Source organism: Urocitellus parryii, chromosome 7 (genome assembly GCF_045843805.1).
Source record: "Urocitellus parryii isolate mUroPar1 chromosome 7, mUroPar1.hap1, whole genome shotgun sequence".
In the NCBI taxonomy this organism is placed as follows: domain Eukaryota; kingdom Metazoa; phylum Chordata; class Mammalia; order Rodentia; family Sciuridae; genus Urocitellus; species Urocitellus parryii.
Window position 1 is genome coordinate 132,227,906 of NC_135537.1, and position 134,440 is coordinate 132,362,345.

The 134,440-nt window shown below is 46.5% G+C and overlaps 9 protein-coding genes and 1 non-coding gene across 22 annotated transcripts; 6 read left to right on the forward strand and 4 right to left on the reverse strand.

Annotated features, from left to right (window-relative positions):
- Positions 1 to 6,960: 6,960 nt before the first annotated feature.
- On the forward strand, positions 6,961 to 9,902 carry LOC113176280 (transmembrane 4 L6 family member 5-like). The gene is made up of 4 exons (XM_026380743.2): positions 6,961 to 7,131; positions 8,757 to 8,837; positions 9,363 to 9,499; positions 9,722 to 9,902. Exons 1-4 carry the CDS (start codon positions 6,961 to 6,963, stop codon positions 9,900 to 9,902), a joined length of 570 nt encoding a protein of 189 aa, XP_026236528.2.
- A 15,549-nt stretch (positions 9,903 to 25,451) lies between these two features.
- Positions 25,452 to 29,338, reverse strand: Vmo1 (vitelline membrane outer layer 1 homolog). The gene is made up of 4 exons (XM_026380737.2): positions 29,288 to 29,338; positions 26,295 to 26,487; positions 26,090 to 26,205; positions 25,452 to 25,805 (listed from the first exon to the last, which is right to left on the reverse strand). Exons 2-4 carry the CDS (start codon positions 26,475 to 26,477, stop codon positions 25,508 to 25,510), a joined length of 597 nt encoding a protein of 198 aa, XP_026236522.1. The 5' UTR covers positions 26,478 to 26,487; positions 29,288 to 29,338; the 3' UTR covers positions 25,452 to 25,507.
- On the forward strand, positions 28,848 to 29,631 carry Gltpd2 (glycolipid transfer protein domain containing 2). The gene is given in 8 exon segments (XM_026380736.2): positions 28,848 to 28,947; positions 28,949 to 28,986; positions 29,081 to 29,264; positions 29,266 to 29,409; positions 29,411 to 29,473; positions 29,475 to 29,526; positions 29,529 to 29,588; positions 29,591 to 29,631. Coding segments are annotated over 8 exon segments (675 nt in total). The 5' UTR covers positions 28,848 to 28,854.
- A 4,498-nt stretch (positions 29,632 to 34,129) lies between these two features.
- Positions 34,130 to 36,203, forward strand: Psmb6 (proteasome 20S subunit beta 6). 2 transcript variants are annotated; one of them, XM_026380719.2, is made up of 6 exons: positions 34,130 to 34,261; positions 34,646 to 34,713; positions 35,148 to 35,279; positions 35,397 to 35,526; positions 35,718 to 35,862; positions 35,989 to 36,203. In XM_026380719.2, the coding sequence occupies exons 1-6, from the start codon at positions 34,160 to 34,162 to the stop codon at positions 36,129 to 36,131; spliced, it is 720 nt and encodes a 239-aa protein (XP_026236504.1). In that variant the 5' UTR covers positions 34,130 to 34,159; the 3' UTR covers positions 36,132 to 36,203. The 2 variants fall into 2 exon arrangements, with proteins under 2 accessions (XP_026236504.1, XP_026236505.1); XM_026380720.2 differs by having other exon boundaries at positions 35,969 to 36,118.
- Positions 36,204 to 39,091: 2,888 nt separating this feature from the next.
- C7H17orf114 (chromosome 7 C17orf114 homolog) lies at positions 39,092 to 39,814 on the reverse strand. The gene is made up of 2 exons (XM_077800676.1): positions 39,742 to 39,814; positions 39,092 to 39,258 (listed from the first exon to the last, which is right to left on the reverse strand). Exons 1-2 carry the CDS (start codon positions 39,812 to 39,814, stop codon positions 39,092 to 39,094), a joined length of 240 nt encoding a protein of 79 aa, XP_077656802.1.
- A 6,792-nt stretch (positions 39,815 to 46,606) lies between these two features.
- On the forward strand, positions 46,607 to 59,313 carry Pld2 (phospholipase D2). Its single transcript, XM_026380715.2, has 25 exons — positions 46,607 to 46,663; positions 47,192 to 47,301; positions 47,391 to 47,521; positions 47,623 to 47,765; positions 48,149 to 48,254; positions 48,346 to 48,411; positions 48,563 to 48,621; positions 48,755 to 48,847; positions 48,942 to 49,094; positions 49,779 to 49,928; positions 53,103 to 53,186; positions 53,315 to 53,393; positions 54,204 to 54,314; positions 54,478 to 54,648; positions 54,986 to 55,112; positions 55,295 to 55,413; positions 55,505 to 55,618; positions 55,758 to 55,862; positions 56,069 to 56,157; positions 56,267 to 56,380; positions 56,536 to 56,585; positions 57,266 to 57,400; positions 57,595 to 57,748; positions 58,200 to 58,314; positions 58,588 to 59,313. Exons 2-25 carry the CDS (start codon positions 47,193 to 47,195, stop codon positions 58,810 to 58,812), a joined length of 2,802 nt encoding a protein of 933 aa, XP_026236500.2. The 5' UTR covers positions 46,607 to 46,663; position 47,192; the 3' UTR covers positions 58,813 to 59,313.
- A 6,331-nt stretch (positions 59,314 to 65,644) lies between these two features.
- Positions 65,645 to 115,974, forward strand: Mink1 (misshapen like kinase 1). Of its 11 annotated transcripts, none has more exons than XM_026380700.2 (34): positions 65,645 to 65,906; positions 97,972 to 98,037; positions 99,874 to 99,930; positions 100,018 to 100,143; positions 102,150 to 102,260; positions 102,659 to 102,749; positions 103,201 to 103,331; positions 103,632 to 103,686; positions 103,845 to 103,923; positions 104,171 to 104,346; positions 104,816 to 104,885; positions 105,249 to 105,459; positions 107,460 to 107,576; positions 108,072 to 108,158; positions 108,368 to 108,586; positions 108,808 to 108,981; positions 109,324 to 109,584; positions 109,984 to 110,069; positions 110,202 to 110,312; positions 110,454 to 110,572; positions 110,784 to 110,872; positions 111,104 to 111,127; positions 111,258 to 111,421; positions 111,897 to 112,002; positions 112,084 to 112,221; positions 112,426 to 112,534; positions 113,104 to 113,271; positions 113,380 to 113,523; positions 113,731 to 113,865; positions 114,030 to 114,130; positions 114,213 to 114,362; positions 114,450 to 114,609; positions 114,700 to 114,839; positions 115,140 to 115,974. In XM_026380700.2, exons 1-34 carry the CDS (start codon positions 65,850 to 65,852, stop codon positions 115,221 to 115,223), a joined length of 4,116 nt encoding a protein of 1,371 aa, XP_026236485.1. In that variant the 5' UTR covers positions 65,645 to 65,849; the 3' UTR covers positions 115,224 to 115,974. The 11 variants fall into 11 exon arrangements, with proteins under 11 accessions (XP_026236485.1, XP_026236486.1, XP_026236487.1 ...); XM_026380701.2 differs by having other exon boundaries at positions 111,900 to 112,002; XM_026380702.2 differs by having other exon boundaries at positions 104,171 to 104,337.
- Positions 111,701 to 111,773, reverse strand: Trnav-cac (transfer RNA valine (anticodon CAC)). The gene has a single exon. It is a non-coding gene; the product is annotated as a tRNA-Val (tRNA).
- A 577-nt stretch (positions 115,975 to 116,551) lies between the features above and the next one.
- Chrne (cholinergic receptor nicotinic epsilon subunit) lies at positions 116,552 to 121,082 on the reverse strand. 2 transcript variants are annotated; one of them, XM_026380716.2, is made up of 12 exons: positions 121,024 to 121,082; positions 120,663 to 120,805; positions 120,494 to 120,538; positions 120,259 to 120,368; positions 119,967 to 120,122; positions 119,436 to 119,536; positions 118,869 to 119,069; positions 118,679 to 118,793; positions 117,343 to 117,457; positions 117,055 to 117,241; positions 116,862 to 116,968; positions 116,552 to 116,746 (listed from the first exon to the last, which is right to left on the reverse strand). In XM_026380716.2, exons 1-12 carry the CDS (start codon positions 121,067 to 121,069, stop codon positions 116,591 to 116,593), a joined length of 1,482 nt encoding a protein of 493 aa, XP_026236501.1. In that variant the 5' UTR covers positions 121,070 to 121,082; the 3' UTR covers positions 116,552 to 116,590. The 2 variants fall into 2 exon arrangements, with proteins under 2 accessions (XP_026236501.1, XP_026236502.1); XM_026380717.2 differs by having other exon boundaries at positions 116,616 to 116,746; positions 116,867 to 116,968.
- Positions 117,465 to 118,670, forward strand: C7H17orf107 (chromosome 7 C17orf107 homolog). Its single transcript, XM_026380718.2, has 3 exons — positions 117,465 to 117,647; positions 117,743 to 117,934; positions 118,052 to 118,670. The coding sequence occupies exons 1-3, from the start codon at positions 117,504 to 117,506 to the stop codon at positions 118,343 to 118,345; spliced, it is 630 nt and encodes a 209-aa protein (XP_026236503.1). The 5' UTR covers positions 117,465 to 117,503; the 3' UTR covers positions 118,346 to 118,670.
- Positions 121,083 to 134,440: the final 13,358 nt, after the last annotated feature.

Sequence of the window (134,440 nt, forward strand, 5' to 3'; positions counted from 1 at the left end):
CAGATTGCAGAATCACATCGGTTACACATCCACATTTTTACATAGTGCCATACTAGTGGCAGTTGTATTCTGCTGCCTTGCCTATCCTCTACTATCCCCCCTACCTTTCCCCTCCCTCCCATCTTCTCTCTCTACTCCATCTAATGTAATTCATTTCTCTCCCTTGTTTTTTTTACCTTTCCCCTCACTTCCTCTTATATGTAATTTTGTATAACAGTGAGGGTCTCCTTCCATTTCCATGCAATTTCCTTCTCTCTCCCTTTCCCTCCCACCTCTCATCCCGGTTTCATGTTATTTTTTTTCTCATGCTCTTCCTCCCTGCTCTGTTTTTAGTTGCTCTCCTTATATCAAAGAAGACATTTGGCATTTGTTTTTTAGGGATTGGCTAGCTTCACTTAGCATAATCTGCTCTGATGCCATCAATTTCCCTGCAAATGCCATGATTTTGTCATTTTTTAGTGCTGAGTAATACTCTATTGTGTATAAATGCTACATTTTTTTATCCATTCATCTATTGAAGGGCATCTAGGTTGGTTCCACAGTCTAGCTATTGTGAATTGTGCTGCTATGAACATCGATGTAGCAGTATCCCTATAGTACACTCTTTTAAGGTCTTCAGGGAATAGTCCAAGAAGGGGAATAGCTGGGTCAAATGGTGGTTCCATTCCAGCTTTCCCAGGAATCTCCATACTGCTTTCCATATTGGCTGCACCAATTTGCAGTCCCACCTGCAATGTACAATTGAACCCTTTTCCCCACATCCTCACCAGCTCTTATTGTTGTTTGACTTCATAATGGCTGCCAATCTTACTAGAGTGAGATGGTATCTTACGGTGGTTTTGATTTGCATTTCTCTGACTGCTAGAGATGGTGAGCATTTTTTCATGTACTTGTTGATTGATTGTATGTCCTCCTCTGAGAAGTGTCTGCTCAGGTCCTTGGCCCATTTGTTGATTGGGTTATTTGTTTTCTTATTGTTTAATTTTTTGAGTTCTTTGTATACTCTGGATATTAGAGCTCTATATGAAGTGTGAGGAGTAAAAATTTGTTCCCAGGATGTAGGCTCCCTAACTAGCTCTTATTGTTTCTCTTGCTGAGAAAAAAACTTTTTATTTTGAGTAAGTCCCATTTGTTGATTCTTGGTTTTAACTCTTGTGCTATGGGTGTCCTATTAAGGAATTTGGAGCCCAACCCCACAATATGTAGATTGGAGCCAACTTTTTCTTCCATTAGACTCAGAGGCTCTGTTTTGATATCAAGCTCCATGACCCATTTTGAGTTAACTTTTGTGCATGACGAGAGAAAGGGATTCAGATTCATTGTTGCATATGGATTTCCAGTTTTCCCAGCACCGTTTGTTGAAGATGCTATCCTTTCTCCATTGCATGCATTAAACCTATAGAGAACTTTTAATAATGTCGCCATTTTGATGATGTAAGTTCTGCCTATCCATGAACAGGGTATATTTTTCCATCTTCAAAGATCTTCTTCTATTTCTCTCTTTAGGGTTCTGTAGTTTTCATTGTGTAAATCTTTCACCTCTTTTGTTAGGTTAATTCCCAAGTATTTTTTTTTTTGAGGATATTGTGAATGGGGTGGTTTTCCTCATTTCCATTTCAGAAGATTTGTCACTGATATACAGGAATGCCTTTGATTTATGCAAGTTGATTTTATATCCTGACACTTTGCTGAATTCATTTATTAGCTATATTAGTTTCTTTGTATACCCTTTTGGGTCTTCTAGGTATAAGATCATGTCATCCACAATAGTGATAATTTAAGTTCTTCTTTTCCTATCTTTATGCCTTTAATTTCTTTCTTCTGTCTAATTGCTCTGGCCAGTATTTTGAGAACTATATTGAATAGAAGTAGTGAGAGAGGGCATCCCTGTCTTGTTCCAGATTTTAGAGGGAATTCCTTCAATTTTTCTCCATTTAGAATGATGCTAGCCTGAGGCTTAGCATAGATACCTTTTACAATGTTGAGGTAAGTTCCTATTATCCCTAGTTTTTCTAGTGCTTTGAACACAAAGGGATGCTGTACTTTGTCGAATGCTTTTTCTGCATCTATTGAAATGATCATATGGTTCTTATCTTTAAGTCTATTTGATGTGGTGAATAACATTTATTGACTTCCAAATATTGAACCAGCCTTGCATCCAGGGGATGAATCCTACTTGATCATGGTGCACAATTTTTTTGATATGTTTTTGTATCCGAATGGCCAGAATTTTATTGAGGATTTTTGCATCTGGGTTCATTAAAGATATTGGTCTGTAGTTTTCTTTCTTTGAAGTGTCTTTGTCTGGTTTCAGAATCAGGGTGATGTTGGCCTCATAGAATGAATTTGGAAGAGCTCCCTCTTTTTCTATTTCCTGAAATAACTTGAAAAGTATTGGTATTAATTCTTCTTTAAAGGTTTTGTAAAACTCTGCTGTATACCCATCCGGTCCTGGGCTTTTCTTGGTTGTTAGTCTTTTGATGTCTTCTTCTATTTCCTCCATTATTATTGGTCTGTTTAAATTGTGTGTATCCTGTGACTCAATCTGGGCAAATCATATGACTTAAGAAATTTATCACTGTCTTTACTATCTTCTATTTTATTGGAATATATGGTTTCAAAATAATTTCTAATTATCTTCTGTATTTCTGTAGTGTCTGTTGTGATATTCTTTTGCATCCCGTATGTTAGTAATTTGAGTTCTCTCTCTTTTTCTCTTCATTAGCATGGCTAAGGGTCTGTCAATCTTATTTATTTTTTCAATGAACCAAGTTTTAGTTTTGTCAATTTTTTCAATAGCTTCTTTTGTTTCAATTTCATTGATTTCTGCTCTGATTTTAATTATTTCTTGCCTTCTGCTACATTTGCTGTTGTTTTGCTCATCCTTTTCTAGGGTTTTGAGATGAAGTGTGAGCTCATTTATTTGTTGGGTTTTTTTCTTTTTTGGGGGAATGAATTCCTGGCAATGAATTTCCCTCTTAAAACTGCTTTCATTGAGTCCCATAGATTCCAATATATTGTGTCTGTATTTTCATGTATCTCTAAGAATTTTTTGATTTCCTCCTTTATGTGAGTTTAAGCCATTAACGTTTAGGTTACTATTGATATATTTTTTGTACTGCCAATCATGTTTATTTATTTATTTTTCTTACTTATTTATTTATTTATTTTAATTTGGCTTGTTTTTCCTCTTTGATTATTTCTCCCCCTTTACTGAGTTACCTCCCACTGTTGGTTTTGGGTGTTGTTTTTCATTTCCTTTTCTTGAAGCATTTTGCTCAAAATGCTTTGCAGTGCTGGTTTTCTGGCTGCAAATTCTTTTAACTTTTTTTTTATCGTGAAATATTTTAATTTCATTGTCAAACCTGATGCTTAATTTTGCTGGATACAATATTCTTGATAGGAATCCATTATCTTTCAGCATTTAAAATACGTTGTTCCAGGATCTTCTCGCTTTCAATGTCTGTTATGAAAAATCAGCTGTTAACCTAATTCGTTTACCCCTGAATGTAATCTGCCTCCTTTCTCTTGTAGCTTTTAATATTCTCTCCTTGTTCTGTATGTTGGATATCTTCATATTAATGTGTCTTGGAGTGGTCTATTACGGTTTTGTACATTTGGGGTCCTGTAGGGTTCCAGGATTTGGCAATCCATTCCATATTTTCATGCCTGGAAAGTTTTCTAAAATTATTTCATTCAACGTATTGCTCATTCATGTGGTTTGGACCTCTATACCTTCCTCTAACCCAATGACTCTTAAGTTAGGTTTTTTTATGACATCCCATATCTCTTGCATGTTTTGCTCGTGGTTTCTTACCAGCATTTCTGCATTGACTATACTATTTTCGAGTTGATATACTTTGTCTTCATTATCTGATGTTCTGACTTCTACTTGATCTAGTCTACTTGTAATATTCTCATTTGAGTTTTTGATTTGGTTTATGGTTTCCTGCATTTCTAGGATTACTGTTTGATTTTGTTTTTTAATTTCTATCTCCTAGTAGAGTTGATTTTTTGCTTCTTGAATCTGTTTATCTAATTCATTTTCAAAGTATTCTTTCATTATTTGGACTTGCTGTCTAATGACTTCTTTAAGATTCCATTCCATCTGAGTCAGGTATGCTTTGAGTTCTTAATCTGTCCATTTTTCTGATATCTCTAGGTTCTCCTGTAAATTTAAGTTATCCTGCATTGTTTGTAATCCTTTTTCCCCTTGTTTTTTCATGGTGCTCACATTACTTTCCAACTCTGTTTGACAGCTGTACTTCTGTTTTCTCCTATAAATTTGTTTTAGTTTTGTATAGCTCCAAGATTTCTCTCCTTTGTGCTGGGAGACAATGTTTAGAGATGTTGGATTTAATTGTGATTTAAGATAAATTCATTAGTTTCATTAAAGGCCTACAGATTTTAATGACATATAGAGAATTGAGGTTTGAACTTAGGATTTTATATTAAGGTCGGGAGATATGATGGTTGGTGGTTAGTATATCTTAGCTTCTTTGGAGGGTTGCTCAAATGCAGGTGGATATTAACCAGAGAATAGACAGGAGTACTTGCAGGTAGTTAGGGGCTTAGGCGGACTATAGACCATCTTGTAATATTCATCTATTTGCATTTAGTAAATTACATGTAATAGGAGTGGTCATGCTTAGGAGGGAAGATAGGGAAAAGGTAGGAAAGCAAACCAAGAAAGAGAGGGGGAGAGAAGAAAGAAAGAGAAAAAAAATAGAAAAGAAAAAGAAGAAATGATTTAAAAAATAATAAAATAAAGTAAAATAAAAATTACAATTAAAAAAGAGAGAGAGAGAAAAAAAAGCACTGTTAGGCTTCTATTTTCTTCTCTTCCAGGAGGTGGAGCTGTGACTTCCGGACCACGATTTTGCCCTCGGGCTCTAGGAAACAATCCATATGAAGCTGCTCCCTCCTCCCCCACCTGATGTCTCTCCAATCCTGTTCACTTAGGTTTATTCCTGGCCTCTAGTCTCCTCGCTTCTCCCACCAGACAGGCCTTCCCCAGTGTGGTACCTCTCCACAGTTCAAGCTACACTCTGGGCCTGCAGTTTCCTGGATGTAGAGCGTGGCTATTGGGAACCGGCCCCCTATTCTTTGGATTCCCTCCGATAGCCACTCCTCTGAGAGCTGGCGAGACAGATTTCGTTTTCACCGCAGGTGGAAGGTGGGAGTTGGAGGTCAGGTGCCTTTACCTTTCCCCACGCCTCTATTCACACTCACTCTGATAGTCACACCCCTGGAAAGCCAGGGAGAGATTTTATGCGATTTCCCCCCGCTGTATGGGAGAAGGGCTAAATGTCACACACCTGTTCTATTGCTGAACTTGCTGCGATGGGGTCAGATCTGTTGGAAACTGGCGATGGTGACGTCAGCTCTCCAAGATGGTGGCCACTGGCTTCCTCAGTGGGGTGTCCGGTGTGGAGGGCCCATCTGGACTGTTTCTCTCCCCGTCTCAAACCCAGAACTCAGCCTGGAGCACTGTGAGGGCACAGTTGGCAGGACTCCACAGAATCCGTAGCACCGTTTCTCTGCGTTGCTGGCACATAGGCATGCAGGCTCTGGCTGCCGGGCAGACCGCTAATCAATCAGCCTGAATCTCCAGGCCCACGGTTCACTCGCAATTGAGCCGCAGTAACTGATCCTCGGGTGTTGAAATTCTTCCTCTAGGTTTCAGTGCACCCCAATTTTGTTGGACATTCCTAACAAGATAGCTTCTGGCCATTCTAAACTCGCTAATCACCTGCGCAGTGACACGGTACACGGGGGTGTCGCACTCTCTTCCCCGCCACCTTCCCTAAAATATATTTTAAAGAAAAGTGGGGGTGGCTTGGGATGTGCCTCAGTGCTTGAGTGGCCCTGAGTTCATTCCCTGGTGCAAAAAAAAAAAAAAAAAAAAACTACTTTGACCTCTAATTGATGAACGAAAACAAGAACACAAATAAATTTTAAAAATGGATTCTTCATGGAACTTCCTTGGATTGTACAGTCATCACTGAGTCAAATGTTGAGGCCAAATGATGCAATGTTCTAACAAATCAGGCCTCAGTCTCGAGTCTATCTGAGAAACAGGTAGTTATCTCTAAAGGAGAGAGGATCAATAAACAAATATTAGGAATATAAAATGAAACCAGGCATGGTGGCACATGCCTATAATCCCAGACCTTAGAAGTCTGAGGCAGGAAGATCATGAGTTCAAAGACAGCTTTAGCAACTTAGTGATGCCCTAAGAAACTCACTAAGACTCTGTCTTAAATAAAATGAAAAAAGGGCAGGAGATATTCAGTGGTTAAGTGCTCCTGGGTTCAATACACAGTTAAATTTTTTTTAAAATTTTATATATATATATATATATGTATGTATATATATATATTCATATATATATATATATATATATATTCATATATATATATATTCATATATATATATATATGAAATACACTGACAACTGAAGCCTGCTATCATCTTTTTTATTTCTTTCTGGGAGGAAATCTCTCAATGTGACAAAGAGAAATGATGAGGCCACTGTACATAATTTTTGAACTTCCTAGTTTACCAAATATTCTCCTGTCCTAAGGAATACTTACAACCAGCTTAGGAGGCAAGTGGTACCACTCTACCCTTTATAGAGATGAAGCAATTGTGACTTAGAGACATGAGATGGCTTGGTGATATGTTCAAACAGGTAAGGAATCAAAGACTGTGAGCACATGGATGCAGAAAAAGAAGACACGGATACCAGGCAGCTTGCAGTGTGTGACTAACTCCACCAACTGCTCCATCAGCATCCACCCCTACTCCTCACAAGCTGCAGCTGGTGATAGGGCCTCTCTCCCTTATCATCGTGATCCTGCCAGTTTCTACCACATGTTTTCTCCAACTTTTCTCATGCTCCAAACTATGTTCCTCTGGACCCAGGAACCTCAGGCTCACTTTCACTTACTTCCCACCATGTGCCTGAAGAAGTATGCTTGCTATGTGGGGCTCTCCCTTATACCCTTTACCCTAATTTGCATCATGGCCAATGCCCTCCTACTAGTTCCTGATGGGAAGACCTGGAGCAGTGACCAACTCAGCGTGCATGTCTTGCTCCTGCCTGGCTTCATCGGCAGGGGATTGATGGTAAGGAGTCTAGAGCACAGGCCAGTGACCAGGGCTATGAGCACAACCATAAGGGGTTCTGGATATGAAGGGAGAGTAGAGGGAAGAGGACAGAGTTCCAGAGGGGATGGCAAGTGCTTGGTGGGGACAAGGAATGTGCCCAATCCTCCACACACACACTCAGTACTCTGTAGACAGTCCTAGAGGAGCCACCAAGAGATAAATATCTAAGGGAAGGGGAAGGCAGGGAAGGGAGGCTCAAGTCTCTAAAGAGCTTTGCTTCTGAGTCAAAGCATGTCCCACCTGACCCTCCCTGCCTTGGTAGCTGAGTAGATGTTGGGGACGCCTCACTACAAGGGTCCGAGCAAAAGGAGCAGCTGATTGTGTGGAGGGTTAACAGAGCAGGATAATACAAGGCATGGGGGTGCAGAATAAATGTCTGGAGCCAGGCAGTGATGTCACCCAACAGTCACTCTACCTCTCAGCTCAGATTTGCCCCTCCCTCCTCCACATCCACTCACTCTCAGCCCACATGCTGGATGCCCACTCTATGCTGGGTGCTTAAGGATCAACTCAGAAGCAGGTCGGCAGGAGAGAAATTGTCCCCAAGGTTTCCTGAAGATGAGGATCTGCTGGGAGAAGTGGAGGAAGAGGGGACACAGGGGGCTGGGGATGTGGCTCAAGCGGTAGCGCGCTCGCCTGGCATGCGTGCGGCACGGGTTCTATCCTCAGCACCACATACCAACAAAGATGTTGTGTCCGCCGAGAACAAAAAAATAAATATTAAAAATTCTCTCCCTCTCTCTTTCTCCTCTCTCACTCTCTTTAAAAAAAAAAAGAAGAGGGGACACAGATTTCTTGGGTCTCCTCCTCTAACTCTTTCCCCATTTAGGGGAAGTTTTTGGTGGTCTTCCTAGTGTAATATTTTTGTGGGGTAAAAATAAGACATCTACCAGCAGAGTTCCCCAATTTTCAGAACAGCTGATTGATAAAATTCTCTAGAAGGGTCTCACCTTTATGCCTTTTCCTGGCCACACCTCTCTTAGCTAAGTGGGGGTACCTCTCCTTTACCTAGCAACTCCCTCTTACCTTCTGAGGTCCCTTCTACTCCCCGTCTCTTACATGAATTCATGGCTGTTGGACTCTACTCCATCTCTCTGACTTCAACTTTCTCTAAGATATCACACTCCTCCAGGCCTACACACTTACCCAGTGTCACATCATGTCCCTTCTCCAGCCCAAACTACCCTCCACTTCTCCACCCAGTCTACCGAGTTTTCTTTAGGAGCCATCTCCAAGGATGTGTTCCCAACATTCTCATCCACAGCTGTCTTCCTCCCCTCCACAACTTCAGTCACTCTCAGAAGTGCCACACGATGCCACAGAGACACAGACAAGGTCCTTGCTCCCCTGGAAGCCTGACTTCCTTAGTGGGGGCAAATGGTATGAAGAAAGCAAGACCCAAAGCCCCATGAGAGCAAGGACTGCCTGTTTTGTTGGTTGCTGTGTGCCTGGTGCCTAGACCAGTGCCTTCACCTAACAGGAACTTGGTTAACATAATAGGCAGCTTCTGGAGGAGGTAACCACCTTGAGGATATGAGTTTGGGTGGAGGGTTCACACTATCACACTGACTCTTGTCCCACAGGTGCTGTGTCCGGGAATCACAGCAGTTCTGATAGGGGCTGAGGGTTCTTGTGGTAAAGGCTGCTGTGGACATCGCTGCAGGGTAAGATCTAAATTAGAAAAGATTCCTCCTGGTTTGATGGCCCACACCTGTAATCCTAGGGACCCAGGTGGTTGAGGCAGTAGATTCTCAAGTTCGAGGCCAGATTCAACAATACAGCAGGATCCTGTCTCTTAAATAAGAAAAAAAAGTTAGGGGGGGGGGCTATGGATCTATCTCAGTGGCAGAGCACTCCTGGCTTCACTCCCCAGTGACAACCCAGCCCCCTCCCAAAAAAAGAGGTTGAGAATTTGGTCTCTGAACTTGTCTCTCAAAGCCACAGCACCTTCTGCAGAATTCATAACCACCATGAATCCCCGCAGGCCCTTAGTTCTGCCTAACTCCAAGCCCCGAATTTACAGGAAAATGTATTTGCAAGCGCTCTGTTACAGGACTGCAACCCGGGTGCTAGGAATCTCTTTTTAACCTGGCTCCAGAGGAGCCTGACCATGTGGTGGGCAGAGCTAGGCACCATACGCTGGTTTGGAGGGGTGGTCCTATTCAACCCACCTTCCACACCTGGTTCAGATGCTGCTGTCCATCATCTCCTCGATCTTCGGAATACTTGGTGCCATCTACTGCCTCTGCGTGTCAGGACAAGGCCTCAGACATGGACCCAAGTGCTCAGTGAATGGCAAGTGGGACTACCACTTCCGAAAAAACTCGTAAGGCTTAGCCTGTATTCACGTCCCCCATTCTATGAATCTCACCATCTCCATGCCCTTCCCACTTGGGCCGGGACACCTGGGTGCCACAGAGCTTCGGGAGAGTTCCCTCCATGTGGGCCTAACTAGCCCTTTGCAAATCCCATGGGGTGCCTGCACAGGGGATTGGGGTGGGGAAGGTCTTCGCCTTATTGTCTTTACTCGATTGACCCATGTCCACAGAGGCACTTACTTGAACAACCGTACTCAATGGAATTTATGCGAGGAACCACGAAACGTGGTGCCCTGGAATGTTATGCTCTTCTGCTTGCTGGCGATCATCTCATCCCTGGAGATCTTGCTGTGTGGCATACAGCTGGTGACTGCTACTGTTGCAATTTGTAGCAATTGCAGGAAAAAATGAGGTGGGACAACATGAGGTGTTGTTGTGGAGGGACAGGCTTGCTCCTAGCTACATACTCAACTCACTTTCTCTTTTCCGCAGGGCTCAGCTCACTGAGGCTCCTTGCGCACCCAATTATACCTGTTCGTTCCTGAACCCCTGCCTTAGCCAGGAGAATTGCAAATTTGAGACCAGCCTCAGCAACTAAGCAAAACCCTGTCTCAAAATAAAAAAGTTCTGGGGAAGTGGCTCAGTGGCTAAAAAGGCCCAAGGTTCAATCCTCAGCTCTAAAATTAAAATAGAAGAAAATGAAGAAGTACCGTCTCCCAGCCTCACTACTGATCAACTTGAAGACAAATATGTTGCCTGCTCATGGCCCACTCTTAGTTCATCAGGACCAAAGACTGAATCCCCTCTTCAGGTCTACATTGGGAAGGACCACTATTCAGGACAGGACAGTTGCTCTAGTAGTTCAACATGAGTTTCTGGTGATTCTGCTCTACCTCTCATCTAGCCTGCCCCAGGTCTCAGATTCTTCATCTCTGCTTCCCAGTCTTCATGCTCCTTCCTCCTTCATTGTTTATGAATGGCACTTCTCTATGCAATTCTCTTGCTGCACCTTTTGATAATTTATAGTTTCTACTACTTATGGCTTTTTCTCACTTCTTTCCTTCATACATTTCTCATTTGGGGGACTCCTTCTTCTCTAATATCTCTCTCAGATTGTCTCGCAGACATATTTCCCATGAATGAAGATCCAGTTAATTGCTGAGTGATCATGCAGACAGGATACCTCTGTTCAGCAGAGCTCTCACCTTCAGCAATCTCCTAAGTCTCTGGCTACATGCTTGCCTGTCTGTGGATCAGCTACTTGTTTATCAATCAGTCGGCTGTGGCCTGCAAGAAAGCACATGAAAGAGAATACAAAAAGAAAAAGGAAATGGAAGGAAACCTCTGGGACCTGTGATGCTTTATTCAGCACCAGAAGGACAGAACTTTCATGGGGAAAATGGAGGTGGGCCACCTTGAGAGTCTGGGTTTTATATGGCCTTAGTGGAGCCAAGTCATTGGAGGAGTTAGTTACTTTTGGCAGGCCCACTTGACAGACCCTCGACATCTCTGTACCCAGACTCACCTTGGGCCTCCCAAAAAATGCAGGTTCCTTTAATTCCCTATCCTTGCACTGGCTGGAGCTTTCAGCCCTGCTGAAGCATTGTTATGCTACTGGAGATTTTTTCTTTATTTTATTATATCCAACATCCTGAGTTCCAATACTGCTTTAAATGTCTAGTTTAAAATTCCAGTAAACTCCCCTGCATTTTTTGTTGTTGTTGTTCACTCATCTTGTTGAGAAGCTGCCTGTCTACTTTCTTGGTTTCACTCCATGGAGCAGCCAGGAACATGACTTCCCTCCTCTATTCCACCATCTCCTTGGACATCTTCAATAACCTGTTGTGACAACTTTTTATAGTAACAAATGGAGGTTCCTGATCCCGTTGCTCCTGTGCCGATCCTGGTGCATATGTCTAGCCCTATGAGTAAGGGATTAAACTGAGGGCTTTCTTGTGTCTGGTGTGTGCCATTATCAGGATAGACAAACTTTTGGTCATTAGGTAAAAATGTCAATTTGAGGAGTAAGAATACTAAGGTACAGAGGCCAATCCAATTTTTCATAGGCAGGAGTAAATATGAGCCTCACAAAGGAAAAAAAATGCCTCAGAATTTTGGAGGTACCAGTGCTGTGAGGCTGAAACAAGTCAGTATGTCTTAAGTTCTAATAAAAGAACTATTGTTTTTTGTTTTAAATGCCCACACATGGCTGTACTTTGGTTATAATTTTTTGCTAGGTGTTCAAAACCAAGCTGGCCAAATTGACCTTGTTCCTATCTATTGTTAATAGTCAGCTGAGTCCACTCAGAGAGTAACTCTTTGGAGCTTGCGAGCAGCCTCTTAGCTCCATTAGTGCCATCTGCAGGATAGGGCAAGGATCTTGCTGACCATTTGACTTCTCTTAGAAACATAAGGGATGTCTCCCCTTTCTAATGACCCTCCTCTTTTGCAGCATGTGCACTGGTTAGTTTTTTGTTCTCCAGAGTCTCAGTGATCCCCCTGATCAGGGAGTCATGTGGCCCAGAGTTACAAAGTTCTTAGAGAAGTTCTCTTATTCCCTAGGTTCAAGCTGACTCAGAGGGCAAGAGCTGAATATTGGCTATGTTTCTTTCTTGGCCCTTTTACTTCCTTTACTTTAATCTCCAATTTTTGGTCTTAAACATCTAGCAACCAGTCTCATCATTTGTAAAGTAAGAGTACTAAGCTTTAACTTTAATGTCTATAGTGTTGCAGTCATTTTAATTTAACCCTTCTATTTGATTGCAGTCTGTATTAGGACTGGAAGTTAGCCTTACCTCCTGTCTGTGTGTAGATGATGGCCTATTATCTCAAATTAATTTAAGTTGTTATATTGAAAGTTGTACTTCTGTAAGACACTAATAGATGACATTCAAAGTTTATAAGGGAAATACAAGGTAAAATTAACAAGAGTAAAAAACTTTGAGTTTGTATAATAACTATGAACCAAGAAATGTAACCTCTATAATTTTAAACCTTACTTAGTTATATATCTCCTGTTTATTTTGTGATTGCATTAATCATTATAACAAAAATTTATCTTTTGAACATGACTTTAAATGAGTTAAGTCTGGCCTACTTTAAATTATTTTAACATGGAATAAGGTGAGACGCAGAGTCTTAACTCAGGTGAGGTGGGACTCATGGCAAACCGTAGGTAAAGTGTTTTATTTCTAAAATGATCTTTGCTTCTTTCTTAAATATCATTTTATAAAGTTTATATGTTGTTTCCTGAGTCTATATTAATGTTAGCTAACACAATATAACATTATATCTGAAACATGTAATATTAACCTTTAAACAGATCAGGCTTTCATTATCTTTTGGAAATACATTTAAATTTCTACCCCAGTGTAAAAAGTAGCATAAAATTTTACATATATCATGGGCTGGGATTGTGGCTCAGTAGTAGAATGCAATAAAGGTATTGTGTTCATCAACAACTAAAAATATTTTTTTAAATTTACATGTCTTATTGATAACAGGTCCAGTTAAAGAACATTAAAAGTCTAAAACGACCATTACAAAAAACTTTAGAGAACAACAGCTTGATTAAATGTTCTTTTACATCTCCTATTTGAAAGACTTGTATTGCTGAAACACAATGCAAAGAAAAGACCACTGACTCCAATTTAAACCAAATTAAAACAAGCTTATATTGTGTACACAAGAGCGCTGGCCAGTGGCTGCCTCAACCTGGAAAAACAGGGCCAGAGGACTGCAACTGGTCTTATTACAGAAAAGATTTTTATTAAAAAAAAGCGGGGGGGGGTGTTTTGGAACTTACACTGACAGGGTTCACTCAAGCAAGTACAAGGGCAGATAGCAGGTTTATGATCTACATTGTTTAACATCTTAATGTAGGGAACAAAGTCAGATTCCAACATCAAAGTTAATGAGGAACAGCTGGGATTTCAGGGAGGGTTGTTATCTGGTCAAGGACAGCTGGGCACAGATAAATTCAAAGCACAGGCAAAAATCCCAAGCAAGTTTTAAAACATCAAATTATGGTAAGACCAAACAGAAATCTCAGTGTTTTACAATAAAACAGAAATTAACTTAGGCTGGGTCCATCATTATACCTGGAAAATATGAATACATTTATTATACTAAAAGTCAACAATAGAACCACAATTATATCGATGTTGTATATTAATCAACTTTAGCTTTTAAAGACAAATCTAGACTCTGTAATGTAGTGTAATACCCTAAAATAGAAGTTGTTTGACCAGAGTTGTACAAACCCTAATTTTCTAAAGAATAAAACTTAAGGGGCTGGAAATATAACTCAGTTGGCAAAGTGCTTGGTTCGCATGCACAAGGCCCTGGGTTCAATCCCCAGCACCGCAAAAAATTAATTAATTAATTAATTAATTAATTAAATAAAATAAAGAATAAAACTGGACATAAGAGATTGTCTTGATACATAAGAAATTTTTGTTACTTCAACCATAGAGGATTAAACTTTGGTTTATATCAGCACATTAAAATTTGACATTGGGGGAAAAAAGATTTTCTGATCTTTTTCCTGCCACAGGAGGGGAGTACAGGAGAAAATGTGTCTTATCAGAGTCTAGAAAAAGTAGTCTAATTTTTTAAATGACAGTAAAGCTAAGTGAGCTCTATCTTGAGAATCTCCCAGTTTCACGATCTGGTCACATTATCTCCTCCTTCAGGGAAACTTGGTTGCTCTTATCAATATTATTTGGGGCTTGCATTTCTCCTTCAGTGAACAGGTAGTTTGTCACATATAACTAAAAAGAACAAATTTTTTAAAATTTTAGAAAAATAAAAGGTTCCAAGGAGCGCTGGGTGTGGTAGCGCAAACCCATAATCCCAGCAGCTCAGGAAGCTGAGGCAGGAGGAGGATCACAAGTTCAAAGCCAGGCTCAGCAACTTAGCCCTAAGCAACTCAGTGAGATCCTGTCTCTAAAAATAAATAAATATATATATATATATATACATACATATACAAAAAAGGGGGGGGGGCTGGGGATGTGGTTCAGTGATTAAATGCCCCTGGGTTCAATCACTAGTACCAAAAAAAAGATTCCAAGGAGATCAGGCATGGCTGGATATGCAGATTCACATGATGTTGTTTCACCTCACTCCATCTCTCAGGGTTCTTTCCTCTGGATTGACTTCCTGCTCAAACAGGCAGGCCCTGCCTCATGGTGTAAACAAGCCACCAGCAATCTTAGCACTTCAACAAAAAAAATGAATTTTTAAAGTGGATTCTTCATGGAACAGGCTTGGATTGTACAGCAGTCACTGAGTCAAACATTGATGCCAGATAATGGAATATTCTAACAAATCAGGCCTCATTCTCAAGTCTACCCTGAGAAACAGGTAGTAGTCTCAAAAGGAGAAGAAACCAATAAACAAATATTAAGAAAATGAAATGAGGGCTGGGGTTGTAGCTCAGTGGTAGAGTGGTTTGCTTAACACACATGAGGCACTGGGTTCAATCCTCAGCTCCAAATAAAAATAAGTCAAAAAAAAATAAAGGTATTGTGTCTATCTACAGGAAAAAAAATTTTTTTAAAGGAATATGAAATGATACTAGGCATGGTGGTACATGTCTATAATATCCACAGCTCGGAATGCCGAGGCAGGAGGACCACAAGTTCAAAGCCAGCCTCAGCCCTTAGTGAGGTCCTAAGCAATTCATTGAGACCCTGTCTCTAAATAAAATACAAAAGATCTAGGAAGTGGCTCAGTATTTAAGTGTCCCTGGATTCAATCCCTGGAGAGAGAGAGAGAAAGAGAGAGAGAGAGATTACCATATGTATATTTCATATATGTGTGTGTGTGTGTGTGTGTGTGTGTGTGTGTGTGTGTGTATGAAATAAAAACAACTGAAGCCTATCATCCTTTTCATTTTTTTCTAGGAGGGACACTGTGTGACAGATGGAAATCATGAGGCCACTATACACTTTCTTGGGCTGCCTAGTTTACAAAATACTCCCCTTGTCCTAAGGAACCCTCACAACCAGCTCAGGAGGCAAGTGGTGTCACTCTACCCCTTATAAAGATGAGGGAATTGAGACTGACAGGCATGAAATGGATTGGTTAAGTCTTCAAACAGGGAAGGAACCAAAGAGAGACTACAGAGAGGTGTGTGCAGAAAAAGAGAAAGTAGACACTGAGGCCAGGCAGCTTGCAGTGTGTGACTAGCTCCCCCACCTGTTCCATCACCACCTCCTCCCTTTCCCCTCACAAGCTGCAGCTGGTGATAAGGGCCTCTCTCCCTTATCATTCTGACTCTCTCAGTTTCTACCACCTCTTTTCTCTGCCCTTTACTCATGTTCCAGCCTGTTTACTTCTGGATCCTGGAACCTCCGGCTCACTTTCACTCCCTGCCTTGCCATGGATCTGAAGAAGTGTACCCGCTGTGCGGGGTTCTCCCTTATATCTCTTTCCCTGGTCTGCATCACGGCCAATGCCCTCCTACTGGTTCCTGATGGGAAGACCTGGAGCAGTGACCAACTCAGCATGCATGTCTTGCTCCTGCCTGGCTTCATCGGCGGGGGATTGATGGTGAGGAGTCTAGAGCACAGGCCAGTGACCAGGGGTGTGGACACAACCATGAGGGGTTCTGAATGGGAAGGGAGGAGAGAGGGAAAAGGAGGGAGTTCCAGATGGGACGGTAAGTGCTGGTGAAATCTATCCAGCAGAGCCCAACCCTCCCCCTACACACTCAGCACTCTGTAGACAGCCCTGGAAGAGCCCCCAAGGACCTGAGATAAATGTCTAAGGGAAGGGAAAGTCAGGGAGGGGAGGCTCAAGTCTCTAAAGAGCTTTGCTTCTGGGTCAAAGCATGTCCTATCTGCTCGGCCCCACCACCCTCACAGCTGAGCAGATATTGGGGACCCCTCACTACAAAGGTCCAAGCAGAAGGAGCAACTGGTTGTGTGGAAGGTTATCAGGGGCAGGGCAATAGGCATTGGGGGGTGCAGCAAAAATGTCTGGAGCCAGGCAGTGATGACACCCATCAGTCACTGTACCTCTCGGCTCAGTGTTGTCCCTCCCTTCTCCTCATCCTCTGACTCTCAGCCCACATTCTGGATGCCCACTCTGTGCTGGGTGCTAAGGACAAACTCAGAAGCAGGTCAGTCAGGCAGAGAAATTGCCCCCACGGCTTCCTGGAGAGGAGGACCTGCTGGGAGAAATGGAGGAAGAGGGGACACAGATTTCCTAGACCTCCTCCTCTCTTTCCCCATTTAGGGGAAGTAGTATTTATATGGGGCAAAGATGAAAGATCTACCCAGCAGAGTTTCCCTCTCTTCAGGACAGATGACAAATAACATTCTCTAGAAGAGGTCTTGCCTTGGTCCCTTTTCTGAATCACACCTCTATTAGCTAAGCAAGGATACTTCTCCTTAACCTAGCAACTCCCTCTTACCTTCTGAGGTCCCTTCTACTTCCCATCCCTTGCATGGATTCATAGTGTTGGACTTTTCTCCGTCTCTCAGATCTCAGCTCTCTCTGAGATGTCACACTCCCCCAGGCCTACACACTCACCCAGTGTCACCTCATGTCCCTTCTCCAGCCTAAACTACCTCACACTCCTACCCCCAGGCTACTAGTCTTTTTCAGGGGTGATCTCTAAGGGTGTGCATTCTCACTCACAACTGTCTTCCTCCCCCTCTACACCTTGAGTCACTCTCAAGAAGTACCACTTGACATCACAGAGACACAGACAAGGTCCCTGCTCCCCTTAAATCTTGGGTTCCTTAGAGGGGGCAAATGGTATGAAGGAAGCAAGACCCGAAGCCCCATGAGAGCCAGGACTGCCTGTTCTGTTGGTTGCTGTGTGCCTGGTGCCTAGACCAGTGCCTTCACCTAACAGGAACTTGGTTAATAATCACTGAATGAAGGAAATAAATATGTAAGATGATTTCAGACAGCAGGGGGTGCCATCAAAAATAAAAATAAATAGGACTGGGGCTGGGGATGTGGCTCAAGCGGTAGCGCGCTCGCCTGGCATGCCTGCGGCCCGGGTTCGATCCTCAGCACCACATACCAACAAAGATGTTGTGTCCGCCAAGAACTAACAAATAAATATTAAAAATTTAAAAAAAATAAAAATAAAAATAAAAAAATAAATAGGACTGGAGGAATAGCTCAGTGGTAGAGCACTTATCTAGCATGTGTGAGACACTAGGTTTGATCCCCAGCAGTACTGCAAAGAAGAGAGAGCAAGAGAGAGAAGTGGAGAGAGAGTAAGCCAGGAATACGTGGTAGCCCATACCTGAAATTCCAGTTACTCAAAAGGAAGATTATGCCAGGTGCAGTGGCACATGCCTATAATCCCAGCAAACTTGAGGCAAGTTTGACAACAGCCTGGGCAATAAAAAATTAAAATTAAAAATTAAAAGGGCTGTGATATGCTTTGGTGGAGAGTGTCCCTACATTGAATTGTCCATGCTACCAAAATAAATAAATAAATAAGAGAGAGAATAAAATCATAAGTTTGATTGAGGCCAACCTGGAAAATTAGATCATATATATGTATACATATATATATGTATGTGTGTATATATGTATATATATGCATACACACACACACATACACACACACACACAGAGAGGGACGTACACTGTGGATGTAACTCAGTGGCAGAGTGCCCGTGCCCTGGATTATTCAATTCCTAGTACCACAAAAATAAGTAAATAAATAAATAAAGCTATTATAAAGAGGTAGGGCAAGAAGTTAAGGATTTTTGTTATTTCTTTTTGGTTTGGGGGTTGTGTGTGTATACATGCATGTGCGCTGGGGATTGAACTCAGAGACTTGTGAATGCTAAGCACATGCCCTCCTAGTGAGCTACATCCCCAGCCCCAGTTCAATGAATTTTTACAAAGTGGACATACCCACATACCCAGCACCCAGATTAAAAAACAGTTCATTCATGCACCTGTAGTCCCAACTCCTCAGGAAGCAGAGGCAGGAGGATCTTGAGGCTGAGACGAGGAGTTCCATGTCAACCCTGGTAAAACAGCAAGACCCTATCTCAAAAAACAAATAAAACACAGATTGTTATTACCAGAATCCCACACATGCCTCTCACCAGGTACTACCCCCACCAACAAGGGTAATGATTATTCAGTCTTCTAACACCATAAACTAGTTTGGTCTGTTCAGTACTTTATTTAAAATGAAATCATACACTATGTGCTCTTTTGTGTCCGGCTTCTTTAGCATAATATCATATTGTGAGAGCCATCTGAGTTATTTTGTGTAGCTCTAGGTTTTTATTTTTTATGCATGCCTTTGTGTAAATATACTTTAATTTAAACTTCTACTGTTGATGGACATTTAGTTCCCAGTTTGGGTTTATTGCAAATAAGGTCAATAACAACCTTCCTATAGGCATCGTAGGTGAGCATATGTGTTTATTTCCACTGTTACTCTTAGGAGCAACACCGCTGGATCTTAAGGTTTACAAATATTCAGTGCTAATACTGGCAAATAGTTTTCTGGGAGTTTTTGGATAAATTTCATTTCTATCAACACAGAGTGAGAGTTGTTCCACTCCCCACTGGATTGAAGTATATCCTCTAGCTATTGTGTGAAGAATGAATAGTAGGTCAGCCATAAATGCAGAAGATGGGAGTAATGACATAGAGGGGAAAACAGTACCTTGAAATAGGCCAGTGGCCATGTGATAGAGAGAAGTGGGCAGATTCAAGCTATAAACAGTGTTGCCTCCTGAATTAATGATGACTCTTCTCTTTTCATGAAGACAACAAGACAGCAGGGAGGAAGAAGGGAAGCTTAGACCACAAAGGTAGACAAATACTTTGACCAAAAGTAAAACTCTCAGATGTTTCATTTGAAACTGGTAAATCTGGGTTGGGGATGTAACTCAGTGGTAGACCATTTACCTAGCATGGCAATAACCTGATAACCTGGATTAGATCTCCAGCAACGCAACACACCACACACACACACACACACACACACACACACATACACACACACACACACACACACACACACATTAGTAAATCCAGAGGTAATTCTAGGTATCTTTGCATCCTAGAACCTCCCAGTAATTGACCTCACCAGCAAAGGGGACTAGCACTGGCCCTGAATCTGCCTGGACACAGGAGCAGGGGAGCAAGAGTGCTAATGGAAGTTGGGCACAGTGGTACATGCCTGTAATCCCAGGGACTCCGGAGGCTGAGGCAGGAGGATTGCAAGTTCAAAGCTGGACTCACAAAAGCAAGGTGCTAAGCAACTCTGTGAGACCCTGTCTCTCAATAGAATACAAAATAGGGCTGGGGATGTGGTCAGTGGTTGAGTGCCCCCAAGTTCAATCCCTGGTACCCCACCCCCCCAAAAAAAGTGCTAGTGGAAATTTTGTTCAACTCATCAGGTTTTCTCTGTGGTTACTGGGGATGATATAAGAGAACTAAAACTCTCAGCCCCTACCCTGGAAAAGAACCAAATGCTGCCTTTTATGGTACATACCAACAAGGAAGGAAAGATCAAAACATCTGTAGAATTCCAGGGATGGGAGATGAACAAAAAACCTGGCTGGGCTATGAAGACAATGACAAAGCTGGAGGCAGAGTGAGGAGCCTCAAAGGACTTGCTAGAATTTAGAAGCTCCCCTCCCACTGGACTTGCTGGTGCTAGCCTATATTCCCAGAGGCTCAGGAGGCTGAGGCAGGAGGATCACAAGTTGAAAGCCAGCCTCAACAACTTAGGGAGGCCTTAAACAAATCAGTGAGAGCCTATCTCAAAATAAAAATATAAAACCGGGCTGCAATGTGGCTCAGTATTTAAATGCTCTTGGATTCAATTCCCAGTACCAAAACAAAACAAAAAATAAAATAAAATAAAATAACACCCCCCACCGTCCACAGATTGAACCCAGGAACACTTTCCCACTGAGCTACAACCCCAGCACTTTATTTTTATTTTGAGATAGGGTCTCCTTCTGTTGCTGAGTTTCTGGGTACAGAAACCAGAGTTGCTGGGTTTACAGGTATGTACCAACGTACCCTGGCAAGACCAAGATTAATCTGGTGGTAGCATGTAGGAAGAAGTGTGGGGTGGCATGGGGCAAGAGCTACGGGAACTTAGTAGCGAGGCTAAGAATATCTTCCACATGGAATTTGATTAGAAATTGAATAGGGAAAGAAGGAGAAAGGACTGACAGATTCAGGAGCCACAGAAGGAAGAGTCAAAAGGACTTGAGATCTGACTGGGTGCTGAAGGATTAAAGTTTTTCCAGCCTAGGTGACGTGGTGGGTGATTATTTCCCAAAATCAAAGGGAGATGAATTTGGGAAATAGTAGGAGTTCACTCTGAGACAGGCTGAATCTGAGCTAAAACCAAGACATTTGAGTGAACACATCCTTCAGGCAGTTGGGTTTAGATCTCCAGGCATGTGGAGGTGTCTATTGGCAGAGGGAATAGCTGATTCCCTGGAAGGGGATGAACTTTGTGAGAAAAGTCACAGGAAAAGAAAAAAAAAAAAAAAGATCAGGGGCTGGATCTTAGGAAATCCCACAACCCACATCACAGCATTTGTGAGCACACTTGAGCACATCCTAGCTCACCAGACCTTCCAACACCACTACCTCTTCCCACTACTGAAGGCATTTATAGCTAAGGAGACCTTACTGTAAATCAGCCTTGACATCAGGCCCAACAGTTACCATTCAATCCTAAGTACAACTATGTGAAGTAGGTTTCACAAACCCTTTTTACTAAGACAAAACTGAGACCCAGAGAAACCAATCAATTCATTGAGCATGAAGTAGTGTGGCCCAGGGCCTCCATATTCCCATTCAGAAACGCACGTACTACATGCCAAGAATTAGGAGGAATATTTAATAGTGAACCCAACTCTCAAGGAAGCTGCCATATGGACAGAGATAAGGTAGGTACATAAATAATGATAAAGTCAGGTAGAGCCCAACCATGCTCCAGGACAGGTAGAGGTAAGGTCTTCCTACAGTCCAAAGGCCTGAGGACACCATAGGCAGCTTCCAGAGGAGGTGACTATCTTGAAGACCTAGGTTGGGGTGGAGGGTTCACACTATCACACTGACTCTGGTCCCACAGGTGCTGTGGTCGGGAATCGGAGCAGCTCTGGCAGCGGTTGCAGATCCAGACTGGGTGAGATTCAAATTAAGAAGAGCTTTGCCAGGGCGTGGTGGTGCACACCTGTAATCCCAGTGACTCTGGAGGTTGAGGCAGGAGGATCTCAAATTCATCCATTTAGCAGGATCCTGTCTCATTAAAAAGAAATAAAAAGAGCTGGGGAAGTAGTTCAGACGTAGAGCACTTCTAGGTTCAATCCCCAGGGCGCCCCCACCTGCCCAAAAAGGAGAAAGCGATTGAGGATTTGATCTCTGAACCAGTCTCTCCCAGAGCCACAGCACCCTCTGCAGAGTTCCTAGCCTCCATGAATCTCTGTTGGCCCTTAGTTTTGCCTAACTCCAAGCCCCAGGTTTATAGGAAAATGTATTTTCAAGCACTCTGTTACAGGACTGCATCCCCAGCCCCAGAAATGTATTTCAACCTGGCTCCAGGGGAGCTTGGCAATATAAGGGACGAAGCTAGGTGCCATCAGGCCACAAATGGGGATAGGGTGGCCCTATTCAGCTCACCTTCCACACCTGGTCCAGATTACACATTCCTTCTTGTGCTCGATCTTCGGAATGCTTGGTGCCATCTACTGCCTCTCCGTGTCAGGAGTCGGCCTCAGAATTGGACCCAAATGCTTCATAAACGGCGAGTGGGACTACCACTTCCAAGAATCCGAGTAAGGCTTAGCATCTATTAGTGACCCCCAGTCTCTGCATCCCATGATTCCCATGCTCTTCCTACGTGGGTGCCACTGAGCTTCAGGAGAATTCCCTCCATGTGGGTCTAACTAACCCTTTGAAAACCCCACCCTGCCGGTGGAGGGGACTGCGGGTGGGGGTAGGGCGCCGGGTGACCTCCTTCACTTACTGGACCCTACCTGTCCACAGAGGCGATTACTTGAAGTACAATGCTTACTGGAATTTGTGCGAGGAGCCACTCACAGTGGTGCCCTGGAATGTGACGCTGCTCTCGTTGCTGGTGGTTGCCTCCTGCCTGGAGATGGTGCTGTGTGGCGTGTACCTGGTGAACGCTATTATTTTATCATTTGATTGAAAGTACATGAAAGCAAATACAAAAAGAAAAAGAAAAATGGAGGGAGTGATGCTTCTATTCAGTTCCAGAAAGGCACATCTGGGGAATGGGGTGGGGGACATCAGGTCATCATGAGGATAATCTGGGTTTTATAGATTTTTAGCTGAGCTAGGTCCTGGGAGGTATCAGATCAGGCTTGGCAGGCAGCAACCAAAGGAGGCAGATTTAAAAGGGCCGCTGAACGAGGCTTTATTGAGATATCACTCACGGTTGGAACTCCATCAGACCCACAGAGTGGACAGGGGAAGGGTCTGAGGAGAAACCGCGTGGAAGCTTGACCGGACTGGACTTTTATGGGGCTTACAGCAGGAAGGGAAGGGCTTGGGACAGGAAAAGGTGTTTTTAGGGTCCCTTGCCCCCTTGGAGGTGGTCAGGGGAGTTGGCTGAACTCCAGGATTGGCCAGGGGGTCCTGCTGATGAACAGGCTTTAGTCAGGAGATCTGGCTGATTGACAGGTGTTTCCGTTGGCATCTGATTGATGTTCTTTTCCCGCTCGGGCTGCTTTGTTCTAGCCACTAAGTCGCCACCACCAACCTAACAGGAGGAGTTACTTTTGGCAGGGCCCCTTTGGTGGCCAGGTAATGGGAGGAGTTTAGAGTGGGGCTGGAGGACAGGTAGGTAACCATATTCTTCATTGTCCACTTCACGCTGTGAATGTAGCCTTCCTTGCTCTGAAGCCTCACTCCCTTTCTCTTTTCTGGAGGGCTCTCTGCTCACTGAGCCTCCACTGACTGCCAGGTTACACCTGCTTTCTCCTGGAGCCCTTCCCTGGCCCGCCCACTCCCTGGCTCACTGGAATAAAAGAGACGTTTTTTCTTTTCCTCTACCTCTCCCCCTCCCTAACCTGGGGGAATGGGGGTGAGGGGAAGTACTTGTCTGCCAGAGGATCTAGGAAGTGAATATCTCCCAAATTAACAAGTAAATCCTAACACACTATCTGGACTCCTGGAACACCCCTGACCCCAATCAAGGCACACCTGGAATGTAGCCCTTTGAAGAGCCTCTTAAAAGCCCTCTGTTTTCCCTGATGGGCAGAATCACAGCCTCTGGGACAGGACTCCCCCGCGTTTCTCCTTCACTAGCAAAGCAATAAAATTACTTTTACTTTTTTCTCCAAACTGTTAAATTGGCACTGGGGACAAGGACCAAGTTTTTGGTTATATTATTGGTGTCATTTGTGAGAACTGGAGGAAAAAGGAGGTGGGACAGCATGAGGTGGAGTTGTGGAGGGACCTGCTTGCTCCTGGCTAGGTCCTCACTCCCTTTCTCTTTTCTGAAGGGCTCTCTGCTCACTGAACCTCCACTGATTGCCAGGTTACACCTGCTTTCTCCTGGACCCCTTCCCTAGCCCGCCCACTCCCTGGCTCACTGGAATAAACTGGTTTTGTTTGTTTTTTGAGAGAGAGAGAGAATTTTTATTTATTTAGTTAGTTAGTTAGTTTTTGGCCAACACAACATCTTTGTTTGTATGTGGTGCTGAGAATCGAACCCAGGCCGCACGCATGCCAGGCGAGCACACTACCACTTGAGCCACATCCCCAGCCCCTGGAATAAACTGTTTTGAGTCCACCTCCAACCCTCCCAGCTCAGATTACTCCCTAAATCAGCAAGAGTCTTTGAGGGCCTCCTGAGCTTGGTGTTCTCCAACCCTGTTGGAGCCCCTTCACCCCATTTGTTTTGTTTTGAACAGTTACTGAGCTATTAAGTTGTGCAGGAAATACAGTAGTAAACAAGGCAGATGAGTTTTGTGCTTTCAAAGAATTGAACATTCCAGGAGTGGAAAAGGCAATTTTTAAAAAAGCAAAGGATTATTTTAGTTGATAGTTAACACGTTTTAATTTATTTATTTAATTATTTTTCTATTTTCAGTACTGGAGATTATTGAACCCAGGGCCTCACACATGCTCTGAGAGTGCACTATCACACCATTGAGCTACACACATCCCCACCCTTTTTTGTTGCATTTTCAGACAAGTTCAGCTAAATTGTCCAGGTTGGTCTCCAACTGGTGATCCTTCTACTTCAGCCTCCCAAGTGGCTGGAATTACAGGTGTTTACCAGGGCACCCAGCTGTAAAAACTTTTTAAAAACACGTTGGTAATAGAATAGATATTAACTGATGGAGTTATTGTGTTTTTGTTTATTGTTTTTGTTTTTTAATGACAGGGAAAAGTCTGAGAAAATGAGATTTGAGCTAAAATCTGAAGGATGAGCTAACCATCTAGGTACCTGGGGGATTCTAGGCAGAGAGAACAGCAATGAAGGACAAAAGGTCCTTAACAGTATTTAAAAAGTCAAATTTGGATTTAGCAAGGGGGGGTTTGGAAACTATGGAAAAAGACACTTTAGCCTCTTAAACTCTAGAAGATAAAGACTTAAAGCTATTGTAGCATTGTCACCTCCTGATTTGGCAGAAGTTTCTTAACCTGAGGTCACCGGTAACTTGGAAAGGAGACAACCTGTGCTCTTAATGAAGGTGGAGTATTTACAGATGTCCTCAGAAAGCCTGAGACTTCCTTCACACACACACACACACACACACACACACACACACACACACTGTTTTTCAAGACGAAGGGGCCCATAACTTGCAGCAGCCTACCGTGGACCACCTGAGATCTCACTCAAATGTAGACCTGGCCCAGTACCGGGTTAGTAGGCAAACAAGGAGACACAGTTTCTCATTCCTAAAACAAGCCAAACCAAAGTCAGGATGAAAATGTTTTAATCCCCGGGGGATGGGACTAGCCTCTGGGCCAGCCGGGGAGAGGACTGCGACAATGTTAGGACAAGGTTAGGTGAGGCAGCAGAATACTCGTGCATCGTTAAGTGCAGTGTCATCACGGAGGCCTCTAGGCTGCTCCACCTTGGTCTGTAAGCCACACGCACCTTTCAGGCAAGATGTGCTCCATTCTCCAAATTTTCCCCAGTCCAGCCCAGGCCCCTGCAACTCCGTGCCATCTGAGCACCGGAAACGCACGTTGTTCACTGCGGTGTTGTCCCCAGGGGTTATGGGTGCTTCCACCCGAAGTGAGAAAGCCACTAGGAAGCCACCACTAGGACACCATAGAGGCTCACTCCATGCACCCCACCTATAAGGGAAGAGGAGAAGCGCTAGCTCTGCGAGCACTCCCTACTCACCTTGAGGCCAACCCAGAATGTGGGACTTTCCAAGGCAGGTCAGGGCAACCCCATTCGGTTGGATTTAACCACCTGAACTTCCATGAGGTGCAGACAGGTGGACTTCCATCCACCTCCTCAAGTCTAAACTGCCCCATAATTCAGGAGGAGTCTATCTGCTGGGAGAGGGCATGTAACAGGAGGGTAAGAGACATGCCCTGACCCTAAGACATGCTTGGCCCCTGCCCCTTCTCACTTTCCAGATTGGGACTCCACAACTTGAGTGTTGAGCTCAGAGTTACCACGTGTGCAGTGCAGCCGGATCCCGTTCAGAGCTGTGTCATCACCGAGAATGCCTTGATGGGGCTCTACCTGGGTAGTGAGGATGAGTCAGGGGACTGCCATCCTTGGCTCCATGGCCCCATGCCATATCCACCCCCTCCAAGCCCTAGAGCTCTCACCTTAAGTGAGAACCCGCTGGCAAAGTATCCATCAGGACACATCTCAGGAAGGGCCCAGTCGCCCCAGGGACCCCCGTTGGTCACTTCAATGACAGGGTTGCCTATCAGCCCATCTGCCAGCGCATATTTGCAGTACACGGCCCACAACAGCATCAGCAGCTTGGTTCCCACACTCGGTTTCATCCTGCAGCGTCTGTGAATCAGGCCTCTTAACTCAGGTTTATATCAGTCCAGTCCCTATCAGCCCCAATCTAGGCTCCAATTGCGGAAGGGCCTCCAGGATTAAGTGACATTCAAAACTAATCTGTTCCCGGAACTCCACAGACTTCAGGAAGGCAGAGTCCCAAAGCTAAGAAAGGAGGGGCAGTGACAGTGGGCAAGTTGAGATAATAACCACATACTAAAGGCTTACTATAGGACACAAACTGTGGCTAGTGCTTTGCAGACATATTTTATTTAATCCTCACAATTTTAGGAAGTCTGAATTACCTTTCCTATGTGGCTGATGGGGGAACTAAGGCCCAGAAATGACAAATGACTTGCCTGAAGTCAAAACCAGCAAGCAGGGAACCATTCCAACACTGGGAACAAAGACCAGGACTAGGCCTCAGAGACAGGATTGGCCAGGGGCAACCTAGGGAGCTCCAGGATGTGAGGAGCATAGAGTGAGCATATGGCAAGAATTCATGAACTGCTGGAATTGGGATGGGTCTTCTTAGAGACTGGAGTGCTGATCCTTTGAGAATCCAGAGTACCAGATATAACCAACTCTAAGATGTTTATGGATAAGGCTCTAAGAACCCCCTAAGAACAAAACAGGCTGTTTCTTCCATCACTTCCTGTATCCAAGCTTTCTTTTTGGTACCGGGGATTGAACCCAGGTGCGCTTAACCACTGAGCCACATCCCCAGCCCTCTTTTACATTTTATTTAGAGACAGGATCTCGCTGAGTTGCTTAAGGCCTTGCTAAGTTGCTCAGGCTGACCTTGAAATGGTGATCCTACAGCTTTGGCCTCCAGAGCTGCTGCACCATGAGCCCCCACTATATCCTTACTTTCTTTCCACCAGGTGGACTTCTAATTTACAAAACAAAAAGCAAACAAAACCTGTCTAGATCTGTTAGAGGGTTCCACCCCTGATTTGCCTGCCCTTCATACACACAGCTTTGCTTATTCAATTCCTATTTGTTTAGTAATAATGAGTTTTGGCCTGTAAGCATCCAAGAAAAACAAGGCCCCTGTCTTCTTCAGAGCTCCCATGGGGAAAACAAATAGAAAATTCTCCCTCAATGGATGTTTAGCTCTGGGAGAACACTTTTATATTCTGGAGGCCTAGTAGGGCCTGGCATGTGGAAGTAGTTAATGAAGATAATTTTTATAAATGACTGTGGAATCAATCTGGAGTTTAAAAAGTTAAACCAAAAGAATGTAAAAGGATAAAACCTAAAGTACATAACTGAAAGGTCACATACCTAGATCATGACAAGGTTCTCTGGGAATAGAATGGAAAATTTAGAAGTGGGTGGTCGCTGGATCCCAAAGACCTCCCCTGCCCCACTGAACTTGGGAAGATTTGTAGGGCAATTGTGGTCAGCTTTCCCATTTATAACATTTTCACAATCATTATCATTTAATCCTCACATGAGGCTTGCAAGTACCTATTATTATCCTCAATTTATAGTGGAGGGAATCCAAGTCCAGAGTTAACTTACAGTCCACAGTAGGGGAACTGGTTCTTACCCTAGCCTCTCTCCCCAGTAATACCCAGGCTGCCTCTTACTATAAGCTGACCCTAAAGGAAAAGGAAATGTAGAGATGTGTCATTGTTGCCAATTCCCCCCAAATCTTCATTCAGTCCCTCACCCTAGGGTAGCTGCCCTTTGGGGCAAAGTATACAGGGGAAGGGGTCTTAAAAGGTTAATAATTAATTTAATAATAAGTTAATTTGCATCTCAGTTCACTGCCCACATCTTTCCCCTCCTGGAGGCCTATGACAACACTAGCTAGGGACTAGTGAGGGGGCAGTGGTCTCAGCAGCAGCCATGGGGGGTCTCACTGCCTCACCCTGCCCTAGGTTGCTGATTCCACCAGGCAATTCCTCTATTTTTGTGTTGGTGCTTTTTCATCTCAGTGATCAGATCCGTGGTGAATGGCTTCTTTCCTTACCTGCTCAGGGAAAAACTCAGGAGTCTAGGCCCTTAGAACCCAAGCTCCCTTTTCTGGACCTCACCACTTAGTTTCCCCTCTTCCCAAGCATCCTGTCAGACTGCAGGCCCTGGCAAAGTCCTGCATTCCAGAAGGTCCACTGCCTTCCAAGTATGCTCAAGACAGGGTATGCTCAAGACAGGGCTGAGTCTGAGAGCCCCAGATAGAACCCTGAACAGGGGGAAAGGGAGCTAGGCTAAGGGTCTGGTGAAGGATGAGTCCTCTTCCTCATCTCCTCTTTCCCATCATGAAGCTGAGTATAGCAGAAAAGGACTGAAGCTAGACCTTAGGGACAATGTGTTCAGAGCCTAATCCACCTGCTTGCTAAGTAGATCCAGCAAGAGCCGGATCCTCTGATGGTACCCAAAGAGAAGAGCTTTGCTGTCTGGGGCCTCACGGAGTGCTGGGCTTTCATGATAAGGCCCTTTATTGCCAGTCTGAAATTGGAAAGGGGATGTGGAATTGTCAGGATGGAAGGAACTAGTCAGGTGAGTGATCTCTCTCCTACAAGCCAGTCCTCACTTCCTTGTTTCCATCGCCCTCTCAAATCATCTCCCCCATCCCATCCCACCAAGCACACAGGTTCCTAACTCCCCTTGGCTCCACCTTCGCCTTCACCACAAGCAAGGCCTTCACCAAGGTGACAGCACTGGAGACTCGCGTGCATGGCCCAGATTCCACCCACCACACATCACTGACAACCATGGCAGTCTGGGAGAAGCGGGCAGGAATGTAGGAGCTGCCAGGTAGGGTCCCCGGGGACTCGGCTGGCCGGGTCTTTGGGCTCACGAATGTTATTGCTCTTGCTGCAGGGCGCGCTGCGCTGGTCCCAGATCTGCCTCCACCGGGTGGCGACAAGGACGCTGGGAGGCCCGGACGCCGGCACGCAATGCAGCGAAGCCTATTGGACATTTCTTGACCCCATATCACCCCTGGCTCATCCGTCCTCACGCCGCCCGCCTCGCTCTCCTCGCCCTCCCTCCCAACTCGCGGCCGCTTGCTGGAGCTGGCGAGTCCAGGAACCAGAGAGGGGACGCGCGGGCTACAACGGACGGGGCCGCTGGCACCCTGGAGAATGTCCACAACCGCACCGGGGACTGGCAGCCGGACACGGACTCCTCCCGTTGGCTTGAAGTCTGCGGTGGCGAGAGACTGGCCCAGAAGGGAGAACCCTGGGAAGGGATCAGCGCAGCCCAGGATCTCGACCCCAATACTGGTGGGAGACACCTGAGCTGGCAGCTTGGCTGTCCCACTCCCACAGTGACGTCACCTGAGCCAAGGCCCGCCTCGCCCCCCCCCCCCCCGCGGGGATGATTTTGAGCTTCTCGCTCATTCTGTAGTCTCAGGAAAATGGGAGGAACCGTGAGGAATGAAGTATTCTTTGGCATTTTGTGTAATGATGGCAGGCACTTGAGGGAAACAGAGTGTGGGAAGATGTGTCATTCCTGTTCCCGGCAGCCGAAAGGATCAAGCTTCTCCTGACCTATTTCAACCACTCCTGCGGCTTCAGTTGCCAACTCCATGCCACGTCTCCAGCCCAGACCTGTCTTCTGGGTTCCACTGACATACAGCAGCTCTTTCCTGATGACATCCACAGTCAGCTCAAACAACACCTGCAAAACGGATCCCATCACCTTCCCCCTGAAAGTGCATCTTGTCCATTGTTCTGTCTCCTAGAATGAACAGCACACTCTCCCTTCCACCACCTGCACATCATGCCTCACTCCAAGCTCCCTAACTTTGTGTCTATCCTATGTTTACCAAATGATTCTTTGGCCACTCCCAAAACAGTACTGAACATGAAAAAGCCTGCCCTTTTCCTACGCAAATTCCCAAATTATAACCTCCCATACACTTTCTTCTGGACTCCAGAATCCTATATCTACAACTGTGAATTCTGCATTTTTGCTTAGATGTGAACTAGGAATAGCAAACCTAACATATTCAAACTAGTCATTGCTAGCTCAGTAAATACCTCCATTCTTCAGGCCCTTAGACCATAAACCTTGTAATATGACTCTTCTGTTTCCCATTCATCACATCAACATCCAATGTGAGTTTCTAACAATTTCCCACTTTTTCCACCACTACTACACTACTACCCTTGTCCATAAAGTTTATGGATAACTAATTTTATTGCAATACTTTTTTTTTTGGGGGGGGGTCCTGGGGATTTAACCTAGGACCACTTAACCACACCCCCAGCCCTTTTAATTTTTTGAGACAGGGTCTTGGGAAGTTGCTTAGAGCCTGGCTAAATTGCTGAGGCTGATCTCCAACTTGCAATCCTCCTGTCTCAGCCCCGCCCAAGTCACTGGAATTACAGGCATGTGCCATCAAACACAGCTGCAACAGCTTCTTAGTTGTCCCTCCATCCATCCTTTCCCTCCCAATAATGTATTGTCAGTAAAGCAGAAAAAGTAACACTTTAAAATGCAGTTTATTTCCTGTCACTTTCCTGCTCAAAAAATAATTCATTAAATCACAAATGAGGCCAAGAGTTTAGTATAGTTTAGTATTGTTGCTCAGTAGTACAGTGAATAGGTACATAAGACCAGCACACACACACACAAAAAGGGATTATAATGAAATACAAGAAAGGCCAGGGCCTAACTCAGTAATAGTACCATGTATGAGGCACTAGGTTTGATCTCCAGTACAGGAAAAAGAAAAAGACAGCACTTTCCTAAATTGATCCACAGGTGCAATGCAATCCCTAACAAAATTCCTATGTTTTTTTTTTCCAGAAATGAATAAGCTACTCCTAAAATTCATATGCAAATGCAAGGGATCCAGAATAGCCAAAACAATCTTGAAAAGGAAAACACAGTTGAAGGATTCACACTTCCAATTTCAGAAATTACTACATTCAGAAACTATATAGTGATGATGGTTATACAACATTTTGAATGTACCATATGACACTGAACTTCACACTTTAAAATTTTAAGCTTTTTTTTTTTTTGAGGGTCGGCGGGGGGGGTGGGGGGAGATGTGGTCTATGTTGCCCAGGCTAATCTAGAACTCCAGAGCTCAAACAATCCTCCTGCCTCAGCCTCACAAGTAGCTGGGATACGGGTATGCACTGATATACTGGATAATTTTCTTTTAAATGTACTACAAAGCTACAGTAATCAGGACAGTATGATACTGGCATAAGGATTAAATAATAGCTCATTGGAATAAAACCAGGAGAAGAGTATAGAAATAAATCCATATATTATTAGTAAATTGCTTTTCTTTTTTTTTTTTTAAGCTGGAGTCTGTGTTACCTAAGCTAGTTTCTAACTTGTGGACTCAAGGCGAGTCTCTTGCCTCAACCTCTCAAGTAACTGGGATTATAGGCAAATGCCACCACCTCTAGCTTTTGGTCAATTGATTCTTTTTTTCTTTTAGGTGATGCTGAGGATTGAATCCAGGACCCTGCACAGGCTAGGCAAGCGCTCTGCCAACTGAGATATATTCCCAGTCCAGATCCATTGATTTTTAAAAAATATTTTATTAGTTACTGATACACCTTTATTTATTTATTTGCTCATGTGTGGTGCTGAGAATCGAACCCAGTGCCTCACAAAGAATCAAACCCAGAGCCATAACCCCAGCTCCCTGCTCCATTGATTTTTGGCAAGGATGCCAAAAACATTCAAGGGGGAAGGAATAACCTTTGTGACAAATAGGGCTGGAACAACTGGGTAACTACATGCAAAAGAATTAATTTAAGCCGGTGTGGTGGGCATGCCTGTAATCCCAGTGGCTTGGGAAGCTGAGGCAGGAGGATTGCAAGTTGCCAGCCTCAGCAATTTAGCAAGGCCCTCAACAACTTAGAACCTTTCTTAAAATAAAAAAATAAGAAAGGCCAGAAATGTGGCTCAGTGATTAAGCACCCCTGGGTTCATTCCATAGTACCAAAAAAGAAGGAGGAGGAAGAGGAAGAGGAATAAATGAATTTAGACTTCATATCATATACCAAAAAAATGACTTAAAATGGATCACAGATCTAAGAATGTAAGAGTAAGCACTACAGAACTCTTCAAAGAAAACACAGGTGCCAGGCACAGTGGCACATCCTGTAATCCCAGTGACTCCAGAGACTGAGGCAGAAGGATCCCAAGTTGGAGGTTAGCCTGAACAATTTAGGAAGAATCTGTAAAAATTTTTAAAGGGTTGGGAATGTAACTCAGTGGTACAGATCTTGCCTAGCAAATATGAAGCCCTGGGTTTGATTCACAGTAATACACTCACATACACACACACACACATCAAAACTTTCCTTCTTCAAAGAATACAAATGAATTAAGTATAAAGACAATCCAGGGCTGGGGCTATGGTTCAGTGATAGTGAACTTGCCTAGCATGTGTGAGGCACTGGGTTCAATCCTCAGCACCACATATAAATAAATAAAGGTCTATCAACAACTAATAAATTTTTTTTAAAAAAGACAAGCCAATGGGAGAAAAATATTTGGAAATCATATACGGGATGTTTCTAATATCAAAAATAATATAAAAAGCTCAGCGGCTTGGGAGGCTGAGACAGCAGAATCTCGAGTTCAAAGCCAGTCTCAGCAATGCCAAGAAGCTAAGCAACTCAGTGAGACCCTGCCTCGAATAAAATACAAAATAGGGCTGGAGATGTGGCTCAGTGGTCGAGTACCCCTGAGTTCAATCCCCAGTACCAAAAAAAAAAAAAAAAAAGTCAGCGCAGAACAACACAACAGGACCCTGTCTCAAAAGTAAATAAATAAATATTTTTTAAAAAACTCCCATAACCCAACAATAAAAAAAATCCCAATTTAAAAATGAGAACTTAAATAAACATTGCTCCAAAGAAGATACACAAATGGCCAATTAGCACACGGAAATATGCTCAACATCACTAATTATTAGAGAAATGCAAATAAAAAGCCAGAAGATTGCACTCAAATCCACTGGGATGGCCACGACCAAAAAAAAAAAAAAGATACACAATACCAAGTGTTGGTCGGTATGCACAAAAATTGGAATCCTCACACATGGCTGGTGCGAATATAAAAAATGGTGCAGTCGCTACGGAAAACAATGGACAGTTCCCCAAAATGTTAAACAGAGTTCCCATAAGACCCAGTAATTCAACCGCTGCTAGGTTTACAGCCAAGAAAAATGAAAACACCCCACGATTATTCCAACTCAGATCTCCAGGCTCCAATCAGACAGATCAGTACAGCCCAGGCCAGTACTGAACGCAGGACCTTGCATATGCAAAAGTGCTCTGCCACCGAGCAACATCCCCTGCTTTCCGGGGTCCCCTGTACTAAGCACTGATCCCAGGAATGATCTACCACTGAGTTACATCCACCAAACCTTTTTTATTTTATGTTGAAACAGGATCTCACTAAATTGCCAAGGCTGGTCTCAAACTTGCGATCCTCCGTCGTTGGGGTAATAGGCTTGCGCCACCACAGCAAGACAGGACTTTCTCTTTCCGCTGTCTCTCTGCCCCGCTCTCTTTAATTTGTTGCCTGACACACTGCCATCAAGTGCTCACTGTCGCAAAATAACGTACCCTCTACTTTCATTTCCCTTCTGCCGTCAACCGCGGCATGATTTCTCTCCCAGAAGGCCTCAGAGAGAGTGACAGAGCGCTTTACGACAGTTGCTTTGTGGCAGCAGAGGAGGAGGAAGATGGCGGCTACCTTAGTTGCTGCTCGAGGAGAGGGTCCCGCACCCGCCTGGGGGCGGGAGGCTGTCGCCCCAGACTGGGAAAACCGGGAAGTCTCCACAGGGGTGAGGAAGGAGTCAGGATTCAGAAAATGTGCACAACTGGGGAGGATAAAGCCCAAGTGGGGTTGAGAGAGGGGAGGTGGATTGTGTTATGCTCACGGCGAGAGAGAGGTATTCTGAGGATGCTGGAGTTGTGTGGTACGTTGGTAATGAGGAGTAAAGGGTGGGTTGAAGTCTGAAATTCTATCTTTCAGGGCAAATAAAACCTTTGAGCTTGAGGGTTGGAATTCTGGTATTTTGAGGAGTGTAGAGGCCCCCACAGGATTGGAAAATGGGTCCGCGGCGCACGAGTTTTGTATTATGGGATCTGGGGAGGGAATTGTTGGGGTTTATGTATGTTGGGGAATGTGGAAAAGTCTAGACTCATCCTTCTCTCCCTTTTCTCAGACCACTATCATGGCTGTGCAATTTGACGGGGGTGTGGTTCTGGGAGCAGACTCCAGAACAACCACTGGGTGAGCTCAGGACAGATTTATGAAAGATTTTCCCATCTTTCCCTTTCTTGCATGCCGGACCATCCTGTTTTCCCTCCTTTCGGTGCTGGGGAATCAAACCTGTGGCCAGCCAAGCAAGTGCTTTATCACTGAGCCACGCATCCCAAGCCCTGCCAGTCCATCCTTAATCCTCCAGATTAATGTGGGCAGGGAAATTTCTCGTCTACCTGGAGAGAAAGATTTATCCCAGCTTGTATTTCTATAGTTTCATTCATCCTTATAAAAGTCTGTTCTCCATCCACTACTTCCATTTGTATGAGAACCAATAAGCAATACTGGTTTCCTATCCCTAAAAACACTCACACCCCAGGTACCCCCCATTCCCCTGTGGAGAGTGATGGGATGGAGGTGGGAGGCAGGTGGGGTCTTTCCCTCACTATTCTGCCATCTTGCAGGTCCTATATCGCCAATCGAGTGACTGACAAGCTGACTCCTATTCATGACCATATTTTCTGCTGCCGTTCAGGCTCTGCAGCTGACACCCAGGCTGTAGCAGATGCTGTCACTTATCAGCTTGGATTCCACAGGTGCTTGTAGGCAGGGAAGGAGCAAGTATGGGAAGGGTCCTGGGACCTGAGGCACTAAGTGGGCTCACTGTCAGGACCTAAGACTGCCTTCTTTGTAACCCCCACCCAACCCTCCAGCATTGAACTGAATGAGCCTCCATTGGTGCACACAGCAGCCAGCCTCTTTAAGGAGATGTGTTACCGATACCGGGAAGATCTGATGGCGGGAATTATCATTGCTGGCTGGGATCCTCAAGAAGGAGGACAGGTGAGATAATCTACTCCAGCACTGAAGCCTTGCCTTAGATCCTTTCTCTACTCTGACCATTTTCTGTTTCTCATATCAGTTTCTACCTCACTTACCATTAACTCTCCCCAGACTGATCCCACGATGGGAAGGTGGATGTATATGTGCTGGGAGAAGGTTATACACTGTGACTGTTCTCCTTCGTCTGGCAGGTATACTCAGTTCCCATGGGAGGTATGATGGTAAGGCAGTCCTTTGCCATTGGAGGCTCTGGGAGTTCATATATCTATGGCTATGTTGATGCTACCTACCGTGAAGGCATGACTAAGGAGGAGTGTCTGCAGTTCACTGCCAATGGTGAGAACTTGGGTTTCTGGGCCTGTGGTCATCAACTCTCCCTACCTAAGCCAGGCCAACATTTCTCATTTATTACAGTACTCCCAGCAACTAACTCCAAATCCAACTTCCTCCTTTTATCCACAGCTCTTGCTTTGGCTATGGAACGGGATGGCTCCAGTGGAGGGGTGATCCGCCTGGCAGCCATTGAAGAATCGGGGGTAGAGCGGCAGGTACTTTTGGGAGACCAGATACCCAAATTCACCATTGCTACTTTACCACCTCCCTAAGTCTGCGATTCTAGGATGTAATAATATTCACCCCGTAACGATAAGAATTTAATAAACAGTTTGTCAAAGAGAGTCTTTGTAATTTGAGGTTCTTTTCTTAACCTCAAGCCTGAACTTGTCTGGCCCACTAGTGGTTTGTGCAAACCACTGCACTAAACTCAAGAGGAGTTACACAGGAGATTGAGGGAGTTTATGAATGTTCCACCACTCTTCACTAAACTTTTGCATGTGTGGTTTTCTTTCTTCCTCCCTCCTCCTCTTTCCCTTCTCCACCCCTTCCCCCTTCTTTTCTCTGCTCTTTTTGTGGTGTTATGGATTAATCATAACAGAACTTCCTACATGCTAAGCAAGTGCTTTACCACTGAGCTGTAATTCCAGCAGGGTCCAGGCTGGCCTCATGCTTGCCATCCTCCTACCTCACTGCCAGCCTATCTCAAACCTCACATAGTCAGGATTACAAGCATGTAAAAGTATGCACTGCACCCAACCTGATTTTTTTAAGGATTTGTTTTTGCTTTTTTGTTTTGGTAAACTTTTTTAGAGAAGTATTGGTTTTCAGTAAAATGGAGTGGAAGTTAGAGATTTTTCCATATATATGCCTGTCCCCACATACAACTGCCTCCCCTGCTTTCAACATTCTACACTAGGTGGTGTGTTGGTTAGAATCGATGACCAACAGTGACACATGCTATATGGTTGCCCCCAGCTACTTGGTTGGTTTTCAAACCTCTTTCTCCAAACTATCCCCATATTTTCTTTTCTCTATCATTTCTAGCTTCTTAAACTATTAGAATATGGTTAATGTGGGGGCTACCAACAATACCTACCCCTCTATGTTCAAGTCCAAGGTAGAATTTAGAATTCTGAGATTGAGGTCATCTCTCCTGGCATACCAGTCATCATCAGTGATTACTGTGCCGAAGACCAGAAGAACTCTCCTTTAGCCTCACCTCATGGTTCTCTTTCTCCATACTTAACTTCTGTTACCTCATCTTGTGGTCAGGACATAGCAATGTGACTTCCTTGGCTTCAGGGGAAAGAAGGTCTTGTCTGCAAGTGGAATTTAAACTCTTTAAACTGGCTTTGAAAGTCACCATTCCCACAGAAGGCTGAGAATGGATTCTGTTCCCTCCAACGGTCAAGGACCTAAAGGAATTCAGTGATGCTTATTGACAGTGACAAATATTTAGTCTTCTTTTCTCCAGTGTAAGGGTCAGGGAACCATAAAAGATACATTTGGAAACCTTGTTCTAGTATGCATAATATCCTGCCCTGGAGGGGTTTAGAGGGCAAGAGAGAGGGGTATACATAGAATTCATCTACTTACCATCTCCATACCACTACCCTGATCCAAACCACCATGATCTCTGAATGACAGCAACCTCCTAAATGGCCTTTCTGCTTCCTACTTGCCCTTAGGACAGTCCTTTTCCCATACAGCAAGGGAAGTAACCTTTGTAAACATGAGACCATGTTGCTTCCCTGCTTTAACATTCTTTGATGCCTTACCATACTACCTGGACTAATATTTTGGCTCCTTACCAAGACTTTGAAGATCAACAATTGCTTAACCTTAACACTCCAGTCATTCCTTATTTTTGGTTTCCTACAACCTTACCATTTACTGTTTTTTCTGCCTGGGGGGCCTCATCCATGCTAAGTAACAGCTTTACCACTGAATTATACCCCCAGTCCTGTGAAAATTTTAATTTATTCTTTGTTACTGGGGATTGAACCCAGGGCGCTTTGCCACTGAACTACATCCCCAGTCCTTTTTATTTTTTTGAGACAGGTTCTCATTAAGTTGTTAAGGGTCCAGCAGAGTCGCTAAGGCTGACCTCCAAATTGTGATTCTCCTGACTCAAGCCTCCCCAGTCACTGGGATTATAGGTATGCAGCCCTGCACCAGTCTGATTTTTTTTTTAATTGTTTCTTACAGCAGTATTAGGTTTATAGCAAAATGGAGTAGAAAGTAGAAATTTACCATATACCCCTTCCCCCACATATATACAGCCTCACTGCTATCCTGCATCGGAGTGGTATGCTAGAGTCAGTGGCCTACACTGATACCTCATTTCCCAGCTTTCACTTAGCTGCTTGTCGTTCAGGTCTCAACTCAGAAAAGCCTTTCCTATCCATCTGAAATTAAAGAAACACCATCCTCTGCCATCTCATTTTCACTTTACCCTGTTTAATTTTCTTGTTAATGTCTCATTGTCATGCTTATTTGTTTACTTGTCTTCTCCCTGTACTAGAAAGTCAGCTCAAAAAAAAAAAAAAAGATAGAAATAGAGTTTTTTCTTCTTGATTCAATGATACATTCTCTATATCTGGCAGACAGTTAATACCAAATATTTATTGAATGATATGCTCCCTAATCCCATCTGTCCTGCCCAACCTCCCACAATCCGCCCCCCTAAACTGGGGATTGAACCTAGGGATGCTTAACCACTGAGCCACATCTCCAGCCTTTTATTTTTATTTTATTTTAATTTTGAGACAGGGTCTTGCCAAATTGCTTAGTGCCTCACTAAATTGCTGAAGCTGTCCTTGAACTTGCAATTCTCCTGCCTCAGCCTCCTGAGTCTCTGGGATTACAGGCAAGTGCCACCATACCCTGCAAACCAACCTCCCCAAACTTGTTCTCACCACACTCATCGCTCAAGCTGGGTTTCAGCAAGTTTACTTTCCTGTTAGCACACCTGGGGTCTGCCTCGTAATCACCATTCCTGTGACCCACTCCCACCTGATGCTACACTTCCCACCTCAGCCTTATACTCGGCCTTAGTGCCTTGACCCTGTCAACCTTCCAGTCATACACAGAACACTTGGAAAGTCTGAAAGAATTTAATGAGAAGATCATGATAGATTTGGGGGAGCCAGACACTGGGACCATTGAGAAATGGGGTGAAGGGAGGTTTCCAAGTCTTCCTGGAGGTTCAGCCCCTGATTGCCTCCCTTCAAATGGTGGAGTCATTGGCTGATGCTACATCATGCAGCTGGTGGCGGAAGGAGAGTCGGGCTTTTCTGCTGAAGTAGGCACCAGCCCCTGGGGAGGGTGGCCCTCCCTCAGTCACCATGAGGGTGGTAGCTGGGCTGGAATCTGGAGGGGCAGCAGAACTCAGGCCTACAAGGGATATTGGAGGAGGAAGAAAGGGATTGTGGTTAAGGGTTCAACTCCCCCCACACCACCTCCCATCAGTAGCTGAAGAGGAAAGAAATTGTCCTGGGAGTCTGAGGGATGAGGGAAGTTGTTGGCAGCAGCAGGGATGTTAAAAAGCAAGGCTGGCTTCACAGGCATGCAGCCTGAGCAATTGCAAAATCCCCCTAAGTCCCTCTCCTGCTCAGAAAGTCTCCCACGCTTGGAATAGTGGTCTACTGTCACCATCTTAAAGTTTTTAAATTTTGTCACAGGGCACCACTGTTCCATTTTGTACTGGACTCTGCAAAGTCTTTAACCAGTCTTGTGAGAAAGTGAGGAATCCACCTCCAAACCAAGGAGATACAGGATCCTTTTTCCTTTGCCGGTTTGAGGGTTTATCTTTCTCCCCGTACACTTGTCTATCCGTATGCCTAACAATCCCCCTGTTCCCTCAGTTAACCCTCATACCTGCTCCTCTTTCAGTCCCCCGTTGTCTCCGGCATCCACACCATGGGAAACACCATACACCCTTCAGACCCATCTCAACAATGGAGAAGACCAGGATGCTGGGAATGGCCAGGAGGGCCCCAAGGGGAGGAGTGTGGTTTCTAAGCCCCCCCACCAAGGGCAAAACTACCACTTAGCCTCAGACTGCCTGGTGATTATAGGCGCCAGGGGATAGAAGGGGAAGAGCAGGGAGGAGGAGGGAGTGGGAGAGAATACCCCCCATTGAGACACCTGTGTGTGTGTGTGTGTGTGTGTGTGTGTGTGTGTTACTTGGGATTGAACCCAGGGCCTTAAGCATGCAAGGAAAGTTCTCTACCATTGAGCTACATCCTCAGACATTTATTTCTTGTGCCCCTTTAATTTTGAGTTTCTCTCTGATACTCATGTAAAAGCAGCAGAATGGGGTGGGGGGGTGGCTGTAGCATGGCATGGCAGAGATAAACACAGAGTTGCTATGACTCGTGAAAATTCAGTAGAACAATGCCTGAGAACTTGGTGCCAGAGGCTAGACACTGCCAGGGTTGAGAATCTGTATTTTCTTTCTTTCTTTTCTTCTTCTAGGTGTTGAACCCAGGGCCTTGTGCATGCTAATAAGCATGTGCTCTGTCACTAATTTATATGGCTAGGGCCTACCCACACTCACTCCTTCCTTCCTTCCTTCCTTCCTTCCTTCCTTCCTTCCTTCCTTCCTTCCTTCCTTCCCTCCCTCCCTTCCTTCCTTCCTTCCTTCCCTCCTTCCTTCCTGTCTTTCTGTACCAGGGATTGAACCTAGGACTTTGCGCATGCTAGCTTGTCCTGCCACCAGCACTCTACACTGAGCTACCTAGCCAACACTTTATTTTTTTTTTTTTTTAAGTTTAGAATAAGATTTGGAGTTGAGCCAGGCATGGTGGCACACACCTATAATTCCAGTGGCTCAGGAGGCTGAGGCAGGAGGATCACAAGTTCAAAGCCAGTCTCTGCAACTTAGCAAGACCCTTAGCAACTCAGTGAGACCCTATCTTGGAATAAAAAATAAGAAGGGCTGAGGATACAGCTTAGTGGTTATATACTCCTAGGTTCAATCCCTGATACCAAAAAAAAAAAAAAGGGGGGAGTACCGAAGGTATAATGTATAAATTTTGAAAGAATACTCAATTTTTAGAATGAGAAACTTTACTAGACAGGGAAATGTTATGTTCTCATTAAATGGTCTGGCAGCTTTTGTCCCTTTTATGTTTATTTCTTTGTTTTGAAACGGGGTCTCACTATGTTGCCCAAGCTGGTCTTGAACTCCTTGGAACAACAGGTACAGTGTCATGTGCCCAGCACTCTTGACCATTTTTTATGGGGATAGTTGTAATTGATTAATTATGCAGTGCCCGGTAGATGCTAGAGACTTAACATTTTTATCTCATTTAATCATGTTAATGATGGGGGGGGGGGTGGAAACAAACCCAGGCCCTTAAGCCTATACTCTGCTACTGAACCACACCCCTAGAACTCAATGATCTTTTAAGATTATTATTATTACTGTCCTGATTTTACAGATGAGGAAAGAGGTACTAAGAGATAAGATAATTTGCCCTAGGTCACAGAGGTAGTTATTGCAGACCAGGAATGGAATCATGCCTCCCCAACCCTACTCGAAATCTGTCTGACTACAGAGAAGGCTCCATTAACCACTACACTGAGCTTTCCAACCATATTCCCAGGCATTGATGTCCTTAGCCTGTGTAGCTTGGCCAGAGCCTAGTCTGGGAGCTTTTGATTTGAGAGCAATCTAGCCAAGAATTCCAAGTGCCTTGAAGTAAAACTCAGCAAATAGTGCATCATTGTTGCCTAAGGATAGCATTCCGTGGGAAATTTTAGGAAGCACTATTATACTACATGGCCTGACTTAGAAATCTGTTTTGTTTTGTTTTTTACAACCATTGAAGTAAAAATGTATGTACAATTCAATACACATAATGTACAGTTCCATGAGTTTTGTCCAGTATATACACTCACATAATCATCAACTCCAATCAAAAGATGAGTGATTTCTATCACCCTGAACAATTCCCTTATAACCAGACATGGTGGCACACACCTGTAATTCTAGCCACACAGAAGGCTTGAGGCAGGAGGATTGCAAGTTCAAGGCCAGCCTCGGCAACTTATCTAGGCCCTAAGCAAGTTAGTAAGACTGTCTCAAAAAATAAAAAGGACTGGGGATGTGGCTCAGTGATAAATCACCTCTGGATTCAATCCCAACTACAAAAAAAAAAAAAAAAAATCTAAAGAATTCCTTTTGGAGTATAGGATGTGGTTCAGATGGAAGGATCTTGCCTAGCTGTACTGAGTTCAATCCCTACCACTGCAAAAAATAAAAGAAAATTCCCATTATATGTCAGTCTTTCCCCATACCCTGACACAGGCAGTCAGTAACTAGATTTCTATTGATTGGTTTTGTCTGTTCCCACCCTACCCCACTCCAGTAATCAGGATTGAACCTAGAGACACTCTACTACTGAGCTATATCCCCAGCCTTCTCTATTTTTTACTTTTTTCTACATCTCCCAGCCTATTTATTTATTTATTTTAGTCCTGGGGATTGAATCTAGGGGTACTTTAACACTGAGATATATCCCCAGCCCTTTTAATGTTTTAGTTTGAGACAGAGTCCCATTAAGTTGCTTAGGGCCTGGCTTAATTTCTGAGGCTGACCTCAAATTTGTAATCCTCCTGCCTCAGCCTTCTTAGTCACTGGGGTAACAGACAGTGCCACCACACCTGGCTTCCAGCCCTTTTTATTTAGAACTACATCTCTAGTTCTTTTTAATTTTTATGTTGAGACAGGGTGTTGCTAAATTGCCCAGGCTGGTTGGATGTAGTGGCACACACTGGTAATCCTAGTGGCTTAGGAAGCTAAGGTAGGAGGATCACAGATTTGGGACCAGCCTCAACAACTTAGTGAACTCTAAGCAGTTTAGCAAGACACTGTCTCACAATAAAAAAAAAAAAAAAAAAAAAATTAAAAAAAAATGGGCTGGAGATGTGGCTTAGTGGTTAAGCACCCCTGGGTTAAATACCTGGTACCAAAAAAAAAAAATTTAATTTAAATTTAAAAATTTAAAAATTGCCCAGGCTGTCCTCAAACTTGCAATACTCTTGCCTCAGCCACAGAGTCCCTGTGATTACAATGTTGCACCATCATGCCTGGCTGGTTCTGCCTGTTTTAAGGCTTGGTATAAAGGAAATTATCTGGTATTACTCTTTTGTGTCTTGCTTACTTCAGTATAATGATTTTGAAATTCATCCCTGTGGTATGAATTAACAGTTTATATGGTTTATAGCTTCATTGAAATATAACACACATACCATAAAATTGACATGCACAATTTTAACATACACAATTCAGGGCTGGGAATGTAGTTCAGTGATAGGGAACTTGCCTAGAGTGGGAAAGTCTCTGGGTTTGATCCCCAGCACCTTTGTACTCTTTAGAGTTTACTCCCCATTTGTCCTTCTCCCCAGCCCTGTCAACCATTCTTGTCATTCCTGTTTATATGGATTTGCTTAATCTGAACATTTCAAATTAATGGAATCTTACACGTGGCTTTTTGTGTGTGGTTCCTTTCACTTTGCCTAATGTTTCCAAGGTTCATCCATGTTACTAATAGTATGTATCAGTACTTATTTTCTTTTCATGGTGAGATAACATTACATTGTACAGAGATTAATTCATGAATGTTTACAATATGTACTTCTAAGAAGAGACTTGTATCCACTTTGGCTTGTTTCCACTTTTTGGTTATTATGAGTAATGCTGTTGCGAATATGTGTGCACCAATTTTTCTGAGGGATTATTTTCATTTCTCTTTGGTTATCTACCTAGGAGTCTAATTATTGGTCATATAGTAACTCTACATTTAACAATTTAAACTATTTTCTTCCCCTATCCCCAGTACTGGGAATGCCTCACTTGAACTATTTTCTAAAGTAGCTACACCATTTACACTTTATTCATTTTATTGTAAGTAATATTCTATTATTAAAATAGACCACAGGGAGCCAGGCAGAGTGGCGAACACCTGTAATCCCAGTGGTTTAGGAGACTGAGGTAGGAGGATCACGAGTTCAAAGGCAGCCTTAGCAAAAGCGAGGTGCTAAGCAACTCAGTGAGACCTTGTCTCTAAATAAAATAAAAAATAGGGCTGGAGATGTGGCTCAGTGGCTCAATGGCGGAGTGCATCTGAATTCAATCCCAGAACCTAAAAAAAAAAAAGGAATTGTTACTGACCTTTAGTCTATTTTTGTTTGTTTGTTTGTTTAAATAGACCACAGGGCTAGGGGTGTAGCTCAGAAGTAGTGTTTGCTTTGCATGTGTGGGCTCAACTCCCAGCACTGAGATAGAGAAAGAGAAAGAATAAACCATTTAAAAACAAACAAACAAAACAAAACAAAACAAAAAAACTTAAGCTCTTCAAAAGGTACAATTTTTAAGAAAATGAGCAGAGCACTGTGGAGCATGTCTGTACTCCTAGTAACAGGGGAGACTGAGGAGGAAGATGGCAAATTCGGGGTCAATCTGGGGAATTTGTGAGACCTTGTCTCAAAAAAAAAAAATTAGAAAGGTTGGGGATGCACCTCAATCATAAAGTGCCCCAGATTCAATCCCTAGAACCCTGGGACTGAAAATTTTTTTAAAAGTCATCACATCCTGGGACAAAATGTTTACAATATGTACTTCTGTGAAGAGACTTGTATCCAAAATATATGGAAAACTCTCATAATCCAGCAAGACAACATGATTTTTAAAAATCAGCAAAGGGCTGGGGATGTGGCTCAAGCGGTAGCGCGCTCGCCTGGCATGCGTGCGGGCCCCGGTTTGATCCTCAGCACCACATACCAACAAAGATGTTGTGTCCGCCGAGAACTAAAAAATAAATATTAAAAATTCTCTCTCTCTCTCTCTCTCTCTCTCTCTCTCTCTCTCTCTCTCTCTCCTCTCTCACTCTCTCTTTTTAAAAAAAAATAAAATAAAATAAAAATAAAATAAAAATCAGCAAAAAAAACTTGGGCTGGGGTTGTGGCTCAAGTGGTAGCGCATGCACACCGCCCGCGTTCAATCCTCAGCACCACATACAAACAAAGATGTTGTGTCTGCTGAAAACTAAAAAATAAATATTAAAAAATTCTCTCTCTCTCTGTCTCTCTCTCTCTTTTAAACTTGAATAGGCACTTTACCCAATATATATAAATGGTAGTAAGAACAAGAAACATGGTCAACATCATAATATTAGGAGACATACAAGCTGAACCCAGTGGCTGGTGGACACATGTAATTCCAGCAGTTTAGGAGGCTGAAACAGGGAGGATTGCAAGTTCGAGGCCAGCCTCAGCAATTTATCGAGGCCCTAAGCAACTTATAGAGACCGATATTGAAAGGCCTGGAGATGTAGTCCAGTAGGTAAGGCTTTCTGGGTTCAATCCTCCATACCAAAAAAAAAAAAAGAAGAAGAAGAAGAAGAAGGAGGGGGGGGAGAGAAAAAAAAGAGATAAAATGAAGTTGCAATGATGTACCTATTTTAGAATGACTAATTTAAGATTGACAATATTATATTAAATGTTGGCTATGCTGAAGAATGACTAGAATTACCACACACTGGTATTGAAAATGTAATTTGAAACATTTTGTTTTTTTGCTCTTTGTTTTGGTGTTGGGGATTGAACCCAGGGGTGCTTAACCACTGAGCCACATCCCCAGCCCTTTTTTTTTTTTTTTTTTTTTTGAGGGCAAGGTTCTGCTAACTTGCTTGGGGGTCCTGGCTAAATTGTGAGGCTGGCCTCGGATTTGCCGTTCTCCTGCCTCAGCCTCTAGAATAAAGCCCGGTTGGAATAGTCATTTTAGAAGGAGGCTTGACAATTTTGTTTTTTCCTTTCAGTGCTGGAGATTAAACCCAAGGCCTGATGCATGCTAAGCAAGGCAGTTTCTTTTTAAATTAAACATGCTTTTATAATCCAGCAACTCCACCCTTAGCTAATTACCTAAGAGAAATTATAACACATATGCACATAAAGACACACAAAGATGTTCATAGAGGCTTTATTTGAATGGACAAAAACTAGAAACAACACAAATATCTATCGAAATAACAAATTTTCTTAAAAAAAAAAAAGAGAAAGAAATAAGTTTACTTTTAGGATCTGAAAAAATATCCTGTTTTTCCTTAGTTTGTAAATTCCAGCATAACAGGTTCTGAGGCTCTTGTTTACTATTGTACCCTCAGTGTCTGGCACAGACCTTGCACGCAATAAATGTTTTGTGAATGAATGAAAGAATGCAAACTTTCACACAGTAATGATTTTGCAGCCACCACACTTCGGAATTTTTTTTTTATTCCCGCATTCCCTCCACCAGGCCCGAGGTGGTTTCGCATCCTGCTCAGCAAGGGAGCATAGGAGGTTCCCGAGGTGGAGGCGAGTTGCGCCAGGATTCCAGGCAGAGCTCGCGGCTGGCCGGGCCGGGGGCCGAAGCCGGAGCGGAGGAATGTGCGCAGCGTTGAGTGCTCTCTGGGTGGCCTCAGAACAAGGTGTGACAGAAGGCGCGGGACCGGTGGACAAACCGGCTGACAGCGCCTGCAGGGCGCACGAAACGGGTGGCAGATGGCGCCCCCGGGTAATGGGCGGCCCTGGGGCCACTGCAGCGCTAGGGACAGCGGGGCGGGCGGAGGACGGCGGGGGCGGGACAGAATAGACGAGAATCCCGAGGAGGTGAGGCTGGGGGGCCGTCCCGCCCCCAAGGGCAGGCCCTGAGCCCCGGCCCCGCCCCGGCCCTCTGGGGTGTGGGCTCCGGCTCCGGCTCCTCGGTGCTCCCGGTGCTAGCGAACCCGCGAGGGCGCCGGCTCCCGCAGCCGGGGTGAGGGGGCCTGGGAGGGGGCGCCGCAGAGGTCCCGGCCCCGGAAATCGGGCGGGGACGGGAATGGGCTGGGGTTGCTGGGCTTTCTGACTCAGCCACACGCCCAGATTTCGGCTTTTCTCTCCCGGGCGGGACCGCGTAACTTCCTCCTTCCCGCCTGGACCCTCTCTCCCTTCTGGTCTGGCCTGGCTGGAGCCCCGCGGGACCTCTTAACCACCCTGGACTCCTTCCCCAGGTTTCTGCGATACCCCAGTTCCTGGCCATCCGGGCCTGTCTGGGTGTTCCCCCGGGACCTGAATAAGGGACGAGGGGCGGGGCTGAAGGGTTCTGGATGAAGGACCTGAGCAGGAAGGGATGGAGGTTACACGAGGGTTGGTGGGTCTAGTCAGATCAATGGGTCTGTAATCAGAGAAAGGTTGGGAGTCAGCCAGAGGTAGATGAGTGGAAAAGATGAGGACCATGGAGCTTAGGATGGGGGCCAGATTCTGAAGGTCACGTCACTTTGCTGAGGCCTCCTCATATTCCTAGGATGACAGCGACCCTGGAGAGCCCCTTCCCTTCTGGGGACGACCTGGACTCCAGCCAGTTACATATGGAGCCGGATGAGGTGGACACTCTGAGGGAGGGAGAGGACCCAGGTACACAGGGAGTATGAGCCTGAGGGAGGGGAGGTCTGGGTGCTGGGGCCTCTTGGATTCTATACCCTTGGCCTTTTTTTTCTTCCCAGCTGACCGAATGCATCCCTTTCTGGCTATCTACGACCTTCAGCCTCTGAAAGTACACCCTTTGGTGTTCGCCCCTGGTGTCCCTGTCACAGCCCAGGTGGTGGGCACTGAAAGATACACCAGTGGATCCAAGGTGGCTGGGCTGGCACCTGGGAGGGCTTAGAGGGAATCCTGGCCAGACTGGGGGACTGGGCCCCAATCAGGGGACATGGATTCAGTTTCTCACACCCCCAGATAGGAACCTGCACTCTATATTCTGTCCGCTTGACTCATGGTGACTTTACATGGACAACGAAGAAGAAGTTCCGTCATTTCCAAGAGTTGCATCGGGACCTCCTGAGACACAAAGTCTTGATGAGTCTTCTACCTCTGGCTCGGTGAGGGGGACCACACTGCTTCCTGTGAAGGGCAAGTGCCCCTTTCCTGTGACAGATATCACTTTTCTGCCTGTTTCACCCCCAGTTGTAACCTTTCTTCTTCCCCCCAACTCTAGCTGCTGAGCCCCCTCCCCTGACCTGGTTACCAGGAAACTTTCTCTGCTCAGCTCTCCCTCTCCATGGTTCTATGCCAATATCTCAGCTGGGCTGAATGCCTAAAATGCCCTTGGCAGCCTTCCCCTTCTCTTGTCTCCATTCCCAGCGTAGGGAGCCTTCCTTCTGCCAGCATCTAGGCCTTCTCCCCTCCTCCAAGACCCCTCCTTCACTGTCTAGGCATCGAGACTTGCAACTCCTACTTGAGCCTCACCCCATCCCTTCCACAGCTTTGCTGTTGCCCATTCTCCAGGCCCAGAGGCAGCTGACAGAGAGATGCCCTCTCTACCCCGAGCAGGTCCTGAGGGCTCCACCAGACATGCAGCCAGCAAACAGGTGCGAGCAGACACGAGGTCCTCTGGAAAGGTATGCAGTGTGCAAAGGTCTCTGGTCTCATCTGTCTCTCTTTCTGCCATCCTTACTTTAGAAGTACCTGGAGAATTACCTCAATCATCTCCTGACCATGTCTTTCTATCGCAACTACCATGCCATGGTAAGGTCCAAAGACTGGATGCCTGGGTCCTTTGAGGTGGAGCAGGATAATTAGACCCCCAGGAGGCAGGGGGTGTTCTAACTCAGAATCACTTAGAGTTTGAGGGGTTGAAAGTCAGGCCTTCCCTCCAAGCTTTTGTTTTCCTCTGCAGACAGAGTTCCTGGAAGTCAGCCAGCTCTCCTTTATCCCGGACCTGGGCTCCAAAGGACTGTGAGTATGTGGACCCCTCACCTAGCCATCTGCACACATCCCTATTCCTGCCTAAGAACAAGGCAGGCAATGCAGGGTAAGCTAGGGTCTGGAGTCCCCACCCAGCATCTCTCTTTTCCTGATGTTCCTGCAGGGAAGGGGTAATCCGGAAGCGGTCTGGTGGTCACCATGTTCCTGGCTTCACCTGTTGTGGCCGAGACCAAGTTTGCTACCGCTGGTCCAAGAGGTGAGGGCTCAGGCTAAGCAGCCAAACAGTGGATACAGGTGAGGAGGGAGATTGGGAGGGCAGGGAAGAAAGCACAGAGCCCTTCCTGCTCCAGGTGGCTGGTGGTGAAAGACTCCTTCCTGTTGTACATGCGCCTGGAGACTGGTGCCATCTCATTTGTTCAGCTCTTTGACCCTGGCTTCGAGGTGCAGGTGGGGAAAAGGAGAACAGAGGCACGGTATGGGGTGCGGATCGATACCTCCCACAGGTAAGAGCTCCCTGGTGTGAGAGTCAACTGGTGAGTGGAGAACAGCCCATGGCCCTGAATTGAGTTTAGCAGAAAACATCACAGGAGAGGAAGGCATTTCTACCCCCACCCTCTGGATCCACTACAGTTTTAAAGCAGGGAACAAGTTCAGCCAGATGCTTGGTATGCTCTTAAAGTCAGGACCAAAGGACATGGGGATTAGTACAAGCCTGGAGGAAGGGCTCCCAATGTAAAAGACGAGGACTGGCATTCATTCATTCATTAATTCAACAAATCTAATTGCCTGATACAATGCTAGTTGCTGAGGACACAACTGTGAGTAAGGTAGGTGTATGCCCTGTGTCTGTGGAGTTATGATTAGGGGCAAGGAAGGAAGTGGGGATAATAACCAGTTCCGGGCACAGAGGTGGAGGCCTGTACGCCCAGCAACTCAGGAAGCTGAAGCAAGAGGATCCCAAATTTGAGACCAGCCTCAGCAACTTAGTGAGGCCCTGTCTCAAAATAAAATATAAAAAAGGTCTGGGGATGTGGCTCAGTGGTAAAGTGCCTCTGGGTTCAGTCCCAGTCCCCCCACCTCCTACCCCCCCTAAAAAAAAAGAAAGGAAAAATAAAGAAAAGTAACAGCCAAAGCTGGGAAGTCTCTGGGCGAGACCATAGGTGGTTCATCTCATTATTTCTGTCCAGGTCCTTGATTCTCAAGTGCAGCAGCTACCGGCAGGCACGGTGGTGGGGCCAGGAGATCACTGAGTTGGCACAGGGCCCAGGCAAAGACTTCCTACAGCTGCACCGGCATGACAGCTATGCCCCACCCAGGCCTGGGACCCTAGCCCGGTGGTGAGACACTGAAATCCCTCTAGCTTGTGTGTGGCTTTCTTGACTCCCTTGGTCTTCTCTGAGTTCTTGACCCTCTCTTTTATCTGCTCTGACATCTTCTGATTCCAATGCCCACTTTGATTCCTCCAATCTCCCAGATTGCTTTAACCACACTGATTGATGCTGCTGACCTCGCCTCCTTCCTAACTGCTGAACTCTTAGGAACTCTTTAATCTCTCTGATTTTGTTTGTTTTCTTTCTATCTTTTATTACTTTCTTTCTTTCTTTTTCTTTTTATACTAGAAATTGAACCTAGGGGTGCTTTACCACTGAGCTATATCCCCAGTCCAATTTATTTTTTATTTTGAGACAAATCTTGCTCAGTTGCTTAGGGCCTCACTAAGTTGCTGAGGCTGGCCTCAAACTTGAGATCCTCCTGCCTCAGCTTTCTGAGTTGCTGGGATTACAGGCCTGAACCCCCACACCCAGCTGAACCCTCTCTGTTTGTGATCTCCTCAAATCTCTCTGATTTATTCCTTCATTTATTAAGCATTTTCTAAGTACTACTATATGCCCATCCAGTGCTGGCAATGATACAGGCTTCTTTGGTTTAGGGAAGTAGGTGATCTAATAATAAAACAATGTGAACTTGCTGTAAGCATGATAGATACAGTGTAAGGAGCACAGAGGGGGAGCATCTGCCCCGGCAATGGAATGTCAGAACCAACTTCCAGAAGGCATAATCCTGAGGTTTGCTTTAGCAAGATAAAGAAAATGGAGAAGGGCAGTCCAGGCAAAGAATGTAGAAATAGCTTGACATGTTTGGGAACCGTGAAGACTGACTATTACTGTAGAGAGGAACAGTCAGAGAAGAGCCTAGGAGTCAGTAGCACCTGATCTTGCAGGGTCAGTGTGCTAAGCCAAGAGGTCAGACTTTACCACAGGCAGAGGGGAGTGGTGGAATGAATTTTTTCTTGGAGGTAGTGTTGAGATTAAAAAAAAAAAAAAATACAAGAACTGGGCTGGGGATGTGGCTCAAGCAGTAGCACGCTCACCTGGCATGCTTGCGGCCCGAGTTCGATCCTCAGCACTACATACAAACAAAGATGTTGTGTCCGCCAATAACTAAAAAATAAATATTAAAAAAAAATTTCTCTCTCTCTTCCTCTCTCTCTCTCTAAAAAAAAAAAAAAAACTAACAATAGATACCACTACATAGCATTTCCTTTGTTCCACAAACTGTTTTATATGCATTAACCTTTGGATCCTCACAACTCTGTGAAGTAGGTGCGGCTGTCTCTCTTTTGTAGATGAGAAAACTGGGGCAAGGAGATGTTAGGTAATTTACCCAAGGTCACACTCTTTGTGCACACTTGAACTGGGACTCAAATGTGGGAAGACGGGGTCAAGACTCTGCTCTTTACCACCATCCTAGACTGTTAGTTTTAAACATCAAGGGCTAGGGCTGGGGTGTAGCTCAGTGGTAGAGTGTTTGCCTAGCATGCATGAGGCACTGGGTTTGATCCTCAGCGCCACATAAAAATAAATAAATAAAGCAAAGGTATTGTGTCCATCTACAACTAAAAAAAAAGTCAAGGGCTAGCCCAGAGCAGTAACATATGCCTTCTGAATTCCAGCCACTTGGGAGGCTAAGGCAGGAGGATCTTGAGTTAAAAGCCAGCTTTGGCAATTTTGCAAGGCGCTAAGCAATTCATTAAGACCCTGTTTCTAAATAAAATACAAAAAGGGCTGGGGATGTGGCTCAGTGATTAAGTACCCATAAATTCAATCCCTGGTACCAAAAAAAAAAAGTCAAGGGCTAGGGATGTAGCTCAATGGTAGAGTACCTTCCTAATACTTTTTTTTTTCCCCCCAAGATCCTGTGTTTGATCCCCAACACTACAAACAAACAAACAAAAAGTCAAAATTCAGTAACACAAAAAATAAAAGAAAGATTAAAACTAAACTCATTGGAGCTGGGGTTGTGACTCAGAAGTACAGCTCTCACTTAGCACACGTGAGGCACTGGGTTCCATCTTCAGCACCACATAAAAATGAAATAAAAATATTGTGTCCACCTACAACTAAAAAATAAATATTAAAAAAAAACCCTCACTCATTACATAACACTCTATCTACTCCTCCTTACTCCTTCCTTAAACCTGTCCCAGCAATCCCATTTCTCTTCCCAGAAATAACCCTGACAGTAGTGGATATTTATCCTCTTAGATCCTTTCCTGCATATTTTTATATGTGCATGCACATATGTTATTTTTTAACATAAATGATATATACATCTTCTTCTTGCAACTCCCCTCCACTTACTACATGTATTAGAAATTAAACATTTGGGTTATTTCCCATTTTCACTCTCATAGACAATATTTCCATAAACACAGTCTTTGCCTAAGCATTTTAGAATATGTATTCCTAGAAAGGGAAGTGTAACTCTGTGGTAAAACATGCAAAACCCTGGGTTAGGATCCCAGCATCACCACAAACAAACAAAAAGGAAAAAGAACATATATTACTAGAACTAAAATTACTATGTATATTTAATGGTATTGAAAAGTGTATGCATATGGGGCTGGGATGTAGCTCAGTGGTAGAATGCTTGCCTAGAATGCATGAGGTCTCAGATTTGATACCTAGTACTACCCCCAAAAAAGTTATTCATTTTAATTTCAGTTTCTTGTTTGCATATCTTTTTCTATGATTAACTATTTTTAAAACATTTTTTTTAGTTATAGATGAACACAATATCTTTACTTTTATTTATTTATTTTTATGTGGTGCTGAGGATCGAACCCAGAGCCTCATGCATGCCAGGCAAGCATCTGCCATTGAGCTACAGCTCCACACCTGATTAACTATTTTAATTTTTTCTGTTCTTTGCCCATTCTTCAGTGTCTTTTTCTTAATCAATTTGCTGGATTTCTTTATGTGTAATATATTAATCCTCCTAGTTTTTAGTCTGTTTCTTTAATTTATTGTATCTTTTATCATTTTTTTTAATGTAGTTCATATTGGCAGATCATACTGGTAAACCCCACTTTGATACCCTCTGACTTTTCTGATAATTCCTGATCTTTGACTTTGCTGTCACCTCTGACTTATGACTGTCCTCCCATCTTCACTCTCCAGAACTTTCTGGCTTCTACCTCCCCTGACCTCCTTGGCTTGGCCTCCCCCCAGGTTCGTGAATGGGGCAGGTTACTTTGCTGCTGTAGCAGATGCCATCCTTCGAGCTCGAGAAGAGATTTTCATCACAGACTGGTGGTGAGTGGGGAAAGACCTATGAGAGAAGGGGTAGGGTAGACCCGTAGCAGATCCGCATACAGGTGAAGCAAAGAGTGGCTGCCTGGCTGGAGCTCAGCTTGCCTCTTACCTACTGCCCTGAATCCTAGGTTGAGTCCTGAGATTTACCTGAAGCGTCCAGCCCATTCAGACGACTGGAGACTGGACATTATGCTCAAGAGGAAGGCGGTAAGGAAAGTGATCAGGCTAGAAAGGAGGAATGGTGGGATTGCATGTGGGTGAAGGTTGATTGGAAGGACAGCAGCAAGGGATAAGATAGGGAATCTGAGACTTCAAGGGAGGGAAATATGCTTGTCCTGGCTCAGTGTCAGTCAGACATCACCTCTTCTCAGTACTGGCAGACTTCGCTCCTGGTACCCATAGCACGTTATTGTTACCTGGGGTGTACATGTATATCTCGTACTGGACTGATAAACAGCATTAGTTCTAGTTCAAAGCACAGCACCTATCATATCAGGGGGCATTTGTAGATGTTGATAGCTGGGAGGAAGGCTACATGGATGATGGAAGGTGACTGGGTAAGTGGATGGATAGATAATGGAAAAGGAGATGAATGGAAGAATATGAGTTGGAAACATGGAGGCATACAGAGTGGGTGGGAAGGGGAATGAATGAGAGATGGTAGATAAGATGATGAGTAGGCTGGGGATATAGCTCAGTTGGTTAAGTGCTTGCCTCACATGCAGAAGGCCCTGGGTTCAATCCCCAGCACCACAGGGGGGAAAAAAAAGATGATGAGTAAATGGTTGAGAAGATGGATAGATAGATAATGAAGGGTAGGTGGATAGATGAGTGGATGAGTAGATAAGTCAGTCGTAAGTTTGCTGCAAGCATTAAGGCAGTGTTGCATGTAGAGCCTCTAGGATCTTCAGGCACAGGGTGGAGGGCCATATAGGAATCCTGAACATGAAGAAGGGAGGGAAGAAAGGGGCCAATCTGGAAGAGGTACAGGTTTTTAATTCCCTTATTCACCACCAGGAGGAGGGTGTCCGTGTGTCTGTACTGCTGTTTAAGGAAGTGGAATTGGCCTTGGGCATCAACAGTGGCTATAGCAAGAGGATGCTGATGCTGTTGCATCCCAATATAAAGGTGACTCTGCCTCAGAGACCCCTCCCACAGAAGGGTCCTCCTCACCACACTTCCCCATCCCCTCTAAGCCCCCTCCCTGGAGGTCTTATCCTTCCATCTTTCCCTCTCCATCTTCTCTTACCTAAATCCACCCTCATGACTCCTTCCTCTACACATGCTCCAGGTGATGCGTCACCCAGACCAAGTGACATTGTGGGCTCATCATGAGAAGCTTCTGGTAGTAGACCAAGTGGTGGCCTTCTTGGGGGGTCTGGACCTTGCCTATGGCCGCTGGGATGATCTACACTATCGACTCACTGACCTTGGAGACTCCTCTGAATCAAGCACCCCACAGGTAATTCTCCCATGGCCTTCCTGAGGTTCCCCCAAACTCAGATAGTCAAAATCCACATGCCTTCCCAGCTCTACCCTTCCCCCTCCAGTCATTCCAAGCATTGCCCACCCTCAATCTTTCTAGAATCCCAAGAACCCACTTTGAGAATACTATAACCCAGTTTTTTTCTCCATTTTCACTAACTAAAAGTGCAGCTGAAGGGGAGGGATGAAGGATCAAACTCTCTTTCATTCTTACTGTCTCTGTCTCTCTCAGCCTATTTCAGTGTTCCTGTCTTCTCTTTGGCCTGGCTCTGTATGGCCCCATGACCTCGCCTTGCCCCGTGTTGCCCCTACAGCCTCCCACCCCATGCCCAGACTCTGCAACCACCCCAGACCTCTCTCACAACCAATTCTTCTGGCTGGGCAAGGACTACAGCAATCTTATCACCAAGGATTGGGTGCAGCTGGACCGGCCTTTTGAAGGTGAGGCTCCCTTCCTGCAAGGCCTCCAAGAGCTGGGAGCAGGGGTAGAAGTTGAGGCTGGGACTGAGAACTGGTTGACATGGTTAAAGATAATGTAGCCTTCCATCTGGTAGCCTCCTCCTGCCCCAGGTATCCCCAAGAGACCAGCCTGACCTCTCCCCTGACTCGCCTGGGGCTCCCAGATTTCATTGACAGGGAGACCACACCACGGATGCCATGGCGGGATGTTGGAGTGGTCATCCATGGCTCAGCTGCCCGAGACCTCGCCCGGCACTTCATCCAGCGCTGGAACTTCACCAAGGTGCTCACTCCTCCAGGGCATCTGTAAGTAGGGAGGGAGAGCCAGGCTTAGCTGCCCACCTCCTGCTAACTCTGCCATCCCTCTACCTCAGACTACCAAGGCCAAGTACAAGATACCCATGTACCCCCACCTGTTGCCCAAGTCCACCAGCACCGCACACCAGCTCCCCTTCACACTCCCTGGGGGACAGTGCACCACTGTGCAGGTGAGGCTCCTGACTTCAGCCAACCCACTCTTCCCCTTACCCTCAGTCCAGTGCCCCACCCATGTTCCCTGTTATGAGAGCTCCCAAGATTCCACCTCCTCTGGGATTAGAAACCACATTATTTTCACTGTGCCATTAGGTCTTGCGGTCTGTGGACCGCTGGTCAGCAGGAACTTTGGAGAACTCTATCCTCAATGCCTACCTGCACACCATCAGGGAGAGCCAGCACTTCCTCTACATTGAGGTCTGACGGGGGTGAGGGTGGAGGAAGATGATGGAAGGGATGTCCCAGGGGAGAGGCTGAGAGTGCAAGTGTGATCCTGGAGGGCTGGTGTGGGTGGGCCTGGACTAGATGGGGAAGTGCAAGACCAAGGCCTGGACTGGGGGGCGGGGAGTGAGGACAGGGCCTGGGACCAGGCTGCTGATATCTCTCTCTGGTCCCTGTCCCAGAATCAGTTCTTCATTAGCTGCTCAGATGGGCGTACGGTTCTGAACAAGGTGGGCGATGAGATTGTGGACAGAATCCTGAAGGCCCACAAGTAAGGTGGACTCAGGATGGTGGGGACAATGGGCATGGTTTAAGCCCAGCCAGAGTGGGTAGGGTTCACTTAAGGGGCGTCACACCTCTGATTCTACCCCTTTCCCCAGGCAGGGACAGTGTTTCAGAGTATACGTGCTTTTGCCCTTGCTCCCTGGCTTCGAGGGTGACATCTCCACGGGTGGAGGTAACTCCATCCAGGCCATTCTGCACTTCACTTACAGGTGACCACAGCCAGGCTCTGCGTCTCATTCTGCCCATGCCCCCTCCTAACTCTGTCTTGACTCCTTCCTGCTAGACCTTTGAGGTCCACCTCTCCTGAAACCTCCCTTCCCCTGCCCAGCCTCCACCTCCCTCACCTTTTTTTTTTTCCTCTCAGGACCCTGTGTCGTGGGGAGTATTCAATCCTGCATCGCCTCAAAGCAGCCAGTGAGTGCTGGGGACTGGGTCAAGCCCCCACCAGACCTCTGGGGAGAGGGACCTTAGGGAGCTGGAGGTCTGGGAGTAAGGAAAGGAGGCTGTCATTCTATTTTTTTTATGGTACTGGGGAGATTGAATCCTAGGGTATTCTACCACTGAAGTATTCCCTAGCTCTTTTTGCTTAATTTCATTCATTTATTCAGTCATTTATTTTGAGGTACCAAGGATTGAACTCAGGGGCACTTGACTACTGAACCACATTCCCAGTCCTATTTCATATTTTACTATTTAGAGACAGGGTCTTACTGAGTTGCTTAGTGCCTCAGTGTTGCTGAGGCTGGCTTTGAACTCACAGTCTTCCTGTCTCAGCCTCCAGAGCCATTAGGATTTCAGGCATGTGCCACTGCACCCAATTTCATTTTATTTTTGAAACAGGGTCTTGCTAAGTTGCCCAGGCTGGCCTTTTGTCTCAGCCCCTCAAATTGCTGGGATTAAGGCCTTTGCCACTGCATGGGGCTTGTCATTCTTCTGTGCTTCTGGAGCTACCCCAGGTGGCCTTTCACTGCCAAGAGAAGTGTACAGATTAGACTCTAGGCAGGGCTTCTGAAATGAGGAGAGAGGTGGGACAGGGCCCCATCTGCACACAGAGGGTACTTCTCACCTCACTCCCCATCCTCTTTTATGTGCAGTGGGGACAGCATGGCGGGACTACATGTCCATCTGTGGGCTCCGCACACACGGAGAGCTGGGTGGGCACCCAGTCTCAGAACTCATCTATATCCACAGCAAGCTGCTCATTGCAGATGACCGGACAGTCATCATTGGTCAGTTTTGGATCTGGGCCCCTAGCATCAATAGGAGGGTGGAGAGAGGCAGAGGGATGACAAGGGATGACAGAGACTGCAGTTGAGGGTCAAGGGAGGTTTTGCCCACAGGCCAGTTTTCTGATAAAGGTGATGGGATATTTGAGGATGCCCCTGGGCCAAGGCAGATGCAGCATGTCCTGCACCTACCACAGGTTCTGCGAACATCAATGACCGGAGCTTGCTGGGGAAGAGAGACAGCGAACTGGCGGTGCTGATTGAGGACACAGAGATGGAGCCATCCCTGATGGATGGGGCAGAATATCAGGCGGGCAGGTTTGCCTTGAGCTTGCGGAAGCACTGCTTCAGGTAGAGCTGGGTGGGGTGCTGCAAGAAGGAGGGGGTGGAGGAGGGGGACTTGCCTTTTGAGTCAGATGTGAGAACTGCCTAGAGCTAGTGTTCAATTTCCCAGGAGGTAGGCTAATCCAGTTTAGGCTATCAGCAAAGTAGGAACACCAAAAAAAGAAAAAAAAATTTAAAAATAGAGACAAATCAATGCTCTGTTGGACTCATTTACTTATTTTACAGTTTAATAGTGCCATCTAGTTTGAAGTACCAGGGTAGAGATACTATAACTTTTCTGATATTCATGTTCTCTAAAGATCATAATTTGGCTGGGGTTGTGGCTCAGTGGTAGAGCTTTTGCACTGGATTTGATTCTCAGCAACACCTATAAATAAATAAATAGAATAAAGGTCCATTGACAACTAAAAAAAAAAAAAATCTTAATTTGGCCCCATCCGGATCTTTTCTTCCATAGTGTGATTCTCGGGGCAAATGCACGGCCAGACCTGGATCTTCGAGACCCTATCTGTGATGACTTCTTCCAGTTGTGGCAAGAGACAGCAGAGAACAATGCCAATATCTATGAGCAGGTGGGAGCTAAGGGGGGGCTAGCCTTGGGGATTTGATGAATTATCTTGCTGAAGGTGGGGCGGAGAGAAACAGTCATTCTCAGAAAGGAGGTGGGGGGGAGGGGGACTTGCCTTTTGAGTAGGGAGCATTTACTATTAGGGGATTTAGTGGCCCCAGTCAACATGGGGGATATTGAGAAGTGGTATGGGGAGTCAAGAGTCTAGGCCAGTTAGCTTAGACTCTTGTGCAAGCGTCTCCAAGTTTAACTGGCTTCCATGCTCTCCTGCCCCCAGATCTTCCGCTGTCTGCCGTCTAATGCCACCCGTTCCCTGCGGACTCTCCGGGAATATGTGACCGTGGAACCTCTGGCCACAGTCAGCCCTTCCTTGGCTAGGTCTGAGCTCAACCTGGTCCAGGGCCACCTGGTTCACTTCCCTCTCAAGTTCTTGGAAGATGAGTCTTTGCTGCCCCCGCTGGGGAGCAAGGAGGGGATGATACCCCTAGAAGTGTGGACATAGCTGAGGCTTCAGACAGGGCGAGGTCACCAGCTGTGGAACTCTACCATGTTTGGTTCTCTGTCCCTAAACCCTGAGGACTGAGGGTGGGTGCCCTTTGAGATCTGAGGAAGCAGGCATCCCTGGAGGGGACTAGAGAAATCATAGAGAACCTTTACTTGAAAAAGTAGTCAAAGAGGCACTCCAAACCTGGTCTGGGGAGGCAGAAGAGGGTCCCTTTGAGGTTCACCCTCCCTGCCTCAGCATTGAAACCACTGCTCCAGAGAAGCATAATTCCTACCAGACGCCTGGAGTCAAGCTTCTTATTCTAGGAGGAGGGGACTCTACCCTGGGCATTCCCCATCTCTCTTTCTTTTGCCCTTGGACCCCCTCCCTACCCCAGGGTCTCTCAGCCCATTGCTGCCAAGATGGAGGGAAGGATAAAACCACTTCTGGCTGCAGCCCCCACTGGGGTCAGGGAGGAAGGCACACTAACTCCCTCCACCAGCCTGCTGACAGACACTAACTTCTTACCAGTTCAATAAGCATTTCATAAATAAAAGTTTAGAAAAGGCATATGCCTCTTTATTGAATGAATTTAGTGCTCGTCTCAGACACCCCCTTCCTGCCTACAAAGGACACCAGTCTCCTACACCTTCTCCCCCATCCCCACTCCTTTCTTCTTCCTGTCTGCATGCATCTCTGTGCTTCTGTCTGTAGCTTCAGAGCACAGTGCTGCTGCTTCAATAGAAGGAAGGGCAACGCAAAACCAAGACACGGAGAACCCTGGAGCTTATACTGCAGCTGCCAATAACAGGGGTGCCCTGAGAAGGGCCTGACAGGCTCCTCTTATTCAAGTAGCAGTACCCAGAGGAGCTTAGTGAAACCCCTTTGCAATGGTTAAGAAGTACATGCTTGAGTCTAGGGGTACAGTTCAGGGGTAGAACTCATGTTTAGCATGCATAAGACCCTGGGTTCAAAGCCCAACACACACACACACACATTCAGTATAGGCTTGGCCAGGTGCAGTGGCTCACACCTGTAGTCTGAATAACTCAGGAAGCTAAAGCAAAAGGATTGCAAGCTTGAGAATGATTCAGCAAGACCCTTTCTCAAAAAATAAAAAGGGCTGGGAATGTAGCTCTGGTGGAGTGCTCCTGGGTTTAATCCCCAGTACCAAAGAGAGGCAGGGCTGAAAGGTCAAGGTCAGGGAAAACTGGATTTATCACTTAGAAGTTATCAAGATACATTAATTCTCTGGGCATCAGTGGTCTGGACATGAAAATGGGAATAATACTTATATGGCCAGCTTGCTATAAAGACTCAGTTGCTGACCTGAATATTAACTGAGTTCCTGCTATCTGCCAGCCACTGTTCTAGACTCATAGAATTAAGTGCAGCAAAGTCCTCACCCTTAAGGCAGGTTGCAGTGCTTCATTGTCCAACATAGTAGCTACTAGCTACATGTGGTATTTCAATTTAAATGAATTAAATCGAGAGAGGGTGGGGGATGTGGCTCAGAGGTAGAGCTCTTGTCTGGCATGCTTAGGACCTTGGTTCGAACCTCAACACCACAAATAAAGAAAGAGAGAGAAGCAAAAAAGAATTCAGTGCTTCACACTTGCCACATTTCAAGTGTTTAATAGCCACTTATTGCTAACAGCCCCCATACTATTCAGTGCAGATATACACCATTTCTAGCACTGCACAAAGTTCTATTGGAAGAAATGCCCAAGAGGAAAGACTAAAACACATAGTGGAGGAAAGAAGATAACACCAAACTGAGGATGGCTACCTCCCAGGAGGGGTACACAAACAGCTTCAATTCAATTAAAGATAAACTCAATTTATCTTTTATACTGAGTAGTGAATACGTAGTTTATGAAACACACTTTATGGACTATACATAAATGTATATATACATACAGTGTGTGTGTGTAAATATATGTGTAATGGGTTTTATACATTTTTTTAAAAATTTTACTAACGTATTTATTTATTTTTTTCTTGGACAGGGGATTGAACCCAGGGTTGCTCTATCACTGAGCTACATCCCCAGTCCTTTTTATTTTTTATTTTGAGACAGGGTCTTGCTGAATTGCCCAGGCTAGACTTGAATTTGTGAACCTCCTGCCTCAACTTTCTGAGTTGCTGGGATTACAGGTGTGGGCTACCATGCCTATTAGATTATATATACACATATATTCATTTTCTTTAAAATGACTTTTTTAATATGTATGAAATATTTCAAAGTTAGAAAAAAGTTGATCACTGGGCCTAGTTTATGCCCTTCCATTCCACCAGTCTCAATCACCAGTATCACAATTGGCCACAAAAGCAGAAAGAAACCAAGCAGAGTAAAGCAAGTTTAATGAGGTTTCCTGCAAGATGGGGATTCAGGGGGGTGATGATGGGAAGAGGACATAAAGTGCCCGCCCCATCCTTTCTTTCTTTTTTTTTTTAATTAATTTTTTTTTTTTTGCAGTATTGGGGATTGAACCCAGGACCTTGTGCATTTTTTTTAATATTTATTTTTTAGTTCTTATTGGACACAACATCTTTGTATGTGGTGCTGAGGATCGAACACAGGCCGCACGCATGCCAGGTGAGCGCGCTACCGCTTGAGCCACATCCCCAGCCCCCCATCCTTTCCTTTGAGTTCAGGTTTCTGGTTCTCTAAAAAAGCCACTGTCAGTGCCTGGATTCAATCCCCAGACCAAAAAAGCCACTTCTGTGCAAGAAATCCCCCTCCCACACAGAGCAATCTCTGGGTACTAATTGGCATTCTATTAATTAGCCTCATTGTTGGTACTAAGTACTTCTTTCCTAAGAAGACAGTACCTCATAATTGTGGAGTGGGGTGGAGGCAGTAGTTGCCCCAGGTAGGGTCAGGGGCTAGATGGGTCTCTACTTAACATTGGCAACTTGACTTTCCTTCCTGAGTCCTCAAATCTTGATTGGAAGCCCTCTAGCAAGTGTTTAAAGGGAATAGTAGGAGAGGGCTTAGAATAAAAATAGTTATATTTGGGAGGTATCAGAGATTGAACCCAGGGGTGCTTAACCACTAAGCCACACACCTCCCCAGCCCTATCTGTTTTTTTGAAACTAGCTCTAAGTTGCTTAGGGCTTGGGAAAGTTGCTAAAGCTGGCTTAGGGGCTGAGGGTGTAGGTCAATTGCAGAGCACCTGCTTGAAACGCCTGACATCCTGGGTTCAATCCCCAGCACCGTTAAGTCTGTAGGCCCAGCATGGAGGAAAAGGTTGGTGGTAGACAACTAGGCCAATACAATATTCATTATTCCTCCAAGGGTTCTATAATTAATCTTTTGTTGTATGTTTGGGTCTGGGGATAGAAGCCATGCTAAACAGATGTTCTACCCCTGAACTATACCCCAGCTAGTTTTTGTTTCTTTTTGTGGTGCTGGGGATTGAACCCAGGGCCTTGTGCATACAAGGCAAGTACTCTACCAAGTGAGTTACATCCCAGCCACCCCAGCTGGTCTTATTTTTATTTTATTATTATTTTAAAAATATTTTTTTAGTTGTAGGTGGACATAAAAATCTTTATTTTTATATGGTGCTGAGGATCCAACCCAGCACCCCACACATGCTAGGCGAGCACTTTACCACTGAGCCACATCCCCAGCCCCTTATTATTTTTTTAAAAGAGGTACTGCTTTCATTTATTTTTCCTTAAGAATTTAACCTTTATTTTATTTATTTGTTTTTGTGTGGTGCTGAGGCTCAACCCCAGTGCCTCACTCATGCTAAGCAAGTGCTCTACCACTGAGCTACAATTCCAGCCTCTATTTATTTATCTATTTATTTATTTATGAGTTGTAGTTGGACACAATACCTTTATTTATTTTTACGTGGTGCTGAGGATCGAACCCAGGGACTCGCACTTGCTAGGCAAGTGCTCTACCATAAACCCAGCCCATCTTATTTTATTTTTGATGATGGGAATCTAACCCCGGGCCTCTTGCATGGCAGGCAAACGCTTTTCTACTAAGCTATATCTCTAGTCCTTGTTGTATTTTTTTTTTTTAAAGAGAGAGTGAGAGAGGGAGAGAGAGAGAGAGAGAGAATTTTAATATTTATTTTTTTTTAGTTTTCGGCGGACACAACATCATTGTTTGTATGTGGTGCTGAGGATCGAACCCGGGCCGCACGCATGCCAGACGAGCGCACTACCTCTTGAGACACATCCCCAGCCCCCTGTTGTATGTTTTGTATTTTAAATTTTCTTGATGCCCGGTCCAGGTCTCCCTCCACCATTAGTTTATCTTTTTGTTTTTATCATAGATAACTTAAAAATATACAAAAGTAGGGAATAGGATAAGGAATCTTCACAGATTCATGTTTACCCATGGATTCCTACTCTAGCTTCAATAATTATCATCTTGGAACCAAGTGTGGTAGCCCAGGCCTCTAATCCCAGCAATTACTCTGAGGCAGAAGTATCGCAAGTTGGAGGTCAGTGTCAGCAAGTTAGGGAGGCCCTTAGCAATTTAGCAAAACCCCATCTCAAAATACAAAATAGTCAGGGGATGTAGCTCAGTGGTAAAGTGCCCCTGGGTTCAATTCCCAGTAAGAACAACAACAAAAAAGTAATTATCAGTTTAGGGCCAAACTTGTTCTTTGTCCTGTTTACCCCCAGATTTCGTTGCCTCTTGAGGATTGGGTGGCCATTTATTCCATCCCTGTGACTTTGATTGATTCATTCATTCATTTACTATCTATTAAACCCTTTATAGTCAGTCACTAGTAAATTTATTGAGGGTCTAGTATATGCTGAGTGCTTTACATTTATAATTGTATTTTATCCTAACGTCTATTATTATCTCTGTTTTACAGATGATTAGAATTGAGCCTCAGAGAGGTAGTGATTTGCTTAAAGTGCTAACTTCAAATTCTATGTATTTTGTAGGGTGTGGTAGAGCGACCCTGAAATCTCAGCTACTTGTGAGGCTGAGCCAGGAAGATATAGCAAATGCCAGGTCAGCCTGGGCAACTTAGACCCTAGCTCAAAATTTTAAAAAAGGGACTGAGTGTAGCTATCAGTGATGAAGCATTCCTGGATTCAATCCCTAATAGGGGTGGGGTGGGGGAAGGGTGGGAGTGAAGAAATCTATACTTATTCATAATATCCAATGATTTTTTTTCTTTTTGTCAATGGAATTTTATTTAAATTATTTATATGCAGTGCTGAGAATGGAACCCAGTGCCTCTCACATGCTAGGCAAGCACTTTACCTCTGAGCTACAACACCAGCCCTATCCATTGATCTTGACCTTGAACTATTATAGTGCCTCTCTGGACAACAGAGGCCTTCATTCAACTTAAGTGTTCGTTTGCTCTAGCAAGTGCCAAGCCCTGTGCACCCAAGACTGATCTTATTCTTACCTTTAAGGAGAGTCAACAGACACCTGCAACTCAAAAGTCTTAAATTTAAAGGGCTTAAGCCAGGTAGCTAAAACAGAAGAGCCAAATTCAGAGTGGGTCAAGAGAGCCTTCAAGAGAGGTGATTTAAACATCTAGATGTGCTAAGGGTCCAGAAAATAGGTCGTTCAACTTTTTTCCAAGGACCTTTCTTTCAAATTTTCCTAAGATTTTTTTTTTTTTTCATTCTGGTTTTGGGGATTGAACCCTGGGGAATTCTGTCACTGTGCTACATACCCAGCTCTTTTTATTTTGAGACAGGGTTTCACTAAATTGCTGAGGCTGGCATCGAACTTGTGATCCTCCTGTCTCAGTCTCTCAAGTAGCTGGGATACAGCCCTGTACTACCCGTCAGACTCCTAAGTGATGTTTATATTAAGGTTGCTGGGGTCCTTCAGAGATAGTATTAGTGTTGGAAGAAATCTTGAGACCCAAAGACTTCCCCCAAAACTTCGCAATGAAAGAAAAGCCCAGGGAAGCAAAGCTCAAGGTCACAAAGCAAATTAGTTAGTGGGGGCAGAATGTGACTCCCTGTTCTTAGATAGCATTATCCAGCCTTTAGTGAGGCTAATGGCCAGGGGTGCTATGCCAACCTGGTTAGATCTCAGGTGACCTGAGCAAGTTTTAAGGGATTAGACAGTTTCTTCCTCTTCCCCTTTTGCCACTTTTGGCGATTCCAATGATCAAACAGTTCCTCTGTGCAGAACACTTTAAGAGAGGTGCAGAGACAAAAGTCTGCAGTGGGATTCCCTATGCTCAGATCTGAGATTCCCCTCTTCAACGCTCTTCACTCTAGCTGGGGTAGAGAGTAAAGGACATTCCCGCGGCAGCCAATGCCCGCTCCACCCCCCAACTCCCACGTGCTTTCTCCAGCCAAGTTCTCACGGAGAGGCCCCTCCCTCAGCGGCTCCACAGTTGCCATGGCAATTGGGTGGGTGGACAGCCCGTCCTATCTAGAGGCCACCCAGCCCTCGCGTGGGGAGTTACCATAACAACTCCCCAAAGTAATAGAGGGGGTTGAGTCCCGCCTCCCTTCCCCCGCAAATAGAGAGGTGGGTGGCTTGATTGGCAGCTGGGCACGCGAAAGGAGGGAAAGGAAAGGAAAGGCGTCAAAGGAGATCTAGGAAGGAAACAGGAGAGAGAAAGGGCAAAAATAGGAAAAGGGAAGAAAAACCGTGTGCGCAGGCGCACCCGTTGGTGGGAGCGCTCTGCGGCCGCCCCGGCCGCCGCCCACTTCTTTCCAGCCAGGCTCGCGCGGTCGCTTAGTCCTAGTGCGCGCCTTTCGTCTGCTCGGCTGCGCCTGCGCGCAGGTGCCGGCGCCTAGGGGGAGGGGGAACCCGGCGCGCTCGCGTCACGTTCCCTCTTCCACCCTCCCGGGGCACCGCCGCTCCGCGCCTGCGCAAGAGAGTCGGGAGGCTCGGGTTGCAGACTCCAGAGCGATTGCTCCTGTCAGTCGGTGGGTCGGTCCTCCCGCCGGCCCTCCCCCCTCCGCGTTCTCCGGGGGAGGCGCGGTGGAGTCCGCCCCCAGGGTCCCCCGATGGGGGAGAAGCGGCGACGGCGGCAGTGGAATAACCGAGCCGGAGTGTGAGCGGCCCCGGGGCCCCGTTCCCGGCGGAGGCCATGGGCGACCCAGCCCCCGCCCGCAGCCTGGACGACATCGACCTGTCCGCCCTGCGGGTGAGCGCGCCGTCCCCCAGCCTCGCCCTGGTTACTGACCTCGCCGCAAGGGAGGGAGCCTGGTGGCTGCACGCTTCACGTGCTTTCCTGGCGTCCCCCTCCACCAGCCCGGTTCCTCTCTGCGACCCCTGCCCCTTTCCCGGGCTACCGCCGCTGTTGGGCCCCCGCCCTCTGCTCTCCTTCTCGCTTCACTCGCTGCAGATTCTGGGAGCCAGTTTGGTCCCCACCCTGTGGTGCCCCGCCCCCACACCTCCCTGCCACCCCTACCCTTTGGGATTCAGTACCCCCTTCTTCCTAGGTATTCGAGAGTCACCACTGAATTCCTTAAACCTAGGCCCCTTTCATCACCTGCATAGTCTTTATTATGGCCCCCTCACCTCCTCTTGGCCCTCTTTACACCTTTGCTGTTACTTATCTCTTTCCTCCCCCTTCTCTTCCTCGGTTCTCCAATTTTGACTTTGCAACTGCCTTGACAGCCTCCCCCTCATCCCTCTTTCTCTTCCTCGCCCACCCCTGAATTGCAACTCTTCCCTGGTCGGCATTTCAGCCTCCCCACTCCACCCCACACCTCCTACGGTCTCTCCTGCCCCACGTTCAGTTTTCCCTGTCCCTTCTCTCGGGTTTCAAGTGCAGCAGTCCAGATCCAGGCATTTCCGGTCTCGGGGTCCCTGATATTACATTACCAACTCTGCAGCAGTGTGGGGCCAGGAGGATAGACAAGTGCACTGGGGGAGGAGGGGAAGCATTCATTCCCTTCAGAAACTCTAGCACGGGCTAGGAAAGGATGTTTGCATATATGTATACACAGAAAACACATGCTGCATGTGATCAGTCTGGAGGTCTGGAAAAGCAGTGGGGGTAGAGGTAATGATGATCTCTCAAGGGAGGCGCTAATTAGGAAAGAGGTTTAGAGGAAACAACTGCAGCAGGAATTTCTTCAGAATACCTTTCTATTGTCCCCGCGTGGGGAATTTACTTACTTCTCCTTTAGGAGCTTTTAGCAGCATTTATATTTTTCTTCAGCTGGAAGCTTTGGCTTAAGGGCAATGTAGTGATTTCAAGGTGAATACTTAAGGCTGTCACCCAGGTGGTGTTTGATCTAGTGCCCTTCCAACTTTCTCAACAGGTCAAGGTGCAAGGAGAGCAGGGTTTTGCTTCTGTAGGTGAGCTTCTCAGGAGGTCCCTATTCACATTGTCTTCTGGCTTTTGAGTTAGCTAGGAACATGGTCAGGAATGGGAAAAGGCGGTCAGCCACACAGGTGCCCCGGATATGACTGGAGGGAAGAGAGGAATTGAAGAGAGCAGAGTCATGTTGTTAATTGGGTTTCTCTAGGTGACACAGTTTTTTCTTGGCCATTCAGGTCATAATTTATTTGATGCAGTGTTGGGCTATAAAACCTGACTTGCTGGAGATAAGATGATAAGTTGCTGGGAAGGGAGACCAAGCATTGAATTTCTGTGTGTGTGTGTGTGTGTGTGTGTGTATGTGTGTGTGTGTGTCTCTGTCTGTGTATGGGAGAGGGTCCAAAGACTTTAGGAGATCAGCTCAGCCAGGATTTAAACTGGGATACTCTAGTCAGTTGGAATATAAGATGCAAATCCAGGCTGTGAGTAAATGTCCCTTAGTGTGGTCCACGCTGGGATGAACCCCACCTTCCTGGCTCACCTTGGTTGTTGATTAACTCTGGCTACAGGTTCTGTGGCTCTGATAACTAAAATATAGTTACAAAATGGGTGGGTCCAAACCATGACCTTTGATTTGAACTTTGTGGGACTCTACTTGGGCTTCTCTTTCCTCTTAGCCTCCCTGGTAGATGGGCCTGGACTCTCAACCTGGGATTTCCAGCAATTTTGTAAATACTCTCTGACCTTGGATGTGGTATTTCCCTTCGGGACTTCCCTGCTTGAAGCAATGTTAATGTCCTTCCTTAATAACCCCCTGCCTTATTCTCCTCTCCTTTCCCTCAAGAGAGCTTGGTGTCTGCTCTTTGTGTTTGTCTGTCTTGTCTTATGCTTCTGAAGAAACCTTCCGTGTCCCTCTCTACCAGCTCAGTACTCCAGGGCTTGAGGAAGAACTGTGCTTTCTTTGAAATAGGACTGGAGAGGGCCTTTGTTTTCCTTGCTGCTTATCTTTTCTTAATGTCTGTCCCCTCCAGTTCACCTCAGAGCTGCCTTGGCTCTGTCGAGCAGCTGGCTCAGTCATCACCTGTTCTGTTTCTGCTTTCAAGAGAGAAATGGTAATCTGGAGAATTGGCAGTAAAGGATGTCTCCCTTGACTTACATGACTATGTATTGGGGGTTGGAGTCGGGGTGGCAGAGGACCATATTCAGCATTCAGTAGCTGGCCTTAAAGAACTTAAGGTGTCTCTCTTCTTGTTTCAAGGTAAGCCTTGCTGTTCAGCTGGTGATGAGAGTTAATAGTCATCATAGTAGGAAGACTGAATTGCATTAATCTCTTAGCCATGTGTGAAGTGAAGTTGCCAGGTGCATCTGCTACTTTGCAATTATAGCCATACTGACTTCCTTTTTTTTTTGATACTAGGGATTGAACCCAGAGGCAATTTACCAGTGAGCCACATCCCCAGCCCTTTATAATTTTTATTTTGAGACAAGGTCTCACTAAGTTGCTTAGAGCCTCATAAAATTGCTTATGCTGGCCTCGAACTTGAGATCCTTCTGCCCTAACCTTCCAGGCCTCTGAGAATACAGGCATCTGCCACCATACCTGGCTACACTGACATCTCTGGGGCTCTTTTTCTCCACTAACATGGTACCACAGTGTAGAGGAGAGATACATGGAGCCTGGAATTGCAATCCTGTGTTCAAGCCCTGGCCTCTTCATTTCCTGTATAACCTGGACCTCGGATCCACTTTACTCTTACTCCCCTTACTGCAGATTCTGCAAAGAATTTTACCTCTGAGCTCCATTTTTTCTTCTATGTGTTGAGAATGGTGATTGTATTGAACTTAGTGTTGTCAGGGATTATGTGAAATGCTGTACGTGAAATTCTTGTCCACTTCCTGGCACACGTATGTGGTAGCCCTTATTACTGCTAACAATCAGAGAAGTCTTCCAGGACAACTTTGTCCAAAATAACACTCCCTTCCCTGCTTTATTTTTATACAAAATTTTACATAGCATTTCCTTAGTCTGCTTTATCTTTCTTCGTAGTATTTATCACCAGCTGACATAGATTTATTTCTGTCAACCATGACTGAAATGCAAATTAAAGCCAGCAAATCAGCTTGTTGGCAGAGTGCCTGCTTAGTATGTGCAAAGTCCTGGGTTTGATCCCCAGCATCACAAAAATAAAATGAAATGCAGGTTCTGTGAAAGCTAGGATTTTGAGTGCTGTGTTCATTTTTGTATCCCAGCATCTAGAACAGTGTTTTGCACACTGTAGAGCACAGATGCTTGTTGAATTTGTGTGTATTCTAACAATCGAAAGCTCTTAGCACAGTGCTTACTTAGAGAAAGTGTTCAGTAGAGGTTGTTATGCTTCCTCTTCCCTTCATTTATGTATACACATCATTGAGATTGTATCCTTTCTGAGATGCTTTTGGAATCAGACCTGGCCTTGTAATAAACCGAATTCTGGATGCCTCCATCTGAGCAATGGTCCTTGAAATACAATTAGGATGATCCAAGAGAAAATTTGTGTCTCTTGTTTCAAACCTTCTTTCTCTGTGTCCAAGCTCAGTTAGATTCCAGAAGAACCTTCTTGCTTGGAACTCTGGGCTTCTCACAAAGGATGAAGTATGAGCGGAAGTGAATGGGACAACGACAGAAAGACCCCAGGCTGACCGCTTTCCTTTTGCATCACTGCTTCTGTTTGACCCACTTCATAAATCAAACAGCTTCTCTTTACTGTCCAGCCAGTTAGAAGTTTTAGACTGCAGTGTCCTTGAAACTGTGAAGCTGGGCTCAGTGTTGCTAAATTGAAATAATGTAGAGCACATTCAAGAAGGACTTGTTGTGAGGTGGTAGTTGCTGACAGAGATGTTCTTTTTCAAATGATTTTGTTGTTGTTGTGGCTGTTCTCTGGAAAAGTCTCTTCCCCTTCCTTCTCTTCTCATATGGCTGTGGAGCCAGCACCACTTGGAAAGCTGGCAATTCTGGGCATGTATTTCTAGGCTGCTGCACAGGGTGGGACTGCTGCTGTGTTCTGATGTGCTAGCTGTCCAAACAGATGCCTTGGACAGGGGAATGGGAAGGCTGACCTCTTACAGCAGAGTAAGGTTATTTCCTGACTTTTTTCCTAGAAAAACTGCATGGGCGGGGGGGCATTTAGGGAGCTTGTGGCATTTGGAGTGAAATGAAATGATGCTTTGGCCAAACATTGGAAGGAAGAGTACAGAGAACTTTGCTGGTATTAGATATTCAGCCATTATCCAGACCCATTATACTGTGAGATAGGACAGATTACCACAGCCTTTAGCAATACATACAGAGGAGGTTCTTTGGGAAAGTGAGGTTTTGACAGTTAAGATAACAATAAGAGGATGAGCAAGAGAGCTGACTTCTCCACCCCTTTACTCTTGCCCCAAGAGTTCAGTCAACATGCTGCTGCATAGGACCCTGATGTCACGTCTTGCCTCCATTTCCTTCCCATTGTGAACTGTGTGCCTGTGACATAGATGGGCCATGAAGAACATCTTCTTGTCACATAAGGGACAAGAAGGCAGAAAATGTGCTACTACTGTCAGCAAATTTATGTTCTAGTATAGGTCTGTAAATAAGGAATGTGGTAACCTCGTAACCCAGCAATAAATAACAGTGCTGGGCCTGGAGGGCATCTCCAGAAACCATCTGAGGGTCTGCCTGCTGAACTGTTCTGTCTTTGGGTAAAGTTACATCAGAAGGTTATCAGTACTATCCTTCCCAAGTCACTGAGTATCGTCAGTTTAGTGTTGAGAACCAGGTTCTATAATAAGGTGTGAGATTGTACTCAGTTGTTTAATCAGAACTTTGGGAGCATCCATCTAAGAAATGCCTTTGCAAGCTCAGGCTCTCTTTTTCCTTCCTTCCTTTCTTTTGAAACAGGGTCTTATGTTGCCCAGACTGGCCTCGAACTCTTGGGCTCAAGTGATCCTTCTGTCTTCCAAGCCTTCCAAGCAGCTGGGACTACATGTGCACACCACTGTACCTAGCTAGGCTCCCTTTTTCTTAACTGTTGTGCTTTCCTCAGTATCTTAGAACTGTTAAGGTTGGGACATGTGCATTAAATATGATTGCTGTGAATTACACACATTTGCCATTGTCCCAAGGTTAGTAATCAGTCATTCTGGAATCTAATATTCAGTTCTTATCCTCCTCAGCACCTACTTTATACCTCTATCCTTTTCGGTTTCTTCTTCCCTAGGTTGAAGAAACAGAACAAAAGTAATCAAGTTAATAAGTCAACTCTGAAGCATTTCTTGAATGCCCACCAACTATAGGAGAATACATAAACATGGTTTGGTAGAAGACTTGGACCCTGTTCACACCTCCCATTCATTCTTTGTTCTCTCCAGTTCTTGCCATTCTCCTCCCAGCCAGCCAGTCCTTAACTTGAGTTTGGGATTCTCCCAACAATAGAAAAATCCTCTGATGGGTATCAATCTAAAAGGTACATGAGTTTCTTTGTTCTTACTTAAGGTTAGAAATAGTGGACCCAAGGGAGCCCCTAGAAATGTTATCCACTGGTCAGATAGCCTGAGGATGAACCTGCTAACTGTGAGTGGGATTTCATGTTCTGGTTGAGGAAGGACCTAGTACAGAGGACACAGTAATGATCAAGGCAGATAAGGTTCTCATAGTCTTAGCAGTGAATGGAGACATTAATCAAATAATCATGTACAGTTGGGCCTCTATATCTATGGGTTCCACATCCATGGATTCAACCAACCTCAGATCAAAATTATTTGGAGGGGAAAAAAATGTTTCTGCACTGAGTATGTACAGACAGATTTTTCTTGTCATAATTCCCTAAGCAATATAATATAGTAAATATTTACATAGTGTTTACACTGAATTAGGTATTATAAGTTACCTAAAGATGTTTTAAAGTATAGAGGAAAATGTGTATAGGTTCTATGCAAAAACTATACCTGGTTTAACTTCCAAAAGAATATCTTGTGAACCTTGTGAAAAAATAGTTTGTTTCAAAAGATAAGGTCATGTTCTGGGGTTGGTGGCACAGCCTGTAATCCCAGCACTCAGGAGGCTGAGTCAGGAGAACTACAAGTTCCAGGACAGACTGGGCAATTTAGCAAGACCCTGTCTCAAAATAAAAAGGACTGGAGATGTAGCTCAGTGGTAGAGTGCTCCTGGGTTCAATCCACAGCATATATGAAAAGAGCATATGACTCTATGACCCTTACATTTATTTATTGAGAAGAGTCTTTAAGTACAGGTCTGTGGCTCTGCAGAAGATGGGAGAGTGTGCTTTTGTCCTCTGGAGCTTGTATGTGTGGGAGAAGGGTGTATCACTAGATGTTATTAGCTTGTATGGTGGCTAAGTGGTGACAAGGGTTTAGAATAGGTCAGTCAGTCTTCCAGAAATAAGAACAAGTAGGCCCAGGCCTGGGCTCAGCTCTTGTGGTCTATGGTAAGTGGGATTCTTCCTAACATTAGATAGTGTATAAAAATAGACGAGACTCTCAATTTACATTGTGTATAAGTAAAGGATGAGTGGGGTGTGTAGGGGGAGTGTTACTGATTTTGCATGTTTGAAGAGAAACAGGGTTGGGGAAGCCACAAGTCTTGGGCTTGGTAGAGGAGCCAGACTCTAGGAGCAGCTTATGAATGTCAGGTGGTTGGTGGTGTAGAGGATGGTGGGATGGGCTTCGAGGAGCTTTTGTGGCGCAGCATGTGGGAGGAGCCCAAGAGGCTGGAGGAAGATGAATGGAGGAAATAGGGACTGTTTGCCTAAGGAAAGTAGAAGTGGTTGGTGAGCGAGGGAGCCAGAGACCTAGAGACCTTTGGCGGAGGAGGTAGTTAAGATTTGACACTCGCCTGAGAAGTTCACATCACCAGAGCAGGAGACTCTCAGGGCCAGAGATTACAGGTGAAGTGGGGAGTTTCTGTAATCACACCTGGGAACCCCACCACTCAGCTTGTGACAGAAGGCTACTGTTCCATCTTGGACACCTCTGCCTTGCCTTTGGGACAAAAGGCCTCTGTAATGCAGGCCTGATAAAAGCTGGTCTTTTGAGGGAAAATGGAAAATTTCTACCACTGAGCAACCCTCTTCTACTGAGGGACCATTCTAGGATGGGACTTGAAGGGCTTGGGTTCCTGAATTTCTCCTGGAACCATAGGTTTAGAGGAGTTTTCCATAGACAGTGGTCCTTTCAGGGACAGACTGAGGATCAGAAAGGCTGAGTGAAGAAAATTCCACTTCCTTTAAAGAGCCACCTCAACTTCTGTTTTTTTCCACAAAGCTTCCTCTGACAATGCCAGCCCTTAACTGATAATCTTATCTGTTTCCTTATAGACCTTATGATTTAATTTGATCATACGTTCATAGATAGATAAATTGATAGGGAGTGTGTGTGTGTGTGTGTGTGTGTGTGTGTGTGTGTGTATGTGTGTGTGAGTGTACTTTGATACTGGAGATGGGAACCCAGGGGGCACTCTACCACTGAGCTATATCTCCAGCCATTTTTATTTATTTATTTTTAACTTTTGAGACAAGGTCTTCCTAAATTGCTTAGGATCTTGCTTAGTTGCAAACCTCCTGCCTCAACCTCCCGAGTTATTGAGATTACAGATATGTGACACCATGCTCAGCTTGTTGCTTTGTATTGAGTGATGTTTTATGAATCATTTTGTATTGAATGATGTCCCCACTACCTTATGTATAGGGACTGTGATCCATATTTCCTATCGATACTATGCCTATAAAAGTGCTGAGTATATAGTAGCAGTTCAGTAACTATTTGCTTGGTGAAATACAAATCTAAGAGACTTATGCTTTCCTACTAGATTCAATTCATAAGTCATGAAGTGTGCCTCATGTATGCTGGGCCCCATGGGACACAAAACCATACAAGTGTGTAGTCGTGGTTCTCAACCACTCTGGCACTGTCCACATGTTTGAAAAATGTTGGCGATGGAGTTTTAACTGTCACTATGTTTTGGGAGCAGTAGTGGCACTTAGTATGTGGGGCTCAGGCATGTTAACCATCCTGCAATCCTGGGAACAGTGCATTAGAGAATTGTTTCTCCACCCAGATTGCCACTAGAGCCCTGGTGAACTGGTTATGGGTTTGGTAGAAGCCAGGAGAAGGACTAGACAGGTTTCTTCTGTGAAATAGGAAGTACTTCTATGTCCCCTACTTTACTTCTTTCTGGGTACAGAGAGGAAAATACAGGGCTCTAAATTATTTTTGTGCATGGCACATATCTCTTAGACTAACAGCTTTTATTTGTCTGCCAGCACACCTCTGAAGGTAAAAGGGGGTAGGCTCCGAGCCAGACTGTAAGGAAGATTTTTGTGTTCTCTCTTTATCACCCACCCACTCTTTCTTTCAAGGCACATTTGTAAGAAAGTGGCTGAAGCATGCAGTAGTTGGGCTTTCATTCTGAGTGGCTGAGGACGGAGTCTTCGAGAAACCAATAAGGCAGGGCACCCCAAATCCTAAGCAGTGTGAAGCAGAGGTAGGCATGTGTGCACAGTGCTTGAGATAGGGGCCGGCATGTTTGTCTCTTCTCTCATGTCCTCCAGCTGTCCCCTGGAAGATGGAGGTGAAGAATGGTTGTCATCACACAAATTGTAAGGGAGTGACCAGAGGGTAGAAGGCACTTTGCCCTAGTGCATCTTTTGGGGTTGGGAGTGGTGGACACCGAGCCCTGAGCAGAGCCCTAAGCAAGGCAGCATCCTGCCTGTGTCTCCGGATCTGAGTGAGGAGAACAGAACTTGACAGTTGTGTGGCCTTGCCGAGCCGAGGTTCAGAGAAACTGGAGATGTCTCTCCAACCTTAACAAAGTCATTTCTCACCCTGGAAACTACCTTGGGCCCACATGTGAAAGCAAGGTGGAGGGAACAGGCCGCGTGTGAATCCGGAGCCTGTGGTTCTGTCCTTCCAGTCTTGTCTTGTAAACCCCTCTTTTCTTTCTTCAGTTCAGAACAATGATTGCTTTGATACAAGTTATTTATATTTTAATGTGGATTCATTTCAGAAGGGGGGTTTGGGGACTTGAAGAGGAATAACAAGGAGCAGTTACTACACAGTAGTTTCTTTGCTTATGTAATCTCATTATCCCTCACAATAACCCTTTGAGGTGGAGTGATTGTCCGCATTTTCTACATGAAGAAACCAAGGTTTAGAGAAGTTACTTGGAAATTAGATAATTTGCTCGAGGTTGGACAGCCAGTAAGTGGCAGGGCCCAGATTCAGACTCAGGTCTGACTCACTGCAGAACCTGATCTTCCATTCACCCTGTGCATGTGGGTGGGCTGGGGGCCGTGTGTAGCCAGCATGCTGCTCCATGTGCAGCCTGTGCTGCTCTCTGCTTGCTTGAATCATAAATATATAATATTTTTGTGACCTATGGTAAACAGGACTTGTGGGCTTGACGAGGGCTCTAACACCATCCATAATGCTGCTTGGTAACGTACATGGAGACTTTTGGAATGTGGCCCACTTTCTGGATTAGAAACAGCCTGTGTGAGAAATGGTTTCTGGCCTCTAGGAGCACGTGGTCTAGATCTGTGTCCTAGTGGAGGGCAGATTTTATTGGTATACCTGGGGCAGTTCTGAGGGTAGGAGGGAGTAAGGGACCTTAGCTTGAGCCTTTGAAACTGTGAGGGGCTTGGCATTGGAGGGCACATGGTGGGGTCTGTGCCCAGAACTGATGGGGATTTCTGGATGTTGGGCCACTGGATAGAGCACTTGGATGACAAGAGGAGAAAGATGTGCAAAAGAATGCAGAAGATTTAGTCTGGAGGAAAGAGAGTTGAATAATTCAAAAGAAGGCCTATTCTTCATAGGGAAGAGAGGAAGGCTGTCTCATTTCCTCCCACTGCTTTTTAAAAAAATCTTTTTTATTATGGTTAAATATACATAACATTAGACTTACCATTTTAACCATTTTTAAAGGTACAGTTCTGTGGCATCAAGTACTTTTTCACATCGTTGTGCTGCCGTTGCCACTGTCCATCTCTAGGACTTTTTCAGTCTTCCTCATGAACAGTAACAGTCTGTTCCCTGCTCCCCCAACCCCTGGCAACCACCCACCATGCTACAGCTCATCCCTCTGTGTGTGTGCAGAGTTGAGCAGAGGGCCAGACATAGCAGGTGCTTAATATCTGTTGAGTCAGGTGAGGTGAACTGAGAAATCCGTGTGTCATAAGCCAGCCCAGAGCACTGCCCTCCCTCCTGGCTCCAAGGTGGTAGGCCTGAAGGCTTAAATGAAATGGCTGCATGGAATCACAAGAGGTTTGGGCTGTGGAAAGAGAAGGGTTTATGTTGTATTCAGCTCCCAGCTATAACTTGCTTTCCAATTCCATTGTGCTTTTATCTGTCACCTTGCTTGTTCTCAATCTCTTACTTTATCTCATCCTAGGGCTCTGGGGGCAAGTGCTAGAGGAAGTTGGAAGGAAGGTCGGTTAGAGGATGAAGATAATAAGATTTAACAGCCTTTCTGTATTTGTGTGTAAGGGGGTACGTGTGTTGAAGGGAGAGTTGAGAGCCAGGTCAGGCTCCTTATCCCTCTGTGGTGTCCACAGCCTTGGACAGATCCAAAGCATGACCTGGCAGTGAGTGGATGTCTTAGGATGGATGTGAGCAATTTGATGTTCTTTCCTTGTCCACATGATTTACATTTTTTTCTTTGATCTTCAGTGGGGGAAGAGGGGAAAAGAGGGAGAGAGAGAGACTTAGTTTTAAAGTGAACCTGGAAGAATGGAAGAGAGGAGGCCAGGAGAGCCCCCTGTCTTCGAGAGGCCCACCTTGAAGGTCAAAATCCAGGCACAGAGTCCACTGAGTGGTAGGTTGGGGTGATATCTTAGGGTGCACTGGTCAGGGCTATGCCCCTAGATTACCAGGCAAACGCCTGCAGCACAAAGACCTCTGCATGTCTTTCAAATAGCATCCTCATCGCAAGGATGCAGGGAAAGCTAGTGGACTTGTAAGGCCTTTGCCTCTTCTTCATGACCTTAGAGGAGGCTACATGTGTTCAACCTCGCCTTCTAGGGCTGCCAATATTGAATGGCCCTTCTCACCACAGTTCCTTTCTACAATCTAAAGCCTCCTTTTTTCTTAGATTGAGCCAGGTATGAATTGAGCCTGATTGTTTTCCTTGGGTCGAACCTAGTCTACCCAACCCTAGTGCTCAAAGATTGAATAAAGAAATGTTCCAGTGTTGACTCCTAGAAACTCTGTCTTCCCAGGTGTCATCCATTATGGATGTTGTTGTCATCATAATTATTAATAAAAGTAAAAGGTGACTTGAGTGCTTGTGCCTAAAGCAGACATGGGGGGTTGGGCATTTTACATTTTAAAAGGTTCCAGCAGTAGGCCAACTTCCCAGAGCTAGTTAGAAATGACTTTGGTACTCATATGCTTGGTTAATTTGCTGGATTGCCTGGTCCCCACCAGAAATGTACTCAAGTGTGTGATGGTTGTCCTGGGGTCCCAGGTACAGCCTTTGCAGATTAGATATATTTTACAGGTTAACAATGAGTGCCCTGTAACTGCCCAGATCTGCTGCCCTGGTGTCAGGACGTCCTTGGGTAAAATTGATGTCTCTATTGAGCTCCCACTTGGAGCCCTGCTGATAGGAGAGTCTGTGCAGCTTGGTTTAACTGCCTTTGAGCAATGTGATCCATGAAGTGAGCATGACATTAGGAGCTGGGAGACCTGGTTCTAGTTTCCATTGCATTTCTAGTTCACGTCTCTCTGGGACTGTTTCTTCACCAAAAAAAAACAAGGGTGTAGGAACTCTGTAGCTTTTAGTCAGAAGTGCAATCAGAACCACCTTGGTAGCCTTTGAAACCTACACATACCAGGGCCCTGCCCCTGGAGGTGATTCAGTCCCCCAGGGTAGGGTCCTGGTGTGTGTGCTTTCCCAGTGAGCCAGTATGATTTCTCCAAGTTCCCTCCAGACCCAGGAGTCCTTCTTCTGTCTCTTCCTTCCTAAAAATCTGAGTGGCTCTTTAACCATATCAGTAGATCAGATGTGGGATTTGCAGTGTTTTCTGTGCAAGGAAAGGCACTCATAAGAGGTGGTAACTGTGTGTTAAGCCGGGCGAAGGGGTTGGGAGAGATTGATAGGGAGAGTAGAAGTGGTTGCCAGTGTGGACTGGTGGTTTAGAGCTGGTCTAGGAGATGTCAGTCCCCAGTATGGAGATCTCAGCGAGGGCACCATATTGGAGAGTGGGCATGGGGCCAAACATCTGTGGGAAGACACAGATGACCTTTGGAATATGTACACTCTAAAGACTGTTTCCTGTCCTTTAATGCTGAAGAGGAAGAGCAGTGGGAACCAAATGAGGACTGGCTTGGGAAGACAGGGGATTTTCACTTGGTTTTATGAGGGGAGGTTGCAATAGATGGAGCCTTCCAGCAGTGTAGACCTTGGAGACTTGGATTCAGATCCGAGTTTTTCTACTTACTATGTGATCTTTGGCAAATAATCAGTACCCCTGTACCTCTTTCTGTCCTTTGTAAACTGAAGATAACAAGACCCACCTAATAGTGTTGACAAGAGGATTAAATAAAAGCCATGGGAAGTGCTTCCTTCAGCAAATACTCATTAGATAGGTGGTAGCTGCAGCTTCTCTTATTGAAGAAAGTACTCAGAAAGGGTGTCTTCTGGGGTTCTGTTAACATTCTTCTCCTGACTTACTGTTTTGTTTAAGAAAGAGAAAACCACTTGGTCTATTGATTTCGATCTTAATGGCTGTGCTGAGTCACAGCCCCAGGTGCAGGTCTGGAATTCTGTGAGCCTGACTCCCCTTGCCCTCTCCTAGAGCCTTTTGCCATCTCCTGAAAGTCTTCCAGCATCACTAGAATAGAGTGACTTGAAAATCTTCTGTCCTGACATGAAACTCCTGTTTGTCCTGCCCACTGAGTCAGGAATTCTGGCAGTCACCGGGCAGTCCCTCTGATCCTGCTTTGTGTGAAAGCTCTGGACCCACCCAGAGGAAGTACTCAGATGGTGGGGATTGAGAGGACTGTGCCTCACCCCTGGGGACATTCTGATGAGGATAGACTTGGGATATGTGAAATAGGATGTGAGAAACAAGACATTCGTACAAACATGTCTAAAGAGTGTCATCAAAGGCGCAGACTCAGGGCTCGGTGGTTAGAGATGCTTGGCTCCACTGCTGCCTAGAGACCAGAGCCTCTCTCCTGCCTTAGCGCCCCCTTGGGCCCTCTGTACCATTGGCCTCTGTTTGGTTAATCCTTACTTATCCTTAAATATCACTTCCTTAGCAGGCCTTTCCAGGCCCTCTTCCCCATCACAACCTCCTTTTAATCTTTCTGATAGTACTCAGTACTTTCAGTTTTACACAAAGTGGAACTAGGGATTGAACCTAGGGCCTCACACATGTTAGGCAAGCACTCTATCATTGAGATACATCCCTGGCTGCTGCTTTATTTTTAGACAGAATCTCTCTTCAAACTTGCAAACTTCCTGCCTCAGCCTCCAAGTAGCTGGGATTACAAGCATGCAGCACCATGCCCAGCTGATGTGTCCTTCGTTAATCTCTGCTTCCTTGGCTAGGCTGTGAGGGCCATGGAGGAAAGAACTGTTTCTGTTGTATTTGGTGCCTGCCCTAGTAGCTAGCACAGCCTGACACATGGCAGGTACTCAATGTTCATTGAATGAATGCAAGAACTGGTTCTCCAGGCCTTCAGAGTTGGTATGAAAGGAATCAGAGAGGGTTTCTTAGGAGAAACAAGAGAGACAGGGCTGGTGAAGAGTTGTGTGAACATGCTTGCTCCATCCTGCTGGTCAGGAAGTTCCTCCTCCTGTCTCACCCACATCCCTTGGGCTGTAATTTATTCTGGGTTGGTTCTTGGCAGAGCCAGAGAATATCTGGTCTCCACACTGTGGAGAGTAACCTTGTCCTTCCTTTTGAAGTCCGTGATTCAGACCTTCCTGCCGGCCCCACCCTCCACCCTCTCTTCTTCCAACTGACTCAGCTTTGCACCTCTGTGCTTTCTCCTTTTCATCCTCTCTGACCTCCTGTGACACTGTTCCCTACCTTCCTTCTCCGAATTCTCATGGCCTCCAATTATCTTCTGAAATTAGAAGCAATATGGGGGTAAGACAAGGCACAGGTTTTCTTGGTCATGAAGCTTCCCTAGTCTTTTCCCCTTGGATTTGTGGACACCTGACTCCAACAGTAGGAGGTTGGCAATGAGGTATAATGATTTGTTTGTGCTACCATTGAAAACCAGCAGGGAGAAAGCTTATTATTATCCAACCCCTGATTACTAGTGTTGTCCTCCTCCGTTAGCTTGGTATCTGCAGCCTGAATGGGCCTGGCATCTCCCTGCCTGCCTGCTTCTCCTGCTTCTAGACCGTGCCTTCTCCTGCTCTTCCTGGTGTCTGCTCCTGGGGACTGCCCCTAGTGGGCCTGCCTCCAAGGCCACAGGTCTTATTTCCTCTCTTCTCCCTCACCTGCCCTCTCTACTTTTTGTCTTTCTTTTCTCCTGACCTAAGTCCCACTGATATCAATGGTTCCAGTAAATCACCTCTTAACGGTTTCTCTGCTTTGTGGGAGCCAATTTCTTCACAAAGACTCTAGGCAAATTTGTAGCACTTTATAGATTTCAGAATGTTTTTACATCAATGAATTTTTTTTTTTTTTGGTGGGAGGTACTAGGATTTGAACCCAGGGGTGCTTTGCCACTGAGCTACATTCCCAGACCTTTTTTTCTTTTGAGACAGAGTCTCCATAAGTTGCCCAGTCTGGACTTGGACTTGAGATCCTCCTCCCTCAATCTCCAGAGTTGCTGGGGCGGGTACCACTGCACTGGGCTACATCAATGAATTTTTGTGACATGGGATTGGGTAGATAAGGAAAAGAGACCATGAGAGCTTAAATGACGTGCTTGTTTGCCTAAACTGCACAAAAACATCAGAACTAGCACCCAGGCCTTCTGGTTGTTAGTATAGTAAGAACACTAACCATCCCCTATAGTTGCATCTCGCCACCATCCTGTCTTGCTTTCTGCTTCAGCTGAGAGGACCCACCCTGAGTCTTCCTTTTACACTTTTGAACCTTCCAGTAAGCTGTCCTCTAACTGAGATGGGGCCTCCTTCTACCCTACTCACCCAACCCAGCCTCTGCCAGCATCTTTAACTCTCTTCTCCTCCAGGAGGCTTTCCCTTCATCTCTTCTTGCCCTGTTGCCTTCGGTGATGTTTGGGCCTTTATTAATGTTCTGTTTGGGTTTTGCTGATTATATAGGAGTTTCCTCCTTTAAGAAGTCCACTTTCTGGTAATGCTTATTTACCAAGCAAATTATGGAGTGTTGATTCACATGACAAAAAGGATTCACTTTTAGTTGTTGGCATAGTGCACTGAAGTGAATATTTAAGGATCATTTTGGAAGGATGGAAATAACTCCAAACTAGTGTTAGAAACCACTGCTTTAAGGAGCAAGAAAGGTTTTTCTAGAAACACCAATTTTTTTTTACTTCTATATTCATTCATTCATTGCATAGATAGGCTTTGAGTATGGCCTTGACCTCTAAGAACTTAGTCTATCAGAGTTGACAGACAAGCAAAAAATCAATCACAAAAATGTAATTGGTATCATGAAATGGGTGGTTCAGGTGCTGCAGGAGCAGGGACTAGAGATGGTAATGTCCAAACTGGGATCTGAAGGGATGGGCACAAGACATCCTGGTAAAGAGGAGAGTGATGAACTTGGAAGAAAAAGTGCAAAGACCCAGAAGTAGGAAAGGGTGGGCATAGAACTGAAAGATGCGGTAGAGTGCGGGGCTTCTGCCCCTTGCCTTGACTCACACCAGCAAGAAACACAAGGACACCAAAGTAAACCACACCTGACATAGTCAGCTGTGAGGCAGTCACATCTGAACCTGCAGCTTCATCTCTTGAGCCCATGACCGGCAGGGGGAAGCTAGCTATAACAGCAGTGTGCTGTTACCATCAGAAATCTAAGCAGACTTGAGTTCAGGCTTCACCATGACTTTAGCTTGTCAGTCTTGGTTTCCTCATCTGTAAAATGGGGTAATAATTCCTTCTCAGCCACCCTGCAGGCTTGATGTGCAAATGAGATAATGACTGAAAGCACCTAGTAGATTGTGAAGCACTGGGCAACGGGGTGGTGGCCACAACTGTGAGGTGATGAAATTAATTCTGCAGGCCAGGGACAGAGACTGATCCTTGTGGAAGAGATAGAATCAAACTGCTCTGACAGCTTGTAACATTTTAAAGAAATGCTTTTTTTGTTTGTTTTGTTTTGGGTTTTTTTTTTTTTTTTTTTTTTTGGGTGCTGGGGATTTAACCCAGGGACTCTTGTGTGTAAAACTAAGGCCTTGCGGAGCGCAGTGGTACATGCCTGACATTCAGCAGCTCGGGAGGCTGAGGCAGGAGGATTTTGAGTGCAAAATCAGACTCAGCAAAAGCGAGGTGCTAAGCAACTCAGTGAGACCCTGATCTAAAATAAAATACAAAATAGGGCTGGGGATGTGGCTCAGTGGTCGAGTGCCCCTGAGTTCAATCCCCAGTACCCCCCCAAAAAAAAAACAACTAAGGCCTTACCAACCTAAGGTGGGACTTGGGAAGGAAGATTGGGGAGATAAAGGCAAGATACATCTTGGCTGCCTAGAAGATTTTGCAAGATCTTCTGATTGGGGACAGAAAGATGGCTAGAATGACCTCTGGCAGTCTCCTGATCCAAGGTTAGGGGTTGGCCTCCCAGGCCTACAGCTCTATTTTCTCCTAGAAGGCACTGGAGACAGACAGAACATCAGAAGCAGGCTGTTTATCTTTTAGGTTTTTCCGTTTATTTTTAAATTCCTGAGTGTAATGGTGTTTATTTTTCCCTTTTCCCTTTCCCTCTTTCCCCAGCACAGCATCAGAAAGGGACCATCTGTCCTTGCCTTGCCTGCGGCCATTTTAGAACCAGCACTAGGCTGCTGGATTTCTGGTCCCCTCTTCTCCCTCCTGCCTTCCCTCCTCCACTGCCTGTCTACTCCACACTGCTCCCAAAAGCTCTCTCCTCTCTCCACATGTCAGTTACCACCTCCTGTAGGCCTCTCCTTCTGTAAAGACCTCTAGACCTGGCCCTGTCTGAGGCCGCCAGGTCTGTGGGGAGCCTTACATGGAGGCAGCAAAACCAACTTAGGACGCCAGGTTTCCAGCCTCCTCATTGCAGGCAGGGCCCCCTCTGCTCTGACCGGTTTCTGATGAGAATGGAATTTGCGTTCATGGATGTGTCACGTCTTGACTTGTTTCTGCCTCTGCGTGTATCTGCAAGCGTGTGTCTGCAAGCGTGTGTGTGTGCGTGTTTCACACATCCTGGCTTATGAGACCCAGGAGGAGTCGCTTATAACCACCATTCCTCCCCTATATAAATTTCCTGCCTTCTTTCCCTCCCATCTACTCCTGAAGCCTACTTGATTTCCTCCCTCTTGAGCTTCATTCCCATAAAAACACTTCAAAACGTGGATACACAGAGGAGTGATACTTCACAGTGTAGAATCAGCACAGAGGGGTCTGATTGAGGTCCACAGTGTGAGAGGGAGGGCTCTCAGAGTGGAGAGTCTATTTCAGGCAGTAAGGAAAGCTGGGAAAAGGAGTTTGGGGAAGGCTTTATTAAAGACTCCTGTTTGGCTGGATGCCTACCTGTATTCCCAGCAACTTGGGAGACTGAGGCAAGAGGATCGCATGTTTGAGGTCAGCCCCAACAAGTTAAAATAAGACCTTGTCTCAAAATAAAAAGGGCTGGGGATGTGGCTCAGAGGTAGAGCACCCCTTAGTTCAATCTGCAATATTGGGAGGGGGAGTCGCTTATCAGTGGGCATGATGGACAATAGGGAACTGGTAGGGTTTCAGCCTCTACCCATTCTTTCTTCCTTTTGGTTATTGGCGCAGTGAAGAGGTGCTGTAATAAGCATCTGTCCCCTATTTACTTCCTTTCTCCCCCTAGGAATATTTAAACTCTCATGCTTTGGCTTTGGGCTTGCTTTCCACACCAAGCCCTTTGGGTCACACTATATCCTCCCCTGATTCACTTGCCAGACTTCTGACTTCTGCTTTGGGGCTGTGTCTGGTATCTCTACTGGGTAGGAAGTGGGGGGTGACCTCTTGGGACTTTTCCTATCACCTCCCTACCCTTGGCCTCCCTTCCCCTCTCCCATTTTCTTTTACAGTCTGTCTTTTTCATAGTCCCTCCTGTATTTTCTCCTCTTGCACACATCCTCTAGCTATTCATATCTAAGTGAAGGTTGTCTGAGACTCCATCCCCTCTACCAGAACACTTGCCCCTCTTTCCATGTCTTTGCCAGTACTTTTGCCCCTTCCCTGGTGGTGGCATCAGAAAATCTCACATAGAAGGAGATTAGGATTATTAATCCAGTTGGTAGGAGGACTAGGGGATGGGCTTTAAAACTGCATTTGACTGGGCATGGTGGTGCACACCTGTAATCCCAGCAGCTGGGGAGGCTGAGGCAGAAGGAGCACAAATTCATGGCCAGCCACAGCAATTTAGCAAGATCCTGTCTCAAAAGATAAAAGACAGACTGGGGGTAGGTGTAGTGCAATGGTAAAGCATCCATGGGTTTAGTCCATCCCCAGTACCCAAAATCCAGCATTTTCACAGAATGCAGTGTTTTAGTACTTGGATGGTTGGTGTTTTGAGGGCCGGCTTTGAAGGAGCTGCCAAGTTTATGGGAGGTGGAAACCCCCCCTCCTCCAAGCTTTCCCTTGGCACTTCACTGCCTTTGCCCCTCTCTTCCTCTTCCTGTGGGCCCTCTGATTTACAGGAAGAGCTTAGGAAACCAGGCCTATTGTTTTCAGCCAGGAGGGAGGAGGACCAGCCTCTCAGCCCAGCCAGTCCTGGTCTCCTCTGAAATGGAACCAGAGAACAAGGGCTGCGTAGGCCTTGGCAGCCCTGTCTTCCAGGGCGAGTTGCTTGGCTTGGCTTCCCTCTTTATGCCACAAGTTCCCATTCTCTGTCTCCGGTGGCCCCTAGTTCTCTTCTCCCCCTCTTTCCTTCTGTTTCTGTCTTATCACAAGTTTCCCTAGGTCTCTCCCCTCACTATAGAGTCCTGGCATGGTTGGTGACAGGAGGAAGCCTGTCTCCTGTGAGTGCTCAGGTGGGACTGCAGCCCAGAAAGTGGGGTCCCCCCTCTCCCAATCTCACAGTTGGTTCACTCTGCCTTGTCCTCCTGTCCCTGACACCCTGTGGCAGTCCCACCCACCTCCTGGTACTGTTTCCCTGTTGGGGTAGGATGGCACCTTGCCTGGATTTGGGAAAGGCACTGGCTACAGCAGCAGGACCTGCCAGGGCATATCTGAATGAAAAATCACTGTTGGGCTCGAAGCACAGGCGAGACCAGTTCTTCCCTTGTCTCCACTAGGGTTTTGTATGCTTCTTTCCCAAGAATTTCCATCCCCCACCCACCAGTCTTTTTTTTTTTTTTTTTTTTTTTTTAATTTTAACACCAAACTCTTTTCTTTCTTTCTTTCTTTTTTTTTTTGTGTGTGTTTTAATTGTACATGACTGGGGCTGGGGATGTGGCTCAAGTGGTAGCGCGCTCGCCTGGCATGCGTGCGGCCCGGGTTCGATCCTCAGCACCACATACCAACAAAGATGTTGTGTCCGCCGAGAACTAAAAAATAAATATTAAAAACTCTCTCTCTCTCTCTCTCTCTCTCTCCCCTCTCTTAAAAAAAGAAAAAAAAATTGTACATGACAATAGAATTTTGACATATTGTACACAAACAGAGCACAGCTTTTAATTCCTCTGGCTGTACATGGTGCAGAGTCACTCCAGTAGTGTAACCATACATGTATGTAGGGTAATAATGTCTGTCTCATTCTTCTGTCCTTCCCATCTCCACAGCCCCAACCCCCCCCCTCGCTCCCCTCTACACAAACCAAAGTTCCTCCCCAGTCTTTATGGTTCTAATTTTTTCTACCATTTTAGCAGCTCCCAGGACCTTCTGGAATTCATAATGGACCCTTCCAGTTCTGAATTTCTATAATTATAAAACTCATGGGTCAGCAGAAAGTAAGGGATCCGTTTTCCTATCCTATCTGCTTCTCCCGCAGTTGCTTCACAAGCAAATCTAACCCTTTATATTTTACACACGTAACTTTCTCAGGATATTAATTCTCTTCTCTCCTTGTTGGTAGCTTAAAAGCTCCCACCAGGTTTTTAGATGGTATAAAGTCTTTGCGCTGGAGGTATATAGCTCAGTGGTAAAGCCCTTGCCTTGTTTCTGGTTCTTTCCTGGCCAGCTCTAGCAAGCAGAGTCCAAGGTGAAGTTGTAAGTGGGTGTCTTGGGAAGGATCAGTATGCTGTCGTTGTCATTGCCCAATGCTGAGGAGAGTCAGAAGCATAAGCAGTGCCTTCAGGAATTGTTGGGCTCTAGCTGGGGGAGACTCTCACACTAGCAATAATCAAAAGAGGCTTCAAGACAGGGGTGCAGAGTCTGAGGGGCAGTCCATACCCTACTGTGCCTGCGACCTTCTGCCCCTTTGCCCACCTTAGGCTATGTGTTTCTCTGACCCACCCAATTTTGTATCTCTTCCATCCTTTCAGTCCTATATCCTTAAATTATTCTCACTTCCAGGGGCTGGGGTTGTGGCTCAGCATAGAGCGCTCGCCTAGCACATGCAAGGCCCTGGATTCGATTCTCAGCACCACATAAAAATAAATAAATAAACAAACAAACAAATAAATAAATGTATTGTGTCTAACTACAACCAAAAAATATTTTTTAAAAAATTATTCTCACCTCCCCCCACCCCCCACCAACTTCCTGTGCTAGGGATTGAACCAGGGCCTTATACTTGCTAGGCAAATGCTCTGCCACTGAGCTACCTCCCCAACTTTGCTGACTGTTTTGACCACACAAAAAGATGTGTCAGTTGTCTCAGAGTCCCGCCCTTCAATAAGTAGGTCCAACACTTGTGATTCCTTCCATAGTCTCTTCATCAGCCAGAAAATATAAGTATGTAAAATCCCACCTTACCCTCCATATTGGGGATCAAACCCAGGTCCTCATGCATACTACATGAATGCTGTATCAGTTAGCTAGCTACATCCCCAACCCTTTCTATTTATTTTTATTTTTTTTTGTATTGAGAATTGAACCCAGGGGCACTTAACTACTAAACCACATCCCTAAACCCTTTTTATTTTTGAGACAGGGTCTCACTAAGTTGCTAAGGCTGGCCTCAAACCTGTAATCTTCCTGCCTCAGCTTTCCAAGTCAGTGATATTACAGGTGTGTGCCACTGCAACCAGCTTATCCCAGCCCTTTTTGTGTTTTATTCTGAGGCAAGATCTTATTAAGTTGCCCTGGATAGCCACAACCTGCAGTTCTCCAGCCTTAGACTCCTAAGTTGTTGGAATAACAGGTGTGTGCCACCACATCTGTCTATAATTTCAGTATATGTAAAATATGGGATGATAAGATATGCTTAAATAAAAAGCTATAGTGAGAGGAAGAAAGCACTCATATACTGGCTTCACATGCTCACTGTGCATCCTGAGTATGTCACAGAGACAGAGTGGCATGGAAAAAATTCTACCATTATTTTTCATTTCAGCACCCATATCAATATGAGTCTGCCCAACTCTCATACTGTATATGAAACCCAGTTACCATCTAAACAGCTTCTGTTCTACTTTGGGAAATGAAACCCAGTGATGTGAGAAGTACAGTAGGAATGTGGTGTCTGGCTTGTTTGGTTGCAGGAACCTGCTGTGGCTAGCTCAAATAAAGAAATGGTTGTAGAATAGATTCTGGAGTCAGCCGTGTGCATACAAATCCTGGCTCTACCACTGAAATGGCTGTTTGACGTTGGGCAAGTTGTTTCCCTCCACTGAGTCTCAGTTTCCTCTTCTGTAAAGTGAGAATAATAATACTGTTTACCTTATGGAGTTCTGTGAGGATTAAATTAGTTGGTCTTTGTAAAACTCCTGTTTTACAGTGTCAGGCTGTCAACATTATTTTTATTTAAGGTCAAGAATTTTGTTAGAGTCTGAGCACCAGAACTGCAGCGTAGATGGTTCTCTGGAACTGGAATTGCAGGGTGGTTCTGGATTCATGTAACAGCAGGGGGTGGCTAAAATCACTCACTTGCTCACTCTCCCACTCCTGTCTCCTCTGTAGCTCTTGTCCCCTCTCCGACTACATATGCTTTGATCTCTAGGTTCATCGTCCCTCTTTGCTCACTGAGAGCTTCTGCTCTCCTTTACCTGTGGTTTAAAGCCTCAGTAGTCCTGGCTGTCCATGTACCATCTGGCATCTTCCACCTGGTTGGAATGGCTGAAGGGAAGTTTGCCCTCAAGTCATTGTTTCCTTCAGTCTTGGATGAGCTGCCTTAGGTCAGGAACTCATCTCGTGGACTCTTACTGAGGTAAGAAAGGGAACCAAATGTTGGAAAACATAGTCCCTTAGGCCACAGGAGCTGTGAGCCAAGTAAAGCACACTGTAGGCCTTGGGATCAGATTTTTGAGGCCAGATCCTGGCTCCACCACTTCCTAGCTGTGTGTAACCCTGGGCAAGTCATGTAATTGCTCTGATTTTCCTTCACTTGAAGGAGTTTATAGATGAGTGTAACTGTTGTACCTACCTCTAAGTTTGTTATGGGATTATATTTTTTTTCCCCCAGTGCTGGGGACTTGTATATATTAGGCAAGCACTCTACCACTGAGATAATTCCCAGCCCTTTAAAAATTTTTTTTATTTGAGACAGGGACTAGAGTTGCCCAAGTTGGCCTTGGACTTGTAATCCTTCTGCCTCAGCTTCCTAAGTAGCTGGGATTACAGGTGTGCACCACCACATTTGGCTGAGATTATACTTCTAAAGTACTTGGTAGTACCAGGAACAAAGAAGATTCTTTAAAACTGCTAGTTATTATAACTATTAAAGGGCAGTGAGGATTGTAGGCAGTAAGTGCAAACTCTGAGATAGCAAAGGTGGGAGATCTCTTAAGTTGTAATGGCAGGGGCCAGGGGAAGGGACATGTGATAGCCTGCCTTTTTAGATGAGGTGCTGGGACAGCTTTCTGTTTGTGGCTTGGGCCAATTTTCTTTTAAGAGCCTTTTCCTGATTCCTGTGATCAAGTTTGTTCTCTTAATGCCCTATATGTCTTCATAGCACATAGAACATCACAGCTATAATTAAATAATAAATTTTTAAAAATATTTTTAAGTTCTAGTTGGACACAATATTTTTATTTTATTTATTTATTGTATGTGGTGCTGAGAATTGAACCCAGTGCCTCATACATGCTAGGCACCACTGAGCCACAACCCCAGTCCCTTAAATAATCAATTGTAGAGTTGTTTTGTGCAAACCAGGATGGAAGGAGCTGTCTCAGTTTATTCACTCTTCTGTTCCCCAGCCTAGCAGTCAGTGACACAGAATAAGGAAGGAGTAGAGATTAAGGTGGCAGCTCCATGGAGTGTGGACGTACACTTGAAATTCTAGTAGAATTGAAGAGTTTTCTTAGTGCATCAAAAGGGAACCCAGAGGGTTTAATGACTTGCACCCAAAACACAGCCTGTTTGTGGCAAATCCAAGAATAGAAACCAAACTATCAAACTCTTAATCATATGAGTTATCATATGTTATTATTTGCTTTTTGACTCAGGACTTTTTTTTATATTTGACCTGAAGCACTAAGGACTCCTTTCCACATTAGTAGGGTAACTTTCTTCTTCTGTTTGCTTTTTTTGTTTTGTTTTGTTTTTTTATTTACCAGGGATTGAACCCAGAGGTATTTAACCAGTGAGCCTATATATATATATATATATAAAGATGGACACAATATTTTTATTTTTATTTATTTTTTATGTAGTACCGAGTATTGAACCCAGGGCCTCATGCATGCAAGGCAAGCACTCTACCACTGAGCTACAACCCCAGCCCCCCAGCCCTTTTTATTTTTGATTTAGAGACAGGGTTTCCCTAAGTCGTTTAGAGCCTTGCTAAATTGCTGAGGTTGACTTTGAACTTATGGACTTCCTGCCTCAACCTCCTGAGCTGCTGGGATTACAGGTGTGCACCACTGTGCCTGGAAAGGTAGCTTTCTTAGAATGGAAATTATCATTAATCAATAATTTATTAAGCCAGTTGCTGCCACAACCTGCATGGCCATTAATTCAGAAACTGGCAAGGGGCAATGGGGGATTGGAAAAGACAAACAGACACACATAGAGAGAACGCTGGGACCAGCTATGTGGGACACCGTCTTCTGATAGAGGAACAATGACCAGAGCTAGCTTAGAATCTTTATTATATAGGTTCTATCATCAAAAGGGTTTTCTGTGAGAAAGTTTCATCAATGCAGGTAGGCTGAAGGACAAAGTCCGATTATAGTTACCTTTTTGTGCTCATAATTCTCTACCCCTGGCAGCTGGTGTCTGAATTCAGGATCAAGACCAATAGTCCTATACCTTGCATAAAATCTTTTAGCAGGGCATCACCATAGCAACTGGGCAATCTTGACCTGCGTCTTTGTACAAGAAGTTCCCAGCCCAGGCACAGACTCCTGCTGCGAGACAGTCAGAGATCCTGAGCCAAGTCACCACTCCCCACAGGCTGCAGTGGCACATGCCTATAATCCCAGCATCTTAGGAGGCTGAGGTAGGAGAATTGTGAGTTCAAAGCCAGCCTCAGCAGCTCAGCAAGACTCTGTTCTTTATTTTTTTTTTTTTTCGGGGTGGGGGGGCAGATATCAGGGATTGAACTCACGGGAACTTCACCACTGAGCCACATTCCCAGCCCTATTTGTATTTTGTTTAGAGATAGGGTCTCACTGAGTTGCTTAGAGTTTTGCTAAGTTGCTGAGGCTGGCTTTGAACTCACAATCCTCTTGCCTCAGCCTCCCCAGCCACTGGGAAGACCCTGTCTTTAATAAAATACAAAAAAGGGTTGGGGGGTGTGTGACTCAGTGGTTAAGTGCTCCTGGGTTCAGTCCTCAGTACCTAAATAAATAAATAAATGAGCACTATGGTAAATACTTGTTTTTTTAGTTTGTTTTTTTTTTTTTTTTTTGTCTTTTTGGGGGAGTAGGGGGATCTCACCCAGGGATACTTAACCTCTGAACCACATCCCCAGCCCTTTTTATTTTTTATTTTGCAACAGGTCTTACTAAGCTTTGAACTTGCAATCCTCCTGCCTCCTGAGCTGCTGAGATTACAGGCATGTGCCACCATGCCCAGCACTTAGGGTTATTTTTAATAAAACTTCATCATTATAATTCATATGCCATAAACTCCATCCTCTTAAAGGTTGTTAAAGTGCTTTTTAGTAGATTTGTACAAACATTACAGTATCTACCTTCAGAATGTTTTCATCAGCTCCAAGTGAAACCCAGCCCCCATTCGCAACTGCTGTCATTCCCCCCTCACCCCTTCCACAGGCAGCCGTTAATCTACTTTAGGTCTCTATGAATCTGCCTCTTTTGGACATGGAGTCCTACAATACGTGGACCTTTTGTAACTGGTTTCTTTCATTAGCATAACACTGTCAAGATTCTTTCCTGTTAACACTTCTAGTCCTGCACTTCATTCCTGTTTATTGCCAGTAATATTCCACTGTGTATGTGTGTGTGTGTGTATATGTATACACACACACACACACACACACACACACACACACACACCACGTTTATCCACTCAGCAGTTGACAGACATTCTTGTTTTTTCTACTTTGGGGATTTTATGAATAATGCTGCTGTGAACATTCATGTACAGATTTCATGTGCTTTTAGTTCTTTTGAGAGTCTGCCCAGAAGTGGAATTGCTAAGTCATAATGTTAACTCTCTTCAACATTTGAGGAACTTCCTTTTTTCCAAAGGGCCCTGAACTATTTTACATTCCCACTAGCAATATACAAGGGTTCCAATTTCTCCTCATCCTCACCAACAATTGTTATTGTCCGAACTTTTTGATTATAGCCATTCTAGTAGGAGTGAAGTGGTATTCTCATTGTGGCTTTGATTTGCATTTCCCTGATGACTATAGATACTGAACAACTTCTCATGTGCTTTTTGGCCACTGAATATAAGTTCTTTGAAGAAATAGCTATTCAGATCCTTTCCCTGTTTCTTATTGTTTTAATTTTACTTGTTTACCTGGCTCAGACTTCCCTCTCTCCCTACCCCACAGGCACAATAAGTGCTGCCCAGAGTGTGCAGTCTTGTTTGGAGAGCACCTCTGCTCAGTGCCAGGCCTCCTAGGGAATCAGGGGACAGAAGGACCCTGGGCAGGGGCCTCCTCAAAGCCCACCCCAACCCAAGAGCTGCATGGCCAGCATACAAAAACCAGCATTCACCCATAGTCTGCAGGTGGTGCCCCTGACCACCTCAGGCTCTGGTCCACAGTGCTAAAGGGTTTCCCCATTTATAAATTGGGCTCTTGATCTTTTTTCTTTATTTTTCTGATATATGTTGGGATTGAACCCAGGGCCTTGTGCATGCTAGGCAAGCACTCTACCACTGAGCTACATTTCTGGCTCTTCATTTTGTGTGTGTGTGTGTGTGTGTGTGTGTGTGTGTGTGTGTGTTTGGAGATCAAACCCAGAGCTTCATAAATACTAGGCAATACTCTACCACTAAACTATACCCTCAGCCCTATTTATCTTTTTATTATTCAATTGTAGGAATCCTTATTGGATTCATAATTTTTTTAGTTGTAGTTGGACACACTATCTTTATTTATTTATCTACCTATCTATATGTTTACTTATTGTTATGTGGTGCTGAGGATCGAACCCAGGGCTTTGCATGTGCTAGGCAAGTGCTCTAATGCTGAGCCAGCTCCAGCCCCAGCCCCTAGATACATAATTTGAAAATGTTTTCTCCCATCCTATTGGCTGTCTTTTTACTTTTTAAATGAAATCTTTTCAGCCTCACACATGTTAGGCAAGTACTCTACCACTGAGCTACATCCCCAGCCTGTTGTATATTTTATTTTGAGATAGGGTCTTGCTAAATTGCCCAGACTGGCCCTGAAATTGCAATCTCCTGCCTCAGCCTCCTGAGTTTGCTGAGATTCCCAGCATGTGCCATTGTGCCTGCCTCTAGATACCTCTCATTTCTTTTTCTTTTTAATCATTCTGGCTAAAACCTGCAGTACAATATTGAATCGAAGTGCTAAGTGGGAATGTCATATTGTTAGATTATTCTTTTAAATGTACCTACTTGGTCTTGTTCTTGAGAAATTTCAACTCAGGGCAGGGATAAGATCAATAAAGAAAACCAAGCCCCTTTTATTTTTAAGACAGGGTCTTGCTAAGTTGACCAGGCTATTCTCAAATGTAATCCTCCTGTCTCAGCTTCCTAAATTGCTGGGATTACAGGCATACGCCACGACGTTCATCTTCCTTCCTCTTGACCTCAGGGGACCACTGTCTATTCACTTCTCATCTCTCCCTGTCCTTTCTCGCTCTTCTCAGCGATATCCTTATGCTCTGGTTATCATCTCTTCTTATCTTCCGACAGCTGGCTAGACAAAAAGCAGATTCCTGAGAGGAGAACAGAATTGGGGGCATCACGAAGAAGAGCTAGACAAGACTGACAGCACATTGTAAAGCTGTGCCAGGGCCAGCCAGGACCGCCTGGGGGCTTCCCAGGAGCAGAGCACCTCCTTCTGGAGACCCCTCACCTTTGAAGAGGTGAATGGAGGCGCCATATTTGAAGGGCTACATTTGTAGCCCAATTAACACAAAAATCAAATCTGAATTGTGTTATACCTCTCTGGGCATTCTAATCCATGGGTATCTGAATAAGAGAGAAATAGGCACTGTTGGGTTTTATCACTACTGCAAACCAGAGAAAGATCATTTATATATTATGGAATAAAAATATGCATACACCTGGACTGGGGTTGTAGCTCAGCGATAGAGCACTTTCCTAGTACGTGTGAGGCCTTGGGTTCAATCTCCTGCACTATAAAAACAAACAAGAAAAAAAACTATATATACACATATATTATTTTAAAAAACAGTTCCTCTCTCATTCTCCCTTTTTGGTTTCTTTCCTTCCTTGGGCATGAACACTCTTCCCTATTTTGAAAACCATCTTGTCTGACCTTGCTGCCTCCTCCAGGCATCATCTGATTTCCCCTTCCTCTCAAAGTTCGGCCTCTCCAGAGAGGGTACTGCCCCTGTAATCTCTACTTCCTCATTGCTCCCTGCCTCCCCTGGCCCCTGCTCTCCGCCTTGTTTTTGCAACTGCAGTTCCCACAAAGGTTCCCTAGACTAAGGCCACGGGTGTTTTCTCAGTGTCCTCTGACTTCTCTGGAGCATTTGAGCCACATTCACCCTGTCCTTCCTACAGGATGGCCTCCAGGGTCATCCCACACCTGGTGTCTCTTCACCTGCCCTCGAGTGTGCAGCCTGCAGCTACTTCTGAGGCTGGCCTTGGCTCTCCCTTTCTGCTTTCCCTGGACACTCTCCCTCAATATTTTGTCTTATGTCTTTCACACTCAAGATCTCTCTCCAAATCTTTATCTCCAGATCCTATTTTTAAATGCCCCATAGACATGTACTCCCACGTCTCCCCTAATCTCAACTTGGCTGTCCCTCAGCAGCACATGGCCTTCTCTGCTCTTTAGTTCCTCTCTTCAGTTGAAAACTTACCAGCCTCCAAAGCCCTCCAGGGAGATGGCCAGACGTTCCCAACTAGAATTTAATTCTCTCCCCTGAAACCATAAAACAGGCTTTTTACCCAGCCCAACTCCCTCTCAGTTTGTGGGAGGAAGATGAGGTCCCAGACACGCAGGGCTAATGCCCAAATTCTCACTGGAAAGCCACTCTCCCACGCTCTTTCCACCATACCAGCTTCTTCATTTGCTCTTATGACATATACCGCCACATGTCCATTTTGGATACTTGGCCTATCTGTAAAATGATGAGGTGATATGCTTCTTATACATGGTTGAGCTCCCATGGTGCCTAGTTAAGGAGTTGCTGCATAATTAGTACCTAATGAATACTTAAGGGATGAATGAAATAAGATTTTCTTATCGATATCCCCTCATTAAGGCCTAGCCCTGTGCAGGGCAAATGCAGACACTGGTTGGTTCATGACAGAGAAGGGTGGATTCCAAGCAGAGCTGCTCGGGCTGACCTCCAGCAATGGGGAGCTGGGACAGTGCTGGGACAATTAGGAGAGCACTGTGCTTGGAGGATCAAATTGGCCAGTGGCAGCAAAAAGAGCTATGGAGGGACAGGAGCTGCACAGAGGAGGACGGAAGGGACAGGGCTGACATGGCAGGTGCAGGAATTGAGAGTGAATCAGGACACTTGAAAGGAGAGGGGACAGTGATGCTGAGAAGGGAGGGGCAGCTGCAGAGCACGATGCTAGGGGTGGATTTTGATGGGGAAAATGTGCTGCTGTTCCACAAGCAGAGTAGGCGGGGCTCCATTGAATATCAATGTCTGACCTCAGATTACCTCATCCCTTAGTTCCCCCCAAACATATAGGAAGGAGACAGATTAAAATTAGGATTGCAAAGTTAAGATTTATTTGTAGTGATTTTAGGAAATGGTGATATATCACTGTACTTTTAGCAGGCCCATCATTATTTTCCCTCTTAGATCAGGAACATTCAGAAAATCACAACCCTGATCCTTTTTTCTGTCTCCCTCCACTGCAGAATTAAAGTTAGATTCAAGAAAGGACTTCCCAACTATGAAAGTTGTGAGGCTTCAGAAGGGATGAGCTCTTGTCTTGGGGAGATACACACACACACACATATTATACCGGGGATTGAACCAAGCATGCTTAACCACTGAGGCCTTCGGCCTTTATAAAAAAAGTTTGAGAGGCCCTTTTTTTAAATTTTTGAGACAGGGTCTTGCTAAGTTCCCCAAGATCTCATTAGGTTGCTGAGGCTGGCTTTGAAGTTGCAGCCCTACTGTTTTAGCCTCCAGGGCTTCTGGGACTACAGGTGTGTGTTGCTGTGCCAGGATCTTGGGGAGACTTGGGGGGGGGGGTACTGGGGACTTGAACTCCGGGACACTTGACCACTGAGCCACATCCCCTATTTTGTATTTTATTTAGAGTTGGGGTCTCACTGAGTGTCTTAGCACCTCAATATAGCTGAGGCTGGTTTTGAACTTGTGATCCTCCTGCCTTAACGTCCAGAACCACTGGGATTATAGGAATGTACCACCATGCCCAGCCCTTGGGGAGATCTTTAGGGAAGTGTGTTCTCCTCAAAGCTCTAAGTCTGGAGTTGTAGTTAGACATGAGAACTTCTTCCAGGTTTCTTGCAGTTCTCAGATGCAGACAAACCTCTCATTTGCCCTCCACCCCACCTCTTTACTGTGAACCTTACTGATTTTTTTAGACAAACTAGTAAAAGATTTTTTAGTAATAACTTCAATAGAAGCAAAATAATTGAACATACCCCATGAGGTTCTTGGCCTGGTCAGCCCAGTCCCCATCAGAGCCCCTGGGAGGTCTCCAACTTCTGTCAGGTGCCCTCTGGGGCAGGCTCGCAGTTCCTCTCAGGCTGCCAAATGCCAGGCCTGGGCTGGGTGCTGGACAGCCTTAGTGAGAGATGAGAACATGGGTCTTTTCCCCAGGAGTTCGCAGACCTGTAAATGCAGTTGCTGCATGTGCCACATGCTATGATGGGGCAGGTTCAGGGAGCCATTCCTGCCCTCTGGTTCCTCTCTAGAAGGTGCACCGAGTTCAGTGAGGACATTCTTTCAAATCCTTGAAATATGTCTCCACCATGCCTGACTCTTGTTTTGTATGCTCACATCAGTGGATAAGGGGTATGCTTGCCTTGCTTGTGAGGTTTATTTTCTTGTGTTTTTATTTTTTCAGAAACCTTGTTAGTGTTCAGAATGAGGGAGAAGGGGGTCTTGGATTATATATGATCAGCTCAGAGGCCTAGGTGTTTCCTGGAGAGTTTATTCTCAGGTGCCATCCTCACTCTGCCTCCCTTCCCTATCCCCGCAGTGGTGGAGAAGGACCTGCCCTTTCCACAGGAGCCACAGGAGCATCGACAGTGCTAGGGCCTCTCTCCAGCTTGCAGCTCCACCTGCTAGCTTCTCTCAAAAAAAAAAAAAATGTCCTGCCTGGAGTGTGTGGGTGGCCTCAGCCCAGCCATGGCAGCTGTGCCTCTGAGGCCAGGCTGCCTGCTATGGCCCAGCAGACGCAAGAGCCTCTTAGAGGCTTTGTTCAGCCCTGGGCCCTCTCCTCCTGGCACTGCTTGGCTCAAAAGAGGAGGAACAGGGAGTTCTCCCTGCTCATTTGTCCGCCAGGGGCCCTTTCTAACCAACATCTGTTCTTTCCCTCCCTGGAGTTTCTTTCACCTGCCCTAAATTGCCTCCAACTCTGGCCGTGAAACCCACAGTCTCAGGAGGACTAGGAAGGGGAGAAAAGGACCAAAGGAGAAGGAATTCTTGCTAGCCCCTCGTGCACCCTGCTAGCTTTCTTCATCCCTGCCTTTAAAATAAAATAATAATGATGGTAATTAACTTTTATTGAGCACACGCTCTGTGCCAGACTCCGTCTTGGCATTTTATGGGTATTACATCACTTAAAGTTTTCACCAACCCCAGAGGTGGGTCCTTCACATCCTCATTTGCAGGTGCAGATGCAACAGAGCTGCTGCTCACAGTGTCTTTGAAAATCCATCTGGGTTGACTTCCATGCTCCCTCCTAACAGCCCCCTCCTGACTTTTCCCATAGAACATGAACTCTGAACCATCCAGGGGCAGGGCAAGCTGGCCACCATAGTAGCCCTGAGAGCCCCCCAGTGACATTCTCATATACCCTTCATCATCTGACAGAACACCCTTCCTTTCCCCTCTAGCATCAGAGTCCTTTTCTGAAGTGTTGACACTTTGTTATTTCTGTGTCCTTCCTGTCCCCTTTTCCCAGGACCCTGCTGGAATCTTTGAGCTGGTGGAGGTGGTTGGCAATGGAACCTATGGACAGGTGTACAAGGTAAGATTCTAATCGTGCAGAAGTGTGACCTCCACATTTGCAAGGCCCTCTCAAATGGACGAAGCACTTTCTAGTTCTGGAGATTTAAGGGGTGCTACAGGTAATTACAGAGGCTGGGGGGGAAGAAAAGACCCAAGAAAGAGGAGAGCAAAGAGAACAGCTGCAAGAAGTGGGGCATTTGACTGGGCTCTCCTCTCAGTGTAGAACTGGTCTCGGGCAGGGCAGGAACAGGTCTGCAGCTGGGTGGCTGTGGGATAGGAAGTGGGAGGAGCCAGGGAGGCAGTGGGGAGCATATTTGGGTGTCAGAGGTCATCTGGGAATTCAGAACTCAGACCAGAGATGTGGGTTTGACTCCTCTGAAGACCACAAAGAGACCCAGGAATTGGGGTTGGTGACCCTTATAGGTAGCCTTCTGCAGAGGGGAAGTGGCTTCATGACCTCCTACAGCTTCGTGCAACAGAGCTGGAGCCAGAGCTCAGGTCTTCTGCTTATGAGTCTGCCTTCTCCTGCTCAGAAGTGGCATTTTCTCAGCCACTGATGGTACTTTTTAACCCAGCCTTCTCACATGGCCTGACCACTGTCCACACTTGGATTGGGGGAAAGGGAGTGGAGATGTTAAGAGTGCTAGCAGCCTCCTAGAACACACAGCCTGCTTCTTTGTCTCCAAACACAGCACTTGGCATTTTCACAAGTCCTCTCTTTGTTTATTGGGTCACTGGGACCACTTGACTTTCTTTTGCCTTCCTTCCCTTGTAAGCCTTGGGAAACAGGCACCCTGCCCCATCTCTTGCCTAGTTGTTGCCATGGAAATAGTAGCTCTGTGTGCTTCCGTTTCTCTGGGATTGGGGTCTTGAATGGCTGTGGAGGACAAAAATAATCCATGGGCTGGCAGTACCCAGGTCCATCTGTACAAGTGGCTGCCTTCCCCTTCCCTCCCCTTCTCAGGAAGCCTTGGACTTTCCTGTCTAAGCCTTTGATGGCTCCTCCTAGGAATTTTGGAAGGATGGGGTGGATAGGGAACAACTGGGAGTTAAAAAGGGGAAGTTTCCGCCCATTAAGACTAGTGACGGAGTCATTATGCCCCTCTGGGTCCCTGTTTCCCCAAGTTCCTTAAGATCCTTAGCTGGGTCTCTATTCTTTCCCTGTTGACAACCAATAAAAAACCTTGGGGTGGGTTGATCCTGGAGAGGCCTCCTGTCCGGCACTCTGCCTCACAGAGGTGAGGGGACAGCCCCTCCCCCAGCTACCTCCATTGGAATGGAGAAGTATCTTTCTCTCCCACTCTAGCTTTCAATCTGTGGAATAAATGACATAAATGACAATCACTCTCGAGTTTTTTATAGGAGGGGTTTCATCTTTGTAGCTTGGCAGTCCAGTCTAAGGAGCTCTGTTGGCCCCAGTGACTCAGGTGCTCTCTCCCTCTATTGTCTATGACCAACATGGTTTTTTAGTTTGTTTTTTGTTTTTTTTTGGTACTGGGAATTAAACCCAGGGTACTTTACCACTGAGCCACATTCCAGTCCTATTTATTTGTTTGTTTGTTTATTTATTTCTGAGACATTATCTCCCTAATTGCTGACGGTCTCAGTAAGTTGCTGAGGCTGGCCGCAAACTTGATTCTCCTGTCTCAGCCTCCCAAATTGCTGGGATTACAGGCATGTGCCACCACACCTAGCTTATCTATGACCAACATGTACACTGAGGCATCTGAGGGGCACATTGTAAGACTAGAATTAAGCTAAAAGATAAGGCCTCTCCCAGAATCAAGCCTTCTCTGTTGGTCTGTTCTCTGAGTATAGACCCAGATCCCGCCATGCTCTCCTCTCTGTCCTGCAGGGTCGGCATGTCAAGACTGGGCAGCTGGCTGCCATCAAGGTCATGGATGTCACAGAGGTAAGGAGTAGAACAGGGCAGAGGGCAGGCTGGGCATCAGTGGAGGGATAGAGTGGTCAGCAGACTCACTTCCTCATGTTCACCTAGGACGAAGAGGAAGAGATCAAACAGGAAATCAATATGTTGAAGAAGTACTCTCACCATCGCAACATTGCCACCTACTATGGAGCCTTCATCAAGAAGAGCCCGCCTGGGAATGATGACCAGCTCTGGGTGAGAAATGCTTTCTGGCTGCTCCTTTCATACTTCCCTGCCTCCCTCTAGGCTGCCTATGTGGAAATCAGGGTCAGGGCCCAGCATCTCTGCCTGCCAACCCTCACTTCAGTATACACAGCCTTTTTTGTCTCTTGATCCAGAGGGACCTCATGATTCACATGGACCCTCCGTCCAGCACAGCGCAGCATGGTATTTGCCCCTATTTTTGCCCCGAGCAGTCTGACGGGCAGTAAAATCCTGGTAAGGGCTAGAAGAGACGAGGGGCACTTAGTCCATCGGTTTTCCTGCCTGTAAGCATAGCTCCAGGGAGACCCACAAAACCAAAATGTCTATCAGAAATGACATGATCTAGACCCCTCCCAGCAGTGTACTGCCTTTTGGGATGATTATTTGACCAGAGCCCGCCCAGGATCCTCCTGGCCCAGAACATTCTTAAGAGTCATTCCCCTCCCTTGCCTGAACACTGGTGCCAATGGGATTCTCTTAGCCTCACCCTTTGTGGTGCTGCACCCGGCCCTGAGGGGAGAGCAGCAGGCAGTATCGCAATGGCTTTTGGGAGTTTTGGAGCTCATGCCAGGCCTCCCCTCCCAGCAGTCAGCCAGGCAAGTACTTAGTAAGCACTTTGCATATACCCTGCACAGTTGGGCTATGAGCCATGGTCCTGGCCTTAAAGGCTCTGAGGCTTTTTGAAGACATAGTTTAATACACACAAAGGTAAGAAACAGGTTAACCTGCCGGATGTGTGTGTAGTGGCAGATGATTGCCTCAATGATCTAGTGGCTGGGCGCCCTCTTCTGGACATACTAGGCACTGTCTCTTACTACTGTGTTCCCCTGCCCCAGGTACAGGCCCAGACTCAGGACACAAGCAAATTATTTCAAATTAATAGCAAATGTGCACGTCCCATCCATTTTTTTTTCTTTGCTGTACTGGGAATTAAACCCAGGGGTACTCTATAACTGAGCTACATCCCAGCCCTTTTAGTTTATTTATTTATTTTTTGTACTAGGGATTGAACCCAAAAGCTCTTAACCACTGAGCTACATCCCCAAATAAAATATTTTTTTAATTTGAAACAGGGCTTTACTAAGTTGCTTAGGGCCTCACACAGTTGTTCAGGCTGGCTTTTTTTTTTTTAATTTTTTTTAGTTGTAGATGGGATGCAATATCTTTATTTATTTATTTTTATGTGGTGCTGAGGATTGAACCTAGGATCTCACACATGCGAGGCAGGCGCTCTACCACTGAGCTATGGCCTCAGCCCCTCAGGCTGGCTTTGAACTCGTAATCCTCCTGTCTTATCCTCCCAAGCTGCTGGGATTTCAGATATGCACATCTCTGCCAGCTTAATTTTTTTTTCTTTTTTTTTTTTGGTGGGGATGGGGTATACTGGGGATTGAACTAAGGGGCACTCAACCACTGACCCACATCCCCAGTCCAATTTTTATATTTATTTAGAGACAGGCTCTCACTGAGTTGCTTAGCACCTCTTTTTTGCTGAAGCTGGCTTTGAACTTGAGATCCTCCTACCTCAGCCTCCCGAGCTGCTGGGATTACAGGTGTGCGCCACTGCACCTGGCTTGTGCTGGCTTAATTTTTTATTTTGAGACAGGGCCTCATTAAGTTGCTGAGGCTAACCTCAAATTTGCAATCCTCCTGCTTTGCTCTCCCAAGTTGCTGACTTCACAAGTGTCTACCACTGTACCCAGCAGACAGAGCATTAGTTCATAACCACTTGGATCTGGGGATCTCAGTGAGAATCTGATGAAAGCATTGGGCCCTTCCCCAAGGAAAATGCACCTGCTAGTTCTTTCCTAGCTATGTTCTTGTTCTTTCTCTCTTGATCTCAGGATGTCCTGTGCCTCTTAGGGGTCAGGCAGTTCCTGCTGTCTGACCTAGATCAGTTCTGGTCCAAGGTCTCTGGTCCTCCTCCAGGGGTCTGGCAGGGGGCAGAGGCCTTGCTTGATGAATACTTTCCCTTCTGGTGCCTTCCTGGCACATAGCTGGTGATGGAGTTCTGTGGTGCTGGTTCAGTGACTGACCTGGTAAAGAACACAAAAGGGAACGCCCTGAAGGAGGACTGTATCGCCTACATCTGCAGGGAGATTCTCAGGGTGAGCTCAAGGCTCCCTCCCCTCCCCGTGTCACCCTACCAGAGATTCTCCATGGGCATGCAACCTCCCCACACTGGGGAGAGAGAACTGCCCACTCTAAGGAGCATGGGGGTGGAGATAGGGACCCAACTTTGAGAGCTCACCGGGTGTTGTAGGAGATGCTCCAAGCTCTGCCACTTCTCCTCTTGTAACACTGCAGCTGCTAGGGCCTCATGGGGAGGGAGCCACCAATTTGAGGACGCTTCTCCCAGGACAGTTCAGTTTATATCTGGGGCCCGGGTGGGGAAGGTCTGAACCTTTAGCCCACCTCTATCTAGATGGATCACTTCTGCTCCCCTCCTTGTTCTTTCTCACACCCTCCAACACCATGGCTGATTTTCTCCACTCTGCTGTCCCAGGGTCTGGCCCATCTCCATGCCCACAAGGTGATCCATCGAGACATCAAAGGGCAGAATGTGCTGCTGACAGAGAATGCTGAGGTCAAGCTAGGTACGCTGATTCACTGCGAGGCCCTCCTACTGGGCAGAGAATGGGGGCCCCCTTTTTCCTTTGGTGTCTCAGGTCTAATGCCTGTATCTTGAGGAGGTCTACTTCCTCCCTTCCTGTCTTCTGCCCTGGGATGCCTCCCTCCTCCCTTCTGATGAAAAGCACTTGAGAAGCTTCTCACCTGCCATCTATTGGGCTCCCAGTACTGTGCATCTGTCAGAGGGAGATGGGATATCATGACCCTTACTGCCTGGGATGCTGTCCCTTGATCCCCAGGATATAGGAAGGCTTGTCAAGTTCTCCAGGACATTGATGGGGGAGTGCTGAGGGTTTCTAAGCACTCTCAGAGATGGGACCAGGGCCTCAGCTGCCTCAGCTGCTGTGCACACGGGACCTGAGTCAAGGGAGCAGAAGGGGACTCCCTGTGCTGACATCCCCTTCTCCCATCTCACAGTGGATTTTGGGGTGAGTGCTCAGCTGGACCGCACTGTGGGCAGGCGGAACACTTTCATTGGGACCCCATACTGGATGGCCCCGGAGGTTATCGCCTGTGATGAGAATCCTGATGCCACCTACGATTACAGGGTATGACGTGGGAAGGTGGAGCATGGGGCCCACAGGGAAAGGAAGTGAGATGGGGAGGATGGGGAGGTTGAAAGTTTGGGTGCATGAACAGAGTGGGGGGAAAAAAGTGAAAATGTGGTGACATGTTCCTAGTAAAGAACGTTTTACAGCAAGGAAAGGATAGATGGGAAAATAGGATCATTTGGAGGACAGGGGCCTCAGGAAGGGATCCTAAAGGGGCTGGAGATGATGGGCAGAGAGAGGTTACTGGGCAGAATTGTCAGGAATATTCACCTGTCCCTTCATCTCTCCCCTCCTTAGAGTGACATTTGGTCTCTAGGAATTACAGCCATCGAGATGGCAGAGGGAGCCCCCCGTAAGTGCTGAGTCTGTCCTGGGTAGGATGGGAAAGAAGGGAGGGGGCCCAGAGAGTGGCTATAAGGAGAAGGTAGACCTGGGAGGTCATGTTGAGGAGAGAGGTCCTTTGGGCCCTCAGTGTGGAGAAGGGATTGATGGTGTCTCTTCTTGTCCCAGCTCTGTGTGACATGCATCCAATGCGAGCCCTCTTCCTCATCCCTCGGAACCCTCCTCCCAGGCTCAAGTCCAAGAAATGGTAGGTCTCTGAGGGCTTGGAGTCTGAAAAAAGAGGTCTCTGGGCAGAGTGACCCCCACCCTAATACTCTTCTGTGTATGTGATCTGCCCCGTGGAAGAGGTGAGGGTGGTGGGTGGTGATGGATTGGGAAGTGGAGCTGCCAGGAGGAAATTCATGGTGGCTTTGGGGCGAATGGTCCACCCTCTTCTTCCTGCAACCCTCCCCTTCCAAGGGAGGCCCCCCAGTGTGAGCCACCACTGTTTCCAGGTCTAAGAAGTTCATTGACTTCATTGACACCTGTCTCATCAAGACTTATCTGAGCCGCCCGCCAACGGAACAGCTGCTCAAGTTTCCCTTCATCCGCGACCAGCCCACGGAGCGGCAGGTCCGCATCCAGCTTAAGGACCACATTGACCGGTCCCGGAAGAAGCGGGGTGAGAAAGGTCAGTGGGCAGGTAGGAGGTGGTGGGTCTTAGGAGATACCTCAGCCCCCACTCCCTTCAGCCCTGACTCCTCGAGGCTCTGCTTCATACACACCTCCCAGGTCTCAGCTCTCCTCCAAGATCTCCTTTCTCAAACTTTCAGCCCCAGATGGGTTTTTAACCACTTGATCTGAGTCAGCCTTCCAAATGAGGATCGCCCTTTCACATCCTGGCAGATCTCACACTGAGCGCATGCATGTGTCAGTGCATGTGCACATCTGCCCCATGCCCCCTCCTGTGGGGTCGTGCCCCCATCTCTGTCCTGGCCCACACCTGAGACCCCTGCCTCCCCACTGCTCTGGGGAGGCAGATGGAGCCTCATGCTGGTTATCTGACAGACCTTTACTAGTTATCCCTGTCTAAGGTTTCCCTAGCCCAGGGTGGGATATGGGGCACTGGATGAAGAAACAGCGGTGATCTCCCCCTGCAGAGGAGACAGAATATGAGTACAGCGGCAGTGAAGAAGAAGATGACAGTCATGGAGAGGAAGGAGAGCCAAGGTGGGTTTGGCAGGTAGAGGGAAGAATTGGGGCCATCCTGTATTAGCTGAGGGGACAAGAATGGTCCTGGCTTTGAGGACTCTCAATCTGGTGGTGGTAGCTTTAAAAAGGTAGATGCCTATATATACCAATTCCCTGAGTGCCAGAAAGAGATCAAATGAACGCATGAGCCAGTGTTGAGGAGGGACGTGATTCAGGGATGCAGCGGGTACTGGCCAGAATATTAAAGACAAATCTCCTGGCCCCCTGGAAGTGGCCAGAGGCAGACTCTAGCAGTTAAAGCACCCACTCAGATAGGCACCCCAGGGATGAGGGGGGAACTAGGAGGTCCTGACCCAGCACTCTTTTGTGACCCTGACCCAGCTCCATCATGAATGTGCCTGGGGAGTCCACGCTACGCAGGGAATTCCTCCGACTCCAGCAGGAGAATAAGAGCAACTCCGAGGCTTTAAAGCAACAGCAGCAGCTGCAGCAGCAGCAACAACGAGACCCCGAGGCACACATCAAACACTTGCTACACCAGCGGCAACGTCGAATAGAGGAGCAGAAGGAGGAGCGGCGGCGGGTTGAAGAGGTAGGGCCGACCTCTGCCCTGGTCCCAACCATGGTTCCATTAAGGCAGCAGGAAGAACAAGGAGTGAGCTGGGTCGTCCCAACCCCACTTCTTTAAGACTTTTCTACAAAAGCTCTATCCTCTGTTATTAGAAGCTCAGTTTCCAGGCTTGGGTCCCCATCCACTGTCCCCCATCCCCTCAGTCCTTTGGTTGTTCTGTCAGCACCCTTCAGAGAACAGCCAGTTTCTGAAAGGTCATTGCGATTCCCTAGGACAAAACTGCTCCTCTCTTGGTTTCTGCTATAAACCTCTACTCTGGATGTATCTGGTTCCATGAGCTGCCAGGCTCAGGGAGAGGGATCTGTGTACTTGAGTGCACCTGTTCATCTTACTATCAGATGTGCTGCTGATCTGCTTGGAATGGGAAAAGGACCCCTTTAAAGTCTCCTTTTATTTTTGGTTATTTTGGCTTGGATTAAACCCAGGGGTACTTTACCATTGAGCCATATGGGTCCTAGCTAAATTGCTGAGGTTGGGTTTAAACTCACGATCCTGTGGTTCAGTGGTAGAGCACTTGCCTAGCATGTGTGAGACACTGGATTTGATCCTCAGCACCACATATAAAAAAATAAAAGTCCATTGACAACTAAAAAGTATATATTAAAAAAAACTCACAATTCTCCTGCCTCAGTATCCCAAGCCACTGTGATTACAGGTGTGTGCCACCAGAATCTTATTTTTAAATAAGTGTAGTTTTCTCTCTTTTCAACCAATTATAATATATTTGCATATACATACATGTTTAAATTACTTATTTTGCAGGGGTAAGGAGAATATAGATTGTTTTTTTTTAATGCCTTAAATGAATGTATCTTTTGTTGAATTATTACCTAATTTCAAAGTTCATAGCTGGGCTTAACAAAAATAGGAGGCAAGGAACTTGTATAGCATCCACACCACCTATTACTCTCTCAAGCGGGCTCTGCAGAACAAAAAATAATCTATAAGAAAGGCTGCTAAGGGGCTGGGGATGTGGCTCAAGCGGTAGCGCGCTCGCCTGGCATGCGTGCGGCCCGGGTTCGATCCTCGGCACCACATACCAACAAAGATGTTGTGTCCTCCGAGAACTAAAAATAAATAAATAAATAAATTCTCTCTCTCTCTCCCCCTCTCCTCTCTCTTTAAAAAAAAAAAAAAGGCTGCTAAGACACTTTTTTTTCTTTTTTTTTTATTGGTTGTTCAAAACATTATAAAGTTCTTGACATATCATATTTCATACATTAGATTCAAGTGGGTGCTGCTAAAACTTCCTCGGTTTTTTAATACGTGTAGTGCTGGATAGCCTGAAACAGAATCTGGGGTAACAAGTTATCTCCTAGAGAAGGCTGCCAGCAACTCATTGTAGAACAAGCACAAGTTCCTTCTTGTGTAAGGGCCCCTGGGACTGAGCTTGACTTTTTCTTGTTTTGGGGAGCCCAGAACCATTGGTCAGGAAGATTCTGAAAGTCACTGGCAACCTGGGACTATGGATTAGTCAAGGCAGTTTCTTAAATCCAAAGGTTGCTTTTCTGTGTGTGGCTACCTGGTGCCCTCTGGTGGCCAAAGTGTGTCACTTGCACTCATTGTTGCACTCAGGTCCAACTCTGAGCAAAGGTTGCTTTGAGTCCAGGAGTTGGGGGCGCTGAGGTTATTGCAGATGAGCCTTGGTTTTGTTTGTTGTTGTGTGGAGTAATGGTTAGAGGAAGGTGTCATCCAATTCAGGCCCCCCCAAGGACACAATCAGCTCTTAGCCTCTGGTCCCCTGCTCATGGCTACCTTAAACAAACCACTTTCCCCCAAGCCAAGCCCTTGCAGCCTCTGGCACAGGGGCAGGTATATTTGCAGAAACATGTTAAAGCTGTCCTCTCCACCACCCCTAGCAAACAAGAAGACCTGCTCCTGTTCATTGAGGGCCCCTTTCTGGGCTGGACTGTCTTAACATCTGGCATGGTCTAAAGACCACTTTTGTCTTTGGTTCACAGCAACAGCGGCGGGAGCGAGAACAGCGGAAGCTGCAGGAGAAGGAGCAGCAGCGGAGATTGGAGGACATGCAGGCCCTGCGGAGGGAGGAGGAGCGGCGGCAGGCAGAGCGGGAGCAGGTACGGGCCGCCAGCGCACACTACACACCCGCCTCCCTCTCCACCTGCCCCGTCCTCCCCGTCCACCCTCCCCCTGCTCCTGCTGCCTGCCTCCCCTGCTCCCTTGTGCCCTTCCCCCTTGGCTCCCCTACCCCTAGATTCCCCTATCTTTTCTAGCTTCACTCTTTCTCTCTGTTTTCTCCCACCCTTCAACCCCCAACCCTGGCTCCCTGCCCTCCTCCTGTCTCTGTGCCTTCATTCCCCATCTCTCTGACCATCCCTGACTCCTCCCCTGCACCTTCCCTCATGGCCCCCACCCGCTTCCTCCTCATTCCCTGTGCCCTCTTCTTCCCATCTGTGCTGCGTCACCCCCACCCCCACCCCCACCCTGGGGCTCATCTTCCCTGCTCCTCCTCATCCTCACCCTGCTGATCGCTCCCTTCGCCGCCTGCTGCTGCCCCTCCTCCGCTGCCTCTCCCTCTTTCCCTGCCCTGTGCCCCCACCCCCGCCCCCCAGGAATATATTCGTCACAGGCTAGAGGAGGAGCAGCGACAGCTCGAGATCCTTCAGCAACAGCTGCTCCAGGAACAGGCCCTACTGCTGGTAATGGGGTCCCTTGGCGTCCTTTGGGAAGATGCCATCCAGAGCTGCTTTGATGGACTGGGATGGGAACACTTCAGGGGAAAGGACTCACCCAAGACATCACAGGAAAGCAGCTTTTGTCTAGGCAGTTGGAGGAGAGAAAGGGCACGCCTGCTCTAATTTCCATGGTCACACCCTGCTGAGCCCTCTTTCCCTACCCTTGGGCCCAGGAATACAAGCGGAAGCAGCTGGAGGAGCAGAGGCAATCAGAACGGCTCCAGCGGCAGCTGCAGCAGGAGCATGCCTACCTCAAGTCCCTGCAGCAGCAGCAGCAGCAGCAGCAGCTTCAGAAGCAGCAGCAGCAGCAGATCCTGCCTGGGGACAGGAAGCCTCTGTATCATTATGGTCGAGGCATTAATCCCGCTGATAAGCCAGCCTGGGCCCGAGAGGTACTCACTGTCTTCTTTGCCTCCTGAGACACTGTCCATCAGACCCACTGTTCCAGCCCTGGAAAGTGCAAAAAGCAGTTATTCCCCAATAGTGGGCTTTGATTAGGGGAAGGGAGCACCAACACAGGCTGTAGGACTGGGGCTGTTAGAGCAGGTGGGGATCTATATTTTGAGACCAGGAAGGTAAGAGTTGGCCTGCTTGACAGCCCTTTGTATCATAGGTGGAAGAAAGAACAAGGATGAACAAGCAGCAGAACTCTCCCTTGGCCAAGACGAAGCCAAGCAGCACAGGGCCGGAGCCCCCAACCCCCCAGGCCTCTCCTGGCCCTCCAGGACCCCTTTCCCAAACTCCTCCTATGCAGAGGCCGGTGGAGCCCCAGGAGGGACCGCACAAGGTGAGTCTCCCCATTCCTGTCATAACACACACACACACACACACACACACACACATACACACACACAGACACAGGTAGTCATACTCAGAGTACACGTGTCCACATCCATACATATATTCACTGGAGTCCTAGGATCAGAGAGCAAATGCCACATGGGCACAGACAGTCCGTCGCCTGCTTGCTGCTATGAGCTTGGATGTGTTTCTATCTGTTCTTGGGCTCCAGGAAACCTGTGCCCTTTGACAGGGGGGCAAGTAATGCCTCTTCTCAGCCCAGACCCCAACTGGCAGGTGGGGATGTGCCACAGAGCAGGCTGCCCACCCTTCTGGTCTCTCCCTGCAGAGCCTGGTGGCACACCGGGTCCCACTGAAGCCATATGCAGCACCTGTACCCCGATCCCAGTCCCTGCAGGACCAGCCCACCCGAAACCTGGCTGCCTTCCCAGCCTCCCACGACCCTGACCCAGCAGTCCCTACACCAACTGCCACTCCCAGTGCCCGCGGAGCTGTCATTCGCCAGAATTCAGACCCCACCTCCGAAGGGCCTGGACCCAGCCCGAATCCCCCCTCCTGGGTCCGGCCAGATAATGAGGCCCCACCCAAGGTAAGGACAGCCCTGTGGGGGTCCAGGAAAAAGCAGAGAAGTAGTGACAGGAAAGAAAGGAAGGAGAACAGATGGGCACGCAAGATGGAAAGAGAATTTCGAGTGGGAAAGGCCCATGCCCTGTGGGGTGAACTGGCCAGACCGAAGGCACAAGGCTGGGTCATGTAACTCCTTGTGCTGAATGTGGGGGGGGGGTGGAAAAGCACCAGGGTTCTTCAAGCACTGGGGCAGCCTTCTGAGTGAGAATCACAGCTCTGCCGTCTCCCGGCTTCATAACCAGGACTTACCAACTCCCCAAAAAGCTAGGGACCACACCTCAGGGCTGCGGAGGTGTCTTGTGTTCTGAGTGCCCGTGCAGGGCTGGCACGGGGTGTGCTGACCGTGCTCTCTCCTTTCCAGGTGCCTCAGAGGACCTCATCTATTGCCACTGCCCTTAACACCAGTGGGGCCGGAGGGTCCCGGCCAGCTCAAGCTGTCCGTGCCAGGTAACATCTGGGTGGAGTCAGGTGGCAGCCTAGGGAATAGGAGACTTTACCAAGTTACCCACTTAGGGGTGGGCAAACCCTGACCCAGTCACCTCAGTCCCTTTGCCCCGGCACCCTGTGCTCCCTCCACAGACCTCGCAGCAACTCCGCCTGGCAAATCTATCTGCAAAGGCGGGCAGAGCGGGGCACCCCCAAGCCTCCAGGGCCCCCTGCTCAGCCCCCTGGCCCGCCCAACGCCTCTAGGTAATGGAGTTGTCCCTCCACTCACTCCCACCTCTCACTTCTGCCACCTGCTTCCCTCTGGTGATGGTTCCCTCTGCAGTGCAGCTCGACACCCCAGAGGGGAGCCCCTATCTCCCTCACCCTCACTCTACCCCTTCACAGCAACCCTGACCTCAGGAGGAGTGACCCAGGCTGGGAGCGTTCGGACAGCGTCCTCCCTGCCTCTCATGGGCACCTCCCCCAGGCTGGCTCATTGGAGCGAAACCGAAACCGAGTGGGAGGTACGTGCCCAATGGCCTGCTCTGGGCCTGGACAGTTCACAGGCCTGCCTTTGTGAACTAGAACACCCACAGGGTATGGGGGACCTGGATGGACATGGAACATGTTACTGAGCTCTGGGCTCAGGGCCAAGGGATCAGCCGAGGGTTTAGACTTGAGGCCATCCCTGTCCAGGTGTCAATGACCACTCTTCTCTCACCCTGCTGTGTCCAGCCTCCACCAAACTGGACAGCTCCCCAGTGCTCTCCCCTGGGAACAAAGCCAAGCCTGATGACCACCGCTCACGGCCAGGCCGGCCCGCAGTGAGTCATCTGGTGGCAGGCGTGGCCCTGCTTTACCCTGGACAGGGGCTTAGGGGCAGGATGTGGAAGGGCCTCCAGAGCCCCAGGGGCTGGGTGTCAGGGGGCCTTCACTAATGCACATGAGAGGAAGGACTGTGGGGGTCATAGATGGCACGTCCACATCACTAACCTCTCTTAACCCTCTCTCCTGCCTCTTCCTGGCTGCCTTTCTTCCCCTGCGGCCCCTCCCAGAGCTATAAGCGAGCGATTGGTGAGGTTAGTGAGGGGCCACTGTGGGAGCCCTCTCCTGCTTCCTGCCCTGGTCTACACTGGTTCCCTTTGTACCTCCTCTGCCCCAGCCCTTCTGTGTCCTCCCCCCTCCTCTCATGCCTCTCTTCCCCTGCAGGATTTTGTGTTACTCAAAGAGCGAACCTTGGATGAGGCCCCGCGGCCTCCCAAGAAAGCCATGGACTATTCATCATCCAGTGAGGAGGTGGAGAGCAGCGAAGATGATGAGGAAGAAGGCGATGGCGAACCATCAGAGGGGAGCAGAGACACCCCTGGGGGCCGGTATGGCGTGTACTGGGGAGAGGTGTCCCATGTCAGAGAAAGGGGAGAAGAGGGACCTCGACCATAATGATTGGTGGGGAGGAGAGGTGGGGCTGTGAACAGGCCTGAGGGCGAGTGGTCCCCATTCTCTGGAGCATCGGGTGGAGGTTCTGGGTTTCTGCTCATCCACTGTGGTGGGACTTTCTAGGTGCCTCTGCACCAATCTGCCCTGAGTACCATGCAGGGAGCGCCTGACTGCTTAGTGAAGGCTGAGCAGGTCGTGGGTTTTTTGTTTTGTTTTGGTGGTGCTGGGGATTGAACCCAGGGCCTTGTGCATGTGAGGCAAGCACTCTACCAACTGAGCTATATCCCCAGCCCAGAACAGGTCATGTTTTGAAGAGAAACTGGAAGCCTGAGTCTTTGGCTCGCCTCTGCTTCCTGTGGCACTTGTGTGTGGCAGGCAGGATTTGGAGGGCCACCTTCCTCTCTCCCACAGCAGCGATGGAGACACAGACAGTGTCAGCACCATGGTGGTTCATGACGTCGAGGAGATAGCCGGGACTCAGCCCCCATATGGGGGTGGCACCATGGTGGTTCAGCGTGTGAGTGGGCCTCCCGCCCTTCCCCATGCCTGTGGCGTACCCTCCTCTGTGCCAGGACCAAACTTTTCCTCTGTTCTGCAGACTCCCGAAGAGGAGCGAAGCCTGCTGCATGCTGATAGCAATGGCTACACAAACCTTCCAGATGTGGTTCAGCCCAGCCACTCGCCAACCGAGAACAGCAAAGGTCAAAGCCCCCCCTCCAAGGATGGGGGCAGTGATGTAAGTGGGCTGGAACAGGCCCATAGGGTAAGAACCCTGCAATGGCAGGAGACCTGGGGGTGCTGGGACATTGGGTAAGAGGGGTAGATGGGGCTGGGCACTGTGAGCTTCTCAGTGAGGACCTGAGGCCTGGGAACGAGAGGGGCAGGGCCACAGGCTGGGGTCTTATTTGTTTGACTAACTACTACCACTGCCCCCAAACAGTACCAGTCTCGTGGACTAGTAAAGGCCCCTGGCAAGAGCTCGTTCACCATGTTTGTGGATCTAGGGATCTACCAGCCAGGAGGCAGTGGGGACACCATTCCTATCACAGGTGAGGAAAGGAAATCTGCCATGGGGCGGGCCCCAGAGGTGGCCTGGAGGGGAATGCAGGTGTCCCTGAGGACGTGGCTTTACAGAGTACAGGCAGGAACTCTCCTTTGGGCCTCAACTCCTTCTCTGGCACAGAGGCAGGGAGACTTCTGAGACCCCTTGACAGAGGAGGCACATGCTCAGAATGGTGGCCAAGGGACCTGGGCAGAAGTACAAAATGGATAAATGACAATTAGGATTTGAACCAAGCCTTTTTTTTCCCCTTTTTTTCTTTTTAATTTATTTTGGTAGTTGTAGACGGACAGAATGCCTTTATTTGTTTATTTTCATGTGGTGCTGAGAATCAAACCCAGTACCTCACGCATGCTAGGCAAGCGCTCTGCCGCTGAGCCACAACCTCAGCCCTTGAACCAAATCTTTTGACCTTGTACCTCTTCCTTGCACCTCCTTGTTCAACAGTCTTTCCCTTCCCTTCTGAATATTCTGAGGTACCAAGGCCATGTGTAGGGGGTTGGAGATAAAGAGATAGGTGAGAGGGCTGCAGCCTACCCTCCCTCTTCTTCCTGGCAGCCCTAGTAGGTGGAGAAGGAGGTCGGCTAGATCAGCTACAGTATGACGTGAGGAAGGGCTCTGTGGTCAATGTGAACCCCACCAACACCCGGTCTCACAGTGAAACTCCCGAGATTCGCAAGTACAAGAAACGATTCAATTCTGAGATCCTCTGTGCAGCCCTTTGGGGTAAGCCAGGCCAAGAAGGCTGAAGAGGGGTCTAACACAGCTCCTGCGCTCACAGTCAGGTGAGGGTCCTGGCTCTGCTTCTGACCTGCCCGAGGGCTCCTGTTGCAGGGGTCAACCTGCTGGTGGGCACAGAGAATGGGTTGATGTTGCTGGATCGAAGCGGGCAGGGCAAGGTGTATGGGCTCATTGGGCGGCGACGCTTCCAGCAAATGGACGTACTGGAAGGGCTCAACTTGCTCATCACCATCTCAGGTATGTATGTGGAGTGGGGGGAGGGGCTCAGCTCCTCGGCTTTGTCACCATCTTCAGCCTGGGGAGGAGGGCAACCTTGGTCCAGGAGCCAGAAGGTGGGGCCACACTTGTGGTTTGCAGACAGGATGGTGGGGAGGCAGCAGCTGGACCTCCAATGAGGACGGGAGTGTGTGTGTGTGTGTGTGTGTATGTGTGTCCACCCCTCAGGGAAAAGGAACAAATTGCGGGTGTATTACCTGTCCTGGCTCCGGAACAAGATTCTGCACAATGACCCAGAAGTGGAGAAGAAGCAGGGCTGGACCACTGTGGGGGACATGGAGGGCTGCGGGCACTATCGTGTCGGTAAGGATGTTAACAGAGTGGCCAAGGAGAAAAAGAGCCTGGGCTAAATGCTGGGAGAGCCTGAAAGCTGAACACGTGGTCCTGGGCTTGGGGCAGCTTGGTGGCAGGCCCAGAGGGGGCTGAGAAAGGAAGTTCCTGCATCTGTCTGTCTTTCCTGCCTCTAGTGAAATATGAGCGTATTAAGTTCCTGGTCATTGCCCTGAAGAGTTCAGTGGAGGTGTACGCCTGGGCCCCCAAGCCCTACCACAAATTCATGGCCTTCAAGGTAATCTCAGCCTCAGCCCCATGACACCCTTTCACTGTCTGGCTTCTCCACCTGTTCCCCTAATTCCTCCTCTCCTCCACAGTCCTTTGCTGACCTCCCTCACCGTCCTCTGCTGGTTGACCTGACAGTAGAGGAAGGACAGCGGCTCAAGGTCATCTATGGCTCCAGTGCCGGCTTCCATGCTGTGGATGTAGACTCGGGGAACAGCTACGACATCTACATCCCTGTGCATGTGAGCTTGGTGGGGCTGTGGGGAGAGTGGGACCACCCAGTCTGGGCACCAGACCATGGGGACACAGCTCACCCTTCTCCTCCTCAGATCCAGAGCCAGATCACGCCCCACGCCATCATCTTCCTCCCCAACACTGATGGCATGGAGATGCTGCTGTGCTATGAGGACGAGGGTGTCTACGTCAACACATACGGGCGGATCATTAAGGATGTGGTGCTGCAGTGGGGAGAGATGCCCACCTCTGTAGGTGAGTGATGACCACTCTCCAAGCCACTTGCCCTCAGGTGGCACAGGAGAGCAGCCTGCTCACTGCCCCTCCTCCACCTTCTCCCCACAGCCTACATCTGCTCCAACCAGATAATGGGCTGGGGTGAGAAAGCCATTGAGATCCGTTCTGTGGAGACCGGCCACCTGGACGGGGTCTTCATGCACAAACGGGCCCAGAGGCTCAAGTTCTTGTGTGAGCGGAATGACAAGGTGGGAAGCTCTTTCTCTTATCTAAAGGTCCCTGGGCAGAGATCTGGGGAGGGAATGGCTGTGGTGTCTTCCTGAAAGGAGATCTTTAGAAACAGTGTGCAGGCCTAACGTCTGCCTTACCTCCCCTTTGGTTCTGAGAGCTTTTCTGATGCCTCCTCCCCTGGGATCTAGCAGCATACCTCTGCCTTTTGTGGGGCTGGAAGAGGCACCCCCGTCTCATTCTGCAGCTTATTACTTCCTCTGTCTCTCCCCAGTTGAGACCCCTCACCCCAACCCTTGGTGACTTCTTCTCCTACCCAGGTATTTTTTGCCTCAGTCCGCTCCGGGGGCAGCAGCCAAGTTTACTTCATGACTCTGAACCGTAACTGCATCATGAACTGGTGACGGGGCCCTGGGCTGGGGCTGCCCCACACTGGACCCAGCTCTTCCCCCACAGCCAGACTTCCCAGGCCGCCCCTATTTCCCCTCCCTGGGCTTTTGCTTTTACTGGTTTGATTCACTGGAGCCTGCTGGGAACGTGACCTCTGACCCCTGATGCTTTTGTGATCACGTGACCACCCTCTTCCCCAACATGTTCTCTCCCCACAGCTGTGCCTGTCCCCAACTTCTGGGGAGGGACACAGCTTCCCCTTACCAGGAATTGAGTGGGCCTCGCCCCTCCCCACTTTCTCCATTTAAGAGGAGAGTGCTTGGGGCTTAGATCCCTTTCCCCACTGCTGCTGACTGGGCAGGGCCCTGGACCCCTTTATTTGCACGTCAGGGGAGCCGGCTCCCCCCTTGAATGTACCAGACTCTGGGGGGGGGTCACTGGGCCCTAGGTTCTAGGGGGGTCACCAGCCACTCCAGGGGCAGGGACCATTTCCTCATTTTCTGAAAGCACTTTAATGATTCCCCTCCCCCCAAACCCCAGGGAATGGAGTGGGGACCCCGCCAGCCAAAACATTCCCCCCTTCCCAGCCCCCATCTCTTCTAGCCTCTCCCCTTCCCTGGTGGAGGGAGGGAGCAGGAAGCTCTCGCCCTCCGTGCCCCCCCTTGCTTGCATCTGTATATAGTGTGAGCAGCAAGTAGCCCTTCTCCTTCCCTTGCCCCTCCTCAATGTAGTGGCCTTGGATATCCCGTTTGTTAATAAAGACAATTCAACCAGCTCCCACCATTTCAGGCCCCATATTATTCTGTTTTTTCTCATAACCCTGGATATTAGCCAGGGAGAGCATGCACCATTGGACTGGTAGGATTAGGGCTGGGGGAGTGGGGGATGGAATGTGTGATGAGTAATTATGGAGGTGGAGTGGGCTGAGCCAAGAAAACCTAGAAGACATGACAGGGCACACCAGGGCATCCTCAGCCACAGCCTTCAGTGGTGACCTTCACTGAGGGTATTGGGTCCCCACCCATTCTAGCAGAGTCAGGCCAGAGAAGCACAGGGCTTCCTGCAAGTCCTGCAAAGGGGTCTCTCCTAATAGCTATTAACTGGATAAACAGAACTTAGAAGCTCATAGGCCTCGAGTCACTAGGGCTGGGCTGAACTGAGGAGGGCAAGCCTTGCTTTCTGGAGGACTGGCACCAACAGCCTGCCTGAACCATCCACCCTCCACTTCTGTTGACACCTGGACAGGGACCAGGCCTGCCCACATGGTCACTGTGGTACCTCTTAGGAAGGGAACATAATACATAATGGCAGCCACTTGTTTTTTCAAAATCTATTTCCTGCTAGAGGTGGATGGGCAGTTGTAGTGCGAGCAGGTACAAGCTCAAGCTTGGATACAGGGTGGGTAGGGGAGACGAGGCACTTGGTTGAAGTAGCCACCAAGGAAAATGAGGCTGGAACCGACACTGAAGAGCACCAGTGCAGCCCAGAAACAGATGTTGTCAAGGGCCTTCCCCATGCGCACCCAGTCGGACACCTCCTGCGGAAGAGACAGTAAAGCTGAGTCCCTAAAGGAATATCTGCAAGAGCTAGGGGCACAGGAGACAGTGGGAGGCCTCTGTAGTACCCCATCCTGCCTCTGGCTCCTAACCCACCTCACCAGTGGCCTCCTGGTCTCTAGTACTTTCAGCCACAAAGTTCACAGCATTCACACAGCAGCGGATCTCCGGGGCTGCAGCACCCAGACTCTGGCAGAGGGCAGCTGGCAGGGGCGAAAACCGGGCTGGGTCACTAGGTTTCCTCCACTTCGGATGCCCCCATTGGCCCGCTGGGGCCCGCTGTGCTCACCCGTCCAGGCCCCGTGCCGGTGCCTCTGCCCTTCAAACACGAGCTCACTCCGCGGCTTTTTCAGGATCAGCTCCTCTGCGCGGAGCAATATGCCCACCGACGACGCGCGCCTCGGGGTTGAGGCGGCCCGGGGATCCTCAGGAGACTGGCGAGATCCCAAGAGGCGCGGCAGCAATTCCAACAAAACCTGGGGCAGGGCAGGGAATCAATTAATTCCAAGCCCCACCTGCCACTCAAGGGCGACCCCCCTACCCCGCTCCCCACCCCACCGCCTCCTTCGCGGCTTACGTGGCGAAGCCTCTGGGACTTGGCATGAGTGGTGGGCGTCCGCAAAGACACATTAAGCACAATGACGCAATTCGTGACAATGAGCGTGGCAACCACCATGACGAAAATAAGATACCTGAGGATCCCCGAATTCATGACGTTACAGCATACTGGCTTCTCTGATGTCACAAACACACCTCAAACCCTACCTGCTCCCCCTCGGTGAGGCCCTACTGCCTCTCCCACCACCTGTGGCGGCCATGAAGGGGACTTCTGGATCCCTAGACACTCTGCTGTGGGTCTACCACTTCCACAGCTCCACCGAGGTGAGGCTATGCGAACAGTCCACCCTAAGGGCAGCCTAGGGAGGCTCAAAGGCACCCCACACCTGATGATGCCACTATCCCTGCTCGTTCTCCAGGTGGCCCTCCAGCCCCCTCTTTTGTCTTCACTGGAGCTCGCTGTGGCTGCAGCCCACGAGTATCTGGAGCAGAAGTTCAGAGAACTGAAGTCTCTGGAGCCGCGGGAACCGCCTGCCCGGAAGCCCACCTTAGTGTTGGTGCTAAGAGAAGCCGCATCCAGCATCATGAATTTTGGCGCCACCTTGTTAGAGGTGCTGCACTAGGGATAGGGTGTGAGGAGGAGTGCGGAGAAAAGGGACTGTGTAAGGGAATTAGGGCAGTGAGGCAGAGACCTCGTCCCCTCTCTAGCCCCTATACTCCCAATGCAGATCTCAGCCCTGTGGGTGCAGCAGGAGATGCGGAGACTGGATAGCAGCGACAGCAGCACTGGCCTAGCCCTGAACTCCGGGGATCCAGGCAGAGCGCTGGCGCGGGTAGCCCTGGCTGCCGGCCAGGGAGCTCAGCAAGCCGGGGCTGCAGCAGGTGCCAGCGCCAGGCTCCTGGTCCAGGGGGCATGGCTGTGCCTGTGTGGACGAGGTCTGCAAGGGTCCACCTCATTCCTGCAACAATGGCGACGCCAGCTGGGCCTTAGGATCCCCGGGGAACCGGTGAGTTCGGGATGAGAGGGGCTGTGTTGAGGATCAGAGGTGGTGGGGCTGAGGAGGCACTGAAGACAACTATCCTCCACCAGAAATACTCAGGAGACATGAAGGTGGTGCCCAGAAGCAGTGAGGACACCAGGGAACCAGGAAATCCATCACAGACCCGGCCCCACACTGCATCCAAATAAAGCCAGGAGGGAAGGAGACTGCCAAAATTTCTAGAGTCCTTTGGTCTTGGCCTAGTCCCTACCCAGGCCGCCCTCGGTCCCACCCTCAAGCTTCCATGTCCAACTTTTCTGACTCCGACTTCTACATTGACCCTGCCCCCAACTCCAGAATTCACTCTGCCCTTACCTGCCCAGCAGTGGCACACTCAGAGATGTCTCTGGGATTTTCTGGGCAATTAGGAACAAGAAGACAGTCTGGGCGAGCAGGACGTTGATAGACACGGTGCATTTCTGGCCACCGGCTGGAGCGAACACCCAGTGAGAGCGGGCCTGACCCCAGGAGCGAGCCCAGGTTTAGGTTTGAGGCTACTCCTTACCCTGCGCTGGTAGAAAGTAGGCGAGCAGCACTAGGCCGGAGATGAGCACGCAAGGCACGATGATGTTAATGACATAGAAAAGCGGCTTCCGGCGGATGATGAGCGAGTAAATGACGTCAGTTTCTCTCTGGCCGTCAGCGGAGCCGCTGTCATAGTGGCGGATCATCCCCGGGCAGAAGTCAATGGCCCACTCGCCATTCTCTGCAGGATGGGAGGTGCAGTCAGTCAACTCTGGCAAGTGGGGCATCCTGCCCTGCTCTCCAGCTGCACACCTGACCATGGAAACCTGTAACTTCTGGCCAAGAAAGATGCAGCTGTCTGACCAGGGTGCATTTCTTGGGCCATGAACATTGGGCAGAAAAGGGCAGTCCTAGCCAGGGTATGAAAAGATCACAAGCAAGGAGCCAAAACTAAAGTGACAATCAGGAATTCAGAAAGGGGTCAAGCTAAGGCCGAGTTGTCTAAATATGTTCTCAGGATGCCTGGTTTGGGGCAATCCCACTCTAAAGAATCCCCTCTTTAGACCCCATCTAGAATTAGGTTTTTCAGAGCAAGAGGGAACGTCACCGGTAAAGGCCACGGTGTCGATATCTATCTTGTTAACGGCCTGGCCATCTTCGTCCACTGCAAAGACGAACTCCACCTCTTTGGCATTGTATGTCTGAGAGCTGTGGAATCAGAACCAGGGACCCCACCCAGAAACTCAGACCTGGGTCCCTGCTGTGGGCCCCTCCCTGGAAGCTTGGATATGGCCTAGAAATAAGGCTTCACCACCTTACCCAGACCCCACCTGCACACCCCTGCTTCCTTTTTGCTTTTGTTTTGTTGAAACAGAATCTTGCTATGTTGTCCAGGCTGGCCCTCCAGCTCCTGGAATCAAGCAATCCTCCTGCCTCAGCCTCCAGAGTAGCTAAGACTACAGCTGCCCACCGGCCCCAACCCTACTTAGAACCCAACTCCAGCAGCCCACCCCATTCCAAGGCCTGGCTCTGCCTCTAGACAAAGCCTGGTCTCAGGAATCCCACCTCCCCATCCTGCTCTGCCCCCTGCTCCAGGCCCTTCCCACAATCATTCAGGCCTCTGAGTAACTCTTCCCACCGGAAAATGAGTGAGCAGTTCTGCCAGTCGAAGGGGAAGTAGGTGACCTCCACGGCACAGGTGCTGCGGTAGATGGCTGGAGGCAACCAGCTCACGTAGCCACCCTCATAGATGAGCACGTTGGCATCGTAGGCCACCCCGAACTGGCCGTCAATACTGTGGGCTCAGAGAAACCGTGCTTTTTACACAAGTGGGTACACCTGTCCAAGCACCCAGCCACCCACCTCACCCAAGTCCTGCCCAGCCTCTGAGGCCGGCTCCCCTCCAGCCTGGTGGCCTGACTGGTCCTTACTTGTTTTCCAGCACAATCTCTGGTAGCCACACGAGTTCTGAAGGGACCCGCAGGGTTTCTATGCCCCCAAAGTCATCCTTGCTGTAGTTGAATCGGTAATCATGCCAATCCTATGAAAAGTTGGGAGATGGAAGGACATGTACCCCACATTTCCCACCTGGTGCTGCCTCCAAGAAGTTTAGGAGAAAAGGGTCTCCTGGGTAAAACCTCACACTGCTCCCCAGATTTGACTCACAATTCCAATCCAGACGCTGGTAGTAAGGGTCTCCTCCTTCTCGTTCTGCAGATAGGAGTTTGGGTGATTGAAACAGGATTTCAAGGCCAGAAATGAGCCTTAGGACAGAGTTCAGTAGTTGGGGCCAGAAATGGGATTTTAAGGTCAGGATGGGAGTGGGACATCTTACCAATGATATGAGATTGGTCAGGGTGACCTTGAGGCTGATGGTAACAGTGTCCTCAGGCTCCTTCACTGGCCGGCATTCTGGGTCATAGTTGTCGAAGAGATGGTGATAAAGATTCAGTTCCTCATTCTTCCCCTCACCTCTGACTGGGATAAAATCAAGAAAGAAGGGTCACTGGACACAAAGAGGCAGGAGGGCTTCTCCTCTCTGCCCCTGTGGGTCTGCACAGGTCCCTGAGGCTCTGTATCTTTCTATAGCTTTCTCCTAAGCCAACCATATCCCACCTGGGGACCAAAGCTCTCTATTAGTCCCTTCATGTCAGTATTTCTGTGTATCCACTTGCCTCCCTGACCCCTGTCCTTACCAACGAGCCCCAAGAGGAGTAGGGCACCAAGCAGAGCCCATGCCATCCTGCTGTCTGGTTCTGAGTTATTCTGAGCTTTGGCAGGGTTGATGGGGGACAGGCTAGGGTGCATGTGCGAGAGGGAGGAGGGTGTTAGTTCCGGGACCGGTTAGGGGACTGTCACCTAATCCTCTACCCACCCCTGCTGCAGCTGGGGACATTTTGGCTACATCTATTGGCAACTGCCCCACCTCATTCTGGCATCCTTTACCTGGTCTTCAGCCAGCTCCCCAGCTGCAGACCTAATCTCTCACAAAACAAGAAGGTTTTGAACAGCACCTGGAATCACCAGCCCACAGCAGGGTATGGAGACCCTTCTTCAACATGTGTCCTTGGCCCTGTGCAGGTAACTCTACCTGATGAACCCCTCTGGGGATGTGCACACCCCTTGCCTCCCATACTAACCCATATGAAGCACACACTATCACCACCCACAGCCCTGTCAAGCTCACACTAACAGTTCCTGCCAGCAATGTTTGACAAAAAGCATCATAAAGGCCACATGAGATGGGTGGGAATTAGTCAGCAGTAACAGATTCCATCATTCTGCAATATAAGGTCCTTTGACAGCCTGATCCCCAGATCTGCCCACCCCTGGTCCCCTCTGTGTTGAGGGACCCTAGGAGAAGTTCCAGTTCTCCTTAGTGCTCCCTGCTGCCACCTTGTGGCCACAGATGATAATATGGTGTGGATCACCTGGCTTCCTGGAAAAAAAAAACACCTTAACCTTTTCATTGTTCTTTCTTCTTTGAGGGGGGGGGGTGGGGTCCTGGGGATTCAACCCAGGGTCTCTTAACCACTATGCCACATCCCCAACTTTTTTTATTTTTAATTTGGAGACAGAGTCTTGTTAAATTGCTGAAGCTGGCTTTGAACTTGGTATTCTCCTGCCTCAGCCATCCAAATTGGCTAGGATTACAGCCAGTATCACCACATTTGCTTTTTTTTTTTTTCTTTTGAACTGGGATTGAACCCAGAATGCTGTGCCACTGAGCTACATCCCAGTCCTTTTTTATTTTTGTGAAATGAAAAGAATCTCACTAAATTGCCTAGGCTGGCCTGGAATTTGCCTTCCTCCTGCTTCAGCCTTCAGAGTTGCTGGATTACAAGTATGGGACCACTCCAGGTTCATTGTTTCTTAAAACCACTCTCATCATTCACTGGAGTGCTTATTTAAAATGCAGATTCCTTGACCGTAAAGGTGGTACACCATTGACTTGGGAGGCTGAGGCAGGAGGATCTCAGCCTCAACAAATAAAAAGGACCGGTGATGTGGCTCAGTAGTAAATCGACTCTGAGTTCAATCCTCAGTGCCAAAAAAATAAAATGTAGATTCCTAGCCAAGAAGTACTTTTTTTTAAGTGCTGGGGACAGAACCCAGGGTCAGCATTCTACCACTGAGCTACATCTCCAGGCCTGGGATAGGCGCTTTTTATGATACTACTTCTTCCAAGCATTCTACCACTGAGCTACATCTCCAGGCCTGGGATAGGCACTTTTTATGATACTACTTCTTCACACCAGTCCAGCAAAGAAATTACCATTGTTCTGCATGCATGAAGAACTTTAAGGTGGAGGTCCAAGTTCACACAAGTACGTTGGCAATAATGCATGAGATGTATTAATCAACTGTATGGATCATGTACACCTGTGTTCATTTTGGTCTTCACAAAGTACTTTCATGTACCTCATTCTTGGTCTCTTCCCGTTGTCTATGAGGTCCTTCATTATCACCTCCATGTTACAAGTGAGGACCCAAAGACCAGCACATTTGTGTGGCTTCTTGCCCATTTCCCACACATCCTTAAAGCCTCTGCTCCCACCTTAAACTGCCTGTCATTCCTTGTTTTCCACTTCAGACCCCTAGAAGATCTCTTGGTCCCAGCTCACCTCTTGTACCCTACATGGCTGGTACACATCTTCTTTCTCAGTTCTATGCTGCTACACATTCCATAGCCTCTGCGTTAGGTTGTAATAAATGCAAATATTTATTCCAACATTGCTGGTCACTTACATGGTTCCCCACAAAGCCCAGATGCTATGATTACAGAGATGAATAAGACATGCCTCAAAGACTTATTGACTATTGGGAGACATGCAAATAAAGACTGTTAATACCAGAACTGTGAAAAGAGTAAAAACCAGGAGCCATGGAAGGTATCCTACAGTGAATCACATCCACTCAGGTCTGCCTTAAGAACAGCGAGGTTTCCTGTTTCCTGTGGACTTACATATGAGCTGGGACAACACTTCACCAGTGTCTGAGGCCAGGACCATTTGGAGGACCTGGTAGTTACCCCCACCTCTCCTCTGCCGCTCTGTTTGTGCTGTGTGTTCTTCTCTCTGTGAACTAGCTTGCCTGTTCTACGTGTCTCACCTTTCTCCTGCATAATGTCTGCATCATTCACTGTGGTCTTGGCCCGACATCACCCCTTTGTCTTCTCTCTGCACATGTCACCCACCAACTCAGTCTTTGTTCCATCACTACCTGCCTGCTACCATGAAGATTGCGGGTGCTGACAAGGAAGGGTTGTGGGGTTGACTTCCACTTGTCCCATTGGCCAAGGAAGTGGGCGTGGCAGGCCCTAGGACTGGCTGCACATCTGATGCCTCCCACCACTCATCAGCCCAGCTGGCTTCCCACCTTCTTCCCTTAACACCCTGTCACGATCCCCCTCTCACTGCCACACCCAAAAAGTCACTCTATCTTTCCTAGCAGGGTTGACGCTTGAATTCTTGCTTCCAAAAGTGATTATGGAAGGGCTCTTCAAAAAGTCTCAACCCAGAGTCCAGTGTCCTCTGGTTTAGGTACCACCTAGTCCAAGTGTGACTTCTATCCATTCTCCAAACAGTGGGTGAAATCCTCCATTTACCATCACCGATATATCCTGTGAAAACAATTCATCTCTCACACACACACACACACACACACACACACACACACACAAATAGAACAGTGAGCAAAACTATCCTTGGGCCACCAATCTGCATATAGGAGAGTTGTTCAGGGGTGGCCAGAGAATAGAAACCTTCATCCCTTGATTAGGATTGTATGCCGCTGGCCCCAGGCAGATGTCACAGTTAACAGAACAGCACCTATAGCTGGGGTTATCACTTGTAAGTGAAGGTCTTATCCAGATCAGTGAATCCCATGGGCATCTGTTTGTTGCCTTGCTTCTCTTATAGAGTCAGTGCATCAGAAATCCTTCCCTGCAGGGGCGCTCTTACCCCTCCTGCCCCCCCATCCCACCCCCACCACAGCAGTCCATTCCTGCTGGTGCTGGGAGCAGAGCAAGAATTCTTAGGTTTACCCAGGATAAGGGTCTGAGCCTTCCTGCCCCTTTAGGGGAGTCAGACACAGGCCTGTGTTTTATAGATCCATAATGAAAATTCCAAAGAACCTTAGTAGGCTGCCTGATCAATTTGTTCCTGGGAACATCTTGACTTACAAGCTAGGGCCCGGAGATCTCCACTCAACAGGAAACCACTCCTTTCGCCAGTGGCGTTGGATAACAACTCAGAACAGCTGCAGCTGCCCTCTGCGGTGTGGCTGCCAGGCTGCCGTTTCTCAGCCTTCAGGGGCCGCACTGTGGAAATATCCTCAAGCCCATCTAACGAGGGCCCCTTCTGCATCCAACACAAAGAGCCACTCGCTCTTTCTCCAATGAACGGAGAAGCAGGTTTGGCTGAGCCAGGACAGGGAGCGTCCAGCAGACACTAATTGCTGGATTGCTTCCCTCACGAGAACCCAAACACATGGCTGAGACCATCCTGGTTGGCTGGGTTGCAGGCACTTTAGGGCAGAGCCTGGCACATTATAGATGCCTGATAATTATCTACTGAACAAATTAATATGAGAATAAACAACGGAGTGATTTTTCTTTTGCAGGGGTGGGGAATGGGTACTGGGAATCCAATTTGGGGTGCTCAATCACTGAACCACATCCCCAGCCCTATTTTGTATTTTATTTGGAGACAGGGTCTCACTGAATTGCTTAGCGTCTCACCCTTGCTGAGACTGACTTTGAACTTGTGATCCTCCTGCCTCATTGGGATTACCGGCGAGTCCCATCATGTCCGGCAAGAAGTACTTTTTCTGCAACATTGTACCTTCTACTGAAAATTGTTCCCAATCATGTGTCCCCCATAGGATGTGCCAGCTACTTAGAGACCCCATTCCTTGGCTAGAGTTGATTGGTCGTGGGGAGGATACCTGAACCCAGCCTGGCCAAAGAAAGTTCTTTCCTGGGAATTCTGTCAAACAGGAACTCTTGAAGGCAATCTCTGTTGCCACAAGGCATGGAATTTAGATGCATCAGGCAGCCACATTCGCTCCTTGTCTTTTACTTAAGTGAGAGAGAATGCAGCAGATACACAAAATCAAGTAGAGACAAGAAAGAGCCTTTGGCATTCCAGTCTTTGGGCCCGGAAATTCCTCAGGCCCCATGTGTTCATCTCCTCCAGACCAGTTGCCCAACACTTCCTTTGTTTGAATAAGGTATCTCAACATCTTTCCAATAAATCCCCCTTTTCTTAGCTTAAAAATATTGGGTTTTTAAGGTTGGGGATGTAGCTCAGTGATACAATGCCCATGTAACATACCCAGGGCCCTATGTTCAATCAGCAGTGCTACAAAAAAAAAATTTTTTTTTTTTATTAAAATAAGCCAGCCAGGCATAGGGACACACACTTATAATCCCAACAACTTGGGAGACTAAAGCAGGAGACTCTCAAATTCAAGGCCAGCCTGGGCAATTTAGCAAGATCCTGTCTAAAAAAAATAAAAAGGTCTGGGGATGTGGCTCAGAAGCAGAGAAACCCTGGGTTCAATTCTCAGAACCCCAAAATAAGTAACTAAATTTAAAAAGTTAAAAATTGAAAATAGCCAGGCATGGGGATATCTGAGCTATTTGGGAGATTGAGGCAGGAGTATTGCAAGATTGTAGCCAGTCTCAGCAATTAAAAAAAAAAAAAAAAAAAAAACCTGTCTTTAAAAAAAAGAGAGAGAAAGAAATGGCTCGGTAGGTAGGTAGATCAGTGTGGTAGAGCACCTCTGGATTTAATCCCCATAACTGCAAAAACATAAAATAAAACAAAAATCATCAGGCTCCATAACACAATACCCAGAAAAATCCTACTGGCATTAAAAATACATCACTGAGAAATTGAAGAGTACAGAAAAAGCATAATGAAAATTTAAAATTTTCCTCTTTCTTCTTTATATCTCATTCCTCTCCCCAAAGATTAATAGCTTTTGTAAATCCTAGACCAAAATTCAGCATGTGTGTGTGTGGGGGGGGGGTGTAGCTGTATAGATATACATATACACAAAACAAGCACTAGACTGTGTTTACTATGTCCAACTTTTTCCCACTTAACATATTATAGACATTGCCCCACATCATAAGTCTCCCTCATTGTTTTTTTTTTTTTTTTGGCACTGGGGATTGAACCCAGAGGCGCTTTACCATTGAGCCGCACCCCAGCCCTTTATTTTTTTTATTTTGAGACAGGGGCTCACTAAGTTGCTTAGGGCCTCACTCATGTGGTGAGACTAGTCTTGAACTCGGGATCCTCCTCCCCCAGCCTCCTGAGTCCCTGGAATTACAGGTGTGCACCACTGCACACAACTTCCTCATTCTTTTTAACTAACATACAGCCAGTATATTAGCATGGATGTCCTACTGATCATCTATCCACTTCCCAATGGAGAGACATTTAAGATGCTAACAATATTGGGTTTTGCAATTACATACCATGCAACAGTGAACATATCTGTTCATTTATCTTTGACATACATTTGCACATATATCCATGAGGCAAAGTCCTAGCAGTGAAATTGCTGGGGCAGAGTTCACACATTATTTTAAAAAACTGTTGATGACTTTTGCCAAATTGTTCAAAAAGCACACACCCACTTACATTCATACCAATAAAATATAAGATTGCCTGTCTCCCCAGGATAGAATATTATCAAAAGGTTTAATTTTTTCCAAATAATAGGTGAAAACTATAATTGCATTGATATGAATGGCATGTCTGTAGTGAGGGTGAGTTTTTTGTTCTTGTTGTATTGGGTTTTTTTTTTTTTTTTTTTTTTTTGGTGGGGAGTACTGAGGATTGAACTTAGGGGTGCTCAACCACTGAGCCACATCCCCAGCCCTTTTATATATTTTATTTAGAGACAGGGTCTCACTGAGTTGCTAAGTGCCTCGCTAAATTACTGAGGCTGGCTTTGAACTCAAAATCCTCCTGCCTCAATCTCCAGAGCCTCTGGGATTCCAGGCATAAGCCACCGTGCCGGCTAGATTTATTTTTTTTTTTTAAACCGATGTGCTAGCCATTTCCAATACATGCATTCTTTTCCTGAAGTGTGCCTATTCATGTCCATGGAATGAAATGTTATTTGCTCTTATGTGAGAAACTGCTATTCTATGAAGATAGAACATTACATTAATGTAGCAAATAAAGCTTAATCAGAAAATGCTATTGACTGGGTGCAGTGGCACACACCTGTAATCCTAGCAGCTCGGAGGCTGAGGCAGGAGGATCACAAATTCAAAGCCGGCCTCAGCAACTTAGAGAGACCCTCTCTCAAAATAAAAAGTAAAAAGAGGGGCGTAGCTCAGTGGTAAAGCACTTGCCTAACTTGCAGATGGCCCTGGGTTCAATCCCCAGTATGAGGGAAAAATAATTGGTGATTGGAAAACCAAATCATCAAATTAACAACCAGATCCTCATTTCACTCTACCTCCACCAGGTGGATCAAATATTTGAAGATAAAATGAAGAAAGTTCAAGACTGAAACAAGGATAAATGTATTATTTATCCTTATCTCAGAAGAAAAATGGTCTTTCTGTCCTTTCCCAAAGCTCCAAATCAGAGACCATAAAGAAAAAGAAAAAAATATAGAAAACTTCTGTAGGTCCCAAAAATATAAACACAAGGCAAGCAAACACAAACTGGAAGAAAAGGGCTGAGGCTGAAAGCTGGCCTCCTTTATGCATAAAGTCTCATGTCCATAACCACGAAAAGCTGAGAGGATGATAAAATAACCTGGGCTGCTGGTTCCGCCTCAAAACCCAAATCTGAAGATGGAGCAGGGTCAATGCAGTCTATAAAACTGTGAGGAATCCCTGGGAAAAGAGGCAGTGGGGGATCCTGGTATTGGAGGGGACAGGCCAGAAGAGAAGAGGTGAAGGCCAAGGGAAAGAGCCAGCAGAAATTATATAAAATCATAATAAATAACTTCAAAACCAGAGGGGCCGCTGGGCACATTGGCACACACCCAGTGACTGGAGAGACTGAGGCAGGAGGTGGCTAGTTTGAGGCCAGTCTGGGCAACTTAGCAAGACCTTGTCTCCAAAAGGGCTAGGGATGTAGCTCAGTGGCTCAGTGATGAAGTACCCCTGGGTTCAATTTGCAGTACCAAAAAAAAAAAAAAAAAGGAGGCTGGTTCCACAGTCTAACTATTGTGAATTGTGCTGCTATAAACACTGATGTGGCTATATCCCCATAGTATGCTGTTTTTAAGTCCTTTGGGTATAGACCAAGGAGTGGGATAGCTAGGTCAACCACCCTCATACTGGTGGTTCCATTCCCAGTTTTCCAAGGAATCTCCTTACTGCTTTCCATATTGGCTGCACCAATTTGCAGTCCCACCAGCAGTGTATGAGTGTGCCTTTTCCCCACATCCTCACCAACACTTATTGTCATTTGTCTTCAAATTCGCTACCATTCTGACTGGAGTGAGATGAAATCTTAGAGTAGTTTTGATTTGCTTTTCTCTAATTGCTAGAGATGATGAATATTTTTCATATATTTGTTGATTGATTGTATATCATCATCTGAGAAGTATCTGTTCAGGTCTTTGGCCCATTTATTTATTGGGTTATTTATATTACTTAGCAATAAAAGAGAATAAAATCATGGCATTTGCAGGTAAATGGATGCCCTTGGAGAAGATAATTTTAAGTGAAGTTGGCCAATCCCAAAAAGACAAATGATGAATGTTTTCTCTGATATAAGGAATCTGATTCATAGTGGGGTAAGGAGGGGGAGCATGGGAGGAATAGACAAACTCTAGATGGGACAGAGGGGTGGGAGGGGGCATGGGGTTAGAAATGATGGTGGAATATGATGAACATCATTATCCAAAGTCCATGTATGAAGACACGAATTGGTGTGAATATACTTTATATACAACCAGAGATATGAAAAAAATGTGCTGTATGTGTGTAATATGAATTGTAATGCATTCTGACATAAAAAAGGAGGAGGATGCGGAAAGGAGAAGAGGAGAAGATAGAAAAAAAAAGAAAGAAAAGAGAAACAGAGGGGCAAAAAAAAATTGTGTGTGAATGGGAGGGAGAGAGGGAGGGAGGGGCTCGGGTTGTGGCTCAGCAGTAGAGCACTCACCTAGCGTGTCTGAGGCCCTGGGTTCCATCCTCAAAAATATTAAGAGAGAGAGTGAGCAGGAGCAAATGGGAGAGGAACAATGAGAGGGAAGGAGGAAAGGAGGGCTGTTTAGCAATTTCCTTGGGGATCTGATCTATTCATAGGTGGGTCCCCAGGTCCAGGGTGAAGCACCCAATCTCCTCAGACTGCAATCTCTTTACCCACTTGGGGTATAGAAGAAAGAAGACAAAAGTCTTTGGAACTTACCAGAACAGGAAAAGAGTTCCGTACTGTTCATTTTATTAAAGGAGATTTTGAATCAACTTCTCACTTTGAATCAGAGGAAGAAGACAAAAAGAATGAAGCATAAAGGGGAGTCTCCATGTCCACAAAGAATGGACAGTAGCTTCTGGGAAGTTCCACGATGTCGTGAGCTTGGCTTCAGAAAGCAAGGAGATGGTAGTGGACAAGGCAGTGGAGCTGTAGATGCAGTCCTCTGATCCTAAAACTCCAGGACATAAGGATTCAGAGAGAAATTTCTAAGCACTCTCAATTCCCAACTGTTTGATGAGGTGGGAATCCCTTAACAAAACAGATGCAAGATGCAATTATAAAATGATATGGTTTAAATCCAGGGGTTCATGCTCCTCTTATTGATGTACGTGTGTATGTGATGCTGAAGATTGAATCCAGGAGTGCTCTGCCACCAAGCTACATCACCAGCCCTTTTTATTTTGAGACAGGATCTCACTTTGTTGCTAAGGTTGTTCTTGAGCATGAGGTCCTCCTGCCTCAATCTCCTAAATATCTGGAATTAGAGGTGTATACCACCACATCCAGCTTTTACTAGCTTTTAATACTCTTACTACCAATTCTTAGTATTTATACTATTAATATCAAAAGTAAGTGTGAGTCTTTTTTTTTTTTTTAATCTAAATGGAAATGTAAGCCAGGTGCTTACATTCCACAATTGTAATCCCAGCAACTCTGGAGCTGAGGCAGGAGGATCAGGTATTCAAAGCCAGCCTCACAATTTAGCGAAGCCCTATCTCAAGAAATAAAAAGGGAGGCTGGGGATGTGGCTCAAGTGGTAGTGCGCTCGCCTGGCATGCGTGCGGCCCAGGTTCGATCCTCAGCACCACATACAAAGATGTTGTGTCCGCCGAAAACTAAAAAAAAAATATTAAAAAAAATTCTCTCTTCTCTCTCTCTCTCTCTCTCTCTCTCTCTCTCTCTCTCTCTCTCTCTCTCTCTCTCCCCTCCTCACTCTCTCTTTAAAAAAAAAAAAGAAAAAGAAAAGAAAAAGAAACAAAAAGGACTAGGGACATGGCTCAGTTAAGCACCCCTGGGTTTATTGCCCCATACCAAAAGAAACAAACAAACAAATGTGGAAACATAAAATGGACAATCATTTCAGAAAACTGACCGTTTCTTATAATGTTAAGTATGCATTTCTCCCATGACCTAGGAATTCCATTCCTGGGTATCCAAGAGAAAGGAAAGGAAAACATATGTCTGCAAAAGATTGGCCCAAAATATTCATAGGAACTTTGTTGCTAATAGCAAAAAACTAGAAATAACCTAAATACCATTCATGGGATAACAGATAAACAGACCACCGCAGATCTAACAGTGGGATACTGTTCAGCAATTAAAAGAAAAACACTGAGGGCTGGGGATGTGGTTCAAGCGGTAGCGCGCTCGCCTGGCATGCGTGTGGCCCGGGTTCAATCCTCAGCACCACATACAAACAAAGATGTTGTGTCCACCAAAAACTAAAAAATAAATATTCGGGACTGGGGATGTGGCTCAAGCGGTAGCGCGCTTGCCTGGCATGCGTGCGGCCGGGGTTTGATCCTCAGCACCACCTACAAAAAAAAAAAAAAAGATGTTGTGTCCGCCGATAACTAAAAAAATAAATAAATAATAAAATTCTCTCTCTCTCCCCCCCCTCACTCTCTCTTTAAATAAATAAATAAATGTTAAAAAAATTCTCTCTCTCTCTGTCTCTCTCTCTCTTTAAAATAAATAAATAAATAAATAAATAAATAAATAAATAAATAAATATTCAAATTCTCTCTCTCTCTCAAAAAAAAAAGAAAAGAAACACTGAGTGGCTGGGGGTAGGCTCAGTGGTAGATCACTTGCTTAGCATGTGCAAGGCCTAGTTGAATCCCCAGAACCACAAACAACAACAAAAAGGAACACTGCATATTCTTACACTAACTATACAAAACAAGGATGGATCTCCAGTCACACTGGCTGGTGTGCACCTTAAGAGCATCACTTGAACCCAGCCTGGGAATAGAGTAAGACTCAGTGTCATTAAAAAAAAAGAAGAAGAAGAAGAAGAAGAAAGAAAGAAAGAAAAAGAAAAGGAGAAGAGTGAAGCTCAAAAACATTATGATCCAGAAAGCAGCCAGACCTAAAGGAGGACATACAGTGTGATTATGGGAAGTTCTAGAACAACTAAATGATAGACATCTGATCAATGGTGGTTTGGTTGGGAGGATTGAGTGGAAAGGGGCATAGGGATTTCTAGTAGGAATGGTAATCATAGGAGTAGATACATTTATCAAGATCTGTGTGTTTCTATGTAAATTATTACTCAATTTTTAAAAAGTTTTTAGTTATAAATAAATAGGTAGATAGATAGATAAATAAACAAATAAATAAGCTGGTCTGGGAATGTGAGTACTTGACCAGCATGTGTGGAGGCCCTGGGTTGGATCCCCAGCACCACAAAAACAAACAACAACAAAAAAAAGCAAGTCAATATTGTCTAGGTACACAATGTAAATTGCTTACTCAACATAGACCTTTGTATTACAATTTTGTTTTTCAGTTCTGTGAATGAAACCCAGAGTCTTGCACATTCGAGTCGACTGAGCTATACCCAGAGCCCCCTGCTTGAATGACCTTCCAAAAGGCCATTTTAAATAATTACAAAGAGTATTTGCTGTCAGATGTTATGGGTTACACCTTTTTTTTTTTTTTTTTTTTTTTTTGGTACCAGGAATTGAACCCACTGAGCCACATCCCCAGCCTTCTTTATTTTTTATTCGGAGACAAGGTCTCACTAAATTGCTTAGGACTTTGCTAAATTTTCTGAAGCTGGCTTTGAACTCCTGCCTCAGCCTCCCAAGGAGCGTGCCACCACATCCTTTTGGGTAATACTTTTTCCTTCTTTCTTTCTTTCACTCATTTGTTCTTTTTTGTTGAGGGGCAGGGGGTACCGGGATGAATTCTGGGGCACTGAACCACTGAGCCACATCACCAGCCCTATTTTGTATTTTATTTAGAGACAGAGTCTCACTGAGTTGCTTAGCGCCTCACCGTGGCTGAAGCTGGCTTTGAACACAGGTGTGCGCCACAGAACCTGGCTCTTTCTTTCTTTTTATTATTTAGTTAGTTAATTAGTTTTGGTGCTAGGGATCAAACCAGTGGCTCTACCACTGAACTGCATCCCCAGTCCCTAATCACTATGGATTACACTTTGGTGGTTAACTATTTTTGTAAAGTATAACAAATTGTATCAAATTGTATAAAATACAAAATAAATACAATTCCTATTTATCTTCCTTTTCTTTTTTTTTTTTTTTTTTGTACTGAGGATTGAACCCAAGGGTGCTCTACCACTGGCCTACATCCCCAATTCCCAGACTTTATTATTTTTATTTTGAGACAGGGTCTGAGGCTGGTCTCAAACTTATCATCCTTCTGCTTCAGTCTCCCCAGTTGCTGAGATTACAGATGTGTGCCACTGCACCTGGCTTCCTATCTTCCTTTCATATTAACATCTCACTTTTTTACTCCTTATAATACAATCATGAGAGACACACTTTCATCACATACAATGTTTTATGAGTTTTTTAGTGACAATTGGATTCATCTTTTTATTGCCCTTCCAATTTTTCTTTTTTTTTTTTTTTAAAGAGAGAGTGAGAGATGAGAGAGAGGGAGAGAGAGAGAGAGAGAGAGAGAGAGAGAATATTTTTAATATTTATTTTTTAGTTCTCGGCGGACACAACATCTTTGTTGGTATGTGGTGCTGAGGATCGAACCCGGGCCGCACGCATGCCAGGCGAGCGCGCTACCGCTTGAGCCACATCCCCAGCCGCCCTTCCAATTTTTCCTTATAAAATTTACTTTATATGGCAATGATTTCATGAAATAATTCTTCCTTTTAAGTATTCTTTGTTAGAGTAGAACTATTTATCATGAATATTTCTTCCACCAATAATATATGGGAAACTAGTAGATACTTAGATATTGTTAATGGTCCTGTTCTATTTTTGAACAAAAGCAACATAAAGGGCGGATACATACCCACCTATCAGGACTGATTACAGTCTCACACTGTTGGGAAGCAGTCTTTGTATTATTTGAATTACACAGCATGTTACATTTTGGTCAAATGTGTAGCTAGTCTTTACAAGAGTAATCTAATTACTTTTAAGATCATGTGATCCTTTCTATTTAAGGATATATAAAAACAATTTTTAAAAGGAATATGTAATCAAAGTGAAATTAACTTCCCCCCTCTGGTCTAAATATAGAGAAAGAAGATTCCCATATTTGATTAATATTTCTTTATTCCCATCATCTCAAAATGACAAAAGGCTTTGTGGAGCAAGAATCTGAAACAGGAAGTTCTCTTTGCTTTGTACCAACACTGGCTTTTTTTGGTTAAATTCATTTACTCAAAAGAAATGGTACTTTACATATCCAAAAAAGAAGGAAGTATCCATAAACTGAAGCCAAAACAAACAATTATAAAGAATAGCTGGCATTAAAGTGGCAATCAAAGATCTTTCTTTGCAGCAAGCCACAACCAGTAGTTTTACAGAGAAATTCTTCCAAACTTTCAAGGAGCAGATTATCTATACTTCATACAAATTGTTCCAGAAAATATTATAAAGGTTTTGTTTCAGCTTAGGACAGGACAAGAAAATTACAATACAGTCCCTCTTTCCTTATG

Bases quoted from the DNA above. Each gene is read 5' to 3' on its own strand.
- Mink1 (XM_026380700.2), top strand. From the start codon at position 65,850: ATGGGCGACCCAGCCCCCGCCCGCAGCCTGGACGACATCGACCTGTCC. The intron at 110,313-110,453 runs GTAATGGAGTTG...ACCCCTTCACAG, and splicing joins GGCCCGCCCAACGCCTCTAG to CAACCCTGACCTCAGGAGGA. The intron at 113,272-113,379 runs GTAAGCCAGGCC...CTCCTGTTGCAG, and splicing joins CCTCTGTGCAGCCCTTTGGG to GGGTCAACCTGCTGGTGGGC.
- Chrne (XM_026380716.2), bottom strand. From the start codon at position 121,069: ATGGCATGGGCTCTGCTTGGTGCCCTACTCCTCTTGGGGCTCGTTG. The intron at 120,539-120,662 runs GTAAGATGTCCC...TCCTATCTGCAG, and splicing joins TGACCAATCTCATATCATTG to AACGAGAAGGAGGAGACCCT. The intron at 117,458-118,678 runs GTAAGGGCAGAG...GGGGATCCTCAG, and splicing joins AGTGTGCCACTGCTGGGCAG to GTATCTTATTTTCGTCATGG.
- LOC113176280 (XM_026380743.2), top strand. From the start codon at position 6,961: ATGTGCCTGAAGAAGTATGCTTGCTATGTGGGGCTCTCCCTTATACCC. The intron at 7,132-8,756 runs GTAAGGAGTCTA...CTTGTCCCACAG, and splicing joins TCATCGGCAGGGGATTGATG to GTGCTGTGTCCGGGAATCAC. The intron at 9,500-9,721 runs GTAAGGCTTAGC...CCATGTCCACAG, and splicing joins TACCACTTCCGAAAAAACTC to AGGCACTTACTTGAACAACC.
- Pld2 (XM_026380715.2), top strand. From the start codon at position 47,193: ATGACAGCGACCCTGGAGAGCCCCTTCCCTTCTGGGGACGACCTGGAC. The intron at 54,649-54,985 runs GTAATTCTCCCA...TTGCCCCTACAG, and splicing joins CTGAATCAAGCACCCCACAG to CCTCCCACCCCATGCCCAGA. The intron at 57,749-58,199 runs GTAGAGCTGGGT...TTTCTTCCATAG, and splicing joins TTGCGGAAGCACTGCTTCAG to TGTGATTCTCGGGGCAAATG.
- Psmb6 (XM_026380719.2), top strand. From the start codon at position 34,160: ATGGCGGCTACCTTAGTTGCTGCTCGAGGAGAGGGTCCCGCACCCGCC. The intron at 34,714-35,147 runs GTGAGCTCAGGA...GCCATCTTGCAG, and splicing joins GACTCCAGAACAACCACTGG to GTCCTATATCGCCAATCGAG. The intron at 35,527-35,717 runs GTGAGATAATCT...TTCGTCTGGCAG, and splicing joins ATCCTCAAGAAGGAGGACAG to GTATACTCAGTTCCCATGGG.
- C7H17orf114 (XM_077800676.1), bottom strand. From the start codon at position 39,814: ATGGGTCTGAAGGGTGTATGGTGTTTCCCATGGTGTGGATGCCGGAGA. The intron at 39,259-39,741 runs GTATGAGGGTTA...TATCCCTTGTAG, and splicing joins GGGGACTGAAAGAGGAGCAG to GCCTGAGTTCTGCTGCCCCT.
- C7H17orf107 (XM_026380718.2), top strand. From the start codon at position 117,504: ATGTCACAAACACACCTCAAACCCTACCTGCTCCCCCTCGGTGAGGCC. The intron at 117,648-117,742 runs GTGAGGCTATGC...CTCGTTCTCCAG, and splicing joins ACTTCCACAGCTCCACCGAG to GTGGCCCTCCAGCCCCCTCT. The intron at 117,935-118,051 runs GTGCTGCACTAG...CTCCCAATGCAG, and splicing joins TTGGCGCCACCTTGTTAGAG to ATCTCAGCCCTGTGGGTGCA.
- Vmo1 (XM_026380737.2), bottom strand. From the start codon at position 26,477: ATGAAACCGAGTGTGGGAACCAAGCTGCTGATGCTGTTGTGGGCCGTG. The intron at 26,206-26,294 runs GTGAGAGCTCTA...CTCACTACCCAG, and splicing joins CCAGCGGGTTCTCACTTAAG to GTAGAGCCCCATCAAGGCAT. The intron at 25,806-26,089 runs GTGAGAAGGGGC...CTTCCCTTATAG, and splicing joins GTGGAGTCCCAATCTGGAAA to GTGGGGTGCATGGAGTGAGC.